The sequence below is a fragment of the Equus asinus genome, chromosome 2 (assembly GCF_041296235.1).
Source record: "Equus asinus isolate D_3611 breed Donkey chromosome 2, EquAss-T2T_v2, whole genome shotgun sequence".
NCBI lineage: Eukaryota > Metazoa > Chordata > Mammalia > Perissodactyla > Equidae > Equus > Equus asinus.
The window spans coordinates 58,246,178-58,386,771 of NC_091791.1; the positions used below are offsets into that span (position 1 = coordinate 58,246,178).

Here is a 140,594-nt window from a genome sequence, read left to right on the forward strand (position 1 = left end):
CGCTCCCCGCGAGGCTGCCCGTCCGACACCAAGCCCTCTTGGGGCTCTCGTCCCTGCCGAGCGCCTCATGCCGCGCCCCGCCTGCGCCGCTCCCGGGCACGGCGCCGCCACGCGTGACTGTACGCGTCCGAAAGAGCTTCCCGCCTCCGCGCCGGCTCCCTACGTGGGGGACGTGCAGGGTGATGCCGGACGGTGGGGGATTTCGCAGCGTCGCCCACCCCCTTTCCGGCGCAGGAGGGAGCGGCCGCCGCGCCGCGCTGCAGAGACGCGCGGCAGCCAATGGGCGCCGAGGAGGTGGGCCGGCTGGCGGCTGTCACCCTCCGGGGGACGGGAGCGCGGAGACTGGGAGCGCGCGAGCCGCCGCCGCGCCCCGGCCGTAGGGGAGGAGCCGGGGGGTGGCGGGGAGGAGCCGCCGAGCAGCCGCCTGAGGACCACTGCTCTCCTGAGCTGCGGGAAACCGACGCCGGTCCCACGCCTGCCGCCCGGCGTCCCCGACCGCCAGCATGATCGCCGCGCAGCTCCTGGCGTACTACTTCACCGAGCTGAAGGATGATCAAATCAAAAAGGTGAGCCCCGCCCGCGCCGCCGCCCGGCGTTCGGGCCGCAGCGTTGCATTTCGGCATCCGCTCGCCGCCGCCTCCATCCTCCCGCGCGCCCAGCTTGCCCCAGGCCAGCACTGGCTGGACTGCGGGGCGGTGGGGAGAGCCTTCGCCCTTTCATTCTCCCCGGGATTGTGTGTGTGTGTGTATGTGAAGACCCCCGAGACGGGGCTGCTTGCTGCAGTGTCCTTGAAACGGGCTGTGGATGTCAGATGGGCCCCCCGGCCGGGCGGGAAGGTGGCCATGTGGGGACGGGTGGGCCGGCCCGCCTGAGCGCCGTGGGCGGAGGAGTGATCGTAGAGATGCTGGGGAGGTGAGCACGCAGCAGGCTGGGGTGCTGGCGGGAGGCCAGGCATCCCATATTTGGGGTTCTCGGTGGAGGGCGTCGGGTACCCGGCAGAAGTTGTTACCCCGGCTCTTCCAGCTGCTGCGGTTGCTCCTTAATCTGAGGACGGAGTGACCCGCCCGGCTTCCCGGAACGGGGAGGGGAGCGGAGGCCACCGGAAACTTTGCCGGGAGGCCTCAGGTCCGGAGCGGCATGCCTAAATGGAATTTTTTATTCCTCTACGTGACTGCTCTCTTAAGCTGTAATTTCCAGCCAGCCAGACCAGGGAGCTCAAATAAGAGTCTGGTCTTTTGAGTCGGGTGGAGGCCTTGCGATACATGCTTGTGACATGTGTGTACTTGCATATGGACGCTTCTCCCTGAGGTGTTGCTGCCTTTGACGTCTCTCTAGCATAAAATACTGCCCGCTGGCAGGTCTTAAAACTCTCTCTCATGCCAATTTTGCCACCATGTTTTTAAGAAACAGCCTAGGCTGTAAGGAAAGACGCCCATTTTATCAGAGCCAGGCCTGGCACAGGCTGCTGACCCACCACACCCCTCCTGGGTGACATTGTTGCTGGGGTAAGCTGGGATGGACTAGCAAAGTCAACCTGACTTTAGTTCAAACAAGGGAGTGCTACCTACAGGTGAGAGGCTGGAGCTGCAGGCCTCGATTTTCTGTCCTGCAAGCCACAGGATGTTCAGTTTTCATCCCATCCACCAAAGACAGCCTCCTCCGGCACAATAGGAAACTGGCCTGCTGAGGGCAGTGACCTTATCAAGGTCACCCAGTGAGTTAGAGGCAGAGGCTGGGCGGGACTGGGTCTCCGCCTCCCTTTACTGGGAACTTGACCCTGGGCTCCTCCTGGAAGTCAGCTGAGGGGGAGGTGCTGAGACAAAGGCCCTGGGGATGCTGCTTGGATCCTGGATCCTGCACTAAGTGGGGACCAGCGTGGGGTAGTTAGGAGACAGACCTGAGAATCTGCCACAGTCTCTCACAGCTGTAAGTCCCAGTGCCTCTGGCGTAGTCAAACCATGGGACTCGTGCTCACTCCCATGGAACGCCGGGAGCTTCATTCTGGCCACTGAGCTCAGAGAGCTGTCAGGCCAACATGTGCATTTTGTGAGTTTTCTTCAGTAGTGCTGTGTGTCATTGATGTTCTTCCCATTTCACAGTGGGGAATTTGAGGCAGGGATGAGTTCACTGCCTTCTCCCTGCACATAGTGCCCTCTGTAGCTCAAGACAGTAGACACTGGGGTGGGGACCTGGATGACCTTGTAAGCCTCCAGCGTCCACACCCATCACCACCTGTGTGGCCTCCAGGGGCTGAGTTAGGTTGAGGTTTAGACTGCACTCAGTGGGACCTGTTTTATCAGACACGCAGTGTCTAGTGTGGCCCCAGAGCCCTCCACGCCTTGTGGCGGTGTGACTCACATCCTATCCACCAGGCTCCTGTAGGCATCCGAGTGTGACTTCTGAATCAGTTGGTCCTCAAATCCCTCCTCCTCTGAGACTGGCCTTCTGGCATTCCCGCCCTGCCCTTCTCTGGCCTCAGAAACTTGCTGGAGGAGGCTCTTGAGACCAAAGCTTCTGCCAGATGATATTATTGGTTAAGGAGATTCTTAAAAACAAGATGGCCTTCTTTCACCTCACTGAGGACTTCTTATGCTGCTTTTGGTGCGGCAGTGTATGAATTCCTGCCAGGGGATCACCTTGGCCTGCATGATGGGCTGTGTGGTACTGCCAGCCGTGGGTGTGGTCCCCAGGAAGGTTCCTGGGCCTCCTGAGCACATAGCAGGCACTTGTTCTGATGGCCTAATCAGCTTTCCCAACCCCGACCTGAGCAGATGCTGGGGGACAGCATCTGCTCTCCTGGGACTCAGGACTTATTAGAGACCAGCCCTTCCTACCCACCACTGACCATGGGCAAGGCGGGGTGGGGGTGCAGGACTCCAAGCCTTGTTCTTCCTGCAAGATCTGGGCCCTACCTGCTACCTGACGCGGACCCAGTAAGGACAGTCCCCTCTAAACCTGCTGGAGTGGGCAGCCATGATGATTCAGCCCTCCAGCCCTGGGCAGCCTCTGCAGCTCTGGAAACAGCCCTGGCATCCTCTCCTAACCCTCCCCTGTCTTCTTGCCCTCTGGCCTACGGGTAGGAGGAGGGAAGATGGTGATGGTGCCAGGAAAGGTTTTCCCAGGTTGCTCACAAAAGTGATCATAAAAAGGGTATCATTTCTCTCCCCATTGCCTATGAGACATGTCAGTAATTCAACCTCATAAATATATCCTGGGTTAAAACAGGGCAAGCGTCTGGCTTCTTGGTGTGGAGCCCCATTTTCCAGATTGCGTCTGTATAATATTGGTTAATGAGGTGTTGTAAAAAGGGTGTCTTGGTGTTAGACTGAACTAAGCACAAAACATATATTTTCCCTTCACTCTCCTAGTGCTTTCAGGAGGAAGAGGAGGCACGTGTGTGCTTGTAAAAGATTCCATTCATCGGATTCCCAGACGTCTGCTAATTCTGCAGCTAGAGTCTGGGTCCCTTGACCTCCAAGTAACTTTTAACATGTCTCTCGTGTCGCCAGCCTCTTCCACTCAGTTTAGCCATTAGGAGCCTGGAGGAGGATGAGGGATTGGATAGTGCTCTGTTTGTTTAGGAAAGGAAGATGAGTCCAGCAAGGTCCAGCCTAGCCTCTATAGAAAGACTAGACTTCCTTTCCTCCAGGGTTGTCTGGGTGGTGAGCAAGCCCCACTGGATTTTCTCTGGGTGGGATCCCCTGACCCTAAGTAATTCCCATTAGCAGGTGAACAAACAGGTGTGATTTGTCCAATGGTCTGAACCCAGGAGTCCTCCAGTGCTTGGCCCAGGAAGGCAAGGGAAAGTATATTGAGCAGTTAAAGGGCTACCCAAGGTCTGTTTCTTCAGAGCCCGTGTATCCCAGCTGCAAAAGCAAGCATTTAAAAAATCTCCTTTCCTATTGCTCAGGAGTGCGAGAGATGAGCATTAGAAAATTACGAAAAATGGCTCAGGCACCTTTTGATTTAGTATTATACAAATATCCAGCGAGAGCCTCACTGCTTGGTGAATCTTCATTTCATAATTCCTGTCCCCTCTACCTTGGATGTTCCTAGGAGTTCTCCCCCAAGAGAAGCCCCAGCACTTCATTTGGTTTGATAATTTGGAACTGTCGTGAGGGAATAAACTGGGATGGTAGGTGGGCGTGAGGGACTTTCACATCTGGCCATACTGCGTGGTCCTCCCACGCTCCTGCTGTTTTCTGGAGCAGGCATGGGCAGCTCTCTGCTAAAACGACTGACCAGGCGTGACTCCGTGTGTCTGCAGTCGTATTCCTGCCCCACAGAATTAGCCCCTGGAGTCAGCTCTGAGCCTGCCCCAGGAGCCCTAGGGGAGGTGCTGGATAAGGAGACGCAGTGTCCAGGAAGCAGTCGTGGCTAGATTGCTGGCACCTCCTTATTGATTCGAGGACCTTTAGAATCAAATCTGATCAGGGAACTCAGTCATTTCTTCAGAAAATGTTTGAGTCCTTTATTATGTGCAGCATACTGTGCTAAGTTGGGGTGACAACGATAACCCTGGTAGAAATGGTCCCTGTTCTTATGGAGCGTAAGTAATTATTTGCTGTCTTACGATAAAAGTGCAAAGAGTAGAATGCTATGAAAGCACATGGGGCCAGTGGTCAGATCTTGAGTGGGAAATCACTAGCTTAGGACTTGCTCAAAGCCAGGCTCTGGATGTACAAATGGGAAATATTATACTTAGAAACTTTGGTACACAATAGAATACTACTCAGCTATCAAAAAAGATGAAATCTTGCCATTTGTGACAACATGGACAGACCTTGAGGGTATTATGCTAAGCAAAATAAGTTATCCAGACCCTGGATGATTTCACTCATAAGTAGAAGATGAAAAGAACGACAAACTAACACATAGATACAGAGATTAGATTGGTGGTTACCGGAAGGGAAGAGGGGAGGGGGGAGGCAAAAAGGGTGATAGGGCACATGTGTACGGTGATGGATAGTTAGTCTGTGGGTGGTGGGGATGGTGTAATCTACACAGAAATCAAAATATAATGATGTACACCTGAAATTTATAGACTGTTGTAAACCAGTATTACCTCAATTTAAAAAAAGGTTAAGAAAAAAAAACTTTGTAAGAGAGAGTCAGGTGGATAGTCACCAAAATATAGTTTTGCTTTCTCTCCTTTTAATGGTTATCTCTGAGCATCCTGAAACTCTTTATGGGTGTCATATCAGGTATCAGTTATGTGTGTGTGTATGCCTACCCATATGTCTGTCTGTCCATCTAACAATACACACAAATATACTCACATGCATGTGTGTGTGTATGCCTATCCATATGTCTGTCTGTCCATCTAACAATATACACAGATATACTCACGTGCGTGTGTGTGTGTATGCTTTCATTTGATCTTTCACAAACCTTGCTGAGGTTGCCAGGACGGGAAGTGTTATCCCTCTGTGTCCCAGGGGGGCTCCCTCCAGTCTCAGCCGCTTCGGGCATCCCCTGCCTGCCTCTGGTGCTGCAGACAGCAGGCAGGGATTGTATTCCCCATTTAGAAATAGGGACTGAGGCCCAGAGGAGATAAGTGACCTTCTCAAGGTCTTAAGAAAACCTGGAATGGAGTTCAGAGGTCTCTTCTTACTCTCTCTCTTTCTTTCTTCTAGGAGAAAGACCTGTCTTTGTTGATTTTAGTGATTTACCTTGGAATCTGTATGTTAATTCTCTCCCCCACAAATCAATACATATGAGTTAATTTTTTAGATGAAATATTTGAGGTGCATAAAAAAATTGAAGTTATAACAAATACCTGTGTTTCCACTGCTCTGCTTGAGAGGTAACAGACAATTACAATTGCATTAGAGACGTACCTAAAATCCTTTCTATGCCCGTCTTCAATCCAGTCATTTCTCCTTCCAGAGGTGACCTTTGTCCCGAATTTGGTGTTTCTCATCTCCATGCATGTTTTTATACTTTTATTACATATCCTGTTTCTATAACCAGTATATAGTGTTACTTTATATGGTTTTAACCGAAACGGTGCAGTACTGTATGTATCCTTCTGCAGCTTGCTTTTTTCAGTTCAACATTCTATATGTGGGATTTTCCCACGTTGATCCATATACCTCTATTTCATCAATTTAAACTGCTATATGCTCATGCATTGTGGGACTACACCACAATTAATTTATCTATTCTTTTGATGGCATCTGGGTTTCTAATTTTTCAGCTTGCAAACAGGGCCTCAGTGATCCTTCTCGTACACTCTCCTTTAGTACACATGCAGGTGGCTCTAGGCTGTGTGTCTAAAGCTCGAATTGCTGGGTGGAGGAGTTATGTGCATCATCTCATTTTCAAGACTTTGCCAAATTGCCATCCTCCATGATCATGCCAGTTTACATTCCCATTAGAAGTTTGTAGATGTTTCTATTGTACGCCAACCCTTGATACAGTCAAAGCTTTAAACATTTTTAGTAGATAATTTTTAAAGAGTCTGTTTCTTCTCAGTCATTTCCATTCACATTACAGCATTCGAGCTTAGTTTAAAATTAGCCGTTTCCTAGTTTACCTTATCAAGCAAAGTTATTATTGAGTGAAGTTGACAGCTCTCATTGTGAGCAGCGCCAGCCCCATTGACTGCTGCTGCTGAAATGCTTACGGAGTGCTAAGGCAGGGGGTAAATGCAGAGAAAGGCTGGTGAGGACTCTCTCTGGCCCCTTGTGCTCTAGCGTGAATGTGTAAAACTTTTCTAGGAATTAAAACACTCATGTGTGCTTTTGCCCACACACCCTCTCTCTTCCTGGGTGGATCCAGCCCGGGCAGGGCTGGCTTATCAGTCCCCTAACCGTGCCCGGCTCTGTTAGAGAAAACTCAAGCCAGCAGCCTCTCTCGGACTCTCTTCTCTAGAAGCAGAGCGTGGCTGTGTCCCCGTGAAAGGGAAAACTGAAATGTGAAGTCTGCAGCTCAGCTCCTCACAAATGGAAGCCAAGCGAGAGGTGGCTGTGCGGGGCAGAAAATGTCGGCTCATGTTCATCTGATTCCGTGCTGGATTGCAGGCTCGAGGACGCTGAGAGCTTGAGGCTACCTTGAGGGAAGGGCACGCTGAATGCCTGCGAGGGACCTGTTTACTTCCTAACATAGGTCTTATTTAATCATTGGCAGTAAAAATACTAATCGAAGCCAGCATGTAATGCCTGTCGCATCGACTGCCAGGTGCTGTGCTGAAGGCATTACAGCCAGCCCACACGCCCCTGTGAGGTGGGCGCTATCACGGTCTCCCCCTCTGGATAAGGACCTTGAGGTTCAGATAGTAAGTGAAAGAGCCAGTGTTCAGACCCATGAAGTCCCATGGCAGAGCCCCCACTTTCTTTTTTTAAATTGAGATATAATTCATATACCATAAAACTCAACAAAGTGCACAATTCGGTGGTTTCTGGTACATCCACAAGGTTGTACAACCATCACCACCGCCTAATTCCAGAACATTTTCATCACCCCCAAAAGAAACCCCGTACCCATTAAGCAGTCACTCCACATTCATCCCTCTACCCAGCCCCTGGCAACTGCTAATCTGCTTTGTTTTTTTATAGATTTGCCTCTTCTGGACATTTCATATAAATGGAATCATGCAGTATGGGGCCTTTGTGTCTGGTTTCTCTCACGTAGCGTGACGTTTTCAAAGTTCATCCACACTGTAGCATGTATCAGTGCTTCATTCCTTTTTATTACTGAATAATATTCAGTTATATCCCGATACCACCTTACATTTATGCATTTGTGAGTTGATAGACATTTGGATTCTTTCCACTTTGGGGCTGTTATGAGTAAAGCTGCGATGAACATTGGTGTACATGTTTTTCCCGTGTGGACACATGCTTTCATGCCTCTTGGGTATATGCGTGGGAGTGGAATTGCTGGGAGAGCCCCTGTTTTTATCCCCCATGAGGAAGGCCTCATCTTCATTTAGAAATGAGGAAACTGAGGCTCCTCAGTTCAAGTGGTGAAGTGACTTGCCGAGGACCACACAGCTCATAAGTGGTAGATAGGGACAGGAACACTACCAAGTCCCTTCACTCAGGAACCCGTGTTCTTTCCACCGCGCCACATCCAACTCTCATTTTACTGTTTAGGGAAGCATCCAAGGAGGAAAAGAGTTGGGGGGAGGGGCAGCGCTGGCACAGGACCCTCCAGGTTCCCAACTTCCATCTTTCCTCCTTCCCCATCCTCCCCGACACTGGCACACTGGCCTGTGCCTGCCCATTCCCACTTCCTCACCCCTCCACCCCCCAGCTGCTCAGTGTAGACCAACGCCCTCCACTTGGGGAGGAAATTGGCCCAATAAAGTCATTTATAGTGGAATGTTAAAGATTTTCTCTGTTTTTCAAATTTCTTCCTGTACCCTTTTCTTTTGTCCCCCTCCCCCATCCTTGTTTGGATTTAAAGGAGGACCCCCAGGGAGGGCAATGCTTAACCTGCAAGAAGACCCCCTAATGCTCCCTGTAATACCCACTCCTAGAGATTGTTCTGGCATTCTCTCCCAGCCTCTGCCTGGCCATTTCTGTGAGCACTGATTTCCTTGATTGATTGACACATGGGGTTTGCCTTCAGCCATGTTATTCAATCTGACCTCATTTCTCTGATGACTCCTGTCTTCCAGGAGCCTCTCTGGGTGGTTGGGGTGAGTAGAGTAGGAGACTCAAGCCACGGTTGTAATAAAGACACCACCTCATCTTTGCAAAGTTCTGTTCCATTTACAAAACACTGTCAATATGCTTGATTTACTTGAGTCCTTCCAGCAAGCTTGGATGTAGGTATTTCTTCCTGCATCTTACATATTGGGCAGGCGAGCTTCAGGAAGTAGAATTGACATGATCTTGGTGGCCAGAAAGCAGTAGGACTGGGATGGGGCGCAGGTCTGTCTGACGCTAGTGGGCAGCTCTCGCCACGCATGCAGAACCAGGTCTGCGGTCCAGGGCCTCAGACTTCCAAAGCAGTGCATTGCAATGGCCTCCCAGTAGAAACCATCCCCCAAGGCTCCCATAATGGGCGTGCCGCTGGAATGCTAGAGCTGTGCTGTCCAGAACAGTCGCCACCAGCCATGTGTGGCCATTGAGCACTTGAAATGTGGCGAGTCTGATTTAAGAGGTGCTGTTAAATATAAATACACACAGGATTTCGAAGACTTTGTATGACAGATACATAAAATAGCTCGTTAATTTTTAGAATATTGATTACATGTGGGAATAATATTTTGGATATACTAGATTAAATAAAGTGTTATTAAAATTAATTTCACCTGTTTTTTTAAAAAATGTGGCTACTAGAAAATTTAAAATTGCATATGTGACTTGCATTCTATTCCTATTGGATAGTGCTCTACTAGACTGAATTTTTTGGCTCAGAATTTGACAGAGGTGCTCTGTGTTTAAAGCTGTGGCTTCCTGTGAGCCTCAGTTTCCTCATCTGTCAGACCAGGAGGCCAGAATCCATTATCTCTAAAGGATGCCTCCAGCTTGAGCCGTGTTGTTAGGTGGCTGTGAAGGTCTCTGGGACTCAGTTTCTTTATCTGTCAGATGGGGTAATGATTCCTGCCTTACTATCTGCCCACTTATCCAGTGAGAGAATGGATGTGGAAACACTTGGAAAGTGTAGAGAACTGTATAAATGCCAGATGTTGCTAGAGTTCACCCAGAACACACCTGTAGGCACCTTGAGAGGAGGGTGGGGCATGCAGCTTTCTGGATAGCAGAGGGGAGGCGGCCAGAACCCGAGCCAGGGCCACGATCCTGGGTGCCATTCTGCCTTTGCCACCATGAGTTTCTGAAAAGCCTGTGTTCTGCGCAATCCGCAGTGCCATGGAGCTCCTGTGCCCGCCACACGTGAGGGCGAGAGGGCAGTTTTCCTGGTAACACAGAGATGGGAGCGACTTGCCTGGGGTTTAGAGGGAGTCCGTGTAGGTGAAGGAGGCCTGAGAGCTTTTGATTTCTAGCCAGGCCTGCTCCCACTCCTGCACTGTTTGCAACCCATGGCGTGAGGGTATGGTTGTCTCACAGTGAAAGCGAAACTGCCCCTTGGGTCCTCTCTTCCCTCTTGTCTGGAGGTATGTGGGATATTGGGGACTGTGAGTCTGGAGGCTGGCTTTGGCCCATGCCATTGACCACAGACCTCGAGGCCCAGGATGAAGCCTGTTGTTCTTGCCCCACCACATTCCAGGGCCATTCTGTTCCCCATGAGGGACTGGGTGCCTCCTTTATTTTTAGCTAGTTCAGTGTGACAGCTTTGTTCTCGTCCTGGGCAAGGGCTTCTCTCTCTCACCAGCCAGGAATCACCCATTAGTGGGTGTCCAGGTCACCGGGAGGACCTTGGGCATGGCCTCAAGGCCTTATGCAGTCCTCCTAGCAAGAGGAGTCTGGAGATAAGGGAAGGAGCCTGAGTGTGGAGTCATAGCTGGAGCCGCCCTGGTTGCTGGCTGCTCCGGGCCTTTCACTTGACTGCACAGGCTCGAGCTCCTCCTGTGTAAAATGGGGTCAATAATGCCCACCTTACAAGCGTGCACGTTGCAGCAGGGCAGGTCTAAGGGCCTAGCTTGGGGGCGGCACGCTTACTGCTACAACTCGGTTCCCCGGATCTCAGTTTCCTCATCACAAATGGAGCTCCCAATTTGGGAGTAAACAGAAGTGTTGTTTGAACAATCCCTGGTGCTTAATAGGTGCTTAGTCCACACTCACTGAAACAGAACTGGCAATTTAAAAGCATAAATAAAATGATAGATGAGGCACCGAGAGCCCCATCTGCCCTTGAAAAAGAGAGGGGGGAACGGGAACCTCCTGTACAGTGCTGTGGCACGCTGGAGTGGTCCTCTCTGCTTTGTGATGTTCACACACGCCTTCCACGCAGGAACCTCTCGGGTGGAAGTTTTTTTCCCAAATGCATTTCCTCTGGTGACTTGCAAGTGTTCGGCAGTCCGGGAGGCTGCAGTAATGGAGTGAGAATCCTGATTCTCTACAGGGCTCTCGTGTCCCTCTGGGCATCAGCTGCGAGCTGCAGGTGTGGGAGGAGGCGGTGGAGAGCCCCTGGAACACTCTGTGCTCACGGAGAGGCTGTTGGTCCCACACAGGTCGCCATGAGGCTGCAGTGAGGGGCTGGTGCTGGAGAAGGGCTGGGCTGTTCACACAAGAGGTGTCTCCAGCCTTATCTGAGCCGGCAAACCCTTCTGAGGCTCCCGGGTGAGGCTCCCCGAGGCCTTCCCGCCCAGCAGGCAGACACATGGGGCTGGACGGCACGGCCACGGCCCCCCTGGCACTCACGGTCTAGCTGGAGGTGCAGACCATGCACGTGCTGCTGCAGCGCCTGGGACAGACTCTCACATCGCGACAGGTCCACCTGGGCAAATTAATTTCTACGTAGTGACACCAGCGGCTGAGGGGATGCTGAGGAGAGGATCAGCCACTGTTGGGGGGGCGGATCATGGCACGCCCTTTGGAGAAGGTAAGTTTGGAGATGAGAAAGAAGGAGCGGGGCCCAAAGGGGCCATTGACAGGCCAGACAAGCAGAGTCGACGGTGGGTCTGTGAGGAAGGACCTTTGGGGTGAAGAACCGCTCTCGGCGCCCGGGGCTGCCTGAGGAAGGCGAGAGCGTGCTGGGAGTGCTCAGCAGGACAGAAACAGAGGCTCCTTGGGCTGCTGTCCGCAGCAGTGAAGGGCTGGGCAGCCCTAGGAGCCAGAGGCAGACCGGAAGGGGATGGGTGCTGCCAAGGGGCAGGAGGAGGGAGTGGGCTGGCTCACACCACAGCGGAGAGTCTCGTTGGGCCAGGAGCTTTGGGGTCACCGTGGCTTTTGAACTTCCTTCCCAGGATTGTGTGAAAGGGGAAATCAGCAGATCAGATAACTTGTAGCTGGTGGAGGGTGAACAGGGCCTCCCCCAAATCATACTGGAGTGGCATGCTTTCTGCAAGGCAGGGGAACATGCTGCTTCTGGAGCAGATGGAGCTGTGGCATCAGTGCCACTCGTGTTCCCACAGCTCCCTGCTCCAGGAGGCCCCTGGCCTGGGCAAGAAAGGTACAGAGGAGGGAGTGCGAGAACAGGAATCGGGGAACTTGGTGTCCACCCCAGTTCTCTCACTGACCGGGAACCTCTCTGGCCTCTGAGTTTTCCTGGGGGAGGTGGAAGTGATGACACCTGCCGTACTTCTCCGGATGGGATAGTTAAAGACCAGCATGTACAAGTGCTGAAGAGAGGCCTTCACAGGTTGGAGTCATGTGAACACACCCGCATTTTGGATGGTACGACTGAGGTGCCTACGGGATGGCAAAGCCGGAGTCAGATGCTGGGGTCTGCATTGGCCCATCTGGGCGCCCTCACTGAACCAGGCCGGGTCTTGAGGAAATCCAAGCATGACTGTTAGCCTGAGTCTTGGAGGCATTTCCCAGAGGAATGGAGGAAGGTGGAGTTAAGCTTTCAAAGGAGAAAATGTTTTTGCTATGATTTCATTTTTGTAAAACAAAATTCAAAAACCAATCTCTGTATGTATGTTTTTTCGCTTAGGTAGGAAAACCGTCCTAGAGCACAAAGCTCTGTTAGCAGGGATGTCTCTGGGGAGATTGGGGAAGAACTCATACTTTTTACTTTTATGCATTTGTGTGTTGTTTGAATATTTTAAAATAATAACCGTATATTACTTATTGTTATTATAACTTACTGATAGTTTTTTAGAAAACTAATAAAACAGTGCAAATAGCTCTGAGAAATTTTGCCAGAATCTTTCATTGGCTGTGGTTTCAGGCGTATTTCCACCTACCTTTAGTTTTCTCTTCTACGAGATGGGTCAGTAATGTTTGGTAATCAATGCATTTTTCTGGGTAAAAAGGAGTTAGGGACACATGCTTATGAGTTAGGCAGGGGCTGAGGGTGATGGCCTCCGTTGTGGTCATTTAGATGGGAGGGTGGGAAATGATATTTGATGCTTACTTTGTTCTTGGCACATTATTAAAATTCTCCCAGTAGCTCTCTGAGGTGAAAGTATTATTATTCCTATCTTAAAAATGAAGAAAGCAAGACTCAGAGAGGTTAGGTAAGTTGACTGAAGTCACACAGCTAATAAATACAGATCTTGGATTAGAACCCAGCTCTCTTCATCCACAGCCCCGTGGTGGTCTTCCCTCCCCATGGTGTTTCTTCTTTGAGAAAGAATGGAAATGCCTAAGGAGAAGCCCAAAATGAGGGGTTAGAAGGCCTGGAATCTAGACCCAGCTGCCACTTAGAAACCATGTGACTTTGTGTGAGTCATGGGTCTCAACTTCCTCTCCTCTAAAATAGAGATAATGATATCTTTCCTGCCTACCTTGCTGGGTCGTTTGTCTGCTGGGAGAAAGGGAACTAACATATTAAGCACCTGCTTCGTGCTCGGCACTTGGCGTCCGTGAGCTTATTTCATCTCTTTCTGTGACGTCCAAATGGAATAGTGTGTGTGAAAGTCCTGGGTCTAAACGCCAAAGCCCTCTGCAAGGGTGCGCTGTTAGTAACACAATGCTAATCAGCCAGATCTGTTCTGTCCTGAGTCAGTTTAAGAAGGAGAAGTGAATCTGATGTTGAAATCACTGCGTGGCCCTTGAGCAAGAGTCCTTAACCCTTCACTGCCAGCTCTCTGACGTCCTTTGCAAGCGAAGCGCCTGGCTCGGGAGTTCATTTTATGGGCCTGCGCCGAGCAGCTTCAGTCACACTCATGCCCTGCCTTGTTCTTGATCCTCACGGGACAGTGGATGAGAGAGGAAGGGAAGATTTTCCATGGCCGTGCGCCCTTCCACAGGGGGTCAAAATGCCCTGGTCACCAGTGGTTATGGTGCCTCCTGCCATGACTGGCCTGTTCAGTTGAGCATGTCTAGTCTTGAATTGTTTGTTGTGCATATTCTGTTGGGAGCGGGAGGTGGGACTGGGGTCAGGCACAGAAATGTCTGAGTTTAGCCCAGTGTGGGGCCGCTGGGTTCTTTCATTAGCTGGATGGCTCTGGGCCAGGGGGCTTGGTGAGGCTGTGTTCTCGCTTCTTTCTTTTTTTTTCACTTTATTGAGGTCATATTGGTTTATAACATTGTGTAATTTCAGGTGTACATTATTATCTTATCAGTTTCTGCATACACTGCATTGTGCTCACTACCAGTAGTCTAGTTTTTATCCGTTGTGTTCGCTCTTCTGACGTCTCCTTCTGCCTCGCCGCCTCCAGCTTCTGGAGCTGCTCAGGGCTTCCAGACCCTCTTGGTCTGCAAGAAAGACAATCCAGGACAAGTATTTGCAGAGTATTAGGGCACCAGTGCCCGCCCTGTGCAGCAGACCTGCCTTCCACCCTCAGGAGAAGGGCTCTTCCCTTCAGGGGATGGTGAAAGATGCCCAGGAGCCCAGACAGGGGCCCTTGTCAGCCTTGGCCAAGCAGGACCCAGCTTGGCATGTGGTGTCTGGGACCCTGGCACCTCCCCATTTCCTTCCCAGCCTGACCAGAGTCCTGCATGCTCGTGTCAGACACTGTGTGCAAGAGTGAGCACTCATGGGCCTGGGGGTTCTCTCACAGATTCCTGGGAGCCTCTGTCCTGTGACACGCATCCTATGACAGATGTCCCAGAGGCTGAGGCATGCAGATTGAAGCCGCCAGAAGAGGTGCTGTGCTGTGCCCTCCCGGTCACCAGAATTGGGGCTGGGAGTTGAAGGGACAGGAGGGGTTCTTTGGGCACCAGCGCTTATCCAGAGCAGCAAAGCAGTGGCGATTTGGAGGCAGTGTCCTGAGAGTAGGATTGTGGAGTGTGCGTGTGTGAGAGAGGGGAGAGGATGGAGATGCAGTGGAGAGAGGGACAGAAAGAGAAGTCGGAAGGACCACAGGCTCTGGCCAGACCCCCAAAGACCGGAAGTGAGTCTTCTCCAGGTCTGCGTCCCTCTGCCCTCTCTCCTCTCCTGGACTTCTTGCCCCAGCTTCTGTAAGAAATAGCAGCTGTGTGACTGAGTTTCTTGCAGAGTGCAGCCACAATGAGATCTGGGGCGAACAGGCAGGGCTGGTTTTCCTGACACCCTTCCTTCCTCCCTCCCTCCACCACTACCTGTTCTCAGCCTCTTTCCCAGGTGGATGGGCCCCTTGTTCAGTGGGGTGCTGGGTACTCTGGGCCCCTGGGAGTGTTCTGCAAGTGTCTCTTGACATGAGCTTTGTTCCATAGCTTCCTGGGCTGCGTCAAGGGCCACAGTCCACGTGGTGCGGGTCTGCTGAGCCCTGCAGCAGGTGCCTGCCTGGCTGGTCAGCATGGTGGGTACCTGGCCAGCCCAGCCCCGGCCCCAGGATCTACACCGGTTCAAAAGACCCTGCTGAGCGCCTGAGGACCAGTGGAAAGGGCTCACCTCGGCTTATTCTCATTCACGTGAGATCCAGGAGGCCTCTAGTTTGGTTCCAGCTCTGCCCAGGTTGTACCTTCCTTCTGGCCCCAGTTTCCGTGTCTCTTCTGAGAGAGATTGTACCTTAATGATTCATGAATCAGAAGCAGAGGAGGAACGCCCTCCCATGTAGGTGCTTAGGGGCCAGGTTGTCTTCTGTGTCCCCAGCCTGCCTTCTCGTTTGAGCTTCTAGGCTCTGTTTGGGTTTGGCTTGGCTGCTCTGAAACATCAGGCTTCTTGGATCAGTGTCCCTGTGCTGAACTGCACCTTGAGTTAGGAGGCAGGATGACTCTGGAGCTGTGGGGAGCTCTGCTCTTTCTAGAAGCTTCTCCTTGACTAGCTGGAAAACCTCAGCAGCTTTACTGGGAGAGTAAAGAGTTGGGGACTGGCCTTCACCCAGGGATGGGGACACTTGTAAGGGAAGCATTTGACTTGCAGGCCATGTGCTTTGAACTGATCACTTAGCTCCTTGGAGCCTCAGTTCCTGCACCTGTGAAATGGAGATTAAGAATATCTCCCTGACAGGGTCGTTTTGAAGGTTAAATGCCATACTGCACGTGAAAGCACTCGATACACTGTAAACTACAATATAATCGTAAAGTGTTATTCCAGCTTCCAGGATTAATTGAATTCCTCTTTTGTGCCAGGAAACTGGTGAGTCCAAAGGTCTGTTTGATATATTTCCTTTGCCTGGGGAACTCACACATTATCAAGAAGATGGACATGTCAGTAGACAGATAATCATGGTGTAGGGTGAGGAGTGTGGCAGCGGAAGCATGTCAAACAGCCTCGAGTCTCAGTGTGACCATTATTGCTTGCTCTTGCTCCTGCTCACCCATTCTCTACCTGGCACACGGCTTCATCTTTCTAAAACACAAACAGTGTTGAATACTCATTGGAGTCATCCCGAGACTCGCTGTGCTTTGAGATCAAGGTTAAATTTGTTTACGTGGTTTCTGAGGCCCTGCACGACTAAGCTCCTGACAGTCTTTCCAGATGCCTCCCTTCTTAGACTGCCTGCTCCATCCACATTGAACTTATTTCTCTTCACCACACAAACCACCCTGCTTGCCTTTGGCCTTCACACATGCTCTTGCTTGTGCCTGGATGTACGCTGACATCACCCCGCCAAGAAGCCTTCTCTGGCCTGCACTCAGTAGCCCCCCATGTTCTCCTGTGGCCACTCAGGCACACTTGTATTGTGACTACCTCTCTGCCGTCAGACTGTGGGCACCATGGCCGCAAAGACTGCTGATCCTGTCCTGCCAGCCTTGGGGGTAGAACAGAGTGTGTCTCCTCCTCCTGCTGTGATTCTGGCAATTTCTATTTCAGTTCTCAGTGGTTTCTGATTGCCCTTCTTTGTGTTGCTCTGTTACCAAGGGGAAAGGGAAAGGTGGTTGCGGTAGGAGAGATTTGGCAGGGCTGGCAGTGCAGGGTTGTCTGGCCGCAGAGGGCACTGGGGGACTCCTGCCAGAGCCCTGATTATCTGTGAGGCAGGAGACAGGCAGGGCCGGGGGGAAATGAGGCATGGAGAGCAGAGTGAAAAGGCTGCCCAAGGACCAAGATATGCAGAAATGACGTAGGACTGGGGACTTCATGTTCTTGAGTCAGGACATTTCCCGCCACCTGAAAAGTGAGCACGAGATGCCATTCTCAGAAGCAAACTAGTGAAAAGGTCTTTTCAGCCTCATTGGCTCTTAAATCTGTTCCTCCGGCCACTGGGAGCCTTCTGTGTGCAGAGCTGCATATGAGGCACTGTGAGCTGAGGGTGCAGACACTGTCAAGGTGACAGGTGCAGAAAGCCGTGATGCATGCTGGACCACGCCAAGAGATTAGTGCTGAGGGAGGGGTTATCTCCAGCCTGAGGAACTTGGACATCTGCAAGAGGAGGTGACATTTGATCTGAACTTGAAGGGTAGGTGAGATTTGGATAGCTGGGAGGGGAAGGAAGGACATTGCAGTAAGAAAGCCCTGGCACCTACCAGGAATGGTAGAGGTGGTTTGGCAGGAGTTCAGAGAGCATGGAGCCACATCTGCAGAGTGTAGTTGCCTTGGACATGGAGAGGCATTGCAAAGCTTTGAACAGGGGCATAGATTGACCAGGGTTGCTGTTTAAGAAGGTGAATGTGTCAGTGGTATATGTAGAGGATGGGTTGGAAGGGAGAGAAATTGAACATGGAAAACCATTAGAGTGAGTGAATCAGCCATCAGGAATCCAGAATCCAGGTGCATGGTTACCAAGACTTCCTAAGTCAAGGAGTAGCAAAGAAAGAATGGTGAGACAAAGAGACTTCCAGTGAACTCCATGAGAACAGATGTCTAGCCCAGAGCCAGGCACATAGTAGGTGCCCAGTAAATACTTTTTGAGAGAATAAATGGAAAGATATATGAAGGAAGAACAACCAATGACAACCCAGGGGGCCTGAGGTTAGGAGCCTGGGTTCCTTGAGAATGGGGAACTCAGGAAGGGGAGCAGGTTAGATCAATCCTTTGGAGGCGGGAAGTGATCTGACTTGGAAGTGTGGGCACATTGGCCCTGGCACACGGGCTGTCCCATACCTTCTGGGGTAGTGGGGTTGAGGTCTCTGTGCTCTGGGCCTGCTGCCATATGTTCTGAAAGGTTTCAGCCCTTTGGCCACCATTTCCATCTACCTGGAAGTCATGCCCAAGGAAACCCACCAGCACCACTGTCTCATGTTGGTAATAATAGCTGATGTTTATTGAGCACTTTCTGTGTTCCAAGTGCTTCTCCATCTCATTTGATCTTACAGCATTATGTGAGTTAGGCCCTATTTATCATCTCAGTTTTTCAGTTGAGAAAACTGAAATTCACACAGCTACTAAGGGATAGGGCTAGGATTTGAACCCTAGGTGACTGGCTCTGGAGCCCTCCTTCTTAACCTTTGTGGCACCACCGTCTATGTGAGGATGAGCCAGGCACCTCTCACAGAGGGACAGAGTCATGTAGAGGCTTAAGATGCCTCTGGCATGTGCTTGGGGCTCAAAGGGCAGCTTCCATATAGTGTTTGAGGGTTGGGAGGGACCTTGGAGATGTCTGGTTCATTTTACAGGGGAGGAACTAGGGCTCAGAGCATTTGCAAGTCTGCTCTGAGTGACAGGGTTGATGGCAGTTGAATGACCTCCCATTGCATGATGTGCCAGCGTAGGTATTCCAGTGCCCATGGGAGCTTAGGCAGGCAGGCACCTCACCCTGCCCTGTCCTCCTCCAGCCAGACTTGAGCTGAAATGGCCTTCATGGGTCTTGGCCTCACTTTCCTTCCTTCTCATCTTTCCCCTAGATTGACAAGTATCTCTATACCATGCGGCTCTCTGATGAAACTCTGATGGATATCATGACTCGTTTCAAGAAGGAAATGAAGAATGGCCTCTCTCGGGATTTTAATCCGACAGCCACAGTCAAGATGTTGCCAACATTTGTAAGGTCTATTCCTGATGGTTCAGGTGAGTCTCTCACCTAGAGATTGGGCTCTGATGGTTGAATGCTCTGTGAACTTTCTCTTCCAACTTTCGTTCATTCATCCCTTTGTTCATTCATTCATTCGCTCATCCACTCATCCATTTATTCACCATTCCATCCATCTGTACTCCCATCCATCCATCCATTGTCCATCCATCCATCATCTGTCTATCATCCATCCTTACATCCAACGTATGTCTATCGAGAATCGACCATGTGCCGGGCACTGGGCATACCATGGTTCGACAAGGCTGACCTGCCTTTATTGGCCTGTCTAGTGGCTTGTGATAAGAAAGTGTTAGTGTTTATGGATCTTAACAGATGCTGTATGAGTTACTCTTATGTCTCCAGAATATGAAAGGCTCCAGAACAAATGAAGAGTTCATTTTAGAAGAATCTCTCCATCAGGGCACTGAGGCCTCCCTTCAGTACTCTAGATAAGTAGCCTAGTGGCCAGGTGGGTCTTGGACTCAGAGGAGAGGTTTAAGTCCTCATTTGAACAAAGTTCATAGGTGCTAATAGGTAGCCGCCAAAGCAGAGAAATGGCAAAGGGAGGTGGAATTGAAAAACAGAAAATTGGGGCTGGCCCTGTGGCCGAGTGGTTAAGTTTACACACTCTGCTGCAGCTGGCCCAGTGTTTCATTGGTTCGAATCCTGGGCGCGGACATGGCACTGCTCATCAAACCACGGTGAGGCAGCGTCCCACATGCCACAACTAGAAGGACCCACAACGAAGAATATCCAACTATGTAACTATGTACTGGGGGGCTTTGGGGAGAAAAAGGAAAAAAATAAAATCTTTTAAAAAAAAAGAAAAACAAAATTATCCTGTTGGTCTGCATCTGTGGCTCATGGCCCACAGTGAGGAGTTGGGGGCTCCCTGAGGATTGTCAGTACCCCTTCCCCAGAGGAGAGGCCTCAGTCCCTATACTTGGCAGAGTGGAGACTGAGAGGGCACAGCCTGGCCTGCTTAGTGGAGGCTGTTCTGTCTGGCTGACCCAGAGTTAGTAGTTTTCAGGGGTGGGTCCTGGCCGCCCCCAGCTTGGCACACTCAAGAAATCCCACTCTGAGCTGTGTTCTGGGCTTCACACTGAGGTTCAGCTGCTGCATGTGGGAGAGGGAGAGAGATTATGAGGCAGGCAAGTTTGTCTTAGGGTGTGAGCATGCGCGCTGTGGGTGGGGACCTAGTACACTCCCGCTGTTTCCTCCTTGTTCTGGAGGCTTGTTGAAAGCCGCGATTTAGGGCATCTGGTATGCAGCCTGCAAAATGGACATCAGGAAAACTGCAGCTGTTGCAGCTGATGCTCACGAAAGATGGGGAAATGCATGGCTTGTTGGAGCTGACTGGCCACCTGGGGAAGTCGTCTGTGCCTGCAGCCGGCCTCTAGAAGTCCTGCATGAGATTCTGTGTACTCTGTGGCCACGGGGGGCCATATACATTGGCGTTTATATCTCTCATGTCTCTTGACTATTTAAAATAGACTCCGCCTCCGTGCTTTTGTGTTCCTTGAGGCCTTGGTGACCAGCAGGTGAGTTTTAATAACTACCAACGAGGATCTGGCACGAGACTGTGGTGCACCCTGGGTTTCTTCTGTTGTCTCTGGCAGTGTCGTTCCCTCCTGCTTTCCCAGGCCTGGATGGCACCCACATCCAGGAGCATTTGAGCCTTTCCAGGATCAGCAGAGTTCTGTAGGAGATGTGTGGCTGTGCCTGCTGCCAGTGGAGAGAAGAGGACCCAGAGGGGAGGTGGGTGTGGGCAGCCCCCGAGGGCCCCTGCTCCCTCTCTGCTTGGGACAGCTCAGAAGGACACCTGATGCCTGCGGGGCACCTGATCCTCTGCGGCTGGCCCAGGCTGACACATCGGGGAGGAGATGCCTTCCCTTTTCTTGCGAACCCTGCCCTCAAGCCAGGTCCCGTTCTGCGGCCGCATGTGGGCAGGGAGTGCTCTCCCTTGCTCTTTCCTAACCATTACTCGGGTTGAGAGTCTCAAATTGTGATCCATGTACCTTAGTAATCTAGCCATTTGCCCTCATCAGCTACTTTTCTTCAAAGCAAGGCCGAGAACTCAGACTCATTTGGGAAAAAACAACGTTCTGCAACCCCGTTAGAGAATCGTAACAGACACCAAGATGCCAAAGGTCCTGAGCAGTCCTGTGGGAAAGAAACCTCTTTAACCCGGCTACCTGCCTTTTCCCCAAGCCTGTTTGATCTTTTCCCCCAATATCTGTTGCCATATTTCATCTATTTTGAGACACTTTGTTATTTGAATACTTCTGAAATCAGCACTGCATTGTACAATAATTGCATCTTAAAGTTATCATTGGCAGCATTTTTTCTTTCTTCATGTTACGTAAAATAGTGCTGTGTCTCACAGTCGGTGGTGTCTTAAGTGTGATGACATATGTGGTAATACGCCCATGTTGGGAAACACTGTCCTAAGGTTTGTGGAACTGGATCCAGCAGCCTGGGCCCCAGGCCTCTTTTGAGCCTCTTTTCTCTGTTGCGGACGGGGCCAAAGGGCTAGGGCCTCAGGAGCACAGAGCCGTGTTGAGAACAGGAGGAGGAAGAGGTAGAGGAGGTGAAACCCTGAACGACAAAGGCTGGTCCTCCTTTGCACAGGGCCTGGGTCTGCCCACCTGAGCTCAGTGCCCCCACCCCCTGCCCCCAGCCCTCCCTGCTCCCCTGTGACTATTGTTTCTTCTACCCTGTGCTAGTTTCTAAGGCTGCTGTAACGAGTACTGTAGACTGAGTGGCTTTGAAAAACAAGAATGTGCTGTCTCATAGTTCTGGAAGCTAGAAGTCCAAAATCAAGGTGTCAGCAGGGCTGTGCTCCCTGAGACTCTGGACAGACTCCTTCCTTGGCTTTTGTAGCTTCTGGTGGTGGCTGTCAGTCCTTGGTGTTTCTGGGCTTGCAGCTGCATCTCTCCAATCTCTGCCTCCGTCGTCACATGGCGTTCTCCCTGCCGGTCTCTGTCTTCACATGGCGTTTTCCTCTTATAAGGATTCCACTCAGATTAGGACCCATATTAATGACCTCATCTTAACTTGATTACCTCTGCAAAGACCCTATTTCCAAATAAGGTCACATTATCTTTTGGGGGGACCCAGTGCAACCCATAAAACACCTTATAGCCTTTTTCCCAAATGGCTGTTCCTAGTATTCGTGGATAGGCTCAGTTTATGTGCCTTGGAATGGTCCCTACAGCCCCACACAGACGTTGACATTGATACCAATGCCTCGGTTGCCGGACCCCAGTCCAGTCCCTGCCCCTTTGTGACAAAAGTGCCTCCACCTTCGCCTCCCCTGCACTCCTTTATCAGCCAAGAACCTGGAGGTCCCCTGGATCAGAATGTGGGTCTCCTTCATAGTGAACCATGGTGCTGTTCCCTTTTTGAAACATTAATCACTGCTTCAGCTGTATAATTAGTCAGCGACAGAATTAGTGCTAATCCCAAACCACTGAAGGATGCATTGGACTCTCTGAGGTGGAGAGATGCCTGTGCTGGCTGGTGTTAATGTGACTTCCAAGTCAGAGGGAGAAACAAACCTTTCCTCTCCTGCTGACCTTGTCCCTGGTGGACCGGTCTCAGAGTTTTGAAACTCGGCTGATTTTCTGGTAATGTATCAGCCCATTTTTATTCATTTTTTCTCCTTTAGACGTTTTTTACGGGCACTGATTTTTCTTTAATTGCTCTTCTGTAATCTATACATTAACTTCTTTTTAAACCCTAAAGTGGCTTTTAGCTGCTGCATATCCTTTTAGGAGTAGGGAATGTATGAATAATAAATAAAAGAAGGAAGCTTTTGAGGCCTTTTTTCCTCTGGTGGCTTGGCTAGACAGAGGTTCGAGAAGTCCTCAGAGCTGCACCGTCTCCGAGGGTAGCTGCCCGTCCAGCAGCCGCTCACCCCGTCTCATTGTGAAACCTCCCCTTTCTTCTCCTTTATTACTAAAAATTGGAAATATTGGAAATATCAGTTAGGATGTAAGCTTTTTGAGGGTAAATTGAGTTGAATATTTCCTTGTTTCTGCTTCATGATTTCTAGCATGCTCTTTACCCAAAGGCTAAGTTAAAAAATTTTTGAATTGCAGTGTGGTCACAGTTAATTTTTTGGCCGCAAATCCAGATAGTTCTACCTTCCCGCAGAGAGAAGGAAAATATTTCCTTGCTTTTCCCACGGCATTTGAGCTGGTCACTTACCTTTCTCCCAGTTTTCTTACCTGGCGAGGTGATTGGATGATCTGTCTGTGAAATCTCCGCGTGTCTGGCGTTCACGTGGGGTTTCTGACGAAGCTGTGGAACTCTCCTCGGGTGGTGGGGGGCAGGCAGGAGGGCGTGCCTCTGTGTCTCGTGTGCGGAATTCGTTCATTGAGCAGGGCAAAGGTAGGCATCTCATGAAAGCGGAGTTTTGTTTGCCTTGTATTCCAGTGCAGCCTGGACTCGAGAGAGACATCTGTCCCCATGTTTGTTTTCATTATTTGCTGGTAATAATGGCTGTCATTAGAAAGTGGAGAGTTGCCAGGGCCCTTCAGATATTTTGCTTAATGAACCTTCTCTGGAAGAGTGGTTCTCCTGGCTTCAGTGGAAATGGGAAAGGCGCGAGTAGGAGGCACCAGTGGCAGGAAGGAACGTTGAGGCCAAAGATTTGAAGAGGAAGTTGGAGGGAAGTCCACCACTGGGAAAAGAAGCTGAACTTGAAATTGAAGGAAAAAAAATAAAATTAGAACTCTGCACACCGGAGGAATCTCTGGCTCTGCTGCTTATTATCTGTGTGACCCTGGAGAAGTCACTTAACTTCTCTAAGCCCCCATTTCCTCATCTGTAAAGGGGGCGTGATAATTCCTGCCCTGCCTGCCTCAAAGGCTGTCAAGAGGATCAGATGAAAGTGCTCTGGAAACTGCAGACCACCGTAAGAGTCACAGTGGGTCATTGTCCTTCTCATCATTATCGTAACTTAATAACTGGCTTTGCAGGAATTCTTTGGGAAGGCCCTTTCCAACTGATGCAGCCAGTCAGAGGCGCCCCCACCCATCAGGCCTGAATGTGTAGGTCCAGCCCTGGAGCAAGGATCCCGAGTTTTTGAGAATTCACTGGCATCCCTGTGATGTTACAGGGGGAGGAGGCAGAGAGAAGGGGGATGCAAAGGCAGGCTGTCTCACCCCCATCCTGACACCCCACAGAACGTGGATGAGCCCGCAGACGGCAGCTCTGGCCCCTCTGCAGAGGGGTGATGGGACACTGCAGCTCTCAGTCGGGGCGCCAACCTGAGAGGAAAGGGGCTAGTAGATGCCTGTTGTTATGGAGGGCAGTAGCTATTTGGGGAACTCGTTCTCTCATAAAGAAGAGTGAACTTGGGAGCCATCTGCTTGAACCTGAAAGAAATCTAACCCAAATTTGTAAAAGCAAAAAAGGGAAAATTCTAGGTTCATATAACTGGGAAGTCTAGTTGTAAGTTGGCTTCTGTATCCAGGACTCACCTGCCTCTTATTCTTTCTGTCCTTGTGGTCTTTGTGTTGGCTTCATTTGTAGGCCACCTCTCCCTTACCTTGGCAGCCCTAGCTGACACCTCACCTCAGAGCTGGTGATCCCAGTGATGGTCGTGGAGAGGGCAGTGATTGGCTGACTTGGGTCATGTGCCCATCCTGAGCCAATCATGATGGCCAAGATGGATGACTGGACGCTCCTGGATCACACAGTGGTCTCCCTGGAGCTGGAGCAGGGGGTCAGCCCCACCCCCAACCTCATGGACCAAAACCAGGGAGGAGGGTAGTCATCTAAAGAGATGCTAGACAGCCAACAAAGTTTACCAGAAATCTTATTGCCCTTACCAGAAGCCATTCCTTGGTGTCCTTTGCCCAGCAGAGAACAGGCCGTGTGTCTGACCCGGGCAGTTTGAACTAGCAGCCGCAAGCCTCAGTACTGGGGGAGGGAGGCGAGCGTGTTAAAATGCCCTTGCCTTCAAGTTGCTTATCATCCAACTGAGGCAGTAAGACATACACATAAAAAATAATGAGCATCACAGTACTTGCAAGTATAAGCATGACTAAGAAAAGGGAGGGGCCCTGGGCTTACTGTAGGTGTGACTATGAGCAAGTCATTCAGCTGGTTTGGTTGGAGCTTCCTTGTCCATAAACTGAGGAGGTGAGTTAATATTTGTTCCGTGTTTCCTGAGCTGCAAATGTGATTTTCAGAAGAGGTGCCAATTGCCACTTCTTTTAGCAATCACAAACCCACCCTGGAACCAGCGTCCCTTCTCTGGGAAGGATCAGGGGTTGCATTGGGCTTGCACCCCTTGTAACCTGCCTTCAGGGAAAGGCCCCCTTCATGTCCATCAACTCCCACTTGCGGGTGTGTGGAGTATCCAGTATTTAGTGTTGTCCTGACATCTTAAGGACACCTTTTCTGGTCACCTTTTCTGACCCTAACTCTCTGCTCACCCTGTTGACCTGTGCTTGTTAAAAAAGAAGCAGTGGAGAGCTGGGATGGGCAAACCATGGGGGGTGCTGGGATGGGGCAGGGGTCTTTGCAGAGCTGCAGAAGTGTGGGCCAGCCCCATGCCTATTCCTCCTGGAGCTACAGGCAGCTGAGGTCATTTTCACTTATCCTGCGTGGAAAAGTTCAAGCGTGGGTCCTGCGGGGTGCTGCGTGGAAGCTGCCCCTTCCTGCGTGGGGAGCTGAAGCTCTCCCACTCTGTGTTGACCCTGACCCCAATAAGCAGGACTTCCCCGCCAGCACCTGGAACTTGAGCACAAGAACCTGCTTTTACTTTAGGCCTTCGGTTAAGTAGAAAGTGAGACTTTTGACTGGGCTGGCAACTGAAAAGTTTCCCATGCTATTTTTTTAAAATTATGATGAAAAAAGCCAGTGTAAAATGTGAAATAAATAAATTGTTTATTTAAACATTAAGATAGTAAATAAATTAAATAAAAACATTGAATCAAAATTAAGAACACCCATGATTTCATCCTAGTACAGCATTCGCTTTTCTGCCTCTTATTTCCCTATTCACAAGTGCTTTCGAGTTGTTTACCAGCCTGAGTTCTCATTATCTTCACTAAAACAAAACAAACCAAAAGCTACAGGGAGTCCTGGATGTTGAAGAGCCCCCCAAAAGAAGTATAGCCGTTCCTGATGTGCTGAAGTCTCGCTCTGATGCCGTCCTTGGGGATCCTTGTCCCCGAGGTCTGTCTAGGAGGCAGTTTTACCAAATGGTTATGACTGTGGGCTTTGGATTCAGTCTGAGGCTCTGGCACTCCCTGGTTGTGTGCTTGGGCAAGTTACCTAACCCTACCAGGCTTTCCTTGCTCACCTGTAGAGTGGGGATCATAACAGTTCCTAGTTCACAGGGTTGAGAGGGTTAAAAATAAAATGATGCATCTGAAGCACTTAGTGACTGGAGCCCAGAAAGGGTCAGTGGATGTTAGCTGATGCTGAAATAAAGTGCTCTTCATAGTCCTGTGATTCACCCTCCTGAGAGGAGCCATCTCACGCCCGATTCAGTTTTTCAATCTGGTAGTAGTGTAAGCACCATGGGGGTTGGGGTTCTGATGGGAGCCCAAAGAACACCCTAAGCTGATTTGAACAGCCCACAAAGTCAGGGTCAGACTTTCCTATAAATCTATGGCCCCTGCTTCCCAGCATGCTCCCTTGGTCTCCTTCCTTTGGGCCATAGAAGCTGTTTACAACCAACAGCATCAGGTAGTAGATCCATACCACGTGATATAATTCAGTCATACAAAGGAGTGAGGTACTGATACATGCTACAACATGGGTGAACCTTGAAAACGTGGTCAGCAAAAGAAGCCACGAAAGACCACGTATTGTGTGAGTGCTTTGATATGAAATGTCCAGAATAGGGAAACCTATCGAGACAGACAGTAGATTGATGGTTGCTGGTAGATAAAGGGCCTTGGGAGGAAATGGGGAATGACTGCCAATGCATAAGGAGTTCCTTTTGGGGGTGATGAGAATTTTCTAAAGTTAGATAGTAGCGATAGTTGCACAACTCTGTAAATACACTGAAACCCACTAAACTGTACACTTTAAAATGGGTGAATTGTATGATATGTGAATTATTTCTCAATAAAACTGTTATTAAAAAAGAGTAACCAACCAGTGGCATAACTGCTTTGTGCTCAATGAACAGTAAGCAGAGGTGCCTTGAATGAATGAATGGGCCACAGTCCCTACGATGCAGCAGCTACCAAGCATTTATCGAGTGTCCTGGGTGCCAAGGGTAGAGGCAAAGAATCCTAAGTTGCGGTCCTTCCCTCGAGGAACTTCCCTCAAGAGAGGATAAGAACTGTATATTCAGTGTGAGAGTTCTTTGATTTGTTCATTCATTCCTTCATGCCCTCGTTAGTTCAAGCATTGGTTGAGCTCTCTTACTGTATGCCAAATACCATTCTAAGTTCCAGAAATAGAGCAGTGTGTCAGAGCTTACAGCTTGGTGGAATCAAATACAAAGATGAGTCAGCTTTATAGAAGAGAATGCTGTATTTTTTTAAAACTAACCTCTACTTTAAAAAAATAATAATAAAAAAGCTCAAGGGACCCAGAAGAGCCAAAACAATCCTGAGAAAGAACGACAAAGTTGATTCCCTTCCCAGTTTCAAAATTTACTACAAAGCAACAGTAGTCAAGACAGTGTGGTACTGGCATAAGGATAGATCATGGATCAGAATTGAGAGTTCACTGGGTCAGTTATGTCTCAGTAGAACAGGGGAAAAAGAAAGAGTTGCAAGTTTAGAAGTAAACCCGTATGTTTATGGTCACTTGGTTTTTGACAAGGGTGCCAAGACTGTTCAATGAGGAAGAGATAAGTCCTTTCAGCAAATGATGCTGGGATAACTGGATATCCACCTACAGAAGAATGGAGTTGGACCCCTACCTCATACTAAATACAAAAATTAACTTAAAATCAGTCAAATACCTAAATGAAGAGCTCAAACTATCAAACTCTTAGAAGGAAATGTAGATAGGAATCATCGTGGCCTTGGATTAGGCAATGGATTCTTAGATATGACACCAAAAGCACAAACAACAAAAGAAAAAAATAGATAAATTGTACTTTGTCGGAATTAAAAATTTTTATGCATCAAAAGTCACCATCAAGAAAGTGAAAAAACCCACAGAATGAGAGAAAATATTTGCAAGTCATATATCTGATAGGGACTTGCATCTGGAACTTAAAAGAATTCTCACAACTCAACTCTAAAAAGACAACCCAGTTTTTAAAATGAGCCAAGAATCTGAATAGACTTCTCCAAAGAAGGTATACACATGACCAGGAAGCACATGAAAAGGTGCTCATTGTCATTAGTCATCAGAGAAATGCAAATCAAAATTAAAAAGACAGATAATGAGTGTTGAGGACATGAAGAAATTGGAACGTTCGTGTGTTTCTGGCGGGAATGTAAAATGGTGCAGCTGCTTTGGAAAACAGTGGCAGTTCCTCAAAAGTTAAAACATGAGTTACCATTTGACACAGCAATTCTACGTCTGGGTATATACCCAAGGGAAATAAAAACATAGGTCCACACAAAAACTTGTGCCCAAATATTCATAGCAGCATTACTCATAATAGCCGAAAGGTAGAAACAGCTCAAATGTCCATCAACAGATGAGTAAATGAAATGAGGTATATCCATACAGTGGAATATTATTTGGCCATAAAAAGGCATGAAGTACTGACACAGGCTACAAGATGATGAACCTTAAAAATATTTTTCTAAGTGTAAGAAGCTGGTCACAAAAGGCCACATACTGTATGATTCCATCTATATGAAATGTCCAGAATAGGCAAATCTGTGGAGACAGAGTACATTAATAGTTGCTTAGGGCTATGGGGGATGAAGGACTTGAGAAGTGATAGTTAAAGAGTATAGGATTGCTTTTTTGAGGTGATGAAAATGTTCTAAAACTGGTTTGTGGTGATGGTTCCGTAACTGAATATGCTAAAAACTTTTGTACACTTTAAATGGGTGAATGGTATGGTATGCGAATTATATCTCAATTAACACTGTTAGTAAAAAATATAATAATAAAGATGCTTCCCTAGGAAAATGAGATGTCCCAAGCAGACTTTTATCACTGCTATAGGACTGAGGACTCAGTGGACCACTCAGGGTCAGGATGGCAGGGGTGGCTGTCACCTCTGGCATGATGTACATTGGGACAGTGGGAATGTCGCCTTAGCAGCAGAAGTAAAATTAACAGATTTTAACTGAGTTTTTAGGAGCATCTGTGAGGATAACTAATGAGAAATAAAGAATGTTAGATGGTGGTTTAGTGGTTGAAATCCTGCCCATGGCCATCTCCCTTGGTGCTACGTGGTGGTGTCGCATACAGTCCCATTATCTTTCTTTGTCCCCCTGAGGCCCACCCTAATTACTGCACACGTTGGTCCTGAGGGATGTAACCATATCAAGCCAGTTTACTCTTATGTGGCTAAGAGGGACTTCTTCTGTTAGAGACATCCCCTACGTCGAAACAATGCAAGTGTCCACTGACAGATGAATGGATAAACAAATGTGCTATGTACATACAGTGGGATGTCTTCAGCCTCAGAAAGGAGTGAAATTCTGACATGTGCTACAGCATGGTTGAACTCTGAAGACTTTATGCAAAGTGAAATAAGCCAGACACAAAAAGACAAATATTGTAGGATTCCACGTATGTGAAATATCTGAATAGGCAAATTCGTAGAGACAGACATACAATAGAGGTTACCAGGAACTGGGGGGAGGGGATATTGCTTAATGGTGATAGTTTCTGTTTGGGGTGATGAAAGGTTGTGAAAATAGATAGTGGTGATAGTTTCAGAACATTGTGAATATACTTAATGCCATTGAACTGTACACTTAACAATGGTTGCAGTGGTAAATATTATGTTACGTATATTTTGCCACAATTAAAAAAAAGTCCCCTGGGGAATAAATGGAGCCCTGGCCTGGCCGTAATTGGTGTCTGAGCTGACATGGAAGGAACCCAAGGCATGGCATGACCTGACCTCAGAGGTAGGGTTTCTCTGAGTTGAAATGCAAATTTTTATTTTTTATTTTATAGATAGCAGTATCATTTTTGAGGAAGCGTAATTTTGAAAAAGGGATTAGAAAAGATGGGGCGAGACTTTGTATTTAAGTCAGTACTTCTGTTCCCCTGTTAGGAGTGAGAGCGGGGCTGCTCGCAGCTGAGGACCCCAGGCTGGGAGGGGGTTTCTCTTGCCCACTATTCCAGACGGGGCAGAGGTCGGATGGACCACTGGCCGACAGCGCCATGCAGCAGCAGGAGGCAGGTGCTGGGCCCTGCCAAGAACCAGCAGAGTGTGGGCCTTGTAGCACTGGAATCTGATGCAATGCCTGTTGTCTCCCTAAACAGAAAAGGGAGATTTCATTGCCCTGGATCTTGGTGGGTCTTCCTTTCGAATTCTGCGGGTTCAAGTGAATCATGAGCAAAACCAGAATGTCCACATGGAGTCCGAGATTTATGACACCCCGGAGAACATCGTGCATGGCAGTGGAAGCCAGGTGGGTCCACACTTCCTTCCATCAGCTCCAGTGGGCCCAGCGTCGGGCCCTAGGATACCTGCAGGAACCAGACCCCAAAGCACTGGTGTCCTGCACTCTGGAAGGAGTCTAACGTAGGTGCATGTGGAGGACTCCTGGGCAGAAGAGTGTGACAGTCTGAAGAGACCCCACCATGTGGGTTTACTGGTGGATGGAAAGGGGCTACTGGGATTTTTACAGGGTGAAGGGTGTGAAGAGGGAGGCGCAGCAGCTCTGTTGGGTAAATGCATTCATTCCCCAAGGACCCTGGGGTTGGTTCCCCCGTGCAGGTTTAGCAGAGCTCTTGGGTGAAAATGTCCTTCTTTCAAGTCATTGGCTGCTTCACCCAGCTCACCAAAGGCCCAGGCCTTGTAGGGTGTGGCTGTCACCTTGTGGGGCAGCAGAAATTTGAGTTTATAGTCCTAGGGCCAATCAAGGTCTCCTGATTTAATAGCCTCCTATGAGTCCTTGGCACAGAAAGCAAAGAGGGCAGGGCCTTGCTTGGGAAATCACCATCCCCTCCTCTCTCACCCGATACCTGAGCCCACCCCCCTTCAGGCCACACCCCCCAGGGCTTCCTGCCTTTTCTGGCCAAGGGGCTGTGGCTGTGCTCAGGAAGGGCCCGTCTGCCCCCTCTCGCCCATCTGGTTGTGGTGAGTGGCGGGCCCCCGTCACCAAGGACCATGTGATCAGGGTTTAGGCAGCCCCTCGTCACAATTCAGTCATTTCTAGGTCCTGTAAGCCCATCGAGTATGGGAGCTACTCCTTGTCCACTCCTGTAGACGGTCCAGCTCCTCTGTAGCTCGCCTCCTGAGTCTTGGCTGCTGGCCAGGACACATATTCAGAGCTCACCAAATATTTACTTTAGGGAGGATGTGTTCACGGCAAGGTTCATGACTAAGTTCTCCAGAAAACCCATTTGTTCTGGGCTGGACTTTGAGATAAGACCCAGGAGACTTCTCCTCTTGACTCCAGTTTGTTCCTAAATTAACGTGGGTGGGACCTGGAACGAGCTCTCTGCCTTTTCTTTTTCCGAGAGAAAAGGGCAAATCCTGACCTCTAACCCACTCCCACGGGTTTGGGTTCAGAGCTTTTCTGACCAGACTTTTCAGAGGTCACAGTGAGCATCGAAGGTGATACTGTCTCTAGAAGAGATGAGCCGTCTTCAGTCAGCCACTGAAATGGGTGCATCACTCATTGGATGGCTCTGCCTGGAGCTCCCCCTGCTCATCCCTCCTTTACTGGGCTGCACAAACTGGTGCATTCACCGGGTGTGTGCATGCGGGCCGCCGGCTGGCTGGTCTCCTAGTTCTGCCAGTGGCTACTGCCCTGCTGTCTGTTGCAGGTGGCCAGCTCGTGTTGGCATCCTGCTGTTTCCATTGGCAGCAAGTACTGACCTGTCACTCTATTCCCCGTGGGCCTTGGGTTGGCCCATCTGCCTGCTGCCTTCCCCATCAGGACTCTCCTGCTGGGTTGCAGACGCTCCTGTGTGCTTGGCCTGATCTTTCAGGAGCAGGGTTTATAAATTCAGGGGGTGCCCCCTCCATAGGTGCAGACTCACTGCATTCATTTCTACCAGTGACCTCTTCTTACTGCTGCCCCCGGGACCTCTTCTCTCACTACCTCTATCCCCATCCTCTCCACCCCAGGCTCACTTTGTTTCCTACTGTCTGTTTCTTCCTCTGCCCCTTTCAAGCAGTCTGAAAGGAAAGATACTGACGATGATGATAATGATAATGTAGTATTATTATAGCAAATCCATAGTGCTTGTTAGGTACAAGTCACTGATCTGAGCACTCCATATAGATTAACTGACTTAATCATCACACCAACCCTGTAGGGGGGTATTATTATTATTATTCCCATTTTACAGATGAGAAAATGAAGACTCAGGTGGCAAGTAACCAGCCCCTTGGGTCACATGGCTCATAAGTGATAGAGCTGGGGTTTGAACCCGGCAGTCAGGCTCCAGATGTTACAGTTTTAGCAGCGTGACTTTTTTTCTTAGGTGACTTTTGTCTCTCTCTATGGTATTTATTTGCAGTTTTATTTATTTAAAAATTTTTGGTGAGGAAACCTGAGGGCTATTGGCAAGGAGAAAGGTCCAGGGGATGCGGGAGAGGGTTGGCAGTTGAAAAATAGGGGTGAAACGGGAACCCCCCCTTCAGAAGTTTGGCATGAGGTTAGAGGCAGGTATTGGTGGCCCGTTTTTCTGAGATCTCCTATCGACCTATGGAGTATTCTGGTAGACCAAGGGCCCTGTTTTGTCCATGAAGCAACTCAGACTCACAGACTAGGAACAGTCCTGAATTCTTGGGGTTGTGATCTTATCTTCTGTAATGTGTGGGAATTTTTAAACCTTTTATTTGAAATATTAAACTTACAGAAGTTTTAAGATAAGCACACAGAGCTCGCATATCGTCCAGATTCCCGAATTGTTAACTATTTGCTTTATCCTTTTCTCTCTCTCTCTCTCCACGGATGCACACGCACACACACGGTATCCTAAAAGTTCCAGTGCAGTTTTAAACTGTAGTGATTCCAGAAGCATAAATGCAACCTTCTTAAAACATCACTTACTTAATTTTGGGAGTTTTGAATAATAAATGCTTAGGTTTTGTTTTAGTCATTGTTTGCCATTTTCAGTCGGAGGGACTGAGTCTGTGTGGGTGGATTGTTGTCAGGAAGAAAAAACCCACGTTTTAGACACTAGAATTTTGAGTCCAGAGAGGCTAGATAACTTCCTGCCCTGGTTGGTCACAGATGGCAGTTGGCCCGGGGGTAGCTTCCTGTCTCCTGAGCAGACTGTAGCCCCTGGATTGTGGCATTCCACGAGCATGGCATTTCCTTCTTAACAGACCGTGTTGGGATGGTTGTTTGGCTTGGATCTGGAAGCTGGTTACAGCGCGCCATCCGTGTGACTCCATTTCTGTAGCCTGAGTTCTCCGTGCCACTTCATGCCGGCAGCTTCTTTCCACCCGGCCATCTTTCCTGAGGGCCTCAGGGGAGCCTGGAGCTTCCAAGTGCCGGTGACATAGGCTGCGCTGATGGACTTAGTAATGGGTTTATATCCTGTGGAAATGTAGGTCACAGGAAGCTTAGCTGGGCATCTCCAGGGAAGGCAGTCGTGTGTCCCCTCGGTTGGAGTCGCCTGGCTGCAGCTGTAGCCTGAGTAATGGTGGCTCAGGGACAGAGGCTCCTAAATCAAAATCGACAGGCTTTCCTTTACCCTGGCGGGAAAGTCAGACTTTAGAGCTGGGTCAGGGACATCTGGGGAAAGGTGGGGAAGGAATAATGACTTCTGGCTCTGTCACAAGGATGCCCCCAAAAGGCAAGCCTTCATGCAGGTGGCCCTGTCTGGGGACATGGGCTGGGGTTGCCTTCTGTGACTCTCTGGTTTGGCTTTGCCAACACTTCCTTTTTCTGGACTTCAGGAAGCTAGAGCTGTGTCATTCCATACATAGGGGAAGGAGGCCTAGTGTTATGATGACCATGTGGAAAAGACAGGGGAGTTACCTAGACTGTGGCATGGTTGCCAAAAGAGCATGTATATGCTTTGAGTACATTAATAAAAGTATAAAGCTAAGGAAAAGGGAGGTTCTTAGTTCAACTAAACTCTCCTCTGGTCAGAAGGCATGAAACATTATATTCAGTTCTGGATCCATTTTAGAGGTGAGGGAAGGTATTAGAGAGATCCAAAAAAAGTTGCCTTAGAGGGAGTGAGCCTCCTGTCATTGACAGTATTCATGCAGAGGCCAGGGAAACAGTGTCCTGGGTTCTTTCTAGTGGATCCTAAGATGCATATCCCAGGCAATGTGTTGTGGAGCAGGCAAGCTTAAATTGCAGTCTGCTAAATAAATTGCAGTGAATTCACACCATAGAATACTACATAGCAGCGAGAACGAACAGTCTAGAAAGACACACGACAATGTAGGTGACACTCATACATATAGCAGCATGAGGAAGGCAGACCCAGAGAGTACACACTGTCACTCCATTTATATATAGTAGACAGACGGACAAAACAAATCGAGAGTGTTAGATGTCAGAGTGGCTGGCGAGTGCTGTCGTGGGGTTGGGTGCAGTGGTGGTGGCTGCAGGGGGCGTGAGGAGGCGTCTGGTGCTGGTAATGTGTGTCTTGATCTGGTGCTGGTGACGCGGGTGGTTGCAGCTTGTGAGAATCCAGTGAACTCTACTCTTGGGATGTGTGCACTTTTTTGGATGCATGTTATACTTCAGTAAAAAGTAAAACTATGATAGACTGAAAGTGGTTAAATCACTCAAGTGGGCTACAGGTTGCAGAATTGCCTGTGAGCTTCTGGAATTTACAGAGATAGAGATAGAGATAGAGGATTGCCTGTGAGCTTTTGAAATTTACAGAGGTAGAGAGAGGCAGAGATAGAGATAAGGGACCAGGTGGCCACTCCACCCGGGTGGCTGACGGAGACTGTGGCCTGTGTGTTACAGAGGAGTGAGCTGATTTTCTATTATTTTTAAATTTCCTTGGTACCCAGATAATACATCTTAGTGACAACTGAGAGGCCAGTTCTGTGTGAAGGGTTGGACAGGCTTCCCAAGCTGTGCCGGTCCGGGGGGCAGGCTCTTCTTAAGGGATTCTCTCCACCATTGACACACGCCGTGCCTTTTCAAGCAGGGCCCCCGGGTGCCGTGGGGATGGGCAGTGGGGATGCCGTGCCCCTTCTGTGTGTGCGGGGACGGGGGATGTTTCATGTTTTCTTGAAATGCCAATGCCTCCCTCCTCACTGCTCTCTTGTGCTTCCTCCAGCTTTTTGATCATGTCGCCGAGTGCCTGGGAGACTTCATGGAGAAAAGAAAAATCAAGGATAAGAAATTACCCGTGGGATTCACATTTTCTTTCCCTTGTCGGCAATCCAAAATAGACGAGGTAAGGACGTCCTGGGACGACGGGGCGCCGCAGGCCGGCTGGAAAAGCTAATGGACACTTTTTCTCTACTGCTTTTCCCTTTTGCTTGCAGGATGGCCTGCATGTCTCATTTTTTTAGAAACATTTGTAGAAATTAATATGAGGTTATGATATTGTGTGTATTTTTTCAATTACTTTAGTTTAAATGTATTTTTGGAGATGAATCATGGTGTTTGTGACCATCAGGTAGAGAGAACCATTTATTAAGCCAAGTAAGTGAAGGGAAAAAAAGTAGGTTTAGTGACAATGCAGAGAGGTTCAAAAGCCCTTTGCCAGAGCTGCACAGTGTGGTGTTTACCCAGGAGCCATCCTGGTTGTAGCAAATCTGGTCAGGGCTCCACTCCTCATGGGCCAGGGCCACCTCTCCATAGCGTCTGCCAGTTGGTGGCTCTGGTCTCAGTGAGGCGCTTGGTTCCCTTTTGGACCTCCAGGTGACTTGTTGCACTCAACTTCTTGTTTGTCATTGGTTCATTCATTCCCTGCTCAGCAAGGATGGACTCAGACATCCCATGTGGCAGCATTGTACCTCAGAGCACTGCAGGAGTACAAGATAAATAGATGCAACCTTGTTTCTTTTTTACATGAAGAGACAGAAAAAGCCATACACACCCAGCCCCCTATGAATAAACTCCTTGTAATAGGAACTCTGATGGTTAATGTTATTGAGGGCCGTCAGGTGCCAGGCTCTGTTCTCATGCAACTTCAAAATTAGCACACATAATCTTCAAACACCCCCATGAGTGAAGTGCTATGATCCCCACTTTACAGATGAGGAAACTGAGGCTTGGAGGGTTAGGAACCTGCTCAAGGCCACCCAGCCAGGAAGCAGCAGAGCCTGAATGAGCTCTGGGCAGTCTGGCTCCAGAGTGCATGCTGGGAACCAGTCTGCTTTTCTCCAGGATGGTAACGTTAAGGCCCACGTCACCCTCCCCACTTCTGGGCAGCATCCCTGTACCCCTTTTCCAGTATTGTGCACACCCTCTCCTGGGCACTGCTTCATGTGTGGGAGCCCTTGTGCCTGTATAAATTGTGCAGTCACGTAACGTTAGAGCAAGAAGGGGCTTGAGAGCTCAGCAGGCCAAGTCCCTCTTTTCACGATGGAAACCCAGCCTCCCGAGGTCATCGGGCTTATTAATGGCAGATCCAGGAGTAGAATCCCAGGCCCCACCTCCTGCCCCCCCACCACCACACACGCACAGACACACACACGCACACTTGGCTAAAGGCCTCTGAGAGGTTGCCGTCTCATTTTTCCTCCATTCAGGACTGCTGTGGCCAATCCAGACCCTCTCTCTGGTATCTGGCGTTGCCACACCTCCAAGGTGTTCAGCTCACTCTGGCCCCAGGGCGTCTTCCCAAACTGTTCACAAAGCCTGTTGTGGTCAGTGCTAAGTTCTCCATGGCTTTTGAGAACTGAGACATGACAGTCACTCCTTCTGGGCAGAGACAGTGTGGGACACCCCACTTCCCACCAGGAGAGGTGGGAGATGGCCTGGGAGTGAAGGGACTGTGCTCACCATTGGTCATTGCTTCATCAGCCGCTATTGGCCTAGTGCTGTCCCTGGGCTGGGCCAGGCCCTGGGAGAGAACGGCGAGCAGAGGTGGCCTGGCCCCCAGAAGGCACAGTCTTCCAGGGAAGAGGGCATTACTGGAGGGGAGAGAACATTTTCATGGGCACAAGAACCCTGCAGGGCAGAGCAGTTGTGCCTGACGTAGGGGTATTGTGGGTGGAGAAGGAGCCAAAGGCAGGGCATCCACCTGCAGGCCTTGACCCCCATCTGGGGAGGCCTTCTAGGCCGGCTGCGCTTCCTGGGAGCCCAGTGGATCCCAGGCTCTGATTACCCGTCCAGAGGGCCTGTGCCCACTCCTCAACCCTGCCTGGGACCTTCAAGATTGTCCCAGTCTAGATCAGTGTCTTATTCCACAGAGCAGCAAAGTGACCCCCAGAGGAGTTAGGGGAACTGCCCACCAGGAAATGGACAGAAGTGTGGAAATAGGACCAGGTCTACAGATTTTTAACCTCACAGTCTTTTTACAAGACCATGTTCTCTGACGCTTTCTGGGGGGTGGGGTTAAGGGAAGAATGCAGAGCATCCGGGGGTTTTGGAGCGCCTGGCTTAGCTGCAGGCTGCTGCTGAGCACAGAACCACAGCTTCTCCCAAGTGCTCGCCCTTCCCAGTGCATCCTCCAGGCTCTGTGGCTTTCACAGTGAGCGAGGGCGAGCGCCCTATCCCTGGGTGGCCCCAGAGGCCTGTCGGGCCTGAGCAGCAGCTCTTCCCAGCCCTGCCACATTTGCAGCAACTTTCTCCATTCAGAGAAGAACTCTCAAGTATAACAATTATTTTTCTTTTCTGGTATCTTTGATTTTTTTTAAAAAAATACAAAAGCAATATGTAAGACTATTGAAATAATAGAAAGATATAAAGCAAAAAGTAAAATTCCTACCCTTCCACATTCCAAGTGAATAACCATTGGATATCTATCCTTCTTGATGCTTCTCCATTAATATACAAACAGAAATGGATCATATTATACAAACAGTGGAGTCATAGCTTACAAATGGGAGTTAAATTCCTAAGTTGGGGAAGAGGCATAAATGAGATATAGTCAATATTATCCTTAAATCTCTAGGACCTGGCTCTTAGAAGCTCAGGAGCCAAGAATTATCTTAGCATTTCGTTTTTCTTCCAATTTGGCTCTGACTTTCTTTTCCTGGGGCTATGGAAGCCAAGGTCTGATTTGAGAGAGAGGAAGGGTGATCAGGTAGTAACAGGATTTCTCTTGTTCTCTTCTTTAATGAAGTCTGGCTGTGCAGTTGACACCCAGTTAGATTTGCATGCTGCCTGACAATACCGTATTGGCCAGCCACTTGCTGGATTCTGGTTTGACCTGCAGGATTTTTCCCATGGCAGCCCCCAGAGAAATCTGTCATGTAGGTGAATGAACAGGAGATGGGACAGTCTGGCCCTGTTCTCTAGTGATCTGGAGTGCGTCACTTGTCCCCTCTGGGCCTCTGCTTTGTCACTGTCCTTAAGCAGGCTCCCCAGGGACCTGGGGGTTCTGGAGGCCTCCCAGCCCTCATCAGCCTCATCTGCTCTCTTTTGCAGGCCATCCTGATCACCTGGACAAAGAGGTTTAAAGCGAGCGGAGTGGAGGGAGCGGATGTGGTGAAGCTGCTTGAAAAAGCCATCAAAAAGCGTGGGGTAACTTCTCCTTGGGCCGTCTGCCGTGGCCACACAGCGGTGGGGGAGTGTGGGGAGGAGGCTGTGTTCCAAAACAGACCAAGGCCCTTTCCGGGGGGCAGTAATGCATGGCCTGAGGCCTCACGTGGGAGGTCTTGAAGACCTAGGCAGGTGAGAGGTGGGGGTCCACAGTCCAGAAGGTTGGGGGTGGTTCGAAACACAGCTCCCTAAAGTGCTGCCCAAAGGATCCAAGGCCTTGTGCAGGGAATGGCCTCCTTCTGACAGGGCTGGGCTGTGCGGGGAGCTGGCGTGGTCAGGTGCGGCCTGCCGCTGCTGGAACAAGGCCAGTCAGCACATGGATGTAGTGGGGTGGTTTGCAGAGGGCTGTGGCTCCGTGAGTAAAATCCACTCGGAAGAGAATCTTAAGCTAAATAATTAAGGGGACCGTGTAGTTTCCATAATTTAATCACTGTGTTCCAATCCAGTTAATTTGAGTGCCCGTAGTAAAGAAAGCCGCACCCCCCACAGGAGCAGTGGTGGCTGTGAAAACGGGAGTTCTGCTGCCATGTCTCTTTAAGGTTGGTGGTCTCTGCCTCCATGTGTGAGTGGACGGTGACACCCCGTTATCTGTCCCCAGGATTATGATGCCAACATTGTGGCTGTGGTGAATGACACGGTGGGGACCATGATGACCTGTGGCTATGATGACCAGCACTGTGAAGTTGGGCTCATCATTGGTAACGTCCACCACTTTCCTTGTCCTTCCTTCAGCTGATGTTTCCAGAAGCCACTGCCTCCTCTCATGACTTTGTGTGGCCATCACTTCTGATCTTGTCTGTCTCTCTCCAAGGCACTGGCACCAATGCTTGCTACATGGAGGAACTGAGGCACATTGACCTGGTGGAAGGTGACGAGGGCAGGATGTGCATCAACACGGAGTGGGGGGCCTTTGGGGACGACGGGTCCCTAGAAGACATCCGCACTGAGTTCGACCGAGAGATAGACCGGGGCTCCCTCAACCCTGGCAAACAGCTGTGAGTCCCACCTTTCTTACTAGTCATCCATATGACGTAGGGGACACTTAAGGAAAGATTTGGGGTGGGAGATGAAAGGAGCAGAGAGCCAATTGGTCAGAATGGGAAAAGCCCATCAAATTTGTAATCTGTATTGCTCCTTTTTTGGATAGATACACAGACGTGGAGTCTGCAACTTTAAAAGCACATTTGAAATGATTTATGTTTGTTTAATTACACTATGATTGTGTCCTTGTAAAACATTTTGAAAATTAAAAGCACAGAAGCGTCAGTGTAAAGCTGAGGTTTACAAACATTTCCGTACACTGTGGTCACTGGCATCGCTGCTCAGGGTGAGAGAGGCCACGGGGTGTGGGGGGCAGCTGCCGAGCCGGGGAGAGGGAGTGTCCCTTCCTTCAGCACATATGCCTCAAGCGTTTCGTGTGTGCCGAGCTCTGGGCTAGGCTCCGAGGATACTGAGTAGTGCCTTCCCTTCCAGGACTTGACATCTAGTTGGGGAGACAAGTCACACATGCAAATACCTGTTGTACAGAGGTGTGGGTGAGAGCCATATGAGTCCTACAGACCTTCAGGAGATCAGAGAATGGAGAAACTTCTTCCCTGTCATGTATGGGCAGACGGATCAGAGTTGATATAGAGCATCAGACCTACTGGGCAAGTTGTTTCTGGCCTTGAAGAGCTCCTTGCTGCAAAAGTAGGAGTGACAGTATTCACTAGCTTGGGTTTTGCTTCATTTGAGCTCCTCATTTCCTGAAATGCTTGCTCATATTTGTGATGCTAGCATACTCCTAGCTCTCTCTGATCGACCCAACCTCCCGGCAGCCTTATCCTGGAGTTGGATGCTGTGAGCCTGCTGACAGATGTTCACCCATCCTGTTGGCTTCACAGCCTTTATCCTTGTGCCAGAGAGAAACAGGAGTTTACTGATTGTTTTGAAACCCGTCACCCAAAAGATCTCGATACCCTCGGCTGGACGATTGAGCTTTCCACCCAAATTAATGGAACTGCATAAATGGCCAGCCCCTTCACTGGGGGTGGTGGTAGTGAATAAACTAGGTTTCTCAGTGAGAGGATCCCAAGTTCTTAGACCCAGAGCTCAGCCTCTTCTTTGCAGCCTGAGAACTGGGGCTCCAGCTTGGTGATAAAGGGCCCCAGTTCCAAAGCTTTGGCAGTCAAAGGTTTTTTTCTCCCTGATCCACTGACCTAACCCCTAATCCTAAAACCTGAAGCTCTTTACTGTGCCTCTTTATACGTCTCACTGGAGGTCTTTGGATGTGCTTGATTACAGTCCTACCTCAGGCACCTCTGGGGGTGCTCTGTAATATATGGCATTTGTACCATATTACATCTCTAAAATCCTGAGACTCACAGTCCCACGCACATGTGACCCCAGGGGTTTCAGATGAGAGATTGTGTATCTGTAGTTACTATCAATCACAACCAGAAGTCACCCTTCTCGGCAGAGCAGGTAGGGCAGTTATCTGTGATAACTGAGCAGATATGGCCCAGGCCCTTGTCTCTGTCCTTAGCCCCAGGGTGGGGATCCTGCATGGCTTGGCTAGAAACCTGGACTTCTCTGCCTTCCATTTTGATTTATTCCTGAATTTCTCTAAAGGGCTAAACTGTATCCCCAGGCTGAACTGTGAATTGGCCTCACAGTTGGCTTGTGATAAACATTTTTGGAATGGTGGATACATGACTGGATGGGGGGTGGATGGATGGATGGTGGTTGGGAGGTAGCTGGGTAGATAAACAGGTAATTGGATGAAAGAGTGAAACCTGGGATGAAGTCAGTTTTCTCTAGTACGCTTCCTTGCTTACTGATTACCATAAGTCAGGTCTTGTTAAGAACAATTCTGAAGAGAGGACAAATTTTTGAGTTGCATCACATACTCCTAGAAATAGGCTATTGCCCGGAGGATTTTTTGCCAAAGGAGATTTTTGCTATTCTCTCAGGCTCCTGCCTGAGTTTTTGGGGTCTTTCCTGTGTCATCTTTAGTGGAATGCTAAATTCTTCAAAACCCTTCTGTCCTCCTTGGGCCAGGAAAGATGTTTGCTCCATTTGGCTGATGGGGAAATTATGGTACTGGGATAGGCCAAAGCTGGCTCAAGACTCTTTATTGAGGTTTGATCTGGCTTTGGTTTGGGATTTTCTGCCCTGTTTGAAAGTTTGAGGTTTTCAGCGTGAGCTTCCAGAATGTCTAAGAGGCATCCTTCATCATTTATAGACAAAAATCATCAAGGGTGGTCCAGAGGAGTGGATTTTCATCCCTGACCGCACATTAGAATTACAGAGAGGGCTTTAAAAAACATACTGTTGCCCAGGCATCCTCTCACCTACCTGCTTCTCCCCACCCCGATTCCGATTCAGTTGTCCTGGGCTGGGGCCTGGCCTCAGGAGCCGGAAGCCTTCCCAGGTGACTCCAGTTTTCAGCAGGGTTGGAAATGTAGGTGTGTTCGATTTGTGCAAAGGCTCTTAGTGCCCGGGGGGCGCTAGACGACTACGCACGCACTTACTCATTTTGATTGAAGTTTGCATTTACTAAGTACCAGGTGTAGGCAGTTGACAGGAAGGCTATCGTCGCGGTAGCTCTGTGGCTCCTGCCTTCATTCGTGACTGCTGTTTGCAGGACCGCAGGGGAACTGCTGGGAGTATTCAGGACCCCCAGCCTTGCCCCAGGGCTAGAAGGTCTCTCTCTAAAAGGGCTCAGACTTTGGCTTCTCCCCACTGCTCTTACATTCCAGGCCTTGGCTATTCTTGTCACAGACCTGTCTCCTACTGTAGACTTTGGTCACACCTTCGTTCATTTTTAATTCTCCTTCTCTTCCGCTTCTGTCTTCTCCGGCCTCTTGCTCTTCTGTTTTCTCTGTTGCATCTGGAATTTCGAATCCCATTTTCCTGTGATTCCTTATCACATCCTTCAAAATGCAAAGAGATGCCCACCCACAAAACAGCAGCAGCGGGATGGTTTGGCCTTGCTTTGGCCTAAGTGGTGATGGAGTAACTTTCACATCTTTTCAAGTCAGCCCTCAAACAGCTTTTCTTGCTGTTGCTCTGCCTGCTCCATAGAACCTCTCAGCAGCTCTAATCCCGGTTAGCATGACCCCAGACCTCTCCCTCCTTCTCTTCCCTGGGCCACCCATCGGAACAGACCCTGGCTGCCAAGAACTGCCCATTGGTGTGCAAATCCATGCTCTCCTTGTCTGAATATGATCCTGCACCCTGCCCTTCGCAGCCTCCACAGGCGCTGTGGGTCTCAGCCCTGCCTGCCCACCAGAATGGTCATAGGCGTCTGATTGCTGAGAGGCAGATCGTGACTTGCTAGGTTTCACTTGAGCAGAAGGGGAGCTCGGCAGTGGAGAAGGAGCCCTGCCTTCTCTGTGAGCCTTTGGATTGAGCTGAGTGAGGCTCGTGAGCGGTGTTGTTTCCTCTGACGGGTTCTGGGGACTGGGAAAGGACCATCCCTGGCCTAGAGCTTCCTTTATCTGGAAAAGGGGATGTCAGTATCTATGTATGTAAAAGACCATCATGTAGAAAAGGGAGCGCTCATTCTGAGTGTCGCCAGAAGGCTGGTTTTAGCTCATCCTGTGGGAAGAACCTGTCCTATTGCACATTGCCCACCAAGGGGGCAGGCTGCCCAGGAGGAAGTGAGCTGGTGGTGGACAAGCAGAGGGTGGGTTAGGGATGGGGCTAGGTCACTGCTAGCGTGACAGTGTAATAGCTAGCACTTAATGACACTGTCCATGAGAGAGGCAGAACAGCACAGTGGTTAGAGCATAGCCTCTGGGGTTAGATTTAACTGGGTTCAAAGTGTGGATCTGTCACTTATTAGCTCTGTAATCAATGGGCAAGTTATGTAACCTCTCTATGCCTCAGTTTCCTCATCTTTGAAATGGAGATAATGATAAAGTCTACCTCATAGGGTTGTAATGAGGATGAAGTGAGTTCCTATAGTTATGTGCCACGTAAAGACATTTCCGCCAATGACCGACCGCATATATGACGATGGTCCCATAAGATTAGTACCCTGTAGCCTAGATGAGTAGAAGGCTGTATACCATCTAGGTTTGTGTAAGTACTACAGGGGAGGAAGAAATTTTCCTCCACACTTTAGGTTCTTCTGGAGGGTCTAAGAAGTAAATCGACATGAGACAGATTAACAGGAGAAAAACAAACAAAAGTTTAATAACATGTATACATGGTAGAAATGGAGGAAAACCAAGTAACTCTCCAAAATGGCCAAAACCCTTACCTTAAAGACCATCCTCAGCTAAAGACGAAAGAGGATGATGTTGGAGGTGGGAAGAGTCAGGACTTCATAAGGAAGGCAAGGAATTCACAGGGAGGTGAAAAGGAGCAGATGTTTGGAAAACAAGTGTTTGGCCACAGAGAAACAGAAGAACACAGAGGGAAGCCCAAGAAACAGGCTTTTCTAGGTTCCTCCCTGTCTACCACCTAGTTCACACTATGCTAAGGTGATAGCTCGCTTCCTGAGACAGGTTTTTTAATCTGAATTCTTTTAGGCAGTTAAGGGGGAGGTAACAAGAAAAACTTTGAGTCTTTTCTTTCTTAAAAATAATCAGCCTAAGATAATCCTCATGTTAAAGAGACACATTTTGGGGTGGCACAATTTGTTCCCCTTCAGTACACTCTGTGATACATGTATGACGGCGAAATCACATAATGACGCATTTCTCAGAATGTAGCCCTGTCATTAGGTGATGCCTGACTGTCCATGTGAAGTGCTTTATTAAAGTGTGAGATGCGTAGGAAGGGCTGTGATGCTCATTGTTAGCCAGGCACTGTGCACTTTGCCTATATTAACCCGTATCCTCTGTACAGCCACCTTACACGTAGGTTCTGCCATTACCCCCATTATACAAGTGAGGAAACTGAGGCTCAGAGAGGTGAGTAGCACAGTAAGCGGCAGAGCCAGGGCAGTTTGGCACCACTGCAGCTCCTGCCTGCTCTGAGATTCCGGCTCGGGGCTGCCCAGAGGCTGTTCGCACAGGTGCTTGGGGCAGCGACTGGGCAGCCAGCACGCAGAAGGGTGCTTTCCTGCCACAGATCCTTGACACGGCCATGGCTGGGGCAGTCCTGTCTGGTCTTGTCAGGAGCAGGAACAATGAGACTGTGTTTCTTTGCGTCCTGTGTTGATGGGCGAGGGAGGGCCGGGTGCTCAGGTCCCAGCAGCATCCCTGGCTCCCAGGCCTGGCTCTGAATGGAACAGATTGTTTTGCTGTGTCACAGCCAGCTCTGGGTGTGCCAGCTGGGCTCCTGCAAGAGGAGAGGCCGGCCGCTGGGATGTGGAGCTGCCTCTGATCTGTCCTGCTCAGGGCTTCCTCCGGCCCCTGGTCAGCCAGGACTCAGGGGCTCCATCTGGCTCAGATGTGGCATCAAGCCCTGGTTTGTGGCAGCCTCTTCCCTGCCCTGTTGGGCTCAAAATGGCTGCTGCAATTACAGAGTCCACACCTCACACCGCGCCTCCCAGGGGAGACAAGAGAGCAGATTCCCTCTGTGCTTGGCTCGTGGCTGACCATGGCCAGAGCAGTGGGATGAGCTGATTGGCTTTAAGCTCCTCAGAGCCCTGCCCTGGAGGGTGAGGTCAGAGGGGGAGGAATGAGTTTCCCAAGGCAAATTCTTAATCCTTTTGGCTGGAGGAGGAAAAGATGGATGCCAGGGAGGAGACCAGCAGCAGTGCGTTTCAGCACTGTCATCTACTCAGCCCCACCTCAGAGAAGACGTTTACCCTGTCTGAGCTGGGAAATGGAGAGGATGCTTCCTGGCCGCCTTCCCACAGGGCTTGGCCACCTCCCTTTAAAAAGCACAGCTTATGCTTTGAAAGAGATGTTCGTATTCTGCTCATTTCTGTCTGGGGGCCTTCTCGTCATCCCCAATCTAAAGCCGAACGTTTTCCTGCTTTCCCTGCCTGCCCCTGCCCTGGGTGCTCCTCCTCTTGCCCACCCTGGGGCTAGGCATGGGGTCCGAATCGCCCCCACCTCCCCGGGCTCCCTGTCTCCTCGTCATTTACTCACCCAGGTGTGTGGTTCTGCTGCCTGTGAGCCTGTGAGGGGAGAGGCGATGTCCTCTCCTTTTGTGTCTGTCCCACTCCTCACAAGTTGCCCCAGTGGTGGGTGCAGACAGAGGACCTGACAAGTGCCTGGGTGCCTTTCTCCTGCAGGTTTGAGAAGATGGTCAGTGGCATGTACATGGGGGAGCTGGTTCGACTGATCCTGGTCAAGATGGCCAAGGAAGGCCTCTTATTTGAAGGGCGGATCACTCCAGAGCTGCTCACCAGAGGGAAGTTTAACACCAGTGATGTGACAGCCATTGAAAAGTAAGTGCCGCCCCTCGAGGCTTTCTGGGGGGCATGGGGCAGAGAAGAGCCACAGGTCTCTCCTTACCACCGAGTCCTGGTTTGGTGGGCTTCTCTCTCAAGAATTGCAGGGCTTTCTGGCTCAATCTCCCCTCTCTTAGCTGACCCATCCTGGGCTGGTCTCCTGCAGGCACCTAGCGGCAGCTCATTAAAGAACGTTCTAGTTAACTAGCAGCAAATGCTTCGTGGATGATTTAGTGACAAAAGCTGCCTCCTCTTCACTGCTCCCCCTCACCTCCACCCCGTCCCCAAGTGAGATTAGAGTCCAGGGAGCAGGTGACTGCAGTGGTGAAGAAGGCGCTGACCGAGCCTGGGGCCTGGGCTCCGAATGCCCTCCTGTTCTATCAGGACCTTCTCCAGACTGTTCCAGGGAACCCTAGTGACCTCAAGCTAATTGGGTGTTCCCTGAAGAAGGGGTGCTGTGGCCAATAGGGTGGGGACATACTCATATTTATCCTCCCTTTACACTAATTATTAGCATATTAAAGAAAACTTAGTTCACTGTGGTTAACTCGGTCATTCCCCAAACTTGTTTTGTGCCTGAAACACCTCTCCCCTGTGCCTCCCCACACACATTCTCTCCCCTGTTAACAGCCAGAAGAAGTGTTCCCTGGCACAAGTTTGAGAAACATTGGTTAACGGATGAGACAGGACTGATAGACATAGGACAGCATCCAACCAGCAACCTGACTGCTACCGTTTGGCCTCAGCATAAGAAACCCAGACTTCTCTGCCTCGATGGTTATTCGCGGGCCTTCACCCGAGAGGGAAGAAGGAAAACTTGCTTCTGTGGCAAATTGACGTAGTCGGGTGCCTCCGAGTCTAAAGGACTCCTGTCTTGTGGCTGGCTTCCGGGTGCCACCACGTTCTGTTCCTGGTTTGGGAGACTCTGTGTAGCTGTGTCAGGCCACCTGCTTAAATATAGGGCTAGTGCTAGAAATGCCCTTTCATCTCTGCACGAAGCCGTCATTCCCACTGCCCCTGCTGTGTCCTGGAAATTCAGATCGAGCCAGTGGCTTTACAGCTCTGGCTCCTGGGAGAAGATGCCCGTCAGCTGGCTTGGTGGTTAGAGAAGGAGGCTGATGGAAATGGAAGGGAGTTTATCTGGACTTACTCTTCTGTCACGTCGGTGTGACATTTGTCCCAGTATCACTCTCCTTCAGGAGCGATTGGTACAGTGCCACAGTAAGCAGGCAGCCGTGCCCCTGCCTGGACCGGGGAGTCCAGCCATGTCTCTTCTTAAGGTTCCTGGTCAGCTGCTGGGAGGGGAGGGGAGCAGGAGGCTCATGGCTTGTCTTCCAAGTCATCGACAAAGTCAGGAAATACCTGCCTTCCTCTTGGCCTGCTTCTGGTGTTGGCTCTTTGGTTACCAAGAAACAAAAACCCGTTTGAACTAGCTCAAGAGAGCATGTATATTGTAATAAAGGCTATCTCAGAAAACATCCCACCAGGGCAGGTGTTAGAAGCATTCTCTTAAAATCGGGAGCAAGACAGTAGCACTGGTTTCTATCCAGCATTGTCCTGGAGTCTTAGCCAGTGTTTAAAAAAAAAAAAGAAAAAGAAATTAAAAGCATAAGAATCGAAACAAAGAGGAAGTAAAAGTGTCATTCTTTGCAGACGGTAATTGTATGGAACACTGAAAGATACCTAGAAAGTGAATAGAATAGCAGGAGAGGTTAGGAAGCCGTCTGGAGATAAGATAGAAAATTATTGCCTATACACTGGCAGTAATTAAAATATGTATATATTAAGCCTTTTATTTTAGAATATTTTTGGATTTAGAGAAAAATTGCAAAGATAGATAGTACAGGGTGATCTCACATATCCCTCAGCTGGTTTCCCCCATTGTTAGCACTTTACTGTGGTGCATTAAAGGAAAAAAAAAAGTATGTATATATATTTTTAAAAGACACCATCTATAATAGTAACACAACTATAAAGTACCTCAGAATGAATCTAAGAAAAGACATACAAAGCATGTATGCAGAAAATTAAAATCTGACTGGAAAACATTAAGGAAGAACATGTAAGTGTCCAGGGGCAGCTCACAGACCCAAAGAAGCAGCTACTTCTCCACCTGTTCAGAGACCGTGTGGTCTCACCTCCCCACTCCTCTCCATGGTCCTGGCATGTCAGAAACCAGCCTAGTACAGTTTCCTCCTACCACCGGGTATTTCTTATGGAGGAGAACCCTTCTCACACTCTTCTCAAGCATTCGACTGTCTTAATCCCATCCTATACACACATGGTGAATGGAGTTCACCTTTCCAGAACTTTCGAACCTCACTACTTTGCACTGCCTGACGTGGTCCTTAACTCAAAAGTATTGACCTCTAACCTCACAGGAATAAGGAAGGCCTCCACAATGCCAAAGAAATCCTGACCCGCCTGGGAGTGGAGCCGTCTGATGACGACTGTATTGCAGTCCAGCACGTGTGTACCATTGTCTCATTTCGCTCTGCCAACCTGGTGGCTGCAACGCTGGGCGCCATCTTGACTCGCCTTCGAGATAACAAGGGCTCACCCAGGCTGCGGACCACGGTTGGTGTCGACGGGTCTCTTTACAAGATGCACCCACAGTGAGTCTGCCCTTTGCTATAATTGGCATTCAGTACCCTTTTGGGCTAAAGACTTTCTCCAGAGGTCAGACTTTTGCACCTAGTGAAAGTTTTTTGGCAGATAGGACAATACCTAGTTCTTGGCAGAAAGGTCAGAGTTGCCTTGTGGGGAAGTATCCAGCCCTCAGCCGATACTCGCTGGTGTTGCTTCTACCCTGCACTGTCATCTCTCCTCGTTTCCTAAGTCTTGTTAGAGATGATAGCTGCCAGGAGCACTGAGTGGAATGTGTCTGTATTTTAAATTCTCTTGCTTGTCTGCATTTCATCAGGGACCTTCATCATCATCATGGCCTGGGTCGTAGGTGCAGTGCTCATTCTTGCTTTAGAAGCTCCTGTGAAAGTCCCCCAAAGCCTCAGACATTACTTTTTAAAATGGGCAACTTGTCAACGCTTTGCATCTGAGAGCCAGAGAGAGAAGTCGTCAGCAGTCCCTGCTGTTGATAAAGGCTCCTCACCATGCTGCCGTCTCATCTCTTGGACGCCTTAGCCTCACAAGCCTTCTGTGGCCACTGAGAACACGGCTTGTACCTTTTAAAAGGCTAAAAATTAATTCTGAGTCTTTATATACTAAATTTTAACAGTAACTGCCTGTGGCATGACTTTTTGTACAGGACCTCAGATTTTTTTCCCCACTGTATATGTGATGTGCATGGAAAGTGCCTTGCAGGTAATACAGTACCTTCACACCCAGTTCTCATGACAGTTTAAACAAATGTTGGTTTAAATTGAAACGGTTCTGTGTTGCTGAGGGTGTAGGGTTTGAGCTAGTTAGATTTCTTATCTGCCAAGTTCATAATTTTATTTATTTGTATTCTTAAACTATTTGTAAAATTCTTGATAATAAAACTAACCATCTTTTGGTTGGGGGGGGTTCTTGGCAAATTTTTGGACAAGAATGCTTAGGGATTTGCAACATCACATTAAGAAATTTTTTTAATTGTGGTAAAATATACGTAATATAAAGTTTACCGTCTTAACCGTTTTTGAGTGTACAGTTAAGTACACTCACACTGTTGTGCAGCCATCACACGAGCCATCTCCAGAACTCTTCATCTGCAACATCACATTTTTTTTTTTTTTTTAAAGATTTTATTTTTCATTTTCTTCCCCAACCCCCGTCGGTACATAGTTGTGTATTTTTAGCCGCGGGTCCCTCCAGTTGTGGCATGTGGGACGCCGCCTCAGCATGGCTTGATGAGTGATGCCATGTCTGCTCCCAGGATCCGAACCAGCGAAACCCTTGGCCGCCGAAGCAGAGTGGGCGAACTTAATCACTTGGCCACGGGGCCAGCCCCCCAACATCACATTTTTAAAAATAACTTTGATTAAATGTTTTTTGTTTCAGAAGTAACGTATATTTGGTATAGAAACCTTAGCTAGTTCAAAAAATTACCAACAGAATAGTAGTCATTTTTAATCCCACCCCCTGGAGTTGACCACTGTTAATATTTTGGGGTTCTGGTTTCCCTGGTTCCTTTTGGCAGGCGGCCTTCCATATTTACAACAGACCACACCCTTTGAGAAAGTTCCATGTCTCACTAAGAAAAAGTCCTCTTCTAGCCACTAAAACATGTCTAGACTCTTGGGGGCAGCAAGGGGAAGGGCCAAGTGATAATAAAAAGCAAGAGCGATTATTTATTGAGACCTTCCTCAGCGCTGGTTACTAATCTTAGCATTTAATGAACTCATTTGGTTCTTACCACATCACTGTCAGCCGGATTCTGTCATCCTCCTTGACTCCGAGGTTAAGTGACGGGCCCAAGGTCACCTGATGTGGACGTGGTGGGGCGCACCCTTGTCTCCTGATCTGACTTCAAGCACTGGGCTCTTGACTGCTGTGCTGCATTATCTCCTTGTCATGGTGGAGGACAGAATTGGACCCTGAATTTTCTGTAGTCAGTACTCGTATAATAATGAGAATCCTCTCCTTTTCTGTATGACTGGGCCATTTCATTTTTCCTTTTTACCTGTCTGCGTTTGCTGGCTTTTCTATAGTGGATGTGTATGACTTGTGTCATGAGAAAAGAAAGTGTAGAAAATGGAATGAAAGCGTGGGAAAAGAAAGAAAGGGGTACTGGGAGTCCCTGAAAGATGGCTCAGTCCAGTTGTTGTGGCGCGTCCACCCTCCTCCCACCCCCAGGTATTCCCGGCGTTTCCACAAGACTCTGAGGCGCTTGGTGCCCGACTCCGATGTACGTTTCCTCCTCTCGGAGAGTGGCAGCGGCAAGGGGGCCGCCATGGTGACCGCAGTGGCCTATCGCCTGGCTGAGCAGCACCGCCAGATAAAGGAGACCCTGGCCCACTTCAGCCTCACCAAGGATATGCTGCTGGAGGTGAAGCGGAGGATGCGGGCCGAGATGGAGATGGGGCTGAGGAAGCAAACGAACGACCGGGCCGTGGTCAAGATGCTGCCCTCCTTCGTCCGGAGCACTCCAGATGGGACCGGTGAGGGCGTCTTTTGGGGGCTCGGGCCCCTCCTGCGTCTCACACCGATGGCCGGGTCACAGTGGGGCTGCAGGGAGGTTGGCTCCTCCGACGGATGCATGATTTTGGCAAGAGCTAGAAACTCACTCAAACCTCTCTTTTTCTGTTTTTACCACTGACTTGCCACATGTTGACAGTTGACTTCCCCAGTCAGGCTTCCAGGGCAAGTGCCATCTTAAAACCACAGCCTACTTGGAATTAGGAAGTGTTCTTAAAAGAACGAGGCTGGGCAAATCCCGCAGCACTGAGATTGCTCTGGGTTCTCTGACAAATACAGTAAACCAGCAGGAGGATAAACACCCGGTGGACCCTTCCTAAGCCCTGACAGGGTGTGTGTGAGGCAGATAGGGGCCTGGGGATTTTACACCAGGCAGGTTCGAGAACAGAATCCAGCCCTTCTTGCTGACCTTGCTGGTCCTCATTGGAGCTGAGCGCTCTGGGGACTCTGAAGGGCTCTTTGGGTGGGTCCTCACAGTAATGAATGTTGGTGATATGAATGTCCTACCTGTAAGTTACTTACTATTGCATTATAGTTTTGCATTATAAACCACCCTCAAATATACTGCCTTAAAACAGCAACCATTTATTATTGCTCATGCGTCTGTGGGTCAGCAATTTAATATTGCTCATCTGGGCCAGGCTCAGCTCATCTCCTCTGGACTCATTCATGTGTCTGTACTTGCTGGTGGGTCAGCTGGGAGGCCTCCCTCCCAGGCCCAGCAGTTGGCTGTCTGTCAGCAGGGGTGCAGGAGTGCCTGGCCATGTGTCTCATCCTCCTGCGGACCACTGGGCTTGTTCACATGGTAGCAGCAGCATCCGTGAGGGAGAGGGAAGACTTCAGAGCCTCTTGGAGGCCTAGGCTGGGTCTGGCTCAGCTTTGCTTTTGCCACACTCCATTAGCCAAAGCAAATCATAAGGCCAGGCCAGATCCAAGGGGAGAAGAAATAGACTCCATCTTTTGATAAGAAGAACTGCAAAGTCACTTTGCAAAGAAGCATGCATACAGGGAGGGGAGTGATGGGGATCACTTTTGCAAACAACGACATAAATTATTAATTTTTATATGAGGTTCCCTAAAGTCAGGTCATTGTTGCCAAGCTTTTTAGTAACCCTGGTGAAGTTTGTTTATTGTGACAGCTGATTCATCCGTGGGACCTTTTGTCCTTCCAGTGTGGCTCAGAGGTTGCGGTGGTCAGTGAGTTAGTGCCCACCCTTCTCTGAGCCTGACCTGTGTGCTGGAGGGAGGACTTAAGAGCGTCTCCCTTGTGGTTGACATAAGGGTTCCCGCCTTGAAAGTCTGGAGTCTTCTGGTTGCTGGCTGCCAAGAGGTAAAACTAAGCTATTTTTCATCTTTTTTGTGTTCTTGACCACAACAGAGCATGGTGACTTCTTGGCCCTGGATCTTGGAGGAACGAATTTCCGTGTCCTACTGGTGAAAATCCGTAGTGGGAAAAAGAGAACGGTGGAAATGCACAACAAGATCTATGCCATTCCTGTTGAAATCATGCAGGGCACTGGGGAAGAGGTGAGACGGTTTTGCTTTTACACCACCGTGGTGTGTGTGTTTCACACACATGACCAGAGGCACTGGTGGTCCCCAAAACCTGCCATGGGGGGATGCCCGCAGCTGTGCACTTGTGTCCCTGTGGCCTGAAAGCCTCAGGTACTTTGAGCCATGCTGGGCTTAGGGTGCTCGGGGGGCTGTGAAGATCCTGGGGAGGGGGGACTTGCTCTGCACGTCTCAGGGTGTATGTTGTGTGTTGTGTGTGTGTGTGTGTGTGTGTGTGTGTGCACTGAAAGTGTGACTCCGGAGGGCACGAGTAATCCCTTTTTTTCCCTAAAGCTGTTTGACCACATAGTCTCCTGCATCTCTGACTTCCTGGACTACATGGGGATCAAAGGTCCCAGAATGCCCCTGGGCTTCACGTTCTCATTCCCCTGCAAGCAGACGAGCTTGGACGCGGTGAGTGCCTCTCCTCCAGGGGTCAGAGGGCAGCCAGCACTGACTGCCCTGTGGCCAGCGTGAGCTGGCTCTTGAGGCCTCCTCCAGCCTTGGTGTCATCCCCCTATGTCTGGGATGGCTCAGGTGTCTTAACGGGTTGACCCAGGCTTTATGCCACACCCTCCGGTGCATTCTAATACTCTACTCTTACCATTTAAAGCACTCACCTCTTCTGGGGAAGCCTCTGGTCCTTCAGGCAAAAAGAATCTTGCCCTCCTCAGTGTTCCCTGTTGCTTCGAATGTTGCCTCATTATAGCGCTTTTTACATAGTTATTAGTGATTACGCCTTTCTTTTGTGCCACGGCTGTGCTCCTTGAGCGAGGATCTGTGTTCCTCGCATGCCCTTGGCGCAGCGTCCCATCAGGAGATACGTAATAAATGTTTGTTCAGTAAATGGGACGAAGCAGGGTCCGCTCAGGGCTGGAGCACCTGCTGAGTACTAAGTGCTGGGTACCCAGCTGAAGGTTACAGTTCCTGTCCCCAGGAGGCCCCAGTGCAGTGGAGGGTTGCAGCCTTCCACCGGCACCTCCAGCGCCGCGCTAAGGGCCATCGTGGGGGTGGGGCATGTTCTGTGCACAGGGAGGAGGTTGTGCAGAGTCACAGGCAAGAGTGAGCCTGCTGTGCCAGAACAGCCGTGGGTGCCTCTGTGCATCACAGGTGGAGCAGGCCCTGGTGGCATCATGTCACACAGGGCCTTAGGGCAGGGTTTAAGGCTTGTGATTGGCAGCACTAGGGAAGCTAGGTAGGGGCCCCCGCCACTGGAAGCCGGTTAATCAGTCACTCTGCTGACTTGGGGCTTTTTTCTTCTTAAGCCCTTCAATATCTCAGCAGTTAGATCCATATAAACTCATTTTTTTGCAGTTTCTAAAGTTCTGGTGAATTTTAAAGCGGTTCACTTATCCGTCACCATGATGAGTACCCACCCAGCACGGGTACACTGCAGTCCGCTCAGACCTAGAGTTTACTTTAGGTAGTAACAGCGTTCCTAAAAATTCGCATTTCTCCACTTATGTTGTTGGCAAAGTATTCTTCAGGGGTGCTGGTTGGTTATACCAGGGCAGTACCATGAACCTTCTATGCCTCAGTTTCTCTGTCTGTGGAGTGGGGATGAAGAGGACTATTGGCATTTTGTTGGTTTGTGCCTCAGATGTCCCAGCCATCTTGCTGCAAACTCTCAGCACATGTTTACTCAGGAGGGAGGGAGCGAAACTGTGAATTCTGCCCAGAGGGGTGATTGCCCAGGACTCTCTTGGTGCCTTTCCTGTTTCAGGGAATTTTGGTCACCTGGACGAAGGGTTTTAAGGCAACCGACTGCGTGGGGCATGATGTAGCGACCTTACTAAGGGATGCGGTCAAAAGGAGAGAGGTATGTTTTTTAAGATCTTGAATGTTTTTTCAGGTGATAAAAAATTGTACTTGATTGTCATAAAGAATTCAAACAATACAGAAGTGTGTGACCTGGATAATAAAAGTTCCCCCAGCGGTCAGCAGTATAACAGGTGAATAGTTTTGTGTTGTTAAAGGATAGTTTGTTTAAGAAAGGTAAAATCCTAGTGGGGGCCGGCCCAGTGGTGCAGCGGTTAAGTCGCACGTTCTGCTTCGGCGGCCCGGGGTTCACTGGTTCGAATCCCGGGTGTGGACATGGCACCACTTGGCAAGCCATGCTGTGGTAGGCATCCCACATATAAAGTAGAGGAATATGGGCACAGATGTTAGCTCAGGGCCAGTCTTCCTCGAAAAAGAAAAAGAAAGGTAAAATCGTGAGTCTTCTGCAGATGGAGAAAGAGAAAAGCAGGCCCTGGCAGCTGGGCCCAGCCTGGCCCTCCCCGGCAGGGCTTGGTGTCGTCCTGTGGAACAAACAGTTCAGCAGAGCACAGATTCTCATGGCCACTCGGTGACTGTGATGGAACTGACAGGAGGAGAGCACTCCATAATCCCGTCAGAACTCAGCACACACTAGAGAATCCCCTCCTTCCTGACAGCGTCCAGTCCTGAGCAAATGCCCATTCTCTGAACCCTCCCTAAAACCACCAGCGCACCTCAAGTCCTATAATGAGTGCTTTCTGACATCTGAGAACAGCCCATGGGATGTGTTCTCCCGTGTTGTAACCAGTCTCTACGCCCTGGTTTGTTCGACTACAGGTATGTTTCTCATGGACTTTGGCTGGAGGACATTGACAAGGTCTAAAATGAAAAATTCTAAAGATTTTATTTAAGTCATTAATTAATGAGGGAACCAATAAGAAGTAAAAAAAAAAAAACCAGTTCAAACTTCTCCAGTTCAGAAGAGCAGACACATACATAGTTAATCAGGAAGGCTGAAATGAATGGGTTTGAAAGAGAGATCGGTTGCACCTGGAAGAGTATGTTAGACAACAGCTGATGTTTCATTGAAAAGAAACCTGATGATTTATTTTTGCTCATTGTACAACTCTTAGTGTTAGTGTTCTTCCAACTTACTTTCCATGCATCACCAACACACATAGCCACCTTTTTTCCCTTCTTTTTTTGTTTTGTTTCTCCCCAAACCTTCAGGACATAGTTGTATATTCAAGTTGCACGTCCTTCTAGTTCTGTGTGAGCTGCTGCCACCGCACAGCTAGGGACAGACAGGTGGTGTGGTTCCGTGCCTGGGAACCGAACCTGGACTGGCAAAGCGGAGTGTGCCGAATTTTAACCACTAGGCCATCAGGGCTGGCCCCCCACATTTTTTTTTTTTGGTGATGGAAATCATATCATATATACTATATTACAACTTGCTTTTTCCATTTAATGTGAAACAGGCATCTTTTCACGTCACTCCATATAGACCAACCTCATCCTTTTTCTTGGCTCCACAGGATTCCAGTGTTTGCCTAAACCGTGATTTCCATAGCCCCTTTTGATCTATATTTGGGTTTTTTCTCTTTCTGGCTCATGCAAGTCATGCAGTAAATATCCTTGTGTATACGTTTGCGTACTTGCAGGACAGATTCTGAGAAATTTCCATTTTGCCCTCTGAAAGGCTATAACACTTTAAACTCCCAAGAGAAGAAGTTATTCGGCCATTGTCTCTTTGCTCCATTCAACAGTTCCCTCTGGGCTGCCTCTCCAGTACTCAGTACTGTCTGTGAAATGGGTAGAATACCTCCTTTCTTTAGATCTCAGACTTCAGATATGTCATTGATGGTAGGTGTTTAGTCAGTGGAGGAGCATTTACTTGCCTTTTAAAGGCTGAGAAGAAAACTACTTCAGATCACGCACTGTGGGCTTTCTGACTGCCGTGCAGCGGAGCGAGCCTGCAGAATTCAAGCCTGCCCCGCTGTCCCTCCCCTAACGCTAAAGCCGTGTCCTTTCTTTCCAAAGGAATTTGACCTGGACGTGGTGGCTGTGGTCAACGACACGGTGGGCACCATGATGACCTGTGCTTATGAAGAGCCCACCTGTGAGGTTGGACTCATCGTAGGTGCGTGTCCTGGAAGGTCATGCTCTTCGGGGCAGCAAAGGCTGCATTTTCCTGTTTTGTGGGGCCTCGAGCCAGCAGCTCAGCCCTCTTTGTGAGACAGTCTATTTGACAGTACTGGCCCCTTACCACCACCACTGTTCCCTCCTGGACCCAGGCTCTCCAGGGCTCTCCCCTCTCCAACACCTACGCCCACAAGGCTTCGTGCTAATTGTGACTAGACTGTGTAGAACAGAGCTCTCCGGGGAGAAGGCCCCAGATGGCTGACACGGCTTGGCTGGATGGGGTGGGAGTGCCTTTAGCCAGCAGAGCCGCTCTACTGGGCTTGTGTGGAGGCGCTCTGGGCAGTTGTTGAGGCGGGGAGCCTGCAGCTGGGAAGAAAGCCGAGCCCACCTCCTCTCCTGCCTGTGGGAAAGAGCCAGAGAGTAGTCTTGGGTACCATTTTGCCTTCAGCAGCCACTGTCAGTGAGCGGTCCTGCTGAAGTGGGTTGCAGAGGAGTTACCTGGTGGTTTTGTAGGTTGTTCCTTAGAGTCCAAGCGCGTTAGGGGCCTGGGCCTTGAGAGCACATAATTCCTGAAGTGTGTTAATTTGGGCTGTGAGAAAACCGTTTGTCCAGTTGAGCGGCTTCTAGTGTCAGGGGATGTTGGGAAAAGGCTCCTTTCTAGCCAACATCTGGAGACCCTACCTGGACAGGGAGGGGTGGCACCCTGCTGTGTAGACCTTTTGCTGAGTGTCTGGGAGATCAGGATAAGGCCCCAGCAGGCTGCCCTCCTGGTGCCAGGAAGACCTTTTCATTGTTAAACCACTTTTGGCACCTGTGGAAATTCAGAAAACTAGGGAGCAGCGCCAGGTGAAAGGCTGTTTGGGCCTGGCTCTTGGTCCTTCCTTTCTTTTGCCAAACTTTCTTCCTCACCCCGCCCCTCCCTCTCTTCTGTTTGTGAATGGGCTTAGGTATGAAATGCACAGCTAGAGTGACACAGCACATTCTCCACTTCCAGGCCAGGCCTAGCCTTCCTGCCAGGAGGGAGGTAGGGCCCGCCCAGTCCCGGGCCAGCCTATTAGCTGTTCCTGGCACCGGGCTGGGGCGGGCTTCTCCACAGCGCCAGCTGTATTCAAAGCCACTTTTTCCTTCTCCCATTCTTCACTCAGAACTCCCATGGGCAAGAAGTATAGTTTAAATGTCTTGGCTCTTTTTCTACCTCTCTGCCATTTCTGGGGTTCCTCTTCTCTCAGTTTTATACTTTGGGCAAAAGAGAGCAGAGAAAACAAAAAACAAAAAGCAAAACAAAAGTAGTCCAGTCAGAAATATCTGCAAAATTCTACTTAAGTTTCTTTAAAGGGGATGAAAATGACCAAAGCCCTTTTGATCTAGCCTTTAAGGATGCCCTTGTGTCCCCTAATGATGTTGAAAGCCTGTCTACATCCCCATCCCACCTGGGATGGGTTGATGGCACTCTAGGGCCTTGCTACCGAAAGTGTGGTCTGTGGGCCAGCAGCATCAGCATCACCTGCAAGCTTGTTAGAAATGCAGAGTCTCAGGCCCTGCCCCAGGCTTCCTCAATCATAATCTACATCTTAATAGGCTCCCCACGTGGTTCAGGTACATGGTAAAATATCTGTGTGAAGGACTTCTTGGTTGGTTGGGTTTTTAAATTTCCAGTCCATTCACTGAGACAAGGCCAATCACCACAAGCTTGGATGTCATGGCAATTAAAACTGCTGTGAAAATTTTAGAATGCATCTTCTCAGTTTCTGTACTTAACTCCTCATGGATGAGAACAGCAAACAGTCTGTGGTCCCACCCAAGTCCTCGGGGGGCCACAGTCTGGGTAGCCCTGCTCTGGGGAGTTTAAGGGGGAAATCAAAGGCTCCTGAGCCCCTGGAATCCACCCGTCAGTTTGTGTGTGTACAGTGTGTGGGTATGCCCAGGGAAACGTTCCTGTCCTCAGGAGCATCATCAGATTTCCAAAGAGGTCTGTGATACCAAAATGGTGAGGACCCATCGCTTTAGAAAGGCGCCCTTGAAATGCTGAGGACGCTGTCCTTCCCTGAACTAACTCTGGGCTTCATTCTGGAACACAGAGGCGAGTTTATTGAGCAGGCATAGTCCGCGCCCATCCTTGATAAGAAAAGATAGGTGAACATCCATGTATGATAGTAGACAATGCCCCAGTATAGTATACTGTGTGTGAGTATATGTGTGTGTGTGATGAGCGGGGGAGGGGGGAAAGAGAAATATCTTTCCAGTCTGAATATTGCCTAAACTTCCACCACTGAAGATACATCCCTTTGTTGTAAGACCATTTTCTATTTAAATAAATATAGCCCTGCCTAGACAGGTAAACACATGGGCCTCTTGGTATCAACGTCTTAGGATAAAGTAAGTTAACCATATGTTGTCTGGGTGGTTTCACTCTGACTCTCTTTTTATATTTTGAGGTTTTCCTGGAGAACATTGGGAAAGTGAAGCTATTGCTTTGTTTGTCTCAAAAACGTACCCCCGTCCGTGGAATCCCAGGCCCCAGGCCTAGTTACAAGACCCCCCAGGCGTGGCAGCATGGCCATTCATTGCCTCCGCTCCTGTGTTTCAGGGACTGGCAGCAATGCCTGCTACATGGAAGAAATGAAGAACGTCGAAATGGTGGAAGGAAGTGAGGGGCGGATGTGTATCAACATGGAGTGGGGTGCCTTTGGGGACAACGGCTGTCTGGACGATATCAGAACACACTATGACAGACTGGTGGATGAATATTCTCTAAACCCTGGGAAACAAAGGTAATTCTGCCTGGGAGGGGACACAAAGGGGGTCGGGACGGGGACGGCATGTCGTTGCATTCTGCCGGTTACAATAGAAGTTTCTAGTAGGAGTGTGGGGCCTGGACAGAGGCTTGGAGACTGGTTCCTCGGATTCCCTCCTGACCTTGGCTTTTAGTCCAAGGAGAGCAAAGAACTGGGGGGAAGGGCCCCCGACATGGCACAAGATGGCCCAGGGTGGATGTCCAGGTGCCTTCTTTGGGGACAGGGTGGCAGTGGCCACATCACTTCCCTCAGTGACTGTTTTCATCCTGGAACATTCTGGTCTTCTGCTTGCTCTGTTTCTTTCCCCTCAGATTAATAGAAACTTCTTGGTCAGTAGGTTTTTGTCTTGTTTAGTGGAAGCAGAACACATTTGACCTATAGTCATCAAAGGGCAAGGGAAATTAGGATATGGCTGGTGGGGGTGGGGGTGGGGACCTTCAGGGCAATTCATCCTCCCACAGCGGACTTCCTGCAACACCTAGTGGTTGCTTGGAGCTCTGCAGCCCAGGTCTCGGGGGCCCTCCTGAGATGGCAGTGTCCGTCCACCCTTCCCAGCAAGGAGACAAATGACCCCTGGTCTCAAGCTCCCAGGAATCAGGCTATCCTCTGCAATAGCCAGGATGAGTTGGTCCAAGCCGTGTCCCCAGGAACAGAAAGAAGGACTGGGTGTTACCTCCCAAACATGAGTTGTTCTCCAGCCACCCTCAAGATTTTTGCTTTTTCCGAATACCACCTCTGCTATAATTTACTTAATGTTTTTCGTTAAATCAGCTCATATTCTTTACTTGCATGTAATGATGGAGAAAAAAAGGGAAAACCAGTGTTACCATAGATGGTGATCATAAAATGACTGTGACTAAGAACACTGTTATTCAGTTCTAGCTACTGTTCTCTACCAAAGGCTCGAAACCAAGACCCTGTTTGTTAAAAAGGGAGATCGGGAAAGGGTGACAGCCATGTCAGTACTGAACTGAGGGCTCTCCTTGACGGAATGAGGACTGGATGGGAATTGATGATAATAGTGCTACGTCACGTTTTTTCTGTGGATCACCTGAAATCTTCTCAAGTATCCAGAGTCCAGACCTTCCCTGCTTGGGGACACTGGGATTGGGCGTGTGCCATGGAAGTACTGAAATCCCTTGTCCTTTCTGGAGGCCCTCGAGCATGGAGAGGGCAGGAACTAAAAGCCCCAAGAGCAGGTTGCCCTCAGGAGTGCAGCCTGCTGGCCGCCTGAATCCTCCAGCCCGCGTGGCTTTATCACTGCTGGGTGCTTGACCAGGACTCTGGGCTTTTGCAAAACCTTCCAAAAGTCTGGTAGGAACTTTCCCCTTATGGTCTTCTTGTCTCTTGAAGACTCAGCCCAGTGGTCTGCTTATTCTGCACTTACTTATTGAGTACTTGGCTAAGGGCCTGGCACTGTGCTGTGCAGGCCCTGGGACTCAAAGCTGGACAAGACACACGTTCTCGCTCCTCTCGAGGCTTTCCTGTAGGGGCAGAGAGAGGCAGTGAGCCTGTGTGCGTTGTGAAGGACAGGAGGGTGCACGGGAGCCTGAAAGAGGCAGACAAAACCTGCTGTGGGGGCGGAGGACGGCCCTTGGAGAAGCAGTGTTTGCGCTGAGAGCCGGAGTGGGATTCCGCAGGCAGGGCAGGCAGTCATGTGAGGAGGGGACAGTCTAGCAGTGGGACCTGAGCACTGGTGGGCTCCTTTCTGATCCCAGGGAGGGCTCAGGACACCTCAGTCCCTCCTGATCGTACTGTCTGCCTCTGCTGGGAGCACAGGGCTGGCATGTGGATTGGTGGTGCCCTTGAAGACCAGGGAGATGCTGGGGTTACTGTGAGCCCAAAGGCCGCACACGGACACCCCTGCCCTCTGCTCCTGTTTCAGGTTTGAGAAGATGATCAGTGGGATGTACCTGGGTGAGATTGTCCGCAACATCCTGATCGACTTCACCAAGAAGGGATTTCTCTTCCGAGGGCAGATCTCTGAGACGCTGAAGACGCGGGGCATCTTTCAGACCAAGTATCTCTCTCAGATTGAGAGGTGAGTGGGGAGGGGCTTCCCTGCAGGGGCCTGTTAGAGGGTGACCTGGCCACAGGGTTGTGACGGGGGTGCTCGGCACCCTGGGGACATTTTGGCCATTTGTGAGGGTTTTTCCCCCTTCTGGAGTAGTAGGCCCTGAGCAGTTGCATATTGAAATCATATAATTTGATTATAAATTACTTCCCTATCATTCGTCTTTTATGTCAGGACAGTATATTGATTTGTTTGAAATTATGTGTGTAAGTAGGTTATGTGGGCTCCACTTCAGGATAGTAAACGTGCATCACAGATGGGGCCGGCCCGGTGGCATAGTGGTTAAGTTCATACGTTCCACTTTGGCAGCCCACTTGGGTGGCATGCGGTTCGTGGGCCCAGATTCCAGGCACCGGACCTACACACCACTCAGCAGCCATTCAGTCATGGCATCCCACATACAAAATAGAGGAAGATTGGCAAGAGATGTTAGCTCAAGGCCAATCTTCCTCACCAAAAAATAAATAAAAAATAATAAAAAATTTTTTTTAAATGGTGCATCACAGATACTTGTATTGAAGGGGCACCTGAGTCAGAGAGAGCCAAGAACCCCTGGTCTAGCCCCAGCCTCCTATCATGTGACAGGCAGCCTGGGATGGCACAGCTTGGCCACCCAGTCTGCATGCTCCACAGCAAGTTGCTTCTGTCTTCCTCCTGTCTTTCTCGTGTGGAGTGAGCATTTCATCTCTGCCTTTGCCACCTTCCACGGCAAGCTGTGAGGGAAAGTGGAAGGTGCTCTGCAAAAGCAAAATTGGTCACAGTGTCAACACAAACGTGGGCTCCGCTGGAGCCTGCTCACTGCTTTCCCGCAGTGTGCCCATGTCTGTGACCTGCGTGTAAAGCTCACTGCCCACCAGAACCAAAGCTGTGAGGTGCCAGCAGACAGGTTCCTGGACATTGACCCAGCAGACTTGAGCCCGTGGCCTGGCGGCATCTCACAGCAGCGGGAGAGGCGCCGTCAGCGACCGGGAAACAAGTTCTCGCCTTTCCCCTCATCATTCTAAATTCATCCAAGCGCTAAATGTGAACAATAGGAGCCATAAAAGAATGAGAAGAAAATATCGGTCAATATTTTTCTTGGTAACCTTTTTTATTGTGGCAAAGTGTACATAACATAAAATTTAGCATTGTAACCGTTTTGAAGTGCACAGTCCGTTCGTTAAGTACATACACACTGTTGTGCAGCCATCACCACAGCCACCTCCAGGACGTTTTCATCCTCCCAATCTGAAACTGTACCTCCCCATTCCTCCCTCCCCGGGCCCTGGCAACCACCGTCCAGCTGTCCGTCTCTGAATTTGACCGTTCTAGGCATCTCATATTAGTGGAATCATACGGTATTTGTCGTTTTGTGACTGGTTTATTTCACTTAGCACGGTGTCTTCAAAGTTCATGCATGTTGTAGCAGGTGTCAGAATTTCCTTCCTTGTTAAGGCTATTGTTCCGTGAACGTATAGACTACATTTTGTTTGTCCGTTCATCTGTCCGTGGACCCTTGCGTTGCTTCTACGTTTTGGCTGTTGTGAGTAATGCTGCTATGAACATCAGTGTACAAATACATGATCGAGTCCCTGCTTTGAATTCTTTTTTGTATATACGCAGAAGGAGAATTGCTGGATCATGGAATAACTTTCTTTTAAATCTTTTGAGGAACTGCCATACTGTTTTCCACAGTGGCTGCACCATTTTACATTCCCACTAGCAGTACACAAAAGGGGTCCAGTCCACACCCTTGCCAATACTTGTTATTTTCTGTTTTTTTAATAATAGCCATCCTAATGGGGATGAAGTGGTGGGAGGTCTTTTTAAGCATAATAGCAAAGAAAGAAATCATAAAAAATTGCCAAATTTAGCTACACAGCTTCTGTAAATTTTTTAAAAATCAGTAATCAAACTTAAAAGGCAAACAGCAAACGGGGGGGCTGGCCTGGTGGCGCAGTGGTTAAGTTTGTGTGTTCCGCTTCAGCGGCCCAGGGTTTGCCAGTTCGGATCCTGGGTGTGGATCTATGCTCCACTTGTCAAGCCGTGCTGTGGCAGGCGTCCCACATATAAAGTAGAGGAAGATGGGCACAGATGTTAGCTCAGGGCTGGTCTTCCTCAGCAAAAAGAGGAAGATTGGCAGCAGATGTTAGCTCAGGGCTAATCTTCCTCAAAAAAAAAAAAGAAAAAAAGCCCTTTGACCCAGAAGTGTATCCTAAGAGAAGAATCAGTTGCACACAAAGATTTATAAACAACTTCATCAGAGTGTTACTTTATAATAGCAGAAAACTGCAAACAACTTAAATTTCTCTAAACTGGCTAAGTAAACTCTGGTGTGCCCCCAGAACGGAATACTTTGGCAGCCATTTCCAATCCTGTTCTTAGGTATGGAGGTGGGAAATTGCTAAGATGTATGAAGTAGGAAAAAAGCCAGAAAGAAAACCACATATAAAGAATAAAACTGTTTTGCGTATCATAAGAACAAAGACATTGTTTAATGATATCCAGGAAAAATAAATTGGAGGGAAATATTTTAAAATGTTCATAGCATATTCCCCTGGTGTTGGGATTGTGGATAGTTTTAATTTTCCAATTTTAATTTTTCTAGATTTTCCAAATTTTCTACAATTTGACATGGAATACTTTGGGGACCGTTAAAAAAATAATGTTATTTTGAAGGGAAAAATAACCCCATGACCCTGTTTGTGGACAAGGGCAGTGCTTTGGGCCAGTCCTTTGGGGTTGGCTCCCAGGCTGTTCTCGTGGGTCCGGGTTCACCCAGCCTCCTGGCTTTTGTCCACCACAGTGACCGATTAGCACTGCTCCAGGTCCGGGCCATTCTCCAGCAGCTGGGCCTGAACAGCACCTGCGACGACAGTATCCTTGTCAAGACCGTGTGTGGGGTGGTGTCCAAGAGGGCCGCGCAGCTGTGTGGCGCGGGCATGGCTGCCGTGGTGGATAAGATCCGTGAGAACAGAGGGCTGGACCATCTCAACGTGACTGTCGGGGTGGATGGAACGCTCTACAAGCTTCATCCACAGTGAGTGGGGCTTCCAGTTGGCATGGGCAGAGCTTCCTGGGCTGGCGAGTCCCCTTCATGGTTATGGGACATCAGGGTGTGATTCCCACCAGGAAAATTCCTCCTCAGGACTCAGCCAACCTGAAGGCTGTGTGGTCTGGGACTGGGGGTTGTCTGGGACCAGGGAATGAGCCGCTCTGAGGTTTAACTGCGAACCTTAGGGAGGCAGGAAAGTGGCTTCACTTGGCCAGCTCACACCAGCAGTGTGGTGTGTCCCTCTCCCCACTCCTCCTGGGCCCCTCTTAGGTCAGGCAGTGTCCAGCTGGAGGTAAGGATGGGCCTCCCCATCAGCCAGATTAGCTGCAGCCTGGCCAGGAGGCTGTGTTTGGTAAGTGGGGAGAGGGAGTGAAGGAAACGGGGAGGAGGACCCATTGTCTGGTTCTCCTGCTAAATCAGTCAAGAGCCTGGGAGTGAGGAGCAGTTTGGGCCCTGGGCTTTGTAGCGGGGAGCAGGTGGGGAGTGACCTTTTAGTCAAGTGTCCGACACCCCATGCTGGAGGAGGAGATGTGGCCCCATCTGCTCTTTGATCCACTGCATGTCCCAAAGCTTAGGAATAGAGTGCCCATATGATTTATTGTGTATACTGGGGTACTTTTGCCAGTACCCCAGAGTGCCACTAATAATTACACTGGGACCATCCCAGGTAAACCAGCCCATAATGTCACTTACTTAGAAACTGCCTTACCCAGCTCACTGTAGGCACTACCTGCTTACCTCCTGGCTGCGGGCTGGGATGGAACCACCTGCCTTGCTCCATCCCCACCTCTGTCTCTCCACCTTCACGGCCGTCCTCTTCATCACCTGGGGCAGCACACGGGCGTAGATTACACGTGTGGATTTAATCCTGGCACCATCATTTAGAAGCTGTGCTCAGTTGCTTAATCTCTGCCCAGTCTCATCTTCCTCACTGTGGGGCACCTAGCAGGTGTTCAGTGAAGGGCAGTCAGTGTTACTTCTAAGAGCCCCTTTGCCCTGAGCATCCTCAGCCTGGGCCTGTCTCATTTTCAGCACAAAAATGCAAGAACCTAGAATCACCTCTCTCAATTAGAGATTATCCTTCCCTAGGGGGCCTCCTGCTCTTGGCTTCAGGTGCTGGGTGCTGGGCCGTAGAAGGTGCTGGGCTGGGGGGTCTCTGATGGCTGCAGCCGGGGCTGGATGCTGTTTGTTCCCATGGAGCCTGCGGCACTGACCAAGTGCTGGGCCAGCTGGGGCCGGCCGTGGTGGTCTGTGCCCTGGCCCTAGCACTCTTGGTTTTCGGTCCCCTAGGAGCCTCGAGCTTTGAGGATGGGTGTATCTGTGTGTTACTCAGCCCTCGCCCTTATAAGCTGTACAGAGTAGCTTGTTTTGGGATTCTCAGTTGTGCCTCCCTGCTGAAAACTAACAGGATCGACTGTAAATCCACTTTCCGCCAGCCATTCTTAGGAAGCTGCAGCTGCACCTAAGCGGCCCCCTCCCGTCTTGCTTGCCCTCCTTATTGTTGGGTCCTTGAGCATCTTCAGGTGAGTCCAGTGTCTCTTCTCAGCTTCCTCTACCTGCCCTTTTTTTCTTTTTTAGCTTCTCCAGAATCATGCACCAAACCGTGAAGGAACTGTCACCACAGTGTAACGTGTCTTTCCTCCTGTCCGAAGACGGTAGTGGCAAGGGGGCCGCCCTCATCACAGCAGTGGGCGTACGGCTCCGAGAAGACAGCTAAGAGCCCTGGGCCCCCAGCCTGCTGCCCCTCCAGCACGTCTCTCTTCCAGCGGCGACCCCCTCTTCCCAGCGAGCTGTGCTGGGAGACGCTGGCGCCAGAGCCCGCCACCACTGCAGTGGGGAGGAACACAAAAGCCACCTCATGGCACATAACGTAGGGTACAAAATAGAGTGTGTGCTGTTGATAATATCTCTCACCTCTGGACCCCTCCTCACCTGCCCTGCCACTCTGCATGATTTGATTTCAACCTGGTCGTACGTTCCCCACATGTGAAGTTTAGTGGTGTCCATTTCTAATTTATGCATTCGTCCAACAGTTATTTATTGGCCCAAGATGAAAAGTCACACCATCTGACAGGCCTTAGGGGCCTCCGCAGCCTGGTGTTGGGGACGCACCCCCTGTGAAATGTATTCTCATCAGCAGACACTGCCGGGACCCCTCCCAGGGGCGCGTTAGCCGCTTCCTCCGTCCCAGCACCCACTGCTGTCCGGCGTCCCAAGCTTCCTGTTGGGATGTATCAATGCCACTGAATCGTGTGTCCGTGGAACTGGTCATAGCCACGTTGTGACAGTCTTGCATTCTGTCTGTCTTGTGGGGGAGGTGGGCAGTCCTACGGGAAGATGTTTTGTCTCATTTGGGTAAAAGGAACCAACCAACCAACAGTGCCCTCGTTGGAATTTCCCATCGCTTTTGTGAGCCATGTTGTATGACCTAGTAAACTTTGTATCAATTCAAAGACCCGAGTGATGCTTCATGGCTGGGGATGGGGGAGGACATCTGGGGATGCGGTGAAAACCAAACCCTGGGGATTTTTGTGGCCTTCTGGGTCAGAGGAGAGTTTGAAATGAAGATTGTGTCCTTCAGCTCCCAGCCTTCTTTGGGTATGAGGACTTTTCTCCTCTCCCTGCTAAGTGTCCTGGAAAAAGCCCCTCCCCCTCTCCAGCACCTGCCCTGCCGGTTCCTGCTCTAGCCCCACAGTCCTCCCCTGGGGAGAGGCTCCTGCAGCCCCCAACTCAGCACCTTTAAGAAGGTAAAGGGATGGAAGGCCTCTGTCCTCCAGCAGCCTGGCCTCCTCACTTGTAGTGGGAACAAAGAAAAACTCAACTTGGCTTCCAGGGGCTGTCTGGGTTTCATGAGAGGACAGTGCGCCACTGGCCCTCCCCTCTGCCATCCTAAGCAGATCCCTCCCTTCATCACCCTCTCTGCTAGCTCCAAGATAACAGATGAAACAGACCCCCTGCCCTAACACAGACGGAGTCTTGCAGCAGCCCAGGGCAGCAGGGTTGCTGCACTCTCGTGCTCCCCAATCTTAAATGAACCCCTATTGTAGGAAACCCTTTCATCCTCTCCCACCTCAACTTTGAGTTTGCTGTTCCCCCCATGGCTGCCATTTTGGATTCTCCCCCAGCTCCTTGGTAGGTCCCACAACAGTCCACATTCTGGTGCCCTGTGGTTGAGGTGCCACATGAGTCTCCCAAGCCATGACAACAGCTCCGAGTGGCTTCCTCCAGGACTGACTGCATGCTCACTGGGTTTGTTGAGACCAGAGTCTCTTTATTTGGCACTGCTGGTGCCCATGGCACAGTGATCTTTGTGGGGAAGACAGATAACATTCAACTTGTGATGTGCATTTACATTGGTACGTGTTTCTGAGGGCACGGGTTGTAGACGGTGAGTCGCCAGGCAAGCAGAGGTGTGCCCTTGGGGTGGACTGGGCCAGGTCTGGAGCTTTCTGGGAGTTGGGACAGTTGGCGTTCTCTGCCTGTCACCTTGCTGAGAGAAGTGAGCTGTGTGGCTGACTTGCAGGGGGCATTCGTGTAAAATGACTGGTATGTAGTAATAAAAATCATGGCTGCTGTTTATTATGCACTTAACCTGTGTTTGGTCTGCTAGTTTATAGGCATGACTTCATCATCCTCACAGCATTCCTGTGGGGTAGTTTTGCCATTGGGAGAGGAGGAGACTGAGGGTCAGAGTGACTTAGTCTGAGGCAACATAGCTGAGGCTCCTTTTGACTCTTAACCATCATCTACCCTGGGCTGGATCTGAGTTCTTAGATGTTGAGGCAGAGAAGCCCTAGACTGATGGTGATGGGCTTTGCAAAATAAGAAACTTCCCCCCGCTGTCCTTGTGTCTTTAGCCTGATAATGAATCAGTGTCATGGTTGGATTTTGCCCACAGGTGTTGGGTTTCCCCAACATTTTAAAAATGTGAGCCAAAACTGACAAGTATGGAAGTCTCACAAATTTGGATTTCTGGCTTCTCTTGAAAGATTTAGAAGACCTGGCAATAATGGGCTCCCATTACTACATGGCAACATTTGTTCAGAGCAGATCAGCTGCTGTCCCCTCTGGATGCTGATGTCCTCCAGTTTGCCACAGTCCCCACCATTCCCTATTACCCCAACTGGAAGTCAGTTTCCTTCTATCTTCACATTTGCAGTTTTTCTTTTATACTGGATCCAATTTACTCATTATGTTGTATGCCTCAGGAAGGCATTTGAGCTTGCAACTCCTGGATTAGATAAGTGTTAGCTCACACTGTCTTCTTTGACTCTTATGGATCCCCTGAAGTACTGTCTGAGAGGGAGGCTGGGTCCTCTTCGAGTCAGCATCCACTGTGGAGTTCCTGGCCATTGTTGTTTTTCCATTGATGTGCTGAAGGCTGAGGCATGAGCCAAACTTTCAGACCTGGTCCTCTCAACTGGCTACTTCTCAAAGAGTGCTAAGCCTCGCCCTGCAGCCAGGCATAAGGCTTCAGGTTTCGGAGGCTGCCCTTCTTGGGGACCCCAGCCTGCCCGTTGGCAGCCTCAGCCACATCGCTGGCCATGAACAGAGTCTCTTTAGTGTGACACCTTTTGACCCTCATGGAGAGGGATGGAGTGTGAGTCAGTTCAATCTTATCCTCCTCGGTTGGCGTGACCCATGGGCAGCAACGGAAAGCAAGCCGGAATCCAGAGCGAAACCTGGGGGATGGAGGGCCACCTTGAGTAAGGGGGTGAGTGGGACAGTTACAAGAGCTGTTATGTGTCTCCCCCACCACCAGGAGCCGCTCTCGTCTCCAGAGGAAAATCGCTGCCTCACTCCTAAGAGCCCACCATTGCTCAGGGTCTCTGGAGAGACACATTCCTTAGTGGATGTGATTTTTGGAAACAGCCAGAAGTAATCTGGAACTAAGCCTAGTGGCTGAAGTGGGTGATTAAGCTGAATTAGACCATTTGTTATTACAGACAGACAAACCACGTACAACTAACGAGAAACAACAGATTTTCTTGTTTGACTTGTTAACTGGCTTCTAAAGGAGTGTTCAAAGAGGAGTCTTAAGAAATTGGGGCTTTGGCAATGTTGGGTGGAATAAGGATGCTCCCCCAAGGGGCCTGCCTTGAAGGAAAATATACATGGGGAACTTGTGAGTTTTGGTGCATCTGCTTAGAAGATAAACAGCTCTCCCCATGGCAGCACTGAGGGTCCACATGTAAATTAGAGATAAGAGCAAGCAGACAGCGAGTGCAGGGAAGGGGCTGGCAGAAGAGAACACTGGCCTGTCAGAGGGGAGCAGAAATAAATGAGACCCTTTGTGACAGTAGAGAGAGGCAGAGAACTGTATGCTCTGTTCCCAGCAGACGTAGGGTTCCATGTTCCAGAAGAGCAGGCCTGACTTTGGTTCCTTCCCTTGTAGCTTGATAAGATTCCACTGTGTGACCCAAAATGCCTTTATTATGGGAACTTAATGACCTCTGTACCTTCCACCCACACTCAGCATGTCCCAGCCCCAGCTCCTCCTCATCCTCCCACCTCCTTCCTGTCGTCCCCATCTCAGTTTCCAACAACTGACAACTTCCAGTTGTTCAGGCCAAGAACCTAGGAGTCGTCCTTGACTCTCGCATGCCACCTCCACTCCATCAAATTCTGTTGGCCCTACCTTAGCAATATCTCGACTCTGACCACTTTTTGCCCCAGTGTAAACCCAGCATCTCTTGTCTGGATCACTGCAGTAGCCTAACCATCTCCCTGCTTCTCCCCTTGCCCCTCTGTGGTCCAGTTCAATACAGCAGCCGGAATGATTCTTTCAAAAGGGAAGTCAGAGTATGTGTCTCCCCTGCTCAGAGCCCTACAAGGCTCCTCATGCCTGAGCACTGGTCCAAGTCCTCACCTTGACCACAGGGCCCTTGCCTCGGCTGTTCCTTCTGCCTGGAATTCTTCCTTAGCTGCAGGGCCCACTCAGTCCTCAAGTCTTTGCTCAAAAGACTCCTCAATAAGGCCTACCCTGACCATCCTGTAATATTGCAGCCCCCGTGCCCACTGCTTCCCCCAGCTCCCCCGTCCTCAGCTTCAGTTCTAGTTTTTCTTTTTTCCATAGGACTTATCATCTAATACACTGTGTGGTTCACTTGCTCATTATCTTTGCTTATTGTCTGCCTTTGCCCACGAGACTGTCAGCTCCCTGAGGAAAGGGATCATTGTTCTTCACCAGTTCGTGCCCCGTGCCTGGAACAGTGCCGGGCACACACAGCCCGTGGTGAGCATTTTCTGAATGAAGAGTCCTCCAGAAGCACCGGCCCTCCTTTGGAGCTAGTGTCATCAAAGACTGAATGGCTCAGAAGTTCTTTCAGGACCATGTAGAGCCCTGGGGTGTGGTTCAGACGCCCGGAGACGGTGTCGGGCAGCATGAGAGTGACCAAGGCACAGACACGGAGGGCTGGGCCCCTCCCTCATGTGACAGTCCCTGTCTCTAAGCTCTCACTCCTACAAGCTGCATGCTAGAGACGTGTGTGATGTGGGGACAAGATTACAGGCTTGGAGCCGCCTGGAACCCTGGCTCCACTGCTTGCTGTCTGAGTTTAGGAGAATCTTCCTTTCTGGGGCTCACTTTCCTCATCTGTAAAATGGGGACAACACCTCCCTCCCTCATATTATCTGCTTACCTCTCAGGGGACAATGGAGGGTTCTGGCACCCATTAAACACTCAGAATCATAGTTCTCTCACTTCCTTCAGGCCTGCCCCAGGTGGGTGGGATGTCTGAGCACCAAAGACCCTGCAGGCATGAGTGGCCTGGGCACGTGGGCAGGGAGGTGATAAACGCATGAACAAAGAGACCCAGGGCCAACCTCACCCCCACCACTGTCTTGCTGAGGCCAGGACTCAGGGTCCAGCTCTCATCTCCTCTGACCTGGCCCCACCGTCAGGGTTTTCTGAGGCTGAACGGCCTGCTCTGCAAGCAGGACTCCTGAGTGCTGGGGTTCCCGCCTGGCCCACCACCTCGCACCTCTCCAAGTGCCCAGAGCAAATGGCAGCCCCTCTCTGGGACCCCACTTCCCCAGACGTCCGAGGGCTGGGAGAACCAAACGGTGTCTGAGGGAGCAGTGAGGTCTCGGCTCCTTCCTCCCTGGCTGTCTCTGCCAAGGTCACTTCCCAGCTGCCCTGACTGCCCCTCAAGGGCAGGAAATGCTCTGTGATCTTCCCAGGCAGCAGCCTGCCTCCCTCCAGTCTTGGCCCCGGCCTCCGACTGGGTGCTCCATGCTGCTCACCTCGCCCGAGGAAAGGCCTCGGTTCTTCCTCATTGCAGGCAGCTCTTAAAAACGTCAGGACAGAGTAAGGCCCTCCCTCCCTACCTAGCTTCTTCCTTCCTTCCTCTGTGTCCTTCTGCCTCTCCCCCTCCCTCCCATTCTCTCTCCTCCTTCTCCCAGATGTAGCCCCCAGAAGAGAAAGCAGGAGCAGACAGACGATGAGAGCTCTGGCCTGGGCAACGGGCCAAGGCTTGGAGGAGGGAAGGCTCAAGTGAGGCCCAAGGCAGAGGGAGGAGCATGCTGTGGGCTCACTGTGAGATGCCAATCCCATGTCGGGGTGGGGGGCACAGGCGCACAGGCTCAAGCTGTTTAGGGGAGCCCAGAAGGGGCTGTGGGAGGGGAGGGGTCGGGGGAGGGCTCACCTGCGGTTAAGGCAGCAATAGATGATGGGGTTGTACATGGTGGAGCTCATGGCCAGCCAGAAGAGCGCCAGGTAGACCTGCTGGATGAACTTGTGGTAGTAGATGTCCTCCTGGAAGCTGCCCAGGATGAAGTAGAGGTGGTAGGGCAGCCAGCAGACGGCAAACGTCACCACCACCACCACCATGGTCTTCACGAACTGGTCCGGGAGAGGCTCAGGTCACTCCTCAGTCTGGAAGCCCCAAGCCCCCATCCTCCTGATGGCAGGGGCGGGGCGCCCTCCACGCCAGCCCTCTACAAGCAAGTCTGTCTACCTCTATGGCCTCAGTCCCCTGGAGCATCTGCTGCCCAGACACTCCTGGCCCCTCCACTTTGGGCCTTTAGGTCAGTCTGGTCCCTCTGTCCCTTCACCCCTCAACGCCCAGCTCAGCAGCCGCCTGTTCTAAAAGGCATCCCAGATCCCTCCCTCAGAGCAGCGCCCCTCCTGGAGAGTGGATGAGCTGGTGCTCTTAACCCTATCCTTAGGGGTGCCCCTATGCCGGCTACGGGGTCCCAGGTCCCCTCTCCCTCGAATCTGTGCCTGCCACAGCCCTTCTATCCCTAGATAGTGAGGCTCCAACTGGGGACCCCACCAGCCCAGGGGCCAGCTCCCTGACCTTTCACCCATCATGGCCTGGTCTCTGCAGGTGCCCTCAAGCACAGCCAGTACCCTATGAGGGATGGAAGGGCAAGCAGGCGTGGCAAATGGAGGCCAGCTCCCCATGAGGAGGGGCAGCAGATGGCGTCCCATGTCCAGCTACGACTCCCTGAACTGCCCTGTGCAAGACGCCTAACAGCTGATGAGAAGCCGAGTCAGAGTCTCAGACCTGATCCATGATGTGATAGGCCCACTGCCTCCCGGGTCGCCTGACGGGAAGGGGGTGTAGCAAAGATCAGCCTTAGTGTGGAGAGAACGGAGGTGGTCTGGAGCGAAGAGTCCTGTATCAGGACCCTCAGGAGCCCCGAATGGCAGACAGGAGGGGGACACTGGCACTTCGGTTAGAAATTGGGGACAGACTTGATGTAGCTGGACTACAGGCTAGTCTCCATGATCTCTGAGGTCTGCAGTTCCAGCATTTAAGAATTCTCCTGGGCCAGCCCCAGTGGCCTAGTGGTTAAGCTGCATGAACTTCCCTTTGGCCCAGGTTCGGTTCTGGCCCGGACCTACAGCACTGGTCTGTCAGTGACCATGCTGTGGCTGCAGCTCATTACAAAAAGAGAAAGACTGGCAACAGACATTAGCTGAGTGAATCTTCCCCAGCAAAAAAAAAAAAAAAAGAAAGAAAAAAAGAAAAAAAAAACCCCAAGAATTCTCCTGTGATTCTATCTAGGAGCCGGGGAGTCTCGTGTGGTTCTGTGAGGCTTCTTAAATTCAACATTCTGATTACTCAAAAAGTCTGATTTTAGATTCTATTACTCTAAGGTTCTTGAAGGCATCTGAAATTCTGTGGGGGTTTCTGATTCCCTGATTCCCCTAACATTCTGAAAGGGTGCTTTAACTCTGTGTTATGCCAAATACTGAAGTCCGCCTGCCCGTAAGACCCAATTCGAGCTCTGGCCAGGTACTTGAGACAGGAGCAAGTTACGGGCGGGCGGGCGAGCGGAAGCTGTCACCGCGGCCCGTGAGCCCGGAAGGGCGGCTACTGAGGTGGGGCCAGGTCTCCGGCCCCGCCCCCACCCCGGCCAGGCCCGGCCCCGCCCCCGGCGCCCACCTTCTTCTTGGCCCGCAGGTGGCGCCGGTTGGCGCCGTGCGCCGGGTGCCCGGGGACCGCGCGTCTCCAGAGCGTGAGCCCGATGATGCTGTAGGCGATGAACATCACCACCAGAGGCAGGAAGTAGACAAGGGCGATGACCACGAGGTGGTACCTGGAGGGAAAGCCAAGGGCGACTCCGGCATCGACCAGCGCTCAGTGCCCCGGACCCCGCGGGCGACCCTGAGCCACCTCCCAAGGCCTTGGTTTGATCTAAAGGAAGAAATGATAAAGGCAACATTGGCCAGCATATGTGCCCAAAGAGGGCTTCCCTTGCCACAAAAGGGACACCAGCATTAGCGCTGCATCCTTCCAAGTGATAAAGTACCAAAAAAGGAAATAAATAGGGATGAAAAAGTTAACCAAGTAATACATTTGTTTAAAATTTAAAATGTTATTAAGCACAAAGGAGGAAATAAAATTACTTATCCCACCCCTACCACTATTAACAATTTGAAATATTTTCTTCCAGAATCATGTGTGTATATCTAAGTACATATGTATTAGATAGATGGTATATAATCGATTTCTGCATCTGTCTGCATAGACAGATCTCCTGGAGTTGATATGGTTCCATCCTACACCAACATCCCTATCCCAGAATGGAGCAGTGGAAACGCACCACACTGAACATGCTATTGAGTCATCTCTTCCTGCCCATCAGCCTTTGGTTGGGAACGGCTCATGTCTGCAGACCCTCTTTCACACCAGCTTTGAGCAAGGGGCCCAGAACCCCACTGCTGGCTACTCATCCTGGCCCTGTGGAGGATGCCCCAGGATGTATTCACGCTGTTTCATTTCCTTTTTGAAAGATGGTGTAAAGGAGATGGGTGCTGCCCATTCTGGTTTCTGACTGATGCTGCAGCTGCTTTCCGACAAGGTCCAGGTGGGAGCATCCTGTGAATGGGCCTGAGACCCCTGGCCCTGTCATGTGACCATTTTCTAGAAAGGCTGAGGTGTTCCCAAACCTCCCACCCCCACCCACCATGTGCCAGTCTTGCTGGGCCCCTTTCAAGAGGCTCTGCCACCCAAGGGAGTGGAACAGGTGGCTCCAGCAAATGTCTTCCCTAAAGCCTGGGTTTAGAATTCTGCTTGCTTGCTCTTTTGGCAAGCATGCTAATCACAAAAGGTTTGGGGGCTCCTAGATGCCCTGCTCCTCATCTGGTCCCACTGTGGAGGTCCCACTCCTAACCAGGGGCAGGAGCAGCAGCCAGGCCCCTGTCGCCTTCCCTTTATTGTGAGGTCACACAGTGTCTGAGATAGATAGACCTTGAGGATCAGCAGGGCCACCTGCCCCAGTGTCCAAAGGGGGAAACTGAGGCTCCAAGAAGCACAGGAAGTCCATGTTATATGAACCAGCACTACAGTCTTAATGCCCACACGATTTCCTTTCACTGAGGGTCAGTCAGCCCTAGGGAGTCAGAAGAACTGGGTTCTTGTCCAGCCTCTAATTTAAAGAGTGACCTTGGGCAAGTCAGAATCTCTCCCCCAGTCTCAGTTTCCCCATTTGTGAAACGAGGCGGTGATCTCTGAGATCCTTCTCCAGTATGAGTGACATCTCTCCATTGCACCATTCTTTCTGTGGAATACGGTGCAGGATAGGAATTCACTCTGGGCTAGGTTCCCACGCAGAAGGGAGGCGCCTTGGGGGCCATTTTCTAGGGGCTGCCAAAATCAGGGATGCCTCCTCTCAGCCTGGACTGTCTTTTCTGTATTTGGATTTTGGCAGTGCCTGTGCATTTTCCCAGAAAGGGCATCTGTAACTTCATCAGGTTCCTACACACACAGGATGTGAGCCTGTGCTCATGGAGCCCCCAGTCTAAACCTCAGAAGCTCCCCCACTCAAGAACAAGCCATACCTTCTCACCCACGAAACCAGACTTTCCCCAGATCCTCTCAGAATTCTAGGTAACTCCAAAGTATAGCCTTCCTACCCCACCTCTGCCCTCCTGTGTGTCCTTGTTGCCTGAATCAGGATTGGAACTCACCATCCCCCCCAGAGAGCTGGTGCTCAGATCCTTCAGTTCTTACTGGTCGTGTCCCGTCCCCGCCCTCCCCCCTCCCCCCTCCCTCCTCCCCCTCCCCCTCCAACTCCCAGGGAGAAAAGGCTTGTATTAAGGTGGAGAAACACTGCCTCCCAGTGGCCAGTGATGAAATATTCTGCTCTCCACCCTCCCTAAGCCAGAATAGGCGGCGCTTCCCTATATGGACGCCACCCATGGAGCGGTGAGTCCTTCTGAGAAAGCAGGGCGAAGGATGGGGGCAGAGACCTCGGGCAAGGCCTGCCCTCGAAGCTTCGCAGAGGAACGGTGCCTTCCCTGGCACTGAAGACCACAGCGCCGCCCTCTTCTGGCCGGCGCTCGGGACAGATGGAGACCAAATAGGGGTGGATGTTGGGGGAGGGGTGTCAAAGGAGGCTGGAGTGGGGGCTGTGTTGCATGGTGAACCGGCAGCCCTCGGCTCAGAGCATGCACATGCTCATGCTTGGGGCAGCTGGGCCTTTGTGGGACTAAATCTGCCACCTCCAGTTTTGGTTTCGTTTGTTCCCTAAACTTCTGCATACCGGGTACCACTTCTGTGCCAGGCACAGTGCTAAGGGTGTCACATACATTTTCTCTTGTGTGCTCACAACAACCCTCGAGCAAGGTTCTCTTACTAACCCCATTTGAAAGAGAAGAAACCGAAGGATCAGAGAGGTTAAGTGACTTCAAAGGGTCCTCCAGCCAGCAGGGGACAGAGCAGGACTCCGAACCTCCAAAACCTCAACCAATTCTTTATCCTCTACTAACGAACGGTGCCGTGCTTAAGGATCACGAAGCCACGGTGTGAGAGCTGGGCAAACTGAAGCCCAGAAAGGGAAAGCACTCACCCAGGGTCACACAGCGGCTGGACCGTGCCTGAATTCTTCTACATCTTCTCCCTGCCCCCAGCCCAAGGTGGGCACCAGGCAGCCTCCTGAAAACACCCCAGGCTCTGTCCACTGCCGCTTCTTTCTGCCTCAGTACCCTGACCCTCCGTGGCCTCAGCATTTACAACGCCCTCCCCCAAGCACACACACACACACACACACACACACGGATACGAGTGGGGGCAGCATGCCTGCGCAGGCAGCGTCACCCGCCCGTGTGCACACATACCTGTCCTCATTTAAGGACACATGTATCCTCATTTAAGTAGCAGAGTGGTGAGGAGACTGGGCTCGGAAGCAGGACTGCCTGGGTTTAAATCCTCACTTCACCACTTACCAGCTGTGTGGTCTTGGGCACATGACAATTTTTTAGTGCCTCAGTTTCCTCATCCGAAAAATGAGAAGAATAATACATACCCCATATTATTAGGAGAATTAAATGGGTTCATATACGTAAAGTGCTTAGAACAAGCCTAACACTTAGTAAGTGCTGTTACTTTTAGTATATACATGAGCTCACATAACCCCCATACACTCACAGACACATGCGCACACCCACTGCACATGTACATGCATGCGTGTGCGTGCATCTTCACACAAGCACACACGTTCTCCGGTGTATGCGCATGCACACACACACGCACCATGCTCCCCCACCCCCCAGGCAGGCCTTACAAAAGGAGCATCTTGCCGCCACTGTCTTCAGGCCAGGCCACCACGCACTTGGTGGCGCCCTGGTCCATGGTGATGGTGGAGTAGAAGCATTGGGGGAAGGCGAGGGCCAGGGCCACCAGCCAGATGCCAGCAATAACCACTCTGGTGCCGAGGGCTGAGAGCCGTGGCTGGAAGGGGTGGACGATGGCCATGTACCTGTGAGCAGAGGGCAGTGTGAGTGCTGGGTCCCCTCCTGTGGGACCAGCTCCCCACCCCCTCCCCCACCCCAGGCCCACACCTTCTAGCCCCATTCCCCACACTGTTGCTGGTGACCTGAGGAAAGCCAGTTGGGCTGGTGACTCTCCCACAGCCACAAGGCACGCTTATCCCCTAAACCCCAGCCCAGACCCCACCGCACCGCCTCCCTCTGAGCGTGGATGTGCTGGCAGGTGGCACAAGAGAGCAGTGTGGCCACACCGGAAGTCCATCTCCTGGTATTTGCCTGACGCTCAGCCCTGCCGAGCCCTCAGCCCCAGGCCGGTCCCTCTTATGTTCAGAAAGCTTAGCAGAGCCTGACTGTCTCCCAGATGAAGCCCAGGACCATGCTGCCCACCAACTTTCTGCAGTGGTGCTAATGCTCTCTACACACAGGCACTGCCCTGTTCGGTTGCCACCAACCACATGTGGCTGTGCGCACTGGAAGCATGGTCAATGTGACTGAGGAATTGAATTTTCAGTTTTAGTTAATTTAAACACAAATAGGCACATATGGCTGTGGTTACATTATTAGACAGTGGAGGCCCTTCCACGCGGCGTTCGAGGCCCTCTGCACCTGGCCAGCGCACTTTCCAGCTCTGTGTCACTGCTTCCCACACCTTCCCCGGCTCAGGCTGGTCATGGAACAGCCCTGCTCCTGACCCTCTGTAGGGTGTTTCCTCCCCTCAGCCTGGAATTCCTCTTTCCTCTCTGGACTCATTAACGTCCAGGTGGAAGGCCACTCCTCGGGGAAGTCAGCCAGGAGCAGGCTGGTTCCTCAGCTCCTGCCTCTCTCTGGGGGAACCTGCGGGATCTGAGCTGCCATTTGGCACGTCTGCGAGTTACTGCAGGCAGGGTCGTTATCCCGTTTTCCACAGCAGGAGACCGAGGCTTAGAGAAGTGGAGGAAACAGCTTGGAAGAGGCGATGCTGGCTTTGAACCCAGGTGGCCTAGTTCCCCTCTGCTCCCAGGACCCCAAAAGCCACCGGTGGGGCTGAGGCCTCGTGGGTCTAGAGCCCCAACTGAGGAGGGGAGAGCGGCGGGCAGTGCCTGCTTCCCCAGGGTCAGAGGGTCCTAAGGGCCCCACCTCTGCCCCCTACTGCCTCCACTGTGCTGTGTGACCTGGGGCTTGGTGTCCTCCTCTGAAGAAGGAGGGTGGGTGTCATGGACCTATTGTCCATCCAGTGAAGCCCAGAGGACCCCTCCTCAGAAGAACGTTTTTATAGGAATAAATTATAATACGCAGGATTACAAACACCATTAGTTATACTGAAATACAGTTATGCAACTATAAAATAAACTTGGGACACAGTAATACCCGTGCCACTTTGTCAACCCACTGAACAAGGAGACCCAGCGGCAGGTCTGGACACTGCGGTCGTTTTGAAGCAGTGATGGGTGTGGGCGATTCTGAGGCTCCTGCACAGCAGGAGTGTCTCATTTCTCTTGGTGACATAGTCCCAGGCACTCCTGTTGTGCCAGCAAACCAGGGTGTGCTGCCTACACTTGTCATTGTGATTTTCCCCCCACACAAGTCCATGCCCCCTCAGATTGCTGCCCACAGTCTGTGGTCGCAGGCTCTGTGACTGTTGGCCCCCTCGCTCCTCACACTGCCATGGTGACCTTCTCCCATGACTGTGGCCCCGCCCTGGTCCAGCTCTGCCGCTCAGTGGTCTGGACCGGGGCCAAGTCCTCAGCAGGACAAGAGGAATGGGCCGTCTCTTCCAGGTCCTTGAGCAGCCCCGCGCCCCCTCAGCTGATGAGGTGGCCAGAGGGTCCCTTGGGGCGCCAGGTCCCTTGCTGTCCCGGGAGTGGGGCGAGAAAGAGGCTTTCTTCTTGTCCTACCAGCGGAGGGGCAGGCCTGGGGCTTTGGGCTCAGACTGGATTTGAATCCTGTCTCCACTGCTTTCCAGCAGTAGGGTCTTGAGCAAACAACCTAAACTCTTTGGGGCTCCGTTTCCTCCTCTGTGAGATGGGATGATGTAATTTGTGCCACTAGGGTTGTGGTGCAAAGCAAATGAGATGCTCCAGAGGCGCCTGCAGGCAGCAGGGGCTTGGGGCTCAGAGTGTGATTATTCCTATTCATTTAGTCCCTTTAAATTTACCAGAAATGGCTTTGGTCCTAGATGACCCCTGGACCTTCCTCCTGGGGTTAACCTGAACCTTGGGACAAGGCCAGGACAGAAGGATGTGGCCTCAAGTTTTGTTTAGCTCTCGCCCTGGGCAGGAAGTCCCCATCCTGGGGTCTTGGGCGTTAAGTGAGCCGGGCTCTGGCCACGAGCATCTCCACCCTGTCCAGGTGAGGCCGCCCTCCTTGCCACCCCTCACACACTCTAGCCGTGCTCCCGCTGTGGGCTGCGGCTACCTGGAACGTTCCTTCCCCGGAGCCCACAGGGCTTGTTCTCTCTCTCCTTCCTGTCTTTGCCAGTCCCGACACCCTATCTGACACTACAAGCTGCCCCCACCTCAACACACACCCTAGCACCTCGGAACCCTCTCCCCTCCCTAACGTTTTTCCATAGCACTCATGACCTCAAAATACAATATATAATTTATTTATTCTTGTGATCATTATTTAAATTCTCACCAGGGCAGGCATCTTTATCTGTTTTTTCCTCCAATGCCCAGAACAGTATCCGTATGTAGTAGACGTTGAACATAAGAAGGAAGGAGGAAATGAAGAAATGAATGCACGAGTCTCCAGTGTTACCGCCCTGACCTGAGCCACCGTCCTCCCTCTCACGGATTACTATTCAGCAGCTGCCGGCCTCCACTCCTGGCCCCCACGGCCCTCTACAGTCCATCCTCTCCCACCCACTCCCTTAAAATGGAAGTTCCATGAGGCCATGATTTCAGGACTACTTGTTCCACTGGTGTGTATTCCCCAGTGCCTGGAACTGTGGCAGAAACAGAGGAAGCACTCAAATATTTGTCGAGTGAATGAAAGGAAAACCTTAGTGGGACTTTCAGAAGTGTCCAGGGAGTATGAAGTTTCTTTGGTGGGAGTGGGGCTTGTGTTCGGATGAAGGAGACGCTCCTGTGCCGACAGCCAAGAGGTCTGAGTTCCGGGCACCGGGCCCTGCCCGTGACTTGCCAGCTGACCTCGGGCCACCCTGCCCATCTCTAGCCTCAGTTTCCCTGAGTACAAAACTAGAAGGTTGGTCCAGATGAATGGTTTTCAACTTTTCTTTTCATTTTTAATTAGTAAAAATAAATTTCTCAAATGAAATCTTCTGGGAAACTGCATAGTCAAACAGTCAGGAATAGAGGAGTGAGCTGCGGCAGGGGAGAGGCTGGCTGGGGCAGTTAGGTTGGGATAGAGACTATGGGGGGACAGTGGGGGACCTCGCCCCATCAAACCATCCTGACAAGAAGTCTGTGTCTCCAAGGGCCCCCGGGCCCTGCCTCACCTCCCACACGTACCTGGTGTCTTCCCTCTTTTTGTTTGCTGTCTATCTTAGCTACACTCCTCCCCAACACACAGTCCCCTTCCACATCCAAACCGGGCCCTGCCTGCCCCAACCAGCTTTAAAAGGACTCCAGATCTACCCAGCGATCACTCCTCCACCCCTCCCTGGCCCCCCTCAACAAAGGATCACAGTCTACAGCCCCTGAGAGCAGCACTGGGAACATAATTGGCCCTGTTGTAATTATATGGTGACTGCATGCAATATTAAATTTTCCCCTTGTATAACTTACTAGGAATCGGAAAACAATATAAGCTACTTTTTACAGTGAAAGAAAGACACCACAACAAAGATCAACTCTAGAGAAGAACATTCCAGAAGGCCCCTAAAACCCTGCTGCTTCTCCCCTACAGCCTTGAACAACCGTCTAGTGCAGAGTGCCTCCTTGTGTCTAACCTTAACCTGCCTGCTTCAGTTCCGCAGCCCCCCGTGTTCCAGATGTGTAGTTTTGGATCACCATCTGGTGGGGAGGCAGTTCCCTGGATTTTACCCTAAACTTGCTGTGTGACTGTGGGCAAGTCACCAGCCCTGTCTGAGCCCCAGCAAAGTGAGAAGGCTCCCCCAGCTTCCCTGTTACCCCTGCTTACCTGTCGGCAGCGATGGCAGTCATGGAGTAGATGCTGACAAACATGGCTGTGATGGGGAAGAGGTTCTGGAAGTAGCAGAAGGCACGGCCGAAGTACCAGACGTTGTGGCTGGCATAGACGAAGTTGAAGGCGGCGTTGAAGGCGGCCATGCAGAGGTCGGCCAGGGCCAGGTTGACGATGAAGTAGTTGGTGACCATTCGCATCCTCCGATGAGCCAGGATGATCCAGATGACCGTAGCATTGCCTGTCACAGCCACCAGCACCAGGGCCAGGTAAGCTGTGGCCCACAGTGCCAGCTGCCAGCCGGGCATGGAGAAGGCCGTGATGCCTGTGGTGTTGCTCTCAAGGCCAATCGAGATGTTGGCATCAGTCGCAATGGCACAGGCCCCCATGTCTGCCTCTGGGTCTGAGACAAGGGGCCCGGCTCCTCGGCTCCTCCTGGGCCCTGGTGCCCCGCCCAGATATGCTGTAGAAGAGAGATACTCTTTGGTGCCTGAGTGGTGGGAGAAAGAGACGGGGCAGAGCCAGGCACGTCAGGGGTGCTGGGGTCCCTCCCGGGTCTCCGGCAAAGATGAGTCAGGCTGAGCAGAGAGCCAAGTCCAGAGCCATTGACATTTCAGAGTCCCATGTCCCCACAGACTTCTCCAGTGTCAAGTGGAAATCCAGAATCCAAGACATAGTTTCAGCGCAGGAAATGTCGTTGTAAATCGTGAGTTGACCCCTTCACTGCAGAAATGGGAAAACAGATTCCAAGAGGGGACCAGCCCAGGTCCTCAGTAAGGTGGTGGCCAGTCAGGACTCAAACCCAGGTCCTTCCTATTACTCTTTAGGACATATTCTGGATCAGATGAGCGCACAGCAGCGGTCTCAGGATCCGCAGGTCCTCTGCACAGCAGCCTGTCTCCCCCGCCTTGGGGCGCAGGACGGTTGCCAGCCCTGGAGGCGCTGCCTTTCTGGCTGCTCTCCTCCAGTGTGGGGCGGGCAGAGGTGCTGCCTGCCCATGAGGTGGGGCCTTGGTTCCTGCCCTTCCTCCCACCCCCTGCTTGGATGGCCCAGCCTTGTCTCTTGAGGAAAGATTTAGAACTAGCTGTTGAGGCAGGAGAGACCCAGGGAACAAGGGAGCAGCCAGGGTGGGCTGGCACAGAGGGCACAGTCCTGCACTGGGGGGTGTTTACGTTTGGCCCGGGCTGGGAGCTACAGCTACAGAGCGATTAGGAACACTCACTTGCGGGCCAGACTGGGTTTGAGTCGGCCTCAGTGACTCCAGGCCAATTCTCTTAAACTTTCCGAGCTTCAGCTTCCCCACCTGAAAAATATAGGGACGATAAACTACACATCTCATGGTATATCTTGAGTTTAAATGAGATAATGTATGTAAAGTCTATTTAGCACAGGGAGGGGCACATAAAAAGCATGACAGGTAGTTGTAGCCCCACGGGAGGCCCCCAGGCGGCTCAGGGCTCTGCAGCAGGGAGAAGAAAGAACTCAAAGCGTTTCTAGCAAGTTCTCAGGTGATACTGATACTGCTGGTCCAGGGACCTCACTTTGAGAACCATTGTCTTGGGATAAAGACAGTGCTCGCTGCCTCTCCCGTGAGCCCCAGAAAGCCCTGAGGGGCTGCGCACAGGAATCTGCTCTTGGTCATTGACTGTACGTGTGTGCTGGGCACCACCTGAAGCTGTGACTGTGTGTGTGTGGCAGATGTAAGCGCACACACACTGCACACCTGTGCATACCTGTGAGTGTGTGGACCCTCCGGGTGGGGCAGGCTCAGAAGGGCAGGCGGTGTCCCTCATTAAAGTGGAGGAGGGCTCGCACCCACCAGCATTGGTGGCCCTGCTGCGCTGCTGTGCGAATGTGTGCTTGGTCTCCTGGGAATCCACGCTGCTCCCTGGGCCCCTACCCTGCTGTGCGTGTGTGTCCTGTGGGGCCCTGGGACTCCTGCCCTCTGCAGAGTCAGCTGCAGACACGACTGGTTCCAGCCCCAGCCAAGCCATGGGGCAGAGGCTGTTCCTTCTCTGGAGCGGGCCACCAGCCTCTGTTTGGATGTCTGTCCTTCGCTGAAGGGCCTCTGCCTTTGATCTCTTTCGGCAGCAGCAGCAGCCTCTCAACTTCGGGTTGTTTGTCTCGTGCTCCGCCAGCCAGGGTTTTGGAGGTAGAATGTGTAGACGTAAGGACATAAGCACAAGACAGCCTTCTCTTTGCTCTTCTGCCTGCTACTCCCAGGCAGCGGATTCCTTCGGCTTCAGGTGAGGGCAGAGTGCGGGGCTGGGACACCCAAGAGCTTGCCACCAGTCATAGAAGCCCAGAATAGTACACATTCCTCACCCCGCCAGCATCCCGCCACCGCCATTGTATATGTAATGGGGATTATATTTTGGAGCTATTAAATCTGGGAGCTTTTATTTCCCCCTTAAATCTTGTGTTCTTGCAGCTTTCCAACTATGCACTTGCAGCTTCATGGAAGGAGAGAGTGGGGGCCGCCCCGACAAAGGGGTTGCTGATGGGCCTTGCTGCTCACAGCTGACCGGCTGGGTCCATCGCTAGACAACGGTCTTGAAGGCTAGTCTTGGTTAAAAGAGAAAAAAAAGTTGTAAATCCCTTTAGCTCCTATGGACACATCAGGACTCCAGTTTGCTTCTTGAGGTCCATGTAAGGGAAGTCCCCTCCGCCAGGAAGCGGAGGGGAAAGGCTGCCCATTGGTCCTGGCTGGATGGGCTGAGCTGATGGCACAGGTTGAGTACCCCTGGGAAGCGACCCTGATTCAGACTTCAGCATGCAGGATGTTTATTAAGGAGCCCACTGGGAGCGACACTGGGGACGGGAGGGGAAGGAAGCGGGATTGGGTGGAGGAGGAAGTTGAGCTGCGATGATGCGTTAGACAGCAGCCTTGGACATCCCCACGGGTCGGGCCGCTCTGAACTAGGATGGCCCTGTAGAGTTGCCCTGTGTAGGGCAAAGGCGGCCAGGCCTCTACACGCCCACATTGGTACCTGGATGTAGGCTGCCCAAGAAGGGGTGCGACCTTAGACAAGGCAGCTCTCTGCACGGAGGCAACTGCTCTGCCACCAGCACTCCCAGCAGCTTGAAGGCGTGTGGGAGGCACACGAGCGTCCCCCACGGCTGAATGGCAGCCTCCCCCATCACACAGGCCATGAGCTGCCGAGTGCTCCTGGTCCCCTCTGCTCCTGTGGCCTCTGGGCTGGAGGCCTGAAGACTAGAGACGGGAGGGGCATTGTTTCTCAGGGAGTTTGGGGAGGAGAAGAGGGGAGCAGCTGTGGGGATGAGGGAAGTGGATGGGAGAGAACAGCGGGCTCCAGGAAGTGTTGGGACTGGGTGCTCCTCCAACACTGTCCGATAGAGACCCCTGACCGTGTGTCTCTCTCTCTCTTTCTCTCTCTCTCTCTCTCTCTCTCTCTCGCCTGGAGATGGCACTAGGCTTGGGCCTCTTGGTCACGGCTTCAGTGGGTCACACGCAGCAGCTGCCAGGACATTAGTGCTAGAAAGTGCCGTGGATCATCTAGTCACCACAAAGCTCCCCTGGAGGGGGCGGCACGAGGACGGCAAGGACAGCACAGCGAGCTTGATTCAGCTGAGTGAGTCGGTTTGAAGGCTCAGCCTTCATTCTGAGACTATGCCCTTCCTGCTTTTTTGGGTTAAAATGCCCTCTCTCATGAAATAATGGTGATGGCAGATGGTAATTGTTGGCCTGGTTTTCGTTTTTCTCTAAAATTCCTTACTCAGTGGAACAAAACGTTGGTGAGCTGACTGGCTCTCTCAGTTAGGTTTTTGATATATTGTCCACGAAATTCAAAGACCCGGGAGCCCCAGTCTACTTTCTCACTTGGAGAAGAGGACGGGGAGCCCTGAAGAAGGGGGAAGGCTTCCCCCAGGTCCCATCCCAGTGAGGTGGGCCACGTCCCTAATCGTGTCCTTCTGTCCTGCATAGCCTTTGCTGGTCAGTCTGCCTCCTCTTTCTGAGGCCCATGGAGGTCACCTCCCTGGTGACATCCCTGTCACATGGGTGGGCAGCTCCTCAGGAGCCTGGATTGTATCTTGTTTATGTCCAGTGTCTAGGAGAGTGGCCCGCACATCGTAGGTGCCCTGTAAATGTTGGTTGAATAAAAATGATGAACAAAATTTAAAATATGACTCAGGGGTGAGAGATGGGGAATCTTATATCTATAATATATATTATGTATCTATCTATCTATATCTCTATCTAACATATACAGATATAGATAGGGCTGGTCTCACTCGTTTAAGTCTTTCCTAACATGGAATTTTAGGTAGCTGTGAGTGGCAGGGCAGTATAATGCCTGGCACATCAGCACACAGTAGATGCTCAATAAATGTCAGGTGACTAAATGAATGCCAAATGATACAGGTGAAAATATCACCCTGTCAGGGGTGAAGGGAGTAGCATCCTTATTTTCACAGGATGTGAAGCTTGAGATGAACATGTCTGCATAGGTCAGGCAGGGCTTCTGGAGGACGTCAGGGTCTCCAGAGCATTCCAGGATTTATTCCACACAGACAGCCCCCCTTCATCTGTTAGCCAGAGGATCCCAGCCAGGCCCCATTAGGAGATGAGCTCTGTGCCCCCTGCCCCCCAGGCCTGAGCATCAGTGGCTCAGAATCGGGGCCTTCAGCTGGGAGAGGGAGAGCTGGCCTCTGCCAAGAGAGTGGGTGGCAGCTGACACCTTTTTTAAACACTGAGTGCTGGGGCAGCGCCTTGCCTGGAAGCCTGAAGTTTATCTAGCTGGAGAAGGGAGGCTGCAGTGTTTACAGCTGCTGTGGTCCTGGCGTACACAGAGCTCAGAAGCTCTTAACACAAAACGTGCTCACTTCCCAGCATCAGGCTCCAGCAAAATCTGCCCATCTATGGCAGGCGGAGGAGGAAGTGGGCACCTTTGCTGGTTAGATAACTGGGCTCATTCCAGAGGCAACCTGGGTCTTGCAGTCAGAAGGGACTTGGTGTCCCCCAGGGTGCTGGCAGATACAGCAGCAGGTGCCGTGGTGTGGTCGAGGTGAGGAAAGGGGGCTGACAAGGGGTCGGAGCCTCTGCTGAAAGGCCCCAGCCCGGGCCTGTTGTGGGTCTTATTATGGGGCAGGTGCTCCAATGATTGGCCTGGAGTTAGGTGAACGGGTTGTGTCTCTACCTTCATGAAGCTCCCGGCCCAAGTTGGGGACAAGTCCCAGCATAGCAGAGAGAACTCATCATACCCATCTGTCAAATGGGGGACACCATCAGCTTCAAACCTCAGAAGGGAGAGAGTGGCCTTTGGGGGTGTGGGGGCTGCCACTGCTCCTTGAAGTAATGGAGGAGAGGACATGGGAATGAGCTGAATCTTGACAGAAGGATCAGACCAGCCCCGCTGGAGCCAGGGTCCCTGCAGGAGAGGAACAGGAGATGTAGCAAGTATAAATCTTGGTTCACAAACCCAGGGGCACAAGGTCCCATTTCCTAATTCTCTAAAAGTCAACTTAGTCTTAACTCAGAGTCCCCATCTTGTTGAGCAGGCAGGGAAATCCAACGTTATTACTCCTGGCCCCCCTGCTGCCCCCACCCCCGGGGCTGTCCATAGTGCCAAGGCCTCAGGGGTGGGGCCTTTACTGGTCATTTGTCCACATACGCCACTGCAGTGGTATCTCATCTCCCTGTTTCTGCAAGATCCTTGAAGTCAGGGGACTGTGGTTTCTGGGACCCGGGAATTGTGAGCTCAGCTGGGAGTTGGGTCCTGGAGATCTGTCTTTCCAGAGTGGCCCCTCCCTCTCATCGTGGTCCTTCCTCCCAGGGCCCTGCCAGGGAGAAGGCCTGAATACTCACTACACCTGGCCCCACCGTCCTCTCTCCTCCCCGCCGTCTCCTGGAAGTCCTGCTTCTGTAAATCCTCAGCCTCTTCTCCCAAACCCCACCATCCTCCATGCTCTTTCACGGTACCTTTGATAAGGCTCAGAAACCAGCAACCAAGAAAACCATTCTGCTCTCCTCGAGGGCACGGAGGCCTTTAATCTTCAGATCTTCCCAGAAAGTGAAAAAAATATTGGCATTCCATCCTTCAAGTGTGGCAGAGAAAGCTAGGAAAAATTAAAGCAAAGTGTCCATATTAAAATGAGCGGAATATCGGTCTCTTGCTCCAGAGATGAGGCCAGAAAGGGAGAGATTGGATGGTTGGATAGAGGTTGATGGTGAGAGTCTTGCATTTCCTTTCTGGGACACCTCGTCTGAAGTCACCCTACTGGTCCTTCAAGGACCTCTCAAGTGCCACCTCCGTGAGGATACACTAGCATGTGCCCTTTGGGCCATGTGGCCTTATTAACCATTGATCTTGACCCTAAGATGGTCCACTTGGGGTCATTTGCAAACTATATTTCCCCCACCCACCTCATGGCGGGGAGCAGAGCCTGACCCCACTGCAGGCTTGGCTCTACTGGAAATCACAGCCGACTGGCCCTCATGATATCAACTTGGGTACCCAAGTTTAGTTCCACTGAAATGACAACATGAGGCTGGGGATTCTGAAGACCCCCTGACCAATGGAAAACAGGGATGGATAAAGTTGATATGCGCCTTCAACTCACACTGGAATCCCATCTAGTCCCTGTCATACCTTGTTATAAAAAAATGTTCACTCAGCCAAATATGTGCCCAGATCCATATGCCCTTCTGTCCATCCCCACCGGGTCCAGGTCACCATTGTCATTATATTTCCTGCCACAGCCTCCTCACTAGCCCCTGTATTATCTGGCTCCCTCCATTCCATCTTCAGCCACAGTGACCCTTCCACAGAACTCTGACCATGCACTTCCTGCTTGAAACCCTTCAGTGACTCCCCTTCGCTCTCAGGTTAAGAGGGAAATAGCCCCACTCCTTTACCAGGTGTGACTGCTAAATGTCCCTCAGCACCACTTTCCCCTTCTTACTTTCAGCAGAACCTCCCTGAGTGATAGCTGTCACCTGGCTGCCCAGCTAATGACTACATTTCCAAACCTGCCTTCCAACCTGGATGTGATTACATGGTTAAGATCTGGCCAATGGGATGTGGGCAGAAATGTATATAGATCTTCAAGGTCTCATCTTTAAAGGAGCCGATTGCCCTTCACTTCCAATCTTCCCTTCCTTCCGGCTGGGCAGGGGGGAGCTGCCATCTCGAATCCAGAAAGGGAAGCTACATGTTGTGGATGGCAGAGCCCAGGTCTGTTACATGAAAAAGAAAAAGAAAACAAAGTAAAACTTCTCTCGTTCTTGAGACACTGTATTTTGGGGTCTCTCTATGACAGCATGTAACACTAAATAATACGTCGCCTTCAAGAACTTCCCTGATGCTTGCCCAGGTTAACTATCTTTGTTCTATACTCCAATAGCATTCCTGCTATTGTTAACATCCTGATCCATCACACCTGTTCAGTGTGTTCTCCCTACCAAGCTAGGGAATCCATGAGGCCAGAAATTGTGTGTGTTTTGATTATGGCCATATCCTCCCTTCTCTCCATTGTAATTGGCACATAGTATGTGTTCAATGATATTTGCTGATTAAATAAATGAATGATCGCATAAGTGAATGAATACATTAAAACAACTTGAATGTAACATTAGGAATGCATTTTGCTATAAGTAACAGTGACTTAGACAAATAGGGGCTTATTTTTCTCACCTGGCCAGAAGTCTGGAGGTAGGTAATTCCATGCTCAACAGCTCGATGATTTCAAAAGTCTTTGGGAATTTTGATTTTTCTTGGCCTTTGCCTCATGGCTGCAAGATGGCTGCAACCGTTCCAAATATCATGTCCTTACATGACAGCATTCCCATCCCAGGAAGGGGGCAGGAAAGAAGAGAATTCTCCTACCTCTTTTGTCGAGGAGGAAAATGTTTCCAGGGCCCTCCCAGCAGAGGCCCCTTATATCTTATTGGCCAGAATGAGGTCATGTGACCACCCTCAGCAGCTTGGGAAGTTGGGAGAAGGAATGTCTTCCTTCTTCAGGACCCCACTGGGTTTTGGCACTGGTACTCACTGGGGCTGGTGGGAAGAAGCCACTTCTAAGAGCCCTTGCCCTTCCTTGCCCACATGGCCCCATTTGGGAAGTCCCTGGGATGATGGGGTATTCTGATGTGGTCACAAACAACGATCATGCATTGTTCTTCATGCTTGCTGGAGAATGTCACTTTCTATCTCTTGAAATTCTCTCCTCGACACTGGCCCACCCAGGAGGCTGAGCTCTGCCAGTGAGCTCCCTGTTTCAGTACCATCCAGCGACTGTCATCTCTGCGGTCACAGCAGTAGTTACTATTTACTGAGCACAAGCCTTGTGCCTGGTGACTGAGCAAGTCATGGAACTTCTTTGTGCCTCGTCTTCCTCATCTGTAAAATGGGGCCAGTTGTACTACCTCATAGGAGTGTTGATTAAATTAGTTAATACGTGCAAAGTGCTCAGAACGGTACCTGGCACATAGGGCTAAATTAGTGTTTGCTGTTGTTATCTTATTATATCCCCATTTCACGGGTGGGAATATATGCTCAGAAAGGTTAAACAACTTGTCTGAGGTCACACAGATGGGGGAGCCAACTGTCAAACCCTGCTCTGTCTGACTCCAGAGCCCACACCCTTCCTTCCCGCACTGAGGGCTTCTCTGGGCTGACAAGTTTCTCCTGAATGCCCCAAGGATGGGGTGTCTTCCCACAGACACTATTTATTAATCCCTTCAGGGCCCAGATGGAATGCTGCCTCCCCTGGAAGCTTCCCAGGGCACTTTCTCTCTGCTGCTCACTGGCACACGGTGGGCCCTTCTGGAGAACACCAGAGCTGCCCCTTGTCTCTTCTCTGGAGGGTGGAGAACGTCAGTCTTGCCCACTGTTGTGGTCATCAACACAGACACAGTCTTAGCTCTCCAGAGACGCTGAGTCCTGACACAGACACCGGTGCCCAGGCAAGCCTCTCGCTGGAAGTCAGACAGCCTGTACTGGCAGAGCTGTGCCTGGAGCTCCGGCCTCCAGACTCCCCACCCAGTGCCTTTCCTCTGCTCAGGACTTCCTCCATGACGTGAGCACTTTGCAGTGACAGCAGCTCATTCAAAGGAGATCTTAGTCACTGTTGGGCTGTGGATGGGGCTCACCTGTGTCTCTGACCTCCCCACCTCCATCCCCAGCAGGTGTGGCGCCGGCCGCCTGAGTGCCTGTAATACATAGAGGACGACGCTAGAGGGGGACCTCACTGCTTTGATCCTTGTGACCCAAGGGCTTTAAGCAGCCTCAGATGATGATGATGATGAAGAAGATGACGACCACATGGCGATGACGATGACCACAGCCAGAACTACTATTTATTGAGCCAAATCTCCTTTCAATAACCACGTATCATCTCTAATCAACGGGTCTTCCCACACACACCCCTTTCTCCTGCTGTGTTCTGCATCTCAGAAAGTGGACCATATCCACCCAGCTACCCAAGCCTGAAACCTGGGCATCACCATCAGCTTCTTTCTCCCTCACTCCGTCCCCATTATCACCTACTCCTGTCTATTCTACCTCCTAAATCTCAACCCATCCACTTCTCTCCATTCCCACTGTTTGTCCTTCCCCTCCAATTCCCCATGCAATTTACAGAGAGCCCCAGGCTCTTGCCTCAAGCCCTGGTGTAGACAAGTTGTTCCTGAACTTTGCTGCACATTAGAATCACTTGGGGAGCTTTGAAAATGCTTGATGCTACTCACCCGTCAGACCAATTAAGTCAGGATGCTCGGGAGTGGGAGCCAGGTGTCAGTGCATTTTAAAGACCCCCAGGTGGTTCTGGTTTATTACTCCAACCTTGCTCTGAGAGGTCTCACACCCTTCACCTGGGCAACTTCTGCTTCATCTGGCAGGCCTCCGTTAACATTGCTGCCTCCTGGAAGGCTTCCTGGGTCACACACAGATTCACATAACTGCTCCTCCCCCATCTCGACACTTAGCACGCTGTGTTGTTGCTGCTTTTTCAAGTGTCTGCCTCCCCCACTCACCGCCTCCCCTTCCTCACTGAGTGCAAGGACAGTGCTCCCTGTTGTGTGGAAACATCAATGGAGCAAAGGTTTAAAACAACATGAGAGGTAAGCTTTATTACTCTTAGGATTTTGAATTTTGCCTCAGGTTTTTATTTTCGCAGTTCATCTGTTTACAGTGTTTGAAGCATAAAGATACATTTTCTCTTCAAATGTGGATGCAGATATAAAGTCTTAAGATGGTTCTAAAAGCTGATTTTTACCTGTTTTCTGTTTGAAATTCTCAAGCTATAGCTAATATCTGCCCAGGGACCTTGAGACTATGGAAAATACCCCAAATACTTGTGGTTTATGGAAAAATGAAACCAAAACAACCATTTTAACAAGTAAAAATGGCAAGCAATAGGATATATTGGAGTATATGAGGAAGACACTTGGTATAAACCTAATTCGGCATGACTTTGTTTTTTCCAAAAGGGCCTGATTGTGGCTATTGAGCACGCATTGTATATCTGCTTAGACATTTCCTATGGCAAGAACAAAGGCGCTTGAGATAAAGGTGCAACTCCCCCCCCCCATTGGCATTTCCTTAGGGATAAGCATCTTTCCTTAGGCTAGGAACTGATTGCTGCACTCACCTGTGACCACCCAGCTCACTGTGACCACTCAGCTCACCTGTGACCACTCAGCTGGAGACAACGGACCGACCGACAGGCCACCCTGCTGTGTTCACTGAGACAGCAGACCTACCTACTGTTTCATCAATCAGTCTCACGACTATTGTAAAAGGGACATTTCAATCCTAAGTGAAACATCCTCTCTGGGGGTATATAACCTCTCTGTGCATCCCACTTCTTTGGTGCCCTTTCTTCCTTTGGGAAGAAAGGCCTCAGGCCATGGTCCTCAGATTTCAGCTCAGAATAAACTCACCCAAATTTTCACTTATAGATTGGTTGTGGATTATTTTCATCAACAATTTTAACCAAGAAGTGAAACCAGGGTGCTGAGGGGCTGAGTGAATCTGCAAGTCCCTGTGGCTGGGGGTCTTGCTGTGCCGGGAGGGGGTGGGAGGGACACCTGGTCCGTCCTGGAGGATGGAGCCAGCCTTGTCACCTCCTGTCATGGTTGTACAAGTCAGTGCCCCATTTTACAAAGGAACAAAGCCAGACCTAAAGGCTAAACGCATCGCCCAAGATCCTACCACAAACAAGCAGTAGAGGCAGGATCCAGACTCAGCATAGCCTGAGTCTCCGTGTTCGCTGCATCGTGTCAGGATGGGGCACATGCCCAGGTCCGCGTTCCCTTCACTCCTTAAAATTTTCTAAAATTAATTTTATTAAAGTCATAATTTATATAGTTTAAGAAGTCAACTCATACCATAAAGCTGATGACAATAAAAAGTCGTCCCCTCTAATTCTTCCCTAATCCTGATTCCTGTCTCCCAAGGCAACTGATTTCAATTCTTTTAGCTATTTTTCTGGAATTTATGACCATGTGTCTTAATAACATAACACTTTGTAAATTTAAGTCATTACCCACTTACTTTTTTTCAGTGAGGGAATATATTTGACTGATCTTTTTTTCTAATTTCTTAAATTGAATGAAATCATACCTTTTCAGTCTCTCATTTTTTCTTTTTCTTTTTTTTTTTTTGAGGAAGATTAGCCCTGAGCTAACTACTGCCAATCCTCCTCTTTTTGCTGAGGAAGACTGGCCCTGAGCTAACATCCGTGCCCATGTTCTTTAACTTTATACGTGGGATGCCTACCACAGCATGGCTTGCCAAGCAGTGCCATGTCCGCACCCAGGATCCGAACTGGCGAACCCCAGGTGGCCGAAGTGGAACGTGTGCACTTAACCACTGCACCACCGGGCGGCCCCTCAGTCTCTCGTTTTAATTAAATTTAAGGCCATATATTTCTTTTGAGTACAGCCTTACCTTAACTCATAGGTTTTAGATGTATTCTTTACTTCATTACTTCTAGAAAATCTGTTATTTTAACTGCAATTTTCTCATTGATCTTGGACTTCTCTTAGAAGAACGTTTCATAATTCTCAAATAGTTGGAATTTTGGTGTCAAGTTTTTTCTTGTTGATTTCTAGTTTTATTGGCCTATGATCAGCATACGTTGCTTGTGAAATCTCTGCTTTTCAGAATTTACTGGTGTTTCCAATGTGACCAAGCATATGACTAATTTTGGTAAACTTTGCGGGGATGTGTGAAAGGGATATATATTCATTATTTCTGATGTTAAAAATTCTAAACATATCTATTCAATTGAACTTGTTGATTGTATTACCCAATCCTTTGCAGATTAAATTACGTTTGCTTACTTGATCTATCAAGTTTTGAAAAAAGTATATTGAAATGTCCAACTATATCTTAAATTTGTCTGTAGGTCTAACAATTTTTACCTTATGTACTTGGCTGATACGTTATTTGGTGTATAAAGGTTTGTAACTTTTGCCCAGATTTTTAAGTTACACAACATGCTACTTGGCCCTGTCTCATGCTTTTGGTCTCTCTGTCACATTGATATTCATGCTGTGACTCTTAATTTCTTTCTGTTTGCATTTGTCTCGTATCTCTTTGCCCATTCTTTTATTTTCAACTTTTCCTTTTCACTTTTTCTTGGGTATATTTCACATTAACAATATATAGCTAGATTTTTTTTTTTAATGCAACTGACAGTCACTGTTTTCTGATAGGAACATGAACCCATTTACATTTGACTGTGTAGCTGAAATGCATTCACATTTGACCTTGTAACTGAAATGCTTTTGTTTTTTCCATCAGTTTAGACTTTATTTTGCAATGTGGTTCTTTTTATCTTTTTCTTTCCTTTTGCTTCTTGGTCAAAGTCTAGAATACCTTTTATGGTATTTCCAATAGTCATAATTAAACCTTTAGTTCTCTATTAGCACATAAAGATTAAATAACCACACCCCCCTCTAATAAGACATTTTACCCACCCTCTCTTTTGTAGGGTAAATAAAACTTCTAGAAACCTTTGTCTTCCCCATTCTCCTCTTCTCTCCACCCAAGGTCTTCCATTTTGCTGAGATCATTTAACGTTTTTAGTCCTGAACTTTTTTTCCCTAATCTATTCTTTCTTTTGCTGAGGAAGATTGGCCCTGAGCTAACACCTTGTTGCCAATCTTCCTCTTTTTGTATGTGAGCCGCCATCACAGCATGGCCATTGACAGATGAATGGTGTGAGTCTGCCCCTGGGAACTGAACCTGGGCTGCCGAAGCAGAGCACGCCAACTTAACTACTAGGCCACTGGGGCTGCCCCATTTCTGACTTATTTTTCAGTGTAGATTTTCTATTCCAAGAGTTCTCACTTAAAAATTTATTTTAAAAAACATAGTCAGTCATGTTATCATCATCCATTTAGATTTAACTACATCTATTGCTCACCACTGTGTTCTCTCTCTCTTTCTCCCATCTTGAGATCTCTGTTCTGATCCAAATTGCCATTTGCTTAGAATGTTCCTGGAGGATTCTACTCATGTGTGATAGGTTCATGGGTAGTATTCTCTCTGAGAACTTGCATGTCCAAAAATATTTTTCTTTTGTCTTTCAAGTGAATGATATCTTGGCAGGATTATTATTTTTATTATTAGATTATGGTTATTTCCTTTCAATCTTTTGATGTTTCCCTGTCTTCCAGATTCAAGAGCTAAAAACGAAAAACCTGATGTTTGAGATTCTTTTCTTTAAGGAACCTGCTCTAGCTGCTGCAAGATTGTAGCTTTTGCTCTTTTCTCTGTGGAATTCAGGAATTTAGCAATTTGTATCATGTGTATAAAACAGTATCCGTTTTAAACATAGTGAGTCCTTTTAATTTGAAAACTCAAGTTTTTCTTTACCCCAGAGAACTTTTCTTCTATAATTTCTTTAATTATTTCTTCTCATGTTACTTAGAAATGTTTTCAGGTGAAAGATACAAAACATTTGAGTAAAGAATGACTTCATAAATATGTGCTTCTTTTTCTCACTAAACAAGAAGGTTATTGGTGGGCAGTTGCTGGCTTTGGTTCGGTGGTTCAACAATGTCAGGGTTTGGGATGGCATCTTGTCAATTCTCTTGGCCTTTCTTTTGTGGTTACAGTATGGCTGCTGCAGCCCCAGGTACCATGTTTGCATTCAAGGTAGGAAGAAAGGAGAAAAAAGTGCTGCACCAATTGCATATATATCTTAGATCAGAAAACACAAAAATCTTTCTTGATCTTGTGTCTCATGCGCCAGAACTGTGTCATATAGCAAGGGAAGCTGGTAATAAATATATTCCATGTGTCCGGCCTCCATAGTGGAGTCAGACAAGGAAGGAGGAGCTTGGGGATGGGGTTGAGTTGGTCAGCCTGTGGCATCTGCCACATTTCTTCCTCTTGGATCTGACTTCCACATCTCTTTTCTTTCTCTTCTGATTTCCATCTCTTCATCTTTTTGCTGTATTTTGAGATATTTCTCTCACTTTATCTATCAGACCACTGATTCAATTCTCAGCATTGACCATCTCTAATGAATTGTTATATTTGAAAGTCATACTTTTTAGTTTGTAAGAATCTTTTTGCATGTGCTCTAACTACAACTTCCTGAGACTTCCCATAACCTTTTAAAATTTCTTTGAAGTTGTCTTCTGGCTTTTTTGCTAGTTCTAATTTACTTGTTCACCTAGGGCTCCCCCTCATGTTACTGAGTCCTTTTAAACAGGTGTGATTTTTCTTTACTTGCTTATGGTTTTTTCCTCCTGGTCCCTGTGGAGGTCAGGCTGTCAATATTTTTAGAGCAGGGACAAACCAGTAAGTGGTGTAAGACACAGTAGTTTCTGTTCTCCTGGGTCTTTGGTGAGGGACAGGTCTGGTAAACAGTCAGTCCTTCACCTGTCTCTGTCTTAGGTGTCCTTAGATACTCACTGTCAGCTGGGGTCCACCAGTCCTCCAGTGCAGATCCCCGCTGGTCCTGGGTGGTCAGCTGGGCGGGGCAGGCCCCCCAAGGACCACACACAGCTTGGAGGCAGAAGCAGCCCCTCCCTGAGAAGAGTTGGGGTTCCACTAGTGGGGTCACCTCTGGGAAACAGAAATTCCCCTCTCCCTGATGCCGAGAGTGACACGGAACCTCTTAATCTCAAGTTCATGTGCCGATGCACAGCAAGCCAAACACGGAGACATCAGTGCTTGGAGATGGAGAAAGGTTTTATACCAACTGGTCAAGATGAGAAGGCAGGAGCCTGGGTTCTCTCAAATCCACCTCTCCAAGAAGAGAAAGCAGGGCCGTCATAGACCTAAGGGGCTTGGCAGGAGGACATTTAAACAAACAAAGGGGTCACTCCTGACAAGCCCCTGGGCATCTGACTTCTGGCTTCAATGGTCACGGCCATCCATCAGCGACTGGAGTTTGCGGTCTCCCTGAAGGCATTCTCTTTCTTCTGCAAAATAAGCTCCCAAATCCTTGAGACCCAAGTCACCCCTCAAGTTAAACAAGAAAACAGCAAATTGACAAGATTCATCTATGTTTGTGCTGGGAACAAGGTCAAAAGGCAGTCATGTTCTTATCAGATACCTACAGTAACCCTCAGATACCCAGCTTCAAGAGCAGGCCGCACCTTCCCTCCCACCACTGGTCCTGCAGTTCTAGCTCAGGACAGTGGATCCCCAAACCTGTCTTTCCCCTTGGAGATGTCGGGGCTTGCTGTGGCCTCAGGTGCTCCCTCCAGGCTCCTGGTTGTTACCCAGAGGGTGAGTGAGCTGGCAGTGGGAGGGGGTAGTCAGTGCTCAATCAAGGAAATTTCAGGACTTGCTTGAGCCGAGTTTATAAAGGATTTGCCTTTGCTTAATTTCTGGGTACTTTCTGTACAAACAAACGTTAGAAATCCAGGTATGACTGACCTGATTGCTAAAACTGGCCTCCTCGGGCTTCTCTGGAGACAGTCTGTCAGTAGTTTGAATTAGATTGTGGTTTCAAACAGTGGGTTATGACTAGCGTTAGAACAGAAGGCATGGTGCCGAAAAGCTGAGACGGCATCGCACGGTGAGGAGGAGGCGGCTTCATGCATCTTTTGCTCACTTGCATGTTTTGCATGTACATTGGGTTGTAATGTAAAATACATTTCTGGGTCATTTAAGTGTATGAGCTATGCTGAATTAGACGACGTTCTGGGGGCAGCTGATTTGGCTTCACAAGAGAGCCAAGTTAGAGGAGAATTAGATTCTTTCCTAAAAGAATTCTGACTCCCTCCACCCCCAGCTGACTTTAATTTCCAGGTACCTCACAGCACTTATGATGCGCCTGAACTAACGACTAAATTGTAGCCTAAACCCACAGTGGTCTTCCCCAGCCCCTGCTTGAGCCTCCAGAGTCCAGACCAGCCTGGTCTCTCTGCGGTCAGTGTGATGTGCTCAGGGCTATTTGCTCAGACAGAGAGAGAACCTTGCTCCAGTGTTTGGAGGGAAGCTTGAGGAGGTGGAGTAGAGGGGGGTGCAAACTAGCCCTGGGTTCTATTCCCCCCCAGATCCTAAAGGGCCGAGGGCCTGTGGGCACACTCTCTGAGACTATCTCCTCGCGAGCAAAATAAGAAGGGTGCTCCCTGTGTTTTTTCCCACACAAAGCTGTTCTGATGACCCATGGGAGAGAAAACAAGTTTGGTCCACACACGTTTGTAACAGAAGATGGCATTTTGCTAACGGAAGGCCTTTTGTTTCCTCAGACAGGGATTTGGGTAAGCGAGACTGAAAGGAGGTGTTGCAGCTGAGCCAAATTGCTCAGCAAACAGGAAGGAGGAAGCTGAAGTGGCCTGAGGGAAAACGTAGGAAGTAGGAGTCAGAAAGTCTGGGGGAAAGGAACCCCGTCACCAAACCAAAAGTGGGCTCCCTCCTGGCGAGTGAGTCAGACTCCCGACCAGAAGTAGTTGTCACACAAAGTAGAACTTATTTGCAGCAGATGGGGGGAACACAAAATCATTTCCAAAGTCATACTGTCCTGGAACAAAGGGAAGCAGGGACATTTATTTCGGATGGGAAATGAATATTCAAAAGGGAGAGGTGGGCATTGGCTTGCACAGGCTCAGTTAGGAAACCTGCTTCCACGTACACTGCAGGTTACATAACAAGGCCTAAGCTCCTCCTGGAGAGATCTTAGCATTAAAATGAGGCAAAGGTCATAGGCGGAGCTCTTGTGGTGGGGCCTAGTCTGGCTCAGGGGGGTTGGTGATTGCATCTCTTAAATAGTTCAATGCTTCCGAACCTACCTTTGAGTTCTTTGGGGCAATTAGTCGGTGAGCACTCGTCCAGGTGACCCAAGTTTTTCATCAAGTGCCTGGGTGACTGGATTTCTGGTGGAAGCCTGGGGGAGGACAGAACTCTGCGGTCTGAAGTGGAACTGCAAGCAGAGTCGGCCCGCATGGCCAAGGGGACAGCTGACTTGTGGCTTCCACGTTTAATGAGCAGCTACATGTGCCCAGCACCCCACCAGGCACCCAGACACCATGGTGGTAAGATGGTCCTTGCCTCATGGTGGAGACAATCCAGTGGGGCAGGGGACAATATCCAAGCAGATCTGGGAGTGGAGAGAGCACTACTATGTGGTGAAAACTCTTTCTACACTGTCCACGGTGAAGCTGACCCTTAAGGCTGCTGGGAGTCCCATAGCAACCAGCACATGGCAGGATCTGTGGCTTGTTAACTTTCCTGACAGAAACCAGCAGATCTGTGTATGTTTTCTGAGTGTAAAAGTCTTCTATCCCTTCCTTAATAGCTATAGGATCAAGTCCAGACCCCACTTCTGTGTCCCCCAGGCCCATTCTTGGCACCCTCGGACTGCCCTGACATCCTGGCTGGCCCCTTTGAGTCTCTGGGGGGCCTCCCCACCCCCAGCAGCACCCAGCCTTCCAGAAGCAGATGCCCTGCCTTCTCTGAGTGACAGGTGGAGCTACTGCTGCAGCCTGAGGCCTGGGTGCCCCGCCACTCCCAGTGAGTCACACAGGCCTGGCCCAACACCCCATCAGCCAGTGTTCCCAGGCTGCTTTCCCAGAATGCCTGGCTGAGCCCCAACATGGCCAACCCCTGCTGGTGGCCTGCTCTGAGACCAGCCTGGACTGTACTCAGCCAGAAGGCCCCTACCTCTGGGCAGAAGAGGTGGGAATGGCATTCCCTCAGCCTGTCAGCCATGGGCATTGCCCACTTAAAAGAACCTATTATTTAATTGGAAAATGTGCAAAGGATAAAAACAGGAAAGGTACAGAACTACAAATGGCTCATTGACATGTAAAACTTGACCTCGCTCATCATTTGGGAAATGCAAATTAAAATAGAACATTTTTCTTTTTAAAAAACATTTTATTGTGCAATATGACACACATGTAGAAAAGGGCACAAAATGTAAATATCCAACCCTGGGCAAGATGGCCATTCACGAGGGGTGGACCTAATGGTGTCACAGATCCTCCCAGCTCTGGCACCGTGTGAGTCACCACTGTCATCCTCAGTGGCCTGGGGAAAACATCCTGACCTCTTTTCTCATTCATAACTGGGCCTGTGAACATCCACCCAGCCTGCCTCATAGCATCAACAGGTAGCTGCAAAAAGTTTTGGGGAGAAAATCAGCGAGAGGACAAATGTCTTGGGAGGGTGGATGCCAGGCACAGGGCCAGGCCTGGGCTGTGAGGTAAGGGAAGTGGTGCTGGTGGTCTCTGAGGTCTCGCCCCACATGCAGTGGGTCTTGGTGCATTCCCTGGTGGACCGGACAGACGTGTGTCAGCTGTGGGCAGACTCAACTCACAGTTACTTAGCACCTGCTTTGTTCTAGGCACCGTGCTTGATAATTTCATTTAGTTACCTGGAAGGGTCCCATTTCACAGATGGCATTGGTGTCCTGAGAGGGTAATCAGAGTTTCCAGTGTCCTCATTCGGAGTTGGTTTGCACGTGGTGGGGCTGGCATGTGACCTACCCCCCATATTCTCACTCTGTCTCTTATGTGCAACAGCTTTTCAGGGGATCTTCCTGGTTGGTTTTAGTAGCCAGCAAAGCCAGGCGCTATGGTACTTGTCTCGGTTGTGCTGAATTCAGAGGCCGCCTATTGTGGTAAAGCTCTCCCGCTCAGACCCCCTCTCCTCCAGGAAATCTCCCTACCTTAAGATTGCTCCTGGCTGTGAAGCACCATGGCTGGAATGTGGTTTTTCCCTCTCCAGAAAGGTATTTCTGCCTCTTCCACCTGTCGGTCAGTCTTGTCCCTTGTTGTGGGGGTTCTTCTTATCCAGTTTCCAGTTCTCTCTCAGAGGGAATTGTTCCACAGCCAGTTGTAAATTTGCTGTGTCCATGGGAGGAGGTGAGTTCAGAGTCCTCCTATGCTGCCATCTTCCCAGCAATCTTGACTCTGAATCAAATGTTCCACAGCTCCGTGCTGCTTCAGGGAGCTCAACTCACACTCAGCGGGTCCCACTGATCCCACTTCTATGCCAAGGATCCCTTGGAATGAGTGCCTCCCTTCCCCCCATGACAGCCTCAGACAACTGAAGACACTTCCCGTCCCGAGTCTTCCCTTCCCATTTCTCTGACTTTTCCTTGGAAGGCACACGTCGCAGGCCCTCTCGCTGCTGGCTACTCCCCTCGGGACACCTGAGAGATGGAGGGAGGGCTGGAAAGAAGTAAGGTGACCACTGTGTCCTGGTTTTGCACAGGACTTAACTGGTTTTAGCCCCAAAAGTCTTGCATCCCAGGAAACCCCTCAGTCCTTGGCAAACTGTTATGGGTTCTAGTGACTGTCCTGGCTTTAAAACTGATCCTACCATGTGCCACGCCATCCTCAGCTGTGGGCAAACCAGGGTGGTTGATCATCCTAGAAAGAAGGGACGAGAGAAAGGAAACAGGTTTTGCCTGGGCATTCATTTTTTCCCCTAAGGGATCCAGAGGGCGAGAGATAGGGAGGAAGAGGCCCAGGTGCCATCATCATCCCAGGGTAGGACCCGGGTGAGGATGCCTCCCGGTTGTCCTGGGAGCCAAGTGTAGGCAGGGCCTGGCTGGTGTCTGCGTGTCTGGAGCCCAGGCTCATGTCTGCAGCTGATCAGGGCTTCTGGGAGGGCTGCAGGTGCTGCGCTGAACAGGCCAAGTCTCACACATCTTCAGGAACATGTGGCCTCAGGACCCTGTCACCTGCTGAAGAATGAAAGAGTCCCTAAAGCTGAGCAGACACACCTGGGGCCCAGGCTGGGATGCCAAGTTGTATAGGAAAGGACTGGACATCTGCTGGTTTCCCATTTCAGGAGAACCCCCTCCTACCTTCTTAAGAGCTGAGAGCCCCTCTTTCATATAGGTGAGCCCTCACTCCCCACACACAGAGGAGCAGTAAATTTGGGGGGAAAGCTTTGATCATACTGCACTTACCTTTGGATGTTCTGCTCCATTCCCCACCTCCTCCCCAGTCATGTCATGAAATAAGCCTGCTGGTTCACATAGCCCCTCCATCTGGAGCCCGGCATCCCAATACTGAATGACACCCTCGGCTGCCCCCACTCATGCATCTGTCCATCACCCAGAGGCCGTATGCTTTCAGGGCCTGTCCCCTCCCCAAAAGGCTCATGAGGCACAACAGACAGAATCCTAGTGGGCTCTGCCAGCTCCTGACCCCACTCCCAGCCCTGGGACCCCAGCCTGGACTGACCATTCCCTGTAGGGTCCACCCTCCTGCCAGATCCAGGAGCTTCCAGCTTGGTCCTCTGGGCTCTGGCGGGGGCCACTCTCTTAGTACTCTGCAGATGCCCCCTTCTGAAGGCCGACAACTGTTCCTCATAGGCTCTACTCTCCTGTGACACCATCCCTCTGTTCCCCCACCCATCACTGGGAACGGAGGCCCAGAAAGCCTTACTGAAGCCTTGGAACTAGAAGAACCTGACTTATACTGCACTCCCATCCCCAAACAGACAGACAACCTCAGTGTACGAAGGGCAGCTCCCACAACACTCGATGCTCCTTCCACATCACTTTCAACTGCTGTGCAGGGCTCCTTGGCATAACTGTGCCATCATTCCCTTGTGACTCGTCAGTTAGGTTATTAACGTGTCTCCACCCACGTCCCACACCCACGGCTACTCCTGAGGATGTCTGCTTTACCTGGCTGATCAGCAGCAGCCTTGCAACAGGGGACAGTGGGAAGGAGGGCCTGGGCTGACCTCCGTGGGAGGAAACGTGTGCAGTTGGTCAGGATCATGTGTCAAGGAGGACGGGGTGGGGAGGGGCAGAGCACAGTGGGCCTCTAGGACCAGAGTGGGCCTCTAGGACAGGTGATTTGGTCCCATCTGCCCAGAAGGAGGCAGGAAGTCCCCTGAGGCTTTGAAGGCCTCAGTCCTGGGGGTAAAAGCTGCAAGGAGGGGTGTCCAGCAGCCCAGGGTAGGAGGAAGCTATAGGATGCAGAGATGGGGTGCTGGGGCAGTCGGCCGTCTGTGGGGGCAGCGATGGCGGGTGGGGAGAGGGGCCCAGAAGGAGCAAGCCTTTTAGAGGCAGCTCTTTAGGGAATTTACAAAATGGGAAACGGCTGGAGTGACCTAGGCCCCCCTCAGCAATGAGCGTGTTGCTTTCCTTTCAGGCTTTTCTCCAGGATCCTCTTGGGCCCCCAAAGTCACTGATGTGTGTCCCTCACCTGGTGCAGGGCCCTAAGAGGTGTGATCACAGACGGAGCTGACTATCTGACAATCATAGCAAAGGAAGTTGGGTAATTTTGCAAAGTCAAGCACAAAACAGACATCATCTCTGTTGTTTTTGATTTTCCTCTTAAGGACAGAGCATCTAACTTTGCAGAGGTCACTTTCAACTCCAAAAGAATTAGGAACCAGTCCTATGGGGCAACGTTTCTCGAAGTTCATTCAGAGGGATACTAGTTCTTTGAGATGTTAATAGCTGGTGTGGGTGTGTGAGGTCCGGGAATAGAGTTGTGTGGTCAAATATACTTAAGCAAGGCTGCATGCTCTCCTTCCTCCTAGAGATACACAATCTCCATTCTCACCTTAAAGGCTCTGAAGAAGTCCTGCAGCATTTCCTTTTGATAGATCCTTTTTTACGAAACACTCAAAATATCATGGAACTACTACCTTGCAATAACAATAACTCTTTGTGTTACTGAGTACAATAACTCTATGTAAAGTTTAACTCTGACCAGCACTGAACTCTTAATATTAGAGCTGAGTGTATTGTTCCCAGTTGCTTTTTAAGCCACACAGTTAAATCATTCCATTCGAGCGGCGCTGGGCCCACAACTGCATTAGAGTAGCAGGCACATTGTTTGTTGGGTCGCAGAGCGCTTGAGCTTCCTGACGGAGAAAAGTCAGTTTACTTCTCTGAGTTTCAGTTTCCTCCTTGTAAAGGGCGATTCAGCACATCAAATTCCATGGGTGGTGAGAAATTAAGAGGTAATTATGTAAAAGCCCACAGCTCAGTGCCTGATGCTAAGTAAATAACCAGTAGAGAATAGATGGAGACCCTTGAGAGGTAAAAAGGATGAGAAGGAGCAGCAGTGGCCTAAAATCTGAGCTGGGGATGGCACTGAAAGGAGTCAAGGAAAGCCTGAAGGACAATTGAAGCCTCTTCTTCAGAATAAATGCATAGGCTCAAAAGCACAGCACTTTGGGGAAAGAATGGGAGGAAGAGGAAAAAAGAAGGGGATGGGTGTTTGAGTTCATGTTTTAAAAAATTTTCAGCTCTAAGAATGTACCGGTTAGCCTTTGCTGTACAACCAGCCATCCCAGAAGTGAGTGCCTTAAAACAACAGTCACGTATGAGTCCATGATTCTCTAGGTTGGCGCATCGGGCTGGGCGCAGTTAGTTGTGCCTGGTCTCCTTCATGTAGATATAGTCAGCTGTTGGGGTTATGGGCTGGATGATCTAAGATGGTTTCACTCACTCGTCTGGTAGTTGGCTGCTGTCAGCCAGGAACCTTGGTTCTACCTAACATGGTCTCTCCAGCAGACCAGCCAGGCTTGTTCTCGTGGCGGCAGCATTCCAAGAGCGGCCAAAGCAGGAGCTGCAAGGCCCCTTGGTTCCTAGGCTTGGAACTCAGCCTTGCTTCTGTCACATTCTATGGGTAAAAAGCAAGTCAGAAGGCCAGCGCGGATTCAAGAGGCAGGAAAATAGATTCTACCTCTTGATGGAGAAACTGCCAAGAATTTCTGGCCATTTAAATTCTCCCACGTAGGGGCTAACTCTTGTGTATTTGGCCTGGGAGGCTGTTGGGTGGGTTGGGAAGACTTCTATGCATGCACACCCATGTGAGTGGTTTTGAGCTCTGCCTGGGAGTGTACACTGCCCTGTGTTGTCTGTACTTGCCTCCTCCATTTCCTCCCCTTCCTTTCTCTCCTCCATCCACTCCAATCAGGTTTTTGTCCCCATTGCTCCATTGACAGAGCTCTTACCAAAGTCACCAGTGACCGGCATCTTGCAAAGCCACTGGTCAATTCTCTGTCTGCCCCCACTTGACTTCTCAGGACATAGTCAAAGCCTCACTATTAAGGGGAGTCCTCAGGACACTAAATCCTTTTCCACATCTCCTTGAACTTCTTGAAGCCCTTCTTCTTCAGGCATCCCTGTCACCTCACTGGCCTTGTTTTCCTTCTCCTTCACTGGTGGCTGTACCGCCTCTGTTTTCTTTGCCGCCTCTCTCTTCTCAATGTTGGAGGCCGCAGGGTCTGTCTTTGTCTGTCTTCTCCTTTCTTGCTACATTTTCTCCCTAGATGATCTCACATAGGCTCATGGTTTAAATTGACCTGATGACTCTCAACTTCACCTGGATTTTGAAAAGATATCTCAAAAAATTAAATGGCCAAACAAAGTAATTGATTTTGGACATAACCTCCCCCTACTCCCGCTTTTCCTGATCGTCCTCACCTTTGTAAATGACAGCAACATCTACCTGTTGCTCAAGGCAAAAACAGTTGAGATCATCTGTGATTTCTCTTTTCCTCACATTCCACACCCAGTCTCTCTATAAGCCCTCTTGGCTCTAACTCCCAGATATATCCCCAGTGCAACTCTCTGTTGTCATTTCCAGGGGTGTGCCCCTAGTCCAAGCCACAACCTTCTTGCTCTGAGACTGCCCCTATGGCTTCCTAACCAGCCTTCCTGCCCCCAGCCCTGGCCCCCTCCTATCCATCTTGCTTCCAGCAGCCTTCTAAAACATAAATCAGATTCTGTATCACATCCCTGTTTGAAACCTACTAGGGGCCCTCACTGAAACTGGACATAAATCTAAACCGTATGCCAAAGCTACAAGGCTTCTTCCTCTGACCCCACCCTCTTTGCTGTCCCCTGCATGAGCCACATGGACTCTCCAAGCTTTTTCTCTCTCGGCTTTTGCACTTCCTGCTTCTTCCACTTGGAAGCACTTCTCCCAGCTCTTAGCCCATATCAGTACTCGAAATTACCCTTTTCATGTATTCGTTCTCCTATGTGTTGCGTGTCCCCACAACCCCTGACTCCCCAGTGGAAGAGAATAGGAGCTCTTGTCTATCTGGTTTACACCGTATCCCAGAGCCTGGGGCAGGACCTGACTCCTAGGAGAAGCTCAGTATACATTTGCTGACTGATTTGACTGTGAGGACTATAGCTAAGATTGTCAGAGCTAGAAGAGACACAGTCCACCCTCATGGTTTCACAGACAGGGAAACAGAGGCACAGACAGAGTCGCTTGCTCAGCAGCATGAATGCAAACTTATGCAAGCCAGGGTGGTCATGCCCATTCTGAGGTTCTTTTTCATAAACAGTAGTAGCCTCTCAAGGTGAGGGTTAGTTATGTCCCCTACGATCTCCCTGCCAGGTGTCATGAAAATAGATCTCAGAACAAATTCTGCTGTCCAAACAAACACCTCTCGAACAAACAGACATTCGCCAGTAGCCACAAAACCTGTTCATACGATCTGTCCTGCAAAGGCAGTAAAGGCTGAGCCCTCTGTCCTTGCAGGGGCTCTACCACTTTGCAGGAAGGCTTCACTCAAGGAAGACACAACATTCGCAAGGCAGGATTCAGTTAGACTGATGGTCACGCCCTGCACCCAGAAGACCTGGGGACAGGGCACCCCTCAAGGATTGAGCATCATCCTTAAATGAGATCCCTTTCCTCTGAACAAGGAACGGGTGGTGAACCTCACCCATTTCAGCCAATTTACATATTTTGAGTACTATTAATTTCACCAAAGGAGCGCTCATTTCTGATACCTGCTATGCTGATTAATAAACCAGGAATTTCACTGATGCCTTCATCATGGCTCTCTTGAGCTAATCAGTAGAGTGTGTTGGAGGGGAGGATTGAGATATGGAGAGCTGCAGAGTGTGCTGAGCTGGTTGCATGTGACTGCGCATGTCTCTTTTTAACTCCCAGGTTCATTGACTTCAAGTTGGTAACTTGAAATCAGACACGGTGGAGGTATTTACACTATGGAAGTAGGTACCAGGGTCCCCAGTTATCAAACATTTATCAGCACTCCACTGTGGCTGAGTGACGTCTGGAGTGTGGCCTTTCTGATAGAATGCTGGCTGACCACCTCACCCTCATGACACTTCTAGACTGTCATGCTCAGTCCTGGCTGCACTTTAGAAATTCCCTGGGGCCTTTAAATAATACTCGTTCCCAGGTCCTTGTTGGTGGAGATTCTGACTTGACTGGGATGAGGCTTGGGTATCAGGATACATTTAAAGTGCACCAGGTGGTGCTAAACTGCAGCCAGGGCCACACTCATGCCTGTATGTCACACTGTCTATGCCACATAACATAACAGTCTCACAAAAGTTAACGGCAAAATCAGGATTAGCAGCAGGCCTGCTGACCCCCAGCCCAGAGCTCCTGGTAAAAGGAGGGACAAGTGGAAAATAGGTTGTCACTTCTTCTGAGGTCTCAGTGTTTGTAATTGTGGCTGAGGGGCAGCTCATAGTGCTTGGGGTCAGGTTGGGGTGGGAGGGACAACAAAGGAGCTCAGGAGTCCAGGAAAGCTGTGCTGGCCCCAAAGAGCTCCAGGATCCCTCTGCAGGGCTGTCTCAGCCTCATCCTCAGGGCATCTCACGGGGCTCCAAGAGAGCAAGAGGGGCCCTTAGATGCCTGTGAGTCCCCAGGGGAGATGTGAATGAGGAGAGAAGGTGCTGCTCCCTAGAGAGGCCAGAAATAGACCAGGGGCAACTGAAAGAACAGCTGAGTGGGAAAGGAGGCTAGGAGGCCCACCCCAGGGAGAGGGAGCCCACTGGCCTCTGAGGGGGAGGTGCTGCACTAGCCCTCCAGGGGATGAAGACCAGCACCTCAGAGGGGGTGCAACCAGCTCTGCAGCACTGGGGGAGGGAAGCTGGGCCCCAAAGAGGGGTAAAGAGTGAGCTTCTTCCTCCTCAAAGGACAGCTGTTACCACTGTGGTAAGGTGTCTTCTGAGCCCTGGGTTATTCACCTGCAGGTGACCTGCCGCAGACCCTTGGTCCACAGCTCTACCCTTGGCTCCTTCTGTACCGGGAAACTGGCTCCCTTTGACCTCTCTGGGCAGGGCACTGCTTCCCTCCTCACCCCCAACCTTACCTTCTTCTAGGGCAGAGCCCGAGGGGCTGCAGCCGGCCTGGTCCCTGTCTCGGTACATCTGTCTCTCTCCAGGAGTGTGTGCATAGGAGGCTTGGGAGTCCAGGGTAGGGGACTTGGACGAGGGTGCCATTCCTGCAGTCACCACCAGGGACCCCACCCAGCACTGCCTCCAGCTCATGACCTCTGGGCCACACGTTTAATTACTGAGTGCCGCAAACACTGATTGCCTGGTTCCAAAGCTCCCGGGGGAGCTAGGCCTGGGAGGCAAGGAAACAGCAGTGAGTCAAGCTGGGCCATCTAGTGTGGGGACAGACACCACCAGGCAGAGAGCTCTGACCCCAGGCAGAAGAAAGGCCCAGTGAGAAGAGGCCAGGTTGGGTCAGACCTGGACTGGGTGTGTGCAAGGAAGAGGCTACTGACCGGGCCTGAGGATAGATGTAGGGGAGGTCTTTCCAGAGGAGGCTGCCCCTGAGGGCAGGGTTGGGATCTCACCTGGCCACACAGAAGGGGATTCCCGCAGACTAGTTGGGGAAAGGCCGCCTACAGGGGATGTGTTACAAAACGAAACTCCGGGCCCGACTCTATGGGGGCCCCTGAGCCCCACCCTGGTCTGCTGCATCTTCCTAGATGTGGCCCTCCCTCAGCTCCCCATAGGCTGAGCAACTCCACTTCCTTATTCCATTCACATCTTGCCCACTCATTTGCACACTTTTAACACCTTAGCAGTTAATTCCTGCCCTTTTCCCAGAGTCCTTCCTCTTGACAACGGTGGAAAGCGCGTATTTCTATGTACCCCGGATCAGGCACACGCGCTCTCTGCCTAGCGCTCCTCAGTACACACTCTCCCACGCCCCGCTCCGCGCCGGCAGCACAGGAGTTTCTAAAGTTGCACGCGACCTCGTTTGCAAAATCCTCGCCCTCTCCCCTCTCTTCCCCTCCCTTTGCCTCCAGTGGGTCCCGGGTCGCAGCCCCGCCCCCGGCCCGCCCCCTCCCAGAGGCTGGGCTGTTGCCTCATGCGCATTGGCCGCCGGTGCTGGCTGGTCCCGGCCCGGCGCTGTGATTGCAGCTCGCAGATGTCAGTCGCCGAGCGAGCGCCGGTGGCGGGGCGGGTAGCCCGGCAGCCGGCAGGCAGCCGCAGGTGGGGCTGCTCACAGCTAAGAACCTAGCCCCGGAGCCCCGGAGCCCCGCGCCGGGAGTGTCCAGGATGCCCCGCGGGGACTCGGAGCAGGTGCGCTACTGCGCGCGCCTCTCCTACCTCTGGCTCAAGTTCTCACTCACCATCTACTCCACAGTGTTTTGGGTGAGTGACTCTAGCAGGGCCCCAGGAGGGGAGGGGGGGCGCCTATACTCCCTTGACCGTCCCCAGGCCGAGCCCGGGGTTGGGTCTAGACTTGGCTGCTCCAGGGAGGGCGCTGGAAGTGCACGCCTGACTTCTTGTCCTACTCTCCTTTGGAACCGGGAAATTCTGGCGACCCAAGCTCAGCCTGAATTTCAGCCACCCGGTTGGGAGCATTAGAGCTGGTTGGCTACGACAAAGGAGCGCTACGTGGCTCCCCTGTGTGCACCTGGACAGCGGTTTGGTCCTCGAGTCCCTGCGCATCCGTTGGTGCGGTAGGCCGTGGTTAGGCGTTGGCAGCGCCCCCCGACCCCCCTCCGCTCTTGCCAGTTATTGCCGAGTTTGCCTCCCCATCAGCCTGTGGAGAAGGAGTGGTCAGGCTCTGTGGTCCGAGTTGGGAGGCCTGGACTCCTGGTCCTGTCCGCAATTTAGTTGCTGATGCCCCTGAGCAAGATGCTTCCCCACTGTGCCTTGGTTTCCTCTTGGGCGGAAGGAGGGTGTGTGCCTTGTCCGCAGTGTAGCCATGAGGATTCCTCCAGACAACATCTGGGAAGGTGTCCTGCACTCCTAGGTGCTCAGTAACTATTTCCCACCCACTGAGCTTACATCCTCTGTCTTGTTGGGGGCCAGGATGGGAGTGGTTGGACGTGAACCAGGCTTCAAATCCTGCTACAACCACTTTCTAGCTGAGTGATCTTGGGGAAGTTACTTCAACTCCCTAGGCCGTAGTTTCCTCATCTGCAAATGGAGACAGTAATTATATACAACTTTTAGGATGACTGTGGAGATTAAATGAAATAGGCCAAGTACAGTACTTAGCTTAGGGACCAGCCAGGAGCTCAAGAAGTGTGAATCATTATTACTGATGTGGGCAGGGAAGCTGGGCCTCGTGGTAAGCTGACGCACGAGACTGGATTTCTTTTTTTTTTTTTTTAAAGATTTTTTTTATTTTTTCCTTTTTTCTCCCCAAAGCCCCCCGGTACATAGTTGTGTATTCTTCGTTGTGGGTTCTTCTAGTTGTGGCATGTGGGACGCTGCCTCAGCGTGGTCTGATGAGCAGTGCCATGTCCGCGCCCAGGATTCGAACTAACGAAACACTGGGCCGCCTGCAGTGGAGCGCGCAAACTTAACCACTCGGCCACGGGGCCAGCCCCTGAGACTGGATTTCTTTATGGAGATTTCAGACTAGGCTGGGCCTCTCCTAGAAATGAGGACATCTTTCTCGGCTCTGTGGTCCCAGCCCTGCCACTCTAGAATAGCCCCCTGCCTCAGTATGCCACAGGGAAGACTTGCTCAGGGGCCTGAGGGGGGTCACCAACACCCATCCTCCTCAAAACACCACACTCCTGATCTCCTCGGCCCCTCATTGCATCCGTTCTGCTGGTAGGAACTGCTAGGTCTGCCATCAGCTTGGCTTTCCTTGTGAATCCTCTGTGATGTGACCTTGCCTGGTCGAGAGATCCAGATTCTAGTTCTGTTACTGACTCACTGGGAGATCTTAGGCAAGTCACTTCCCTGTTTGGGGCTTCAGAGCTGTTAATTGACTTGCTCCTGTCCTAGTCCAGTTACCTGACTCTAGGTAAGGTGGCAGAGAGATGAGCAGGGAGTTTGGGGTCCAGAGGATGGAGCACGGACCTCTTGGCAGAAGTTCCAGGGAGGCAGAAGGTTGTGTGTGGAACTGGGATGGGGGTGATTTGAGCTATCATTCAGTGGTTCTCTCCCAAAGTAGGATCAGAAGCAACTTAGGAACATTACAGATACCTGGGCCCTGACATAAATATTTATTTAAACTTACTTAAGCTCCCCAGGTGATGCTCATGTGTAGTCAGGGTTGAAAACTACTGGTCTAGATGGCCTCATAGGCAACCTCGATTCTGATTCTGGGATTTTTTTTTTTGCGTGTGTGTGAGTAAGAGTGGCCCTGAGCTAACAACTGTGCCCATCTTCCTCTGTTTTGTGTGTAGGACACCACCACAGCATGGCTTGATAAGCAGTGCCATAGGCCCATGCCTGGGATCTGAACCTGCAAACCCCAGGCTGCTGAAGCAAAGTGCATGAACTTAACTGCTACATCACTGGGCCTGCCCCTGATTCTGGGATTTTTTTTTTTTTTTTTTGCCTGCCCCTTGCTTGTCTGGCCTCGGGAGCTCTTCACTCTGTAGGTCAGAGTTGGGAGGCTAAGGTTCATGGGTAGGGAGGTGGAAACATAACGGAAGACCGGGAGTCAGAAGGTGGCGGTTCCCTTTCTGGCTTCACCCCTTCTCTTGCTATGCTATGTGATCACTGACCAACCTCTGAACCTCCTTGCACCCCTATTTTCCCATCTGTAAAATGGGTAACTGATACCCGGCCCCACACTTCATTGGATTGTTTTTAGGTTAGTAATATGGGGAGATGGTGACATGTGGGCAAGCCAAGTCCTATGCAAAAGTAAGTTATGCAGTTAAAACAGAACTCGAAGTTTCAAGGCCTTGTTCTGTCACTGTCCCCTGTAGCCACGAGAGAAGACCACCATCTGGCCCTTGCTTTGCTTCTCGTGGGGCAGGGTGGGACTCAGAACTTAGAATCCTTCCTCTCCAGCCACCTGAGATCGCTGTACCAAATCCTTAACTTCCCATCCCTGGAGGTATTTCTGCTTGGAAATCTCCCCGCCCATGCCAAGAACTCAGCCACCTGCCGGTTCTGCTAGGGCAGCTCAAGGGCCAGAGTTTGACTGCAGGGCGGAGGCCCAGGGTGAATGAGTAATTTGTCCTGGGCCAGGTGTGCTGCTGATTGGAAGCCATTACAGCAAAGCCCATTATCTCTGGTGCCATCGCTGGGGAGGAGGAGTGGGGCCAAGGGTTACTTGCTTTATAAGCACAGAGTGCTAACACTTTCATCTTGTCTTTAGGTCTGGAAGAGGCAGTAAGTTTTACCATAGCCATGCGCCTTCTGTAGACTTTTTGCTTTAAAACTTATTATCAAATAGGAAATACAAGGATATTGTACAAAATTTAAAAGTATGAAAGTGTAGTCATTGGTGGCTCTGCCCTGTCCCTGGCCTGCCCTGTTCAGAGGGGACCTCTCTTATCAGTTTCTGTGATTCTTTCCTGAGAGAATATCCTAGACATAGGATGCCCTAGGCACAAATGTGTGCATGTATTATATATTCCCCCCCCACACACACACATAAGGAGGCACACTATACACAGCTCTGCCCTTACCTTTCACTTATATTTAAATCCGTATACATTTTGGAGTTCTGCTAGAGGCTGCCTCGTTCTGTTTGATGGCTGCATAAAAATCACTGTGGGATAGGGGCTGGCCCCATGGCCGAGTGGTTAAGTTCGTACGCTCCACTTTGGCAGCCCAGAGTTTCGCCAGCCCAGGGTTTCACCGGTTTGGATCCTGGCCGCAGACGTGGCACCGCTCATCAAGCCATGCTGAGGCAGTGTCCCACATGCCACAACTAGAAGGACCCACAACTAAAAATATACAACTATGTACTGGAGGGCTTTGGGGAGAAAAACGAAAAATAAAATCTTTAAAAAAAAAAAAAATCCCTGTGGGCCCTGCCAGAATGAATTCAGCCAGTCTCCAGCTGGGGCACTCAGGTTGTTTCCAACCCTTAGTTACTGCACACACTGCTGCAGTGAGCCTCTCTGAGCGTGTCATTTTGCCCACATATGTCTATGTCTGCAGGGTATTTTCTAGGAGTGTAATTGCTGGGTTAGAGGGTAAGTGAATGTGTAACATACATACAGAGATGCATCCATCATAGGTGTATACAGCCTGATGAATGTTTGCAAAGCGAACACCCTGTGTAATCAGCCCCCAGGTCAATCGACAGAATGGACAGCAGAAGCCTGAAGCCCCCTGTGCCCACTTCAGTCACCAGCCCCTCCCTCCAGCAGCAATCTCTATTGGAACGTCTAATCACACAGAACAGCTTTGCCTGTTTTTGAACGTGCATTTAAAATTTTGATAGATGTTGTTAAATTGCCCCAGGTAGAGGTTATACCAATTGTAATATTATTTATTATCTTTCTTTAAACTGAGACACTTTTTCGACTTAAATTCTTTTTACAAGGAGGCTTTATATCTCTTCTGCCAATGGGAAACCAGTTTTCCCTCTTCAAAAATAGCAGGTATCAGTTATAGTGAATACAGCGCAGGGAAAACAGAACAACGTTACTAAATCCTAGTTAAATGTTGTGGTGCTGTAGGTGGTGAACCTGAGGCCTGCCCTCTTTGTCCAAAAGGCAAGTTGGCAAGTGTTTGAGCAGCTTAAAGAGAAACTGGCACCAAACCTGAGATTTGCTCCTTGATGCCATCAGAAGGATCAGGAGCGATGAAACTTTTCTCAGTCTGTGAGTCAGCATGAATAGCACCTTGACCCACTTACAACAGTCTCCTCTCCTACACCTGGGGGCCCACAGAGGATGTATTTTGGGGTCAGTCCGCAGAGGCATGAGCCCCCAGGTCCCCTCATTTCCGGTTCAGGGCTCCTTCCGGTAGGTCACTGAGGATGTCTCCAAGAGAAATGAGCTCACTCCGGGGCACCGGAGCCTCCTTCCCACCACTCAGGGTGAATCATTCTGACACATGTGCCCTCAGCCCACTGGGGACACACCTCTAATTTTAGCTCTGACCACAGGGTATCCCAGAGATCCGCTTACACGATGGTTTTTCCTTGCTAGACTGTGGGCTCCTGGAGGTCAGGGCTGTAGCTCATTCATGTCCTTTTCCAGATGCTGGCCTCGGGGCTGGGCCCACAGTCAGCACTCAGGGAAGGCTTGTTGAGTTGGGGTAGTCAAGTCCCAACCTGTGTCTTGTAAGCAGGGATGTGAGATGGGAGCACCTGGGTCAGAGGCTGAGCTGGGTGTGTAGCCTACAGTGGTCATGTTTGCTGAGGCCTTGAATTTGCAAAGTGGGCTGGGCTGATCATGGAGACACTGGCTCTCTAGAAAGCATCAAGCCTGTTGCCTTGACGATGAGGTAGGGTTTCCAATTGGGTAAGAGTGTCAGAGCTGACGGGTATTGACTAATCAGGAAGAAAAGGACTCGGGGTGAGTAGAAGGAAGCAGCACAGGTAGGTGGGGGAAGTAATAAGTGTCAGAGGCGATATTAACTCTTCCTGGCCTTCTCCAAGGCTGGACCCCCTTATCAAAGATTGGCCCAGGATTCTTTATATTTCCCTATAGTTTAATGGTTAAGAGTGGGGACTCTGGGCCAGGTGGCCTGGGTTCAAATCCCAACTCCGGCACTTACAGGTCGAGTGACTGAGGCACTAACTTCCGTGGGCCTCCGTGGCCTTGTCTGTAAAATGAGTGATATTAGAACCTACCTGAGAGTTGCTGGGACCATTAAGTGCATCGATATATAGGAAGAGTGTAGGGCAATGCCTGGCACGTGATAAACACCACGTCAGCTGCTTCAGGGTTAGCCAGCCTTGTCCTACCTTCCTCTGTGTTCTTCTAGGTGCTTGAGAACCATAGACTGAGAACTAGAGGGACCCTTCAAGGCACCTCCAGTGTGACCTTTTCATTTTACCAAGGAGAACACAGGCCTGGAGAGAGGCAAGGAGTCGCTTGGACCCCACAGTGCCAGTTAGTGACAAACTGAGACCAGGACCCAGGTTGCCTGACTCCAGTTTCTCCACTGGGTTTCTGTGACCTTTATTTGCCCCCCTTCTCCACTCCCCACCCCCCACCCCCAGCCTGCTGTGGTCCCTCCCTGGTGTCAGGGCTCAGGCTGTGGGTGGAGGACAGCATTTCTGCAAAGAGCCAGATAGCCGGCCTCTCAGTTAAGCACCAGATGAAGCCAGACAGAGAAGGGAGATTCAGTTTCCTGCAGGAATTTCTAAGCGTTGAAAAGAGGCTTATTGTTTTGGAGAAAATAATGTGTGCATATAGTAAACAGGAATTTCAAGCAATTCAGGTAAGTGCAGTGAAAAGTCACCTTCGGTTCTTCCACCAGGAGAGAACCACTGTGATGTGTGAGTAAACACCCACTCGGGTGCTTGATGCATTGGGCAGGTCCGTTTTCCTCTTGTTCTAGGCAAACATTTCACAGAGAAAAGAGTGAAACTCAAGCAGGAAGTGAGGTAGGCTTCATGCTGGTGAACTGCTCGCTGTGTCTAATGGGCCGTCGGAGATGGTCTGGAGGCGAGGATACTGGGCTGGGGCCTCGGGCACAGAGAGCCACTCCCCTCCCCAGCCTGGCCACAGGGCCTTTAAAATCCAGAGAATCAGGAAGGCAGCCCTGGAAGGGGTTCGGAGACTCTTCTGATGCACCCATTTTCCAGATGAGCAAACTAAGGCCCCGAGAAAGTTTCTTTGCTCTTAGTCTGGGCTTCTGTGCGTGAACCCTTCTCTCCCTGTCAGAGAGGGATTGTTTGAAGGGTAGGACTGCATTGGGACCTCGCTGCCTTTGGTTGTTTGTTCCTGAGAAGCAGGAGTAATGACTGCCCGCCTTCCTTCCCCTGCCCAGTGCCTCTTCTCTCTGGGTGACTCACATGCCAACCTGAGGTGGGGCTCAGAGTAAACCAGAGAAGGGACTGATAATGAAATTCTGTACCAGCTGGCTCCACATGCAGGGGAAAGCTGTCTTCTGGGTAAGCTGGGACAAGGGGATTGTAAAGATACACCTTTCCCAGAGAGAACCTTTGGATGTGGGTGGATTTGAGTTGACATCTTAGGGGAAGGCAGGAGAGTTGTCTTGACCTACCATTCTCTCCATGGTGGGGCTGGTTCGTTTGCTTATTCAGTCAATAGTTATTTGATGCCTACTGTGTATGCCAGGCCCTGTGAGAGTTACTGGGAAACAAATATGAACAAGAGAGGCTTAGTGCAGACCTTGGAAGACAGACAAACCAGGAAATAAACATAGCTTGTGATAGGTGCTAAAGAGGAAATTAGGGGGCCAGTGGGAAGAGATGGGAGTTCCTACTTTAGATGGTGTGGGCAAGGAGGCCTTTATGAGGAGCCGATATTTCAGCTGAGGCTCAAAGAGTGAGAAGGAGCCAGCCATAAAAAAAGGCCTGTAGAGAGCATCTCAGAGAGAGATTAGTAAGTGCAAAGGCCCTGAGGTAGGCAAGTATGGCTGGAGCAGATGAGGAAGCCCAAAAATGGCTAAGTTGTGGGTGGAGAGGGTGACAGGGGCCTAGTTGTACGAGGAGTTGGGGTCTGAGTCACTGAAGGGAGGTTTAATTGTCAGGGCCTGATAGCAGGGTCATCTGAAGACACAGACTGAGTGCTGGTTCTGCTGTGTCCCTGGGAAAAGGACCAACTCTCTGAGCCTCTTAGACTCCTCATGTATGGATATCCTAGAGGGCTGTTGGGGGGCTCCTGCAAAATGAGAGATGCAAAAGTACCCAGCACATTGTAGGTGTCCACGACGGGATGGCGACTTACCTGGGGAGCCTTGCAGAACTCAGGGTAGCTGGGACATAAGATGTGATGAGGACTTTTGGCATCCATCTCGTCAGAGGAGGCTGCTTTCTGCTGGGGATGCTCTGCCTGCCTGGAGCAGACGGCTGTGGCCCTGCCCTTGGGCCGAGAAATCCACCCCCTTGGAAGTGCACGTGGCCTTTCCCAGGGGTTGGGTCCTTCCTACTTCTTAGTTCCTGGGCTTTCGTGGCGCGCCAGCAGAGTCTGTGTGCCACATGATGGGTACACAGGTCCAGGCAGGCTGTCCTAGCAGTATCCTGCAAGGCTCTGAGAGCTGGTCCCAGCACCTGGAGAAGGGGGGCTGGGAGAAGCACTTCCGGGAGCCCAGGGGCAGGGTCTGCCTGTGCCAGGGTGGCAGTCACCCCGTGCATTTGTTCAGCTCCAGGCTAGGCTCTCCCCGCCCCACCCCGCCAGGAGCAGGGGAAAACAGAAGACTAAGTTGTCATCTTCCGCACCTGGAGGTCAGCCCATGCAGGAGATGGAAGCTGAAAACAAGCAGCTGCGGCCAGTTGGAGGCCATGTGTGGTTTCCTGCCGGGCCGCCTGGCCGACAGCAGAGGAGGCTGGGAGAAGACTTAAAGGAGGCGGGAGGGGACTTGAACGGGCTGGAGGCCAGGCAGAGAGGAGCGGAGATGGGCTTGGGAGAGGGAGGGTGGGTCACTGCAGAACAGGATGTTTGTCGGGCCTAGATGCTGAGGTCAGAAATGCCCTCTGGAAGGCTGGGGCCTGGAGGCTGAGGAGGCCCAGCTTCATCAGGAGCACTTCTTGGTGGCTGGGCGAGGAGCAGGTCTGAATGGCTGTGTGACTGTGGACAAGTCACAGACGACTCTGTGCCTCAGTTTCCTTGTCTATGGTAAGGGGCCAGGCTTGGATGGGATGATGCCTCCAGGGCTCTTAGCAGAGCGTCTTGTGTGATAAGCATCAGCGCAGATGGCAGGAGGACGGGCATCACTGGGCAGGCCCAGCAGCTCGCTGGGGCTGCTGAGAGGGACCCGGGGGCGCGGGAGGAGACGCAGTCTTGTGCCTGCCTCACTGCACTTTGCTTCCCCTCTTTGCATTCTCAGAACAACCCTGTGAGCAGGTGCACGGGGGCAAGTGTCCCATTTTACAGCTGGGGAGACCGAGGCCTTGGGAGGGGACGTAACTAGCACAACCCATTTGCATCCTCCCCCCCACCCCCCCACAAGAGTGCTTTCACTGTGGAAGCAGTGCCTGCTGTTTTATTTAATTTTTTTCCCATGAGATTTTCTCAGAACGGGGGTATTTGCATCTTGGCCTGCAGGGAAGTAAATATTTGCCCAGAGTGTAGAAGGAAAACAGCCTTGGCCCGGTCGGCGCTCAGGGCCCTCCTGCTTCCTGCTGGAGAGCCCCTCTCAGGATGTGGCGTGTGGCCTTGGACAAGTCACAGCATCCCCAAGCTGTTTCGGTCCCCTACCGGACGACTGCTGTGCTGGGTGCAGTATGGGGGCTGCAGAGGGGCTCGGGGTCAGGCGGTCAGTTCTTGTGCACCCATCATGTGCCGGACACTCTGCCTGGCACTGGGGGCCCAGAGACGGGAGCAGCGTGCCAGCCCCCTGCCCAGCTCGTCACAGACTGGGGCAAAGTCTCCTGGCTGGAGCAGAGTGCAGTGGGGGCTGGCTTCCGAGTCTAGCACCGAATTCTGAGACGGGGTCACTTCCCGAGGTCAAAAGACAGGACCTTCTAGGCCAGTGGGCCTGGGCTCTGGCTCCAGGCCTCTTGCCCTGGAGGACTTTACAAGTACCCATGTGCAGACCCCATCCTCAGAGCTCATCCCGTGGACCTGGGTGGGGCCCAGACGCCTATGATTGTTAAACTTCCCCTGGGATTCTAACATGCAGCAGGAGTGGAACCGCAGCTCACGGCGGTGTCCCTGAGGGGATTCTGACGGGACTGGCCCGGTTCCAAGCCGACTTTCTCTCCTGCTGAATCCTGAGTGATGTGCTGAACCTCCCTGACCTCACCAACAATCAGGACAGTCTCTGTGTGCCCGACGGTTGGTGTGCATGTGTGGGAGAGGCCCACCCCGAGGGAGAGGTCCCGGACAGGGGGACAGCCTGCCAGGCAGCGGGGGAGGGATGTGAGAGGAGTTGGCGGGGCCCAGTCTGAGTCAGAAGGGCTGGTGGAGGTGTGTGGAGACCACCAACCTGGGGATATGGGGGATGTATGAGAGGCTGGGCCAGGACCCGGATCATCTCGGAGGAGGAAGGGGGTCCATGGTTCTAGAATTTTGTTTTCTTTTTGGTTATCTTTATAATATCCTTTTATCTGCTCTAAAGGCAACACTTCTCTCTCGTTAACTTTGTAGCTTTGTGACTTGAAGAAGTTTCTGTAGAACCAGACTTAAGTTTCTTGAGTCAAGGATTCACACACTTGGAGGGTGAGCTGGGATAATCTTCCCCTTTAATTATGTCTCCAGTTTGAGAACTACTGATGCGTTGGATTCATGTTGGAAAGGTGGTGTGTGATCTCTGGAGTCAGCGACGGCAGTTCTGACCCTGTAAGAGAGGTATCACAGGTGGTGAGAAAGAGTTCCAGATAGGTGAGATGAACTCGCTGGGGGCCCGTTGGTAGAGGGATGGGGACCTGACTTCTGACTCTGACAGGTGAGCTCTGGAGTGGGTTGTATGGTGGCCCCCCTCAAAAAGATATGTTCATGTCCTAGAACCTGTGAATATGACCTTATTTGGAAAAAGAGTCTGAATCTTGGAAAAATTAGGTTCAGAATCTTGAGATGAAATCATCATGGATCAACTGAGTGCCTTAAATTGAATGGAAAGTGTCGTTGTAAGAGAAAGGCAGAGGGAGAAAGGAAGAGGAGAAGACACAGACACAGAGGGGAAGGCCTGTGAAAGCAGAGGAGACACCCGGAGAACGGAGCCACCTGAGCTGGAAGAGGCGCGGGGCGATTTTCCCCTAGAGCCTCTGGAGGGAGCCTGGCCTCTCCACACCTTGGTTTTGGATGTCTGGCCTCCAGAATTGTGGGAGAAGACACTTCTGTTGTTTTAAAAGGCACGCAGTTCTGGTAATTTGTTAGGCAGCTCCAGGAAAGGAATGCAAGCCCTTTCTGCTTCACCGGGTGGCCTCACGAGGGAGAGGCCCCATTCCGCAGGGCCCTCAAAGTCCCCTTCCCTTCTGCGGGCTGTGCCCCGGTTGAGGAGGAGATGGGGATGGGGGAGGAGCCAGGCTGCCGGAGCTGAGGCCCACAGCCCTACCCTCCTGTGGCCCCGCCCCCTCCCAGCCCATGCACTCACGCAGGTCAAAGGCTGTGCTCTACACCTGGTTTCTTAAGGGCTTCCCCTCTGCCAGGAAAGCCTGATGGAAAGAGGTTAAAACAAGGGAACGCGAGTTATCTCTCAGGAAGGACTTCCTGGTTCTGAAGTAGTCAAATTGAAACTGCTTGTCAAGTGGGGCTGTAAAACATCTGGGATTCCCTTGCAACCTTTCAGGAGTGTCTCCCATCACTGGGGCAGTTAGGATGTGGCTTGGAATTCCAGTTGGGCCAAAATTTGAAGGGCCGTAGAAGGCAGCTGCTGCAACCCCTTCCTTGCCGACTGGAGGAAACTGAGACCAGACCACACAGCAAGCGCCTCGGATTCTAAAACTGTGGCCAGTGGGACAAGATTCATCGTTCAGAGGGGAGGGGACAATGGGCAGTGATTTCACCCCAGTATCATCCTCCAGTTGGGGACGTGGGTGTCCCACTGTAAACAGGCCTCCTGCTGCACCTGGGGACATGCCCGACATGTGACTTATCACAGAGTGGCCTCTGCAGGGCTGGAAAGAACTCAGGCAGCGGCAACCCTGGTTCCTGCCTCTGACTTGGTTCTGCTCAGCCCCTGACCTGGGACTGCTGTTCCTTCTCCTGGTCCTGTGCTGGGCCGGAGGGACAGACAAGACCGCCCGCTCCCTGCCCCTTGAGAAGCTGGCACTCACTGAGTCCTCATAGTGTGTTCAGGGCAGCTGCAGACATCTGTGACCGGGGCTGGGTGAGGCAGGCCAGCGGCTCCCAGGAGGCCCTGGCGGGGACACTTGGTCAGCAGTGGAGAGTGCGGCTCTGGGCTCCCAGGGGGCAGCGGCAGCCTCTTGACTCTTCCATCCTCAAGGGGGCTGGACTCATGATCAGAGCAGCAAAAAGATGAGGACAGGAGTTGTTCAGGGACCCTCAGTCCCCGAGACAGGAGTGGGGCCTGTTGGCCTCTTTTCCTTCTCTGCAAGGTCTCCTTGGTGCCTGCCTTACTTAGAATTCAACTTTCCCCTTCGCAGTTAGAAACTAGCCCCCTGCTGCCTGTTTAGTCTGGTTGTGTCCTCCACTTCCTCCTCTTTTGTCTTTTTAAAGCTAACAATTAATGGCCCTTCCTGTGTGCTGGGCGCTGGGCTGAGTTGTCTTCTAGACGTCTCTCACTGAATCTTCCAGCAGCCTTCAGTGGCAGCTCTGTGATCGCCCCATTCTACACAGAGGTAAAGGGAGGCCCAGAGAGGTCAGGGATCGGGCAAGTGAACGCAATGCCTCTCTCTTCTGGCCAACTTCGAGGTGCCTTCCTGTCCCAGGTGCTCATCCTTGGGAGAAGGACATCTTTTAGAGAGGTGGGCTGTTGGGGGTGGGTTGTTTGTTCATTGGTTCGGTCATTTAGTCACTCATCTAACGTTTCCTGGGCATATGGGGGCTCTCTGATTCTCCCCGAGGCTCTGCTGGAGGAGCCAGGGCCCTAGAGTGGGGATCAGCTTCCCGGGGCAGGGGCCCTGGGCTCCCCCAGGGAGGTGGGCTGACTGTCACCCTCTGTGGGAAAGGAGGGAGCAGACCCGCAGCGTCACGAGGCCCCTGGGTCAGGTCCCCACTGGGCTCTCTGGAGCTGCAGGAAGGCAGAAATGGAGCCACCTTCACTGTCCTTCAAAAACGGGTTTTTTGTTTTTCTTTTAGAACAAGATGTGCCGGGACGTGAGAACTTGTGCTCCTGGTGAGGGTGGGCAGCTTGCAATAGAGAGCACTGGCCTGGGAGTCTGGAGAACGGGGCATAGCTGCTGACCGAAAGCTGATGTGACCTTGTGGGAGTGACAGTCTCTCTGGGCCTCAGATTCCTGTCTGCAAAATAAGGGGGTTGGGCCAGAACAGCGTCCATCTGCTTAGTCCTTAGGTCCACAAGAAGACGCTAGGTGGTTCCTGGGGGAACAGTTTAAAATTTAATATGTATGCATTAAGTGTAATGTGTGTTAAAGAAAATAATTGATACCTCAAATCTACAATTTCATAGATGTTGACTAGGTTAGGTCAGGACCATATTTAGTAAGAAAAGCCAGTTGATTTAAAGAAAAAAGTGGCACCTCTCTGTCAGGTGTGGGCACTTAACACAGTCTTTGTATCTGCTTGGTTTTTTTTTTTTTTGAGGAAGATTAGCCCTGAGCTAACATCCACCGCCAATCCTCCTCTTTTTCCTGAGGAAGACTGGCCCTGAGCTAACATCTGTGCCCATCTTCCTCTACTTTATCTGTGGGACACCTGCCACAGTGTTGCTTGATGAGCATTGTGTAGGTCCGCGCCCAGGATCCAAACCAGTGAAGCAAAGTGCATGAACTTAACTGCTCACCACGCTGTATCAGCTGACTTTTAAAGAAAGAATGGGGATTCTCTTGCATTATAGCACCTTAGAAGTTACGCAAGAGTTTCCCCATCTCACAGGGTCTTCTGAGGTGACCACTGGGCAGGGGTTATCATTCCTGAGTAACAGCAGAGGCAACTGATGCTCAGAGAAGTAAGCGGTCTGTCTAAGGTCACACAGCTCCTAAGTGGCGGAGTGCCTCAGCTGGCCTGTGCTCTTTCCTGGGTCACACCAGCCCAGCCTCAGGGAGCGGTCTGTCACTGCGGCCTTTGCCTCCTCTCTCAGCTGGCACTTTCAGCCCCGGGGTTTCATGGTGATGTTGGTTTGATGTGTACGTCTTCTCTTGTCCTAAGTTTCTTAAGGCAGAGGAGGAGGGGACTGAAGGTGATGAGTGACCCCCTCCTCCAGGCCTCTCCCCCATGCACAGGAGCCCGTGGGGTCCTGCTTCCTAGTAGGCTCCCTTGGATGTCTAATAGGTAGGTTCCCATCACAGCCTGTATTTAGCCCCACTTAGCAGTTAGTGAAACATCTGCTTCGGGCATTGATTGCAGGCCAGAGGAGGCTGCCCGCCGCGAGCCTCTGGCAAGTTGGCCCCTGGCTGCGGCCACTGAGACTTCCCAGGCCAGAGGGCGCCTCAGACCTGTAAGCAGACCTCCTCTTGGAAGAAGTGGAACTTGGATTTTGCTTGCTTTTTCAACTCTTCTATGGTAAAAAAAACTAAACCATAGAAAAGGTGAAAGAATGACACAGTGAACACCCCTATGCCCACCAACCAGAATCCATAATTGTAACATTTGACCGTGTCAGAGTAGGTTGCAGACATCATGACAATTCACGCCAAATATTCCAGGGTGCATCTCCTAAAAAAAAGAACGATCTTGGATGCAACCACAACCCCATTATGATGCCTAAGAAAATACCAAGTCCATATTAAAACTTCTCCAGTTGTCCCTAAGATGTTTCTCATTGTGCATAAAAAACAAAAAAACAAAAAAGAAAAGGATCCAGCATCACAGTTCATGCACTGCATTGGATCTCACTTAACAAAAACGTGAGGGTGAATGTTCTGGAATCCTGGGGAAGATGGTCATGTGTTACTTGCCTGCATTTGCCTGATCCACCAAGACCTACAGGGACCTTACCCTCTTGTTGCTTAGGGAAATCCAGAAAGTGGCAGGGAAAGGCTTGCTGGGTCTGGAAAGCAGTGTGGAGCTGCGGGGGCTCCTACTTGAACCCTCTCCCTGTTAGAAGGAGAGCTGGTCAGTGGCTGGAAGCCAGACACGGGGCACTCCCTGAGAGCCTACCTGTCATCACCAGCTGCACCCAGTGGGCTCTGTGCCAGGTGCTGGCGGGAGATGCTCTAAAGAGCTGCAGGACCCGGGGCCGGCTATGCTGTCTGCTTGGGGAGACCCCACGTGCCCTGGTGTTGCCGGTATAGACCCCTGTTTGCAAACCACCAGTGTGTGCCAGCCAGCTTCCGAGAAGTCAGTGTGCCCTGGGAGGTGTAGGGCGGAGCCCTTTGTTCCTGCTCTGATGCTTGGGGATGGTCGGGGTGGGGCTGGGAGAGGCCCTTTCTCTCATGTGAGATGGAGAGCCCTAACTCAGGAGTTCCTAATCAAGCTGTGATAGGGGAAATGGACTTTTTTAAAAAAAATTTTAAGCCCAGAGAAAAGTTGAAAGAAGAGTTCAAAAAACACCTGCATGCCTTTGAGTTACCAACTGTTAACATCTCATCTTAACATCTCTCTCTCCCTCGTCTCTCTCTCAATAAATACAACACTTCTTTTTTGCCAACCCAGCTGAAAGGAAGCTGCAGCCATTGTGACGTCACACTTAGGTACCCCAGCATTCAGCGTTCCACAAAGGGCATTCTCCCACACGCTGCCGTTGTCCACCTGAAGAACGTCACTGTTAAGTAAAACATCATCTGTGCAGTCCATGGCCAGATTTCCCCAGTTGTTCCCCACCTGTCCTCTGGCGGGTATTTTACCCAATCCAGGACGCACGGGGGGCTCACACATTGTTCTGGCTGTGATGTTTCTTTAATCTCCCCCGTTCTAGACTGTCCTCGCTGCTTTGGCTCCTTTGGAGCCTCCAGGCCGGTTGATCTGCAGAACATCAGCATTCTGGACTTCCTTCACAGTCTCCTCGTCACTGGGTTCAGGCCGCACGTTTCCTGCATGAGCGCTGTGGCGGGAGGTACAGGATACCATGTTAGGAGGCGTGTGGTGTCCAGCTACCCACTGCTGGCCCTGCCGAGCTTGACCACCAGCCCTCTCCGTTGTAACACACATTTCCTCATGATAACAAATGTGTAAGCTTTGGGGTGATGCTTGGGGCTGTATAGATATTCTGTTTTGAAGGCAAATCTGAGCGTGACTCCCGTGCTTAAATTATTTCAGTGATTTCCCTATTCCGACTTCAAAACGCATCGAGTCTGTCCACTTCTTGCCATCTTCACATGCCCGCCCAGGTCCAGGCCACTGTCACCTCACATCTGGGTTACTGCAGTAGAGTCTTGACTGCTCTCCCTTCGCGCCTCCATCCCCCAGTCTGTTCTCAGCACAGCAGGCAGAGTAACATTTGAAAATCAAGGTTCAGATTGCTCCTCTGCACACTTGTAATGCCTCTCACCCAGTCAGAGCAAAAGCCAGAGTCCTCTCCATACCTTGAAAGGCTCCAGCTGGCCTGCCCTCTCGCCTCGTCTCCTGTACTGCCCCCCTGCCATGCTGTGGCAGTGCTTCCTTGAACACATGGGCACATTCCAAGGTCTTGGTAGGTGCTTGGACATTTGTCCATATTGTCTACCACGTGGATGGTGGAGAGCCCTCCCCTACTTCAAGTCTTGGCTGGAATGTCTCTTTCCTGGCTATGCTATTTAAAATGACAGCCTCCTCCCCCAGCCTCCCTGGCCTCCCTTCCTGTGTTTTTCTCCACAGCACTCATAACCATGACATACTATGTGTTTTTCTTGTTTGTTTCTCCCCAACTAGAATGTGAGCTCCACCAAAGCTGGGATGTGGATGTTTGGTTCACTGCTACAGCTGTGCTCCCTCCACCCCCCGCCCCTTCCTGAAACAGCTGCTCTCAAAGCGGCTCCAGGGATCCTTGTGGGGGACCCTTTCAAGGCGTCTGAAGTCAAAGCCATTTTCATAATAATACTAAGATGGCATCTGCCTCTCCCATTCTCGTCTCCGGAGCACACAGGGGAGTATTTCAGGGCACGTGATGGTCATGTGGCTACAGACAGATTGAGGAGCAGCTGTGGGGATCCAGCTGTCTTCTCATCAGGTGGACATTGACATTTGCAAAAATGTAAAGCCCATGCCACTGTTTTCACTCAATTTGGTATTTTTTGGAAAATTTTTTATTAAATCTATTGTTATTTCCAAACAAGTTAAATATTTTAAATATGTCTGTTTCAATTTCTCAAATAGTAAATAATCGATAGATATAAACCATAAAAACAAAAGCTCCAGGGTCCTCAAAAGTTTTTAAGAGTGAAAAGGAGTCCAGGGACCAAAAACTTTGAGAACCATCGGCTTACACAACCTCTCAGTAAGGAGATGTTGAATGAAGGAATTTTTTGGTTTAACCTGCGAGACCTGGCTTTGGTGGTCTGGCTTCTGCCAGGTTCCCTGGCCTCCTGCCCACCCCCATCCGCCTGTCCTTGGCTCCAGCTGTGCTGACCTGCTGTTCCCCTGGTACTTTCACGGGCATCTGCGACTTCCTGTCCCCTTCCAGAATTCTTCCTTGTCCACTACACGCTAATGCTAATAATGGACTTAGTTCAAACATCACCTCCTCTGGGGAACCTTCCTCCATCTCACCGGTCTTGCCCATGATTTAGTGTCTCCTCCTCTCTGGTCTGTCTGCACCCTCCATCGCCTCTACCCCAGTGTTCCCCAACTCGGCTGCGTTTGTTGGTATGCAAGTGTGTCTCACCAGACTGAGCTCCTTGAGCGCAGGAACTAGGCCTTATCTTTCTAGTCCCAATGCTGGCACATAATAGGTGCTTAATAAATGTATGTTGAATCAGTGAGTGCTGCTTGGGAATTGAGAGTAGGGACTCCCCTGCCTCTGAATGATCCTTGGACCAAAGTTCCTCTAAAGGGGAAATGGCTTCTGGCATCTGATTTGAGTCTTGAAAGTCAGCGTCACAACAGTGCTGCGTCTCTCCTGGGGAAGGAGAAGTCGCGTGCTGGGGGCCAGGAACTTTCGCACGGCGTCTTGCATTGGGGGCACTGTGGTTCATTAGGCCTCCGAACCCACTTGGGCCCTGACTACTTCCCACGTGGCTTCTGTGGGGGGAGTGTGGTCTGGGAGCTAAGCCAGCAAACTTCCCGTGAATTTCTGGGACTAACACGTTTGCGTAGTATATGCAGACTGTGAAGTTGTTGAGGTCAAAGATGGTATGTGTTTTGTTGGGTCCTGCGTACAGTAAATACCTGGAATTATCTGTTTAATGGGTATAGTTAATACTGTAAATGGCAGTACCAGTGAGAGCTTCCCATTGTTGATTTCATAGGTGATCTGAAGTAGAGAGAGATCTCTATAGCTAGGGTAATCCAGGAAAGCTTCCCAGGGGAGGAGGGCCTTGAGCAGAGTTTGCGGATGGGCATTAGCCCTTTTGGGTTTCATTATTTCCAAAAAACAGTTGGTCTCCTTCCCACGGCTGCTATGGGAGGCAGTGCTGGAGGCGTGTGCCTTGATCGAGGCTGGGTGGGAAGGGCATCTCTGTGGCTCCTGGGGCCTTTCTCATGTAGAAGTGTGACATTCCTGGCCTAGGTCAGAAAGCAGAGGCAGACCGCAGAGGGGGACTAAGGAGAGGGGACGGGCCACCCACTGTCTGCTGGTGGCCAGGGTTCTAGGAGGGGCTGTCTGGACAGGAGTTTCCATGGACTCCTGGAGCAGTGAAGGGACCCTGGGGGTTGGCCATGACAACCCCTTCCCTTTTGGGGTAGAGACTTGCCCACGGTCGCATGGGAGCTAGTGCCAGAGCTGGGACTACAGTCCAGGGCTCCCATGCCCCCGCAGTGCTCCTTCCAATGTAGGGCGCTGCCTCCTTCTGCCTTTGCCCTCTTTGGGGTCATGAGCCCTTGGAGTGGGGGCACTTTTTCTTCCCTAAGGCCCTCCACATGCCAGGCACTGACACTTGTGGTCTGATTTCTTCTCCACCTTCCAACCTAGTTCAGGGGCAGAGGGTTAGTTCAGATATGGGATTTTGTGCAAAGGGGGGAAGAATGAACCAAGGGCCACGTATATATAAGAAGCAATCTGATTCAGTTTTTCTTAGATATAAAACTACATCTAACTTAAAAACTAGAAACATGAAACACTTAGCACTTTCATTGCCAAAATCATGTAGAAATAGTGCTTAACTTATGTGTGCCCAATGCTGCCAGGTGTCCCCTAGGAAATGCTAGTCCTGGCTGTGGGGCCTTGCTGCTCTCTGCACTGCTGCTGGAATTTCCTTCACTTCTTCCTTCTTCCAGCCACCTCCCCCAACCCCCTCCCCCCTGTTCCTCCCCACACACTGTCTGCTCCCCCTCTGCTGGCTCCCTTGCAGGTGGCTCCCTCCTTTATTGTGGCTTCTCCTCTCAGCAGCCCAAAGGTCAGGGAGAGATCACAGGGATCCCCTCCTCCCCGCTGACCCCATCCCTGAAATTCCTCTTGCCCTCACTTTGGGTCCTGCGGGGATAACTCCCACGCTGTCTCTGGGAAAGGCCCCAGGCCAATGGAAGAAGGGAAGATGCCTGGCCCAGTTCCTAGGGACACATGTGTGCTCTGAAAGGCTGGGACTTGAACTGGAGGCCATTGTCTAGGACAAAGCCACCTTGTTGCCTCTGTGAGCCTGTGTCTCCTTTTAAAGCATCTGAGAGCAGGGGAGAGCTGGGCCATCTTACCCACTCCTGTTGGTGGCTCGCAGCTGTGAGTGGTGGAGCCTTGGCCCGCTGAGTGCTGCGGGCTGCAGGGCAAGGTGCTCCTGGGCCAGAGGAAGAAGGCAGAGGGTGACCAGCAATGGTTGGCACAGGGTGTATGTGCTCCTGAGTGGTTACCCCAGCAGAAAGCACCCCCTACTACCACCCTGCATAGCTCTTCATCCTTAGGGTCCCCAAGTCCATTTCCTAGAATCTCAGTCTCCATTCCCCATTCCTAGCCTCTCAGCTAGAGCTCCAACCCGAGGCCTAGGACACTGCCTGCAGTGGCCTGTGCTGGAGGACTTCCTGTCCCCACTACCAGGGCCACCAAGTCCAGGGAGCATTCCTGAGAACACTGGCTTTTGTTCTGAGTCGCCTCTGGCTAATGAGTCAGCCTGGCCTGGGGGCTGGCTGGGAGCCTACCTAGGGCTGAGATCTGGGAAGATAATCACTCAGATGCCATGGGAACACAGCTTTGGGAGGCAGGTTCTGACTCTTGGTTCAGACACAGGGAAGGTAGGGAGATAGGGGTGGGGGGGAGGGGTGGATGGAGAGAGAGACAGAGGCAGAGAGAGGGAGAGGGCCAGAGACGGAGGGGAGAAGCAAACCAGGACAGGAGTGTGTTGGGTGGAGGTGATTTGCTCTTGGCTCTTCTTCCTCTCTTGGCTGTTTCCATGGTTTTCAGACTAACCACGAGTCACTCTTATCCTTAAGCCTTGGAAGGCTATTCTGGAATGGGATCACCAGCGTTTCTTCTTTGGGTTTATAGGCATCTGAAGCTATATCATTTCTCAGATTCATTCCTCCAACAGAGGTATTCGGGCCAGTTCCTGTGCTCATGGAAGGTCCAGTGGTATGAAGTCAAACTCCTGTGCACCCTTCAAGGCTCAGCTCCAATGGACTGTCTCTGATTTCCCAGGAGGAAGTAGTTGCTCTGCCTCATATCTCAGAATGTCCTGCTCAGTTATTTTTGTAGCACTTCCCTCCTGTCTGCCCCCAAACTCTTCCTCAGGAGAGTCCCAGCTGGGTCGGCTCTTCCTCCAGTGCTTCACATGTGTGTGATGGTTCTTGATTAGAAATTCCACTCTGCCCTGGCTGGCTTAAATAGCTGGGGCTTGCAAACCTCCCAGCTTAGCTCTTTCAGAGCCTGGAATGTGCTGCGTGTATATGGGAGTCTTTTAAATCAGGTTTCCGTAACCATTGGTGACGGCAGGGGTAGCAAAACAGACTGGTGTGCCCACTTAACTTGCCAGAGAGGTTTGTTTTCCACCCCTGGACCTGGCTGGAGAGTCTGCTCAGGCAGGCCTGGGAAATACTTCCCAAAGCCTTTCCCCAGCTCTGCCCTGACAGCCTTGGAAAAGGTTGAGGGAGGTAGGGAGCACTGTTATTAGAAAAGTCATAATAAAGAAGATGTAGATAAAGAAGGGATAGACTATGCTTATGGGCAGGAAGATTTGATAAAGATGTCAATTCTCCCCAAAGGGATCTGTAGATTCAATGCGGTTCTGGTCAAACCTCAGTAGGTTTGTTCCTGAAACTTGATAAGATGATTCTAAAATGGATATGGAAGAGTCAAGGTCTGAGAATATCCAGACACTTCTGAAGAAGACAGGAACGAGGGCCTTGACCTACCAGATGCCGGGATGTGTTATAGGTGCCGGCCTGGTGGTGCAGTAGTTAAGTTCACGTTCCGCTTCAGCGGCCTGGGGTCTGCCAGTTCGGATCCTGGGTAACCTGTGCACCACTTGTCAAGCCATGCTGTGGTAGGTGTCCCACATATAAAATAGAGGAAGATGGGCACGGATGTTAGCTCAGGGCCTGTCTTCCTCAGCAAAAAGAGGAGGATTGGCAGCAGTTAGCTCAGGGCTAATCTTCCTCAAAAAAAAAAAAAAAAAAAAGATGTGTTATAAAGCTATAGTCACTGCAATAGGGAGGGTTATTTAGGGATAGACAGATTGACTGTTGGAAGAGACAGGGAGCCAGAAACAGACCTAGGCATATGTGGAATCTGAGTGCATGACAGCAGGGTCACAAAGATCAGTGGGGACAGAAAGACTGGTCAATAAATTATGTCTATTACAGACAAAAGCAGGCTGTGTCAGAGAATGTCATGGATCAAGGATTGCAATTAACTAAGTTCTCTGCGCTCAATGTCCAGTTTTTTGGAAAGAAATAAGTCCAGGGTCAAGGCAGAGTGGACTGCAAAGTACCAGTGACAAAGACCAGGGACTGGCTGCTTGCTGGCAGTAGGAGGCAGCTGCTGCTGCTTTCCCAGGGGCTGGCTTTGATTTGGGGTTGGGGGGAGCCTGGTTCCTCAAGCACAGGCTCCCTTGAGTTAGGTTTGGGGCCAGGTCAGGGGCCCCGAGGTCCAGGGCCTCAGAGCTTAGGATGCTGCCCAGTGGTCCTGGAGGTGGGTCTTGTGCTCTCCGGGGGAGACAGAATGGGCCCTATATCAGGGGTTGGGGCACTGCCAAGGCCTTCTGGATCTGGTCTGCCCCACTTTCCTTAGGGGCAGGAGGGGTGGGACAACAGAAACTGGGCTTTCATGGGGCAAGTGGGAGAAGAGAGTGTTTTCTGCTGAATGAAGTTGGTGAATATTAGTTGACCTTCTCTAGCTAGTGGCCGGATGATCAGGGCACGTGATTTTTTGATAAGAATGGTCTGTACCTTCAGAGAGGAGCAATGCCAGAGTGGACAGGAACAGCATCCAATGAGAGATGCTCTAGAGCTGTGCTGTCCAATACAGTGGCCACTAGCTGCATTTGGTCAAGCTTAAATTTAAAATGAAATAAAGTTGGGGGCCCGGCCTGGTGACATAGTGATTAAGTTCATGCACTCCACTTTGGGGGCCTGGGGTTCATGGGTGTGGATCCTGGGTGCAGACCTACACACCGCTCATCAAGCCATGCTGTGGTGGCATCCTGCACAGAAGAACTAGAGGGACTTACAATAGGATATACAACTATGTGCTGGGGCTTTGGGGAGGATGAAAAAAAAAGAGGAAGATTGGCAATAGATGTTAGCTCAGGGCCAATCTTCCTCACCAGAAAAAAAGTTTACCTTAAAAAAAAATTCTGTTTCTCAGGCACACAAGCCACATTTAAGAGCTTGCTAGCCACACGTGGTATTGGATGTTAGCATCGTCACGGAACTTCTGCTGGCAGCCCTGCTCTGCCATCGGCACCTTTGTATTTTTCAAAAACATTTCAGACCAGTTCTCTCCCATGTCTTTGCAAAAGACCTGTCTGGAAGACTTACTGGCAGGCCAGACAGACGGGTTTTTGGTCATGAATCCTGACTCTTCCTCTTATATGTTCCGTGTCCCTCAGTCTCTGAGCCTGGTCTGTACAGCATGGCCGGTCGTTTGTGGGATGTGAGGGGGTGAAGGGTGAGGGAGCTGGCGCCGGGGCAGCACTTTGCAGATGCAGGTGCAGCATGATTACTCTGTCAATGGCAGCAGGCTTTACCATTTTACAGTGAGAAATGAGGCCCAGAGGGGAGAAGTGACAAGGCCGGGGGCATGGATCTGGTAAGTGGAGTCCCAATATACTAGCTGGCGTCTCTAGTCTCACCCCTACTGCTCCTTCCCGCCCTGTACAGGAGACAGGCTTGCACAGAGCGTGACTGTCTGCAGGCCGGGCTCGGCCGGGGCCAGGCGGGGTGGGCCTGGGGCAGAAGGGCTGATGGATGCAGAGTCCAGGGTTTCTCAGCTGGATGCAGGGGCCATGCGCCCCATCTTATTTAAAATCTCTCTCAGGCCTTGGACTTGAGCTATTTCCCACATCCCTTCAAGCTAGAAGCTCAGAAAAGTGCTTTGTTTGGGCCCTACAGAAAGCCCTGGAGGCCCGGGGGCCCCATGAGATAGTTCTAGAATGGAGCAGTTCGCGGGGCCTTCCAGGAAACGCTGGCTCCTCCAGGAAGCCCATCCTGATTCTCTGACATTCGCATTCTCTCCCTTACTCCTGTTTGAATTCCCAGAGCCCTCTGCGCCTCTCCGTGGGAGGAGTTACAGCTTGCTTCCCGTAGACCAGGCGTGCTTCACCTTTTTTGTGCCAGGAACATTTCTGTTAGAGGTTAACAGAAGGTGTGACCTTTTTCTCCATCTCCAGTTCAAAGACCCCCTGAATTCCATCCGTAGGACTGTAGGGGTCATTTCTAGCCTCTCTTAATCTCCCCTCCCCCAGTCTTACACTGTAGCTAGTCTTGTGACCCCTTGTGACCCCAGGGCCTGGAGCACAATAGGTGCCTGGTATGTGCCTTTGCAAGTGACAATGGGCCTTGGGGGTCCCTTCAGAGTGCAGACTTGCCCCAGCTGGGGGTGAGCCAGTGGGACCGGTGACCAGATGCTTCCTGAGGGAGGAGACGCAGGGGCTGGAAGGCCTCACGAGGCCTCCTGCTTCCCCGCAGCTGCTTGGAGCCAGGCCTCTCCCCGCACAGGGGGAAGCTGGGTCCCGCTGCAGGCTCGCAGGGCACTGGCAGGCCCCTTTCACGCCGGGCCACAGGGCTCCTGTGCAGCCTGGTGAAGAGGCTGCATGGCTTGCAAAGCCTGGAGCTTTGGTTCTCGTCTGTGAGCTGCCAGCAGCAGGGTTTTTCTCTCTTTGGCCCCAAATGGGCATGGCCGTGTGCCCCCCGCCCCTAGTCATGTTTAGCCGAAGCTGTCCTGATTGACAAATGGGCCATTTGCTCCCTCACTGGAGCTGGAGTGGCTGGCCGCCTGGCGAAGGGCTATAATTAGCAAGAGGAGCGGATGGGATTGCACGCTGGCATTGATGGTTAATTTCGTACTCAGATGGAAACATAAACTGATGTCATCAGAGATGTAAACATCATTTGGAAATCTTGAAGTTCCTGGGAAGGGTCATGCCGGCCTCTCCCCATGCCTATTGCTGCGCGAGCACTTGGATGGAAAGCCCAGATCCGCCTGTGCTCTGTGCTGTCTTGGGAGCCGCTTTGGGGGTTGCCTGCCAGGCTGCTGGGAGCCTGGGGTGGCAGCACATCTGGCTGGGCCAGGAGAAGCGAGCCTGTGACAGCTCGGAACACGGTGGCGGGGGGCCGGGGGGCTCGGGTTTGTATTTGCCACTGTAGCGTTTCCTACGGCTTTAGTGGTCTGGAAATGTCGCAAAGCTGACTAACAAGGAAAATGCAATAGTTTGCCATGGGAGGGAGATCAGACCAAAGGAAGTGTTGTTTTTTGCCAGCAAGGCTGTTCTGGAGTGGGTCCCTGGGGCTCTGGGGAGCTTGTAAAAATAGAAGAAGCCACTGATTGCCTTTAGGGGGAGGGCTGGGGTCAGTGCTGCTCGGAATTGGGGCCAATGACAGCTCTGGTGTTTTGGAGATGGTTTCCAAAGCAGGGTACCTTAATCCAGAAGCACAGCCTCAGGCGGGAATGAGGGAGGGGGAGGCTGGGGCTATGGGAAGATGTCAGGGCCCGTGGCCATCCTGCCTGAGAAGAACGTTTGTTGTTTCTTTTTTTTTTTTTTTTACAAGACACACAGAACTCTCAAAAGGATATGGAATCAATTCTGAAAATATTAGGATGTTATCTTGTTGGTTCAGTGACAGCATGAGAATCACATTTTTCGTTAAGATAGAAGATAACCCCCACATGTCGCCCTCAAATACAAGGATCCTTGCCTATTTAACCAAACCCCACCCCCACCCCCTGACCGGGGTTCTGAAGACTTCGCCTGTGTGTGGGATGGTTCTTTAATCGTAGTCCTCAGTTTGGGTGGAGGGATCTCTGGGCTCTGTGTCTGGTTCGTGTTCGGGTTGAGTGAGCAGTTCTTTATAAGCGCAATAATTCAGAACGGGAATTTGGCTTTTCAAGCTGCCTGCCTTAGTTCTCGGAGGAGCCGCGGGGCTTGGGCCGGCCTTGAACAATGATTTCACCAAGTTCTGGGTTTGGGAGGTGGGCTGCCAGATAGCGTCTGGTTAATCTTTCTCTGCCAAAGGTAGATTTTATGTCCTGTGCTCAGTATGTTCCTGTAGGGCTGTGTGTGTGTGTGTCCTGCCTTATAAATTTTCAGCTTTACCCAAGTGGGTAATTTTGATGACATCATTTCACTCATGGTTTTCCCGACATGGCCAACTAGTTAATAAGTGGCTCCTGGCGGAGTTTCTCAGAGCCTTCAGCATGCTCTGGCCCCGGTACTGACTGGAAAGGCATTCCTTTTGGGCGGGGCGGGGAGGTGGGTCTCAGTAATGCCGGATTCTCTTTTCAGACCAAGGGCATGGCACTCAGCGGTGAAATACAGCCGAGCGCTGGGCCCCAGGGAGATGGCTCCCTGGTAATCCTCTGTTATGCAGTGTTTCCAAGTCAGCTCGGTCTGACTTTGCGTATCCCCACCACTTGTCAGCGCTCAGGGGAAACGGGCACTTCCCTTTGCGCAGGCAGTCTCCGTGCTCTTTAGGAGGAAGTCAAGGCGATCTCCTTTGAGGGCACGTTGTAGCCAATTTAAGGCCAGGGTGGACCCGTGAGTAACTGGAGTGGTGGCCCCCTCGGTGTTTCGGATGTTGATTCGAGGGTAGCTATGCTCATGGCATATCTCGTTAACGTCTTGTCTGCGTTATCCCTCACTTCCTTTACTCCCACCTTGGCTGACAGCGCCAGCCTTCCGGTTACTCTCCCACACTGCCTTCTGCTCGGCGGAGAAATCCAGTGTATCCAATGATTTGTCCCTGCCCTGGGGAGTGTGTGGCCCGGAAAGTCAGAATCTTTGGATGGTGTCGGGCTCAAACCCGAGGGGGAGGGGTCTGTTGGGAAGCTCAGCTGCATCCACTCCACAGACTGTAAACGCCAATTGTACTTCCTAAATGTCAGGACTGTTCTGGGTGCTGGGGACACCTGAAACAGTTGAAAAATCCCTCCTGGCATGGAGTTTATATTCTTGTGGGGAAGATAAACAATTAAAAAAATTAAAAAAGGTAGCATGTTAAATACCAGTAAGTGCAAAGGAGAAAAATAAAACAGGAAAATGGATTGGGGGTTTCAGGGGGAGGAACTTTCTACTTTTAAATAAGATGGCCCGAAAGGCCTTGCTGAGCGGGTGACAGGAAAGCAAAGACAGGAAGGAGGTGAAGGTGTGAGCCATGTGGATGTCAGGAGGAAGAGCATTCCAGGCAGTGGGAACAGCCTTGCAAAGGCCCTGGGGTGACACACTTAGTGTGTTCGACCAGCAGTAAGGAGCCCTGTGCAGCTAAAGAAGAGTAAGGAAGGGGAGGGAGGGATGGGTGAGGACAGACCAGTCCTGTGGGCCTCAGGCTGTGATTAGGGTTGTGGCTTTCACTCTCGGTGCACAGAGAACCAGCCTGCTCTGATCAGGTTTTACCTGGTCACTCTGGTGTGGAGAATGGGCTGAAGGCGGCCAGTTAGGACACTATTGTGGGATCCCAGGGTGATGTGGCAGTATAGCCCCAGACTCACCTGAGGGTTAGGGGTGGTTTCAGCTGATAAAGCTTCCCGAAGATTTAGTATGAGAGTTTTCAGGCTGAGAGAAAAAAGGGGTTCTCCAAGAGCATTGTCACCTGCTTTTTCTTCTATTTTCTTTTTCCTTTTTCTCCCCAAAGCCCCCCAGTACATAGTTGTATATTATTCGTTGTGGGTCCTTCTAGTTGTGGCATGTGGGATGCCGCCTCAGTGTGGTTTGATGAGCAGTGCCATGTCTGCGCCCAGGATTTGAACCAACGAAACACTGGGCCGCCTGGAGTGTGCGAACTTAACCACTTGCCCATGGGGCCAGCCCCTAAATTTCTTTTCTTTTTTTTTTTTTTTTTGAGGAAGATTAGCCCTGAGCTGACTACTGCCAGTCCTCCTCTTTTTGCTGAGGAAGACTGGTCCTGAGCTAACATCCGTGCCCATCTTCCTCTACTTTATACGTGGGACGCCTACCACAGCATGGTGTGCCAAGTGGTGCCATGTCCGCACCTGAGATCCGAACCGGTGAACCCCAGGCCACTGAGAAGCGGAACGTGCGCACTTAACTGCTGTGCCACTGGGCCGGCCCTCGCCTGCTTTTTCTGATGGGATGTTAGAGTGGGCATCTTTCCATTGTTAGGAAAGTTGAGGATGAAGAGTTTGGCTTACACATCCCCTCAAAATTCTTCCTCTTCCAACCTTCGCCTTCCCAGTGGTCCTAAAGAGAAATTCTGTGTTTGTGGTGCTGTGTGAGACGCCTGTCTCTCTGAGCAGTCTGAAGTGTCCTTTTGGGACCTGCCTGTATCACACGCATCACAGTGGCCCGTGCTTCCAGGGGTGTGGTGTTCCCACTTTTCTTACCTCACTCAAGCCTTGCAGAAACCTGTGGCATGGGCAGGGCCGAAACGAGGGGCTTCATACTCATTTTTCAGATGAGAACACAGACTCGTGTGGTTGGATGCCTGTCCAAGGCCCAGGGCTAGCGAGTGGCAGAGCTGGGACTCGAACCCAGGTTCTCCGACCCTCTAACCAGTGCCATTTCCCCTGACCCGCCAGAACTTTCCTCTAAGGCAGCACTTCTAAATAGGGTCTATATTAGCCTGCTCGGGCTGCGTAACAAAGCACCCCGGACCAGGTGGCTTAAACAACACACACGGATTGTATTCTCTCACGGTGCTGGGGGCTGGAAGTTCAAGATTCAGATGTTGGCAGGTTGGGTTCTTCTGAGGCCTCTCTCTTTGGTTTGTAGTTTCTCCCTGTGTCTTCAGGTGCTCTTCCCTGTGTGTGTCTGTGTCCTAATCTCTTCCTATAAGGACGACAGCTGTATTGGATTAAGGCCCACCCATGTGACCTCATTTTAACTTCATCACCTCTTTAAAGACTGTCTCCAAATATAGTCACATTCTGAAGTACTGGGGGTTAGGACTTCAGCATATGAATTTTGTGAAATACAATTTAGCGCATAACAGGTTCCCTCATATGGGGTCATCTGGGGTGAGCCCCCCCAGTGGCAGGCACCATAGCCCCCAGACGAACTCTTGTGGGAAAATCAAGTGACTCCCAGTCCTTCTCTCTCACTGTCTGCTTTCTTGCTGCAGCTGATTGGGGCCCTGGTCCTATCAGTGGGGATCTACGCAGAGGTCGAGCGGCAGAAATACAAAACCCTCGAAAGTGCCTTTCTGGCCCCAGCCATCATCCTCATCCTCCTGGGGGTCATCATGTTCATCGTCTCTTTCATTGGTGTGCTGGCTTCCCTCCGTGACAACCTGTGCCTTCTCCAGTCGGTGAGTGGCCCCATGCACCCCTCAGCCAGTGGGTGGGGAGTCCTTGGAGTCCCCAGGAGGGCCGCTGGGCCCTCAGACAGCCCAGTGTTTTCAGTCCTTGCCTCAAACCAGCTCTTCTAAAGGGTTTCCTGGACCAGCCTATCTGTCCACGTTGGCCCAAGAGTGCCCAGGCCACCTCTACTTCTGCATGTAAAGGCTGATTGGAATACTATTCTTGTTTACTTAAATGCCGTGTTGGTCTGGACTCTCAGTTGGAAGTGGGAGAAACCATACTCAAATGAGAGCAAGGAAAACCAAAGAAAGTTGGTTTTGGTGAGCCATTAGCTCAAGTAACTAGCAACCCTCCACTGGTCCTGGGGTTTCAATGGTGCCCTTGAGCTCTCTCTGTCTCTTGCCACCTCCCAGCTGGATGCCTGGAATTGTCCTCGACAACTCAGGCTCCGTTTGTGATGGTTGTCAGTAGCTTCAGACCAATGGAGTCCTTATAGCTCATGGTCCCAGGGAATCTTTCCTGGTAGCTCTGGCTGAAGTCCTGGGATTCTGATGGGTCTGCTTGGCCAAGTGTCTACCCTGGGGTCAGGGGGTAGGGTCAGCCTCATCTGCCCCCCTTACTGTAGGATGAGGGATGGCTCCCCATAGCTGGGGGTACTGAGTAGGCAGATCCATTCACTCTGCACCCACATAAAGTTTGACCTCATTATCTCCCCTCACATGGGAAGTCCCCAAAAGCCCCGGTAAGCAGGGTCTTAGTGCTGCCTGAGGCTGGAAGTTGCTGGCATCAGTTTGGACGACAATGCCTGTTCTGCGATGAAGGGCAGGGGTGGCGGGTGCATATCCTCTAAGCCTCAGACATCCCCTCACCCACTCTGGGGGTCTGAAAGCCACTTCTGAGGGGCTCTGTGGGCAGAGCTGGAAATGCTGCCCCAACCTGCCTGTCAAGCCAGGCCTGTCCCCTCTGGGTCAGCCGGAGCGAGGGCAGCTCTCCTCGTGGGGGTGGTGGGGGGCAGGGGGTGTGTTTTTCTACCTAGACCCCACTGAGGACCCCTGCGACAAACCTCGATAACAGTCTGGCTGAGACGGCTGACTCACTCTTCCTGACCACTGGCTCCAGAAACGGCCTTTCCTGGGGAATGCCTGTGCACATCCTGTGTCCTCACGGGAGGAAGGGGCGAAGGGCGCAGGAGCCGATGAGAGCTCTGACAGCGATATTCTCCTTCCTGCACTTGACCTTGGGGCAGATGACGCTCCCCTGCCCCTGGTCAAATTTCTGGATTTTGTTTTGCAGTTTATGTACATCCTTGGGATTTGCCTCATAATTGAGCTTATTGGTGGCGTGGTGGCCTTGATCTTCCGGAACCAGGTGGGCCTGTGACGCATTTATCAGCCATGTGTAGGTTGAGCACCCACTGTGTGTGCCGGGGGCTGTAAACTGGGGGCATGCAGAGAGCTGGGTGGATAATTCCATGTGGAGCATCCATTCTGCTGGGGAGACGGGTACGGAACAAGTAAACCAGAGAACAAGAAAACACAGCAGGGTGACGGGGAGTGCCTGGGCTGGAGGCAGGGAGGGCAGTCAGGAGAGAATGAAAAGGAGCCTACCAGGTGAGGCCCAGGGGCCAGAGAGGGCCAGGCAGAGGGAACCACGGAAGCAGACAGGGGCTTGGCAGGTTTGTGGACACGTGTGGCGGCCACTTGGCTTAAGCGAGTGAGTGATAGGGGACAGAAGGAGCAGCTGGAAGGGCTGGCCAGGGCAGATCACGGAGGACCCTAGGCCGTGATGCAGGAGCTTGGACTTTTTCTAAAGGTGGTAGGAAGCCTTTGGAGGGTTTTATGTGGGGAAGTGATGTGACCTGATTTCCATTTTACTGGCTGCTGAGTGAAAGATGGACAGTAGATTCAGGGGAGGATGTGGGCAGACCAGCAGGGAGGCTGTGGTGGCCCTCCAGGGAAGAGGGGATGATGGCCTGGACCGAGGGGGAGGCCTTGCGCCTGGCAGAAATGGCGGGATTTGGTGGATGTTTGGAGGCAGCGCCGATAGGACTCTGTTGTGCTGGCTGTAGGGGTGAGGGCAAGAGCGAGCCTGAGGGGCACATGCCTGGGGTCTTGGTTCTGGAAGGCTGTGCAGAATCAGCGCCACTCTGAGCCGGGCAGGGTCTCAGGGCTCCTGGTCTCCAGCTCCTTCCACTGTTGGCTTTGTGTGCCTCATACTGGCTTGCGGCCTCGGGCCAGTCACTTTGCTCTCGGAGCCTCAGGTTCCTTGGGGGAGCACGACTCCTGGCTCGTGGAGTTTGGGGTGAGGATTTGATGAGAGGATGCACGTGAAGAACCTGGATTCATTCTGGCCCCTGGTGGACCCTCATTACATATTAGCTCCTCCACTCCGAAGCCTGGAGAAGGGAAAGGACGTGCCCAAGGTCCCACAAGAAGCTGGTGGCCGAACAGGCTGACTTCCCACCCGGGGCTCCATCATTCCTCCCGTCATCTTCTTCCTCTGTCTTCGTCTCCACCGCCCTCCCCACCAGGCGGCTTGGCTCCAGGTGCTCCTGGGCATCGCTCTTGGGCGCGTGCCTCAGGGCTGTGGCCAAATTGTCCTTCTTGTCAGAAGTTGAGCCCAAGGCAGCAGTCGCTATCCCAGACACTGGATTGTACAGAGCCTCAAACAACCCCTTGTCTGTCACCTGCCAAACTCTTCATGTACAGCTGGTATTCTGGCTCAGGTGGGTGCAGCGAATACACCTGTTCTGCCTGGGCTTCCTGAGGTGGGCCTTAGCCACAGGTGTGTCTACACCCGTGGAATCCAACGGTCTTCTTCCTGTTTTATGAGCCTCAGGAGAGGGGAGGGGAGATTCCCATCATCTCAAGTCCCATTCAGGCACAGAGAGGTTAGGAAGC

At 50.9% G+C, this 140,594-nt stretch overlaps 3 protein-coding genes across 9 annotated transcripts in view; 2 read left to right on the plus strand and 1 right to left on the minus strand.

Moving 5' to 3' along the window:
• Positions 1-261: 261 nt before the first annotated feature.
• On the plus strand, positions 262-66,841 carry HK1 (hexokinase 1). Its single transcript, XM_014862802.3, has 18 exons — positions 262-566; positions 18,672-18,834; positions 30,230-30,378; positions 35,183-35,302; positions 38,449-38,544; positions 39,161-39,260; positions 39,374-39,557; positions 45,740-45,895; positions 48,280-48,513; positions 50,693-50,997; positions 52,413-52,561; positions 52,880-52,999; positions 54,309-54,404; positions 56,384-56,483; positions 59,073-59,256; positions 61,166-61,321; positions 64,140-64,373; positions 65,967-66,841. Exons 1-18 carry the CDS (start codon positions 504-506, stop codon positions 66,103-66,105), a joined length of 2,748 nt encoding a protein of 915 aa, XP_014718288.1. The 5' UTR covers positions 262-503; the 3' UTR covers positions 66,106-66,841.
• A 792-nt stretch (positions 66,842-67,633) lies between these two features.
• Positions 67,634-82,667, minus strand: TACR2 (tachykinin receptor 2). 3 transcript variants are annotated; one of them, XM_014862806.3, is made up of 5 exons: positions 81,694-82,667; positions 77,406-77,600; positions 73,784-73,937; positions 72,035-72,231; positions 67,634-69,070 (listed from the first exon to the last, which is right to left on the minus strand). In XM_014862806.3, exons 1-5 carry the CDS (start codon positions 82,083-82,085, stop codon positions 68,830-68,832), a joined length of 1,179 nt encoding a protein of 392 aa, XP_014718292.1. In that variant the 5' UTR covers positions 82,086-82,667; the 3' UTR covers positions 67,634-68,829. The 3 variants fall into 3 exon arrangements, with proteins under 3 accessions (XP_014718292.1, XP_070345330.1, XP_070345326.1); XM_070489225.1 differs by having other exon boundaries at positions 67,971-69,070; positions 72,035-72,111; positions 81,694-82,327; XM_070489229.1 differs by lacking the exon at positions 77,406-77,600 and having other exon boundaries at positions 67,645-69,070; positions 81,694-82,226.
• A 26,530-nt stretch (positions 82,668-109,197) lies between these two features.
• Positions 109,198-140,594, plus strand: part of TSPAN15 (tetraspanin 15) — a 52,884-nt gene continuing 21,487 nt past the window's right edge. The window contains exons 1-3 of one of the 5 annotated variants that reach the window (XM_014862807.3): positions 109,198-109,503; positions 137,517-137,702; positions 138,988-139,062. In XM_014862807.3, coding sequence (XP_014718293.1) covers positions 109,408-109,503; positions 137,517-137,702; positions 138,988-139,062 — 357 coding nt within the window. In that variant the 5' untranslated portion in view covers positions 109,198-109,407. Of the gene's footprint in view, positions 109,504-116,062; positions 116,135-117,633; positions 117,822-137,516; positions 137,703-138,987; positions 139,063-140,594 lie in introns of those variants that run through there. The other 4 variants (XM_070489239.1, XM_070489251.1, XM_044756321.2 and 1 more) reach the window with 4 other exon arrangements.

What these genes read in the sequence shown, in the direction of transcription:
- TACR2 (XM_014862806.3), bottom strand. Translation starts at nt 82,085, where the DNA reads ATGGGGGCCTGTGCCATTGCGACTGATGCCAACATCTCGATTGGCCTT. An exon ending in GGCGGCAAGATGCTCCTTTT is followed by an intron (nt 73,938 to 77,405) that starts GTAAGGCCTGCC and finishes CTTTCCCTCCAG; the next exon opens with GTACCACCTCGTGGTCATCG. An exon ending in ACCTGCGGGCCAAGAAGAAG is followed by an intron (nt 72,232 to 73,783) that starts GTGGGCGCCGGG and finishes CTCCCGGACCAG; the next exon opens with TTCGTGAAGACCATGGTGGT.
- HK1 (XM_014862802.3), top strand. Translation starts at nt 504, where the DNA reads ATGATCGCCGCGCAGCTCCTGGCGTACTACTTCACCGAGCTGAAGGAT. An exon ending in GGCAATCCAAAATAGACGAG is followed by an intron (nt 35,303 to 38,448) that starts GTAAGGACGTCC and finishes TCTCTTTTGCAG; the next exon opens with GCCATCCTGATCACCTGGAC. An exon ending in ATGCGGTCAAAAGGAGAGAG is followed by an intron (nt 54,405 to 56,383) that starts GTATGTTTTTTA and finishes TTCTTTCCAAAG; the next exon opens with GAATTTGACCTGGACGTGGT.